We start from the raw sequence: 116,063 nt of genomic DNA, 5'->3' as shown, positions 1-116,063 counted from the left end.
AAATATTACTAACAAATATTTTAATTAATAATTAAAATATAAAAATTAATCACTAAAATCCTTCAATAATATACAATTTATTTAGTAATTTAGCTATTTATAAAAAAAATATCAACACTTTATTCTATTTAACTAGTATTTATTAGGTTTAAACCCTATGTTAGTCCTCATTTTTGTATGAAAATCTCAGTTTGGTCCTCATTTTTTCATCTCTCTCAGTTGGGTCATATCTTTTGTAAAAATGAACACATTTTATTCTAACCGTTAACTGGTCTCAAACGACGTTAAATTAAGGTCACGTAGTGCAGAGAGAATGTGTTGATGTGTGTTCCTCATTTACGTGTAGAGAGAATGCGTTGAAATCCCTAAAATGAATATCCTTAAAGTCACATCACCATATTTTTTTTCCAATCTTTTATATTAAAATAATATTTTAATTTAATTAATAATATATTAATAATCCAATTTAATTAATAATCCTATTTAATCATATTCACTCGGCATTATTTTGAACTAAATTATTATAAATTTACTTTTTTAACTTTAAAATTTTTATAAAATTATGTGTATTTTAATTGAATATTAATATATAAAATTGTTTATATTATATCAAATTATTATATAAAACTAATAACTTATTTAATATTTTTTAGATGACTATTTGAGAGAAAACATTTCTTTTTAAACTAAAATATGTTTATTATATTTTTTTTAAAATTATTTTATTTTTAAATTTAAATAAATTCAATATATATATATATATATATTATATTTTTAACTTTTCAAAGTAATAAAATTATATATCTAATGATTACAATAAAAAATTATTTTAAATAGTTTTCTATAAAAATTAATATTTATGTATTTATATTTAAAGAAAAAAGATAATATTAAAATATTATGTAAAACTTGAAAATTAAAATATTAAATAAAAATTATCAAATAAATAATTAAAAATAAACTAATTTAATTTCGAAGAATAATTGTGTTCTAACCCACTGTAGGTGGTGAAACTTAAAAAAAAAATCTTCTATAAGTAAATAAAAAAGTCTTCTATAAGTAAATAAAAAATAAATAAAACTTGGTTTTAAAAATATTAAATAAGAGAAGTAAATAATGTCATATCACACATCAGTACATTTTCTCTGCACGTGACCTTAATTTAAGGTTGTCTGAGACCAGTTACCGACATGAGATTTTAGTACAAAAATAGGACTAAGGGAGGGTTTAAACCTATTTATTATTATATCTACACGTTTTTTTTTTTCATGATGATGTATCAAATAATATGGGACATTAATGCATTATTTGACATCTATGTTAACATGACCTTGTAACCTCTATCTTGATTGTGTGTGAGAAAAAGTATCATTATTGATTAAATTTTCCAATTTACTTGCCTTCTACTTTACACATTTGTGAATTTTTCCCCTCTCTCCTCCCTTATTATTGTGTGGTTGTGACTTGTTTCTTGTTGGCATGGAAAATTGGTTCAGTGAGAGTGACGGTGCTCTTTCTCCCTACATGCTAAATTCATCAAATTGAGACACTTGTATGCTCAATCATTACAATGACATTTTATGAAACCTGTCAAAAACATATTTTATAATATAAATAAACGATAAAACTGTTTTAAAAAAAAGTAATTAACATATATAACAAAATTAAAACTATAAAATATGTATATATATTGATTGAGGAAATACAGGGAAAATTGAAGGAAGAAAGCAATTCGGTGGTCTTGAAGGCAATCCATTACAGTAGAGACGTTATTGGTGTTACTTATAGAGAAAGATTTAGGTCTAAATCATGGGTTGGTTTGTTGTTATTTCCATTTTGATTTCGTGAGTGTGGCTCTGTGCTTGGTTCTGCTGATTCTTTGTGCGGAGGATCTTGCTCTGTCTCTTTCCCAGAACGAGCTGGTACATCTTTAAAGTTAATCTTCACCAGCTCTTGATCATCCATGAAATCTTCAGGTTCAAAACTGGGTTTCCAAACACCCTTGGCCTTCTCTTCTTCCTTCTGTTTAGATAACTGATCCCGTGCTTCTTTCGTGCTCTTAATCAGTGCAAAGAACTTCTCCATCTGCTCCTCCTCACTCTCTTCCTCCCTCGCCATTTTCCTCTTCCTTCTTCCTCCTTCCATTCTGCTCTCTTCCAACCACTCCCAACCTTCTTAAAGCAAAATCCAGATGTGTATAATTCACTCAATCACTGTTCCCTTTTCCTTACTTCACGCCTTTGCAATCGTTGCTGACGATCAATCACAAAAAAGGAAAAACAAGAAAACAGAGTGAATCCAAATTAAATTTAATATACAGTTAAAGTAAACAATTTTAGAACGGAATAATGAATATTTTACCTGCCATAGCTAACCATGCAAAGGATCTCTCACCACTTCAATTCACCAAACCCTACCTCTTCATTCAAATTGAATAGACCTTCTTGTTTTGTTTTGCTCAATATATGAACATGGTTTTAACTTGGGGACATCACCAAGGATACAATGGTAGTTAGATGGAGCCCAAGGTTACCTTCTAAACCTATTCTATTTTTCTCATTTTATAATTAAAATTTGAAAATTGAAAAAAGAATCTTGTTAATTTGTAATTTGTAGAGGTCACTCTTATGATTTCTAATTGTGGAAAAATAGTTTTTAAAATATTAAAACACTGTGTCCTTCCTTATGAGCTTAGAGTGGAAATGGTTGTGCATGATGTAGGAATGGAGGAGGGTTGCTTTTATGAGAAGAGGAATAATATTTTAGGTGGACCCTAATAGAAAAAAAATATCACAAGGTAAATTAATTCGTGTGTCTCAACAAGGAAGTAACACGTCTCTGTCTCATCATATTCGGCGATTTAAAAAAAATAAATTCTGAAAGCATCTTTGCATGTGTTTGTGCACCAAAACAATATATTTTTCTTTTGAAAAAAAAAAATACTGCATGGGTTTATTTTAGAAAAAAAAAACTGTAGTTGATTGGTTGGATTTTAGTGAAAAGGAAAGAACAAATTACGGTGGCGATTGATCTATTATTGTGAAATAATTATCATAAAGTTATTAGAAGTGTAATTGTTGGGAGAGAGGACGAAGGAGATGGAACAATGGAGTGGGTAATTATTAAAAATGCTTTTCTCGTAAGGTGGGGGCAAGCTATTTTTAATTACTTATAATGTTTAATAATTTTTTATATAACATATAGAAATTAAAACAATTTTATTAAAAGTACTACAGACATACGTTTTAATTTTTATTACATTGGTATTTTTATCATTATAAAAAATCTGTTTCGTATAATTTATTTAACTTTCACTTTTTATTTTATTAGTCTAATAAATAAATTGAAAAAAAATCGCTTAATTTCTACTATTTCTGTACAATTAAAATGCACACTTAGTTGTTAGTTTTACTACACTTTTAATTTATATTTTTTTTTCTTTGATTTGATCCCGCATCCATATAAACTATGATAAAACTATACCAATATTTGTTTTTTTTCTGTTAAATCAACTATGATAAATAATTATTACTTTAGTAATCGAAATTACATATATGAGTAAATGGACTTTGACATGTTGTAAAAAATGTTAATTATATATTAATATTTTAACGCATCAATTTGTGCATATCTTTATTGTATTGCTGACACGAAACATTTATCGAATTTTTTTAACATTAGTCTCCATAACTATGCTTCAGATTACTTTGTTTAAAAATATTTACTTTCGGTATTACTCGAAACAACAAAAATATTACTTAAATTGTTAATATACATATTGAACAGAAGTAGGGAAAAACGAAACGTGTTTATTGTTTGAAGAAAAGAGAATAAAAAACAACTGCATCCCAGAAATACACAAAAAACCCTAGAGGGTTACTCTCTACACCACCACACATCGCTCTCTACACCACCACACTTTTTTTAAATTCCAAAACTATCTTTTATATTTTAAAATATTCTACACCTCCTCCTTTTCTCTTGAACGGATGTTCCACATCCGTTTAGTTTTTTTTTTAAGTTTTTAGTTTTTTTAAGTTTTTAAATTAATATATAAATATTATTTAATTTTTTTAAAAATTATTACTTAATTATTTAAAATTTAATTTAATTTTATTTAATAAAATAATTATTATAATTTAAGTTATGTATTATTATTTTAAATAATAATTAAAATAATTTTTAAAAATTTATTAGAATGGATACGGATGTTCACATCCGTAAAGTTTTTTTCTTTTTAAAGTTTTTAGTTTTTTATTTTATTATATTTTAAATTAATATATAAATATTATTTAATTTTTTTAAAATTATTATTTAATTAATTATAAATTTATTTTATTTTATTTAATAAAATAATTATTATTAATTTAATTTATGTATTATTATTTAAATATTAATCAAAATAGTTTTAAGAATTATATTAAAACGGATGTGGCAATCCGTTAACGGATGTCGCCACATCCGTTGAAGATTTATTTTTTTTTAAAATAAAAACAATAAATTAAAATATAAAATATGTGAACGGACGGATGTCAACATCCGTTGAAGGTGAAACGGATGTTGACATCCGTTTTAGAGAAGGGCAAAATTGGTATGAGGTGGTGTAGGGAGCATTCGGTGGTGGTGGAGGGAGCAACTGCCAAAACCCTATACGAAGGGTTGCAAAACAAAAACATAAAGGGTGTTGCTCCCTCCACCACCACACCTTTCTCCCTCCACCTCTCCTTTACTATTTTGTCCTTCAGTAAAATTTTATTTTTAGGATTATTATTTTTTAATTTTACCCATTCACAACCTATTTCACTTTTCACTAATAACCTATTCTAGTCCCATACATGAGTAAAATACTTTTCTTTCATTTTAACATTATATTTCTTCCTCTCTTTCTTTCATCCGTCGTTGTGAGATACTACAAGTTGCAAAGGTTGGTGGTGGTGGAAAGAATTATCAAGCAGTCTTCTTCTCGTGGTGCAGTATCGCTCTCGTGGTGCAGTGGCATGGAGTGGTGCAGTGCGTGTCGTGTTTCCTTGTATTCGAATAAACCTTGAAATAAAACCTTAAAATAAAAAACGTAACCTTTAAACGGAGGTGACATCGTTCAACATATGTCAACATCCGTTTAAGGAAAAACGGATGTCGACATCCGTTGAAGATGTCACCTCCGTTGATGTATACTTCCTCACGCTGGTTGATGCTCTGGACGCTCCTCGATGTTCCTCCACACCACGGCGAATGGAAGCTTTCAAACAAAAAAAAACTGGAAAAAAAAAGGAATGGAAGTGCGGGAGGTGGGGAGGTGAAACGAAAATGGGGAAAGGAGAAGAGAGTTCCGTGGGTGGGTGTTGGGAAAGTAAAATTAGGGTTTCAAATTATTTAAAATAGGGTAAAAGTAAAAATCTTTTTAACTTAAGATATAATTGTATTTAAAATAATGTGAGGAGGTGGAAGAAGTATAGGGTGGTGGTGGAGGGAGTAACACTCAAACATAAAAACAAATTAAAAGAAATCCAAATCAAATAGGCCCGAAACATGAAATCCAATACACTCCCTCAAGATCGAGAAAAATGTTATCAACTCTTTGAGAGAAAACGTTGTCTTCGTACGAATTTTGTAAAAATATATGCAATTTGATGATGTCTTTTGATGTGAATGAGTTTGATGATGTTTTTACCAACTTCTTCAGAAACATAATGGAGGTCAATTTCCAAATGTTTTGTTCGCTTATTATGTGTACAATTGGATGCAATGCAAATAATAGCCTTGTTTCACAGTAAGCAAAAGGAATAATGCGAAAATCAGTTAGCAAAGTCAGTATCTAAGTAATTTTAGTTGTAAGAGATGCAAGATATCTCTACTCAGCTTTAGTTGAAGATTTGCTAATAGTTGGTTGCTTCTTTCCTTTCCATGAAATTAATCAACTGTCAAAAAAGTGCAAAACTTAATAGTAGGTTTTCTATTCTCAAGACATGAACTCCAATAAGCATTTATTTATGTATTTCAGAATTGAATTTTGCTAAAAAGGAAATTTTAAACCTAATTTAACGATACAAAACCGATTTATAAAATAAATTTTGTATTCATATATGTATTTTAAATTGATCTATCTCTAATTGTAGTAAAACTTCTAATACACTATCTTTATGCTGATGTATATACAACTCGTGCGTGAAATTAAACATTAATGGATGGTTCGATAGCGGTCAGATAGTAAGTAGAATTATATGCCCAACAAATACAAATCTTATACTAGAATAAGTTCTAATTCATAGTTTTGTTACCATGTTAAAAAGTGAACTTTAAACTTAAGTCAACCCCATAAAATCGACTTGGGAGGTAAAGTTTGCTCACATATGTACTCTAAATTGATCTCATATCTAATCGATGTACGACTAAATAACATATTTGAATAAAAGACTTTGACTAACAATATGCTTTAAGTATATAAAAAGAAAATGTGCAACATTCATATGTTTAGATAAAGGATTAGATACAAATTTGCTCAATTTATGAATAATATAACAAATATCAGGTCTGGATAGTAATTTACTATGAGACATCTATGAATACTTGTGTCAAATAAATGATCAACTCAATTACAATGAAGCTTAACATTGGGCATTATGGGAATGGAAGATGGTTTACAATCCATCGGGGCACAATTAGAAAGAATGGACAAGACATAATGTCGTTGACACATAAAAATACTATATATAGTTGGACCAAGAAAGCTCAAGCCTACAAAAAACTTAAGATTACTAAGATCTTTTAATTTGAAATGATTATCGTTAAGAAGTGAATTTTAAGCCTAACTCAACTCTACAAAATCGGCTTGTAAGATGAGGTTTGCACCCACTTATATATTATAAACTGGCCTTATCTTTAGTGAATGTGAGACTTCTAATAATTATTTAACATAACAGTACCAGAATCAAGATAGTTGAATTACGACTAGCAAGCATAATGTCATCAACATAAACCAAAACATGTATAAAATTAGAAGTAGAACCTTTAGTGAAACAAGCTAGCCATATATACAAGCTCAACAAGAGACAAGCAACAAGTGCGGTAGAAGAAAAGCTCCACATGAGAAACATGGAGACAAGCTTGGAAGGAACAACCTTAGCAAACTCGGTAGGAGAGAAGCTCGACATATATACAACATGAGTTCATCCCACAAGAAACTCTACTTTTTTTTTACACATAGGTTTATTTAGGGTTTACTTATTTCCAAATTTTGCTTCTTTCTCTGTGAAGATGCAAATGTTTTCTCATATGTTCTTATAAAATTTTTATTGTTTTCTTTCAATTTTGTTAACCACCGCAAATACTACATGTGAGATCTCTTTAGAGCATATATCTATCATTTTTTTCACAACATTAATGTATCTCAATCGTCATAGAGAAAGCTTTTGCATTTCTTGAAAAAGATCTTTAATTCAACCAGACTAACCCAGTAGTCATCTAGATCAAACCAACTAGTTCGACAATCATTTTGACTAGACTACACCAGACTAACCTGATAGTATACCACACTAGATCAACTCGACAATCATCTAGACCATTGCATAATAGCTTGACAATCATGAGACTAGCATCCAAACAATCCCTCAAACCAGACTCGACCAATCCGACGTAGATCTAGACTAAACTAACCCAACAATCATATAGACCAGACCAATCAACCCAACAATCATCCCGACCAAACAAACTAGCCCAACAAAATTGATAATATTAAATTTAATAGTAGAAAAAAAAATCAAAATTGAAAGGTTAACCCACCCACACCAATAATGATGGTTTGTAAAATTGTTTTTATAGAAACAAAATACATTAAAAACGAATGTAATACGTTGCATGGGTCAAAATTATAATGATATACACATCTTTGAATTTTTAGTGTAAAGCTGGTATGATTATTTGAAAATTTTACTATCATATTCATATATTAAAATTACTCAATAAACTTTAACTCTTTCAACATCGTTATATATTTGAACAACTCTTTTACTAAAAACATTTTTTATCACATTAATCTTTTCTAGATGATACATAGGCTTGAGAATTATATTTCTCCATTTATTAATCTGCTCTATTTCATATTTAACTCTTTACTAAAAAAGTATTATATAGTTCTATTGCCATTGAATATAAAGAAAAAGAGTCGATGTGGAAATTTTCACTCCCACTTAAAATTAATCTTCTTCTACCTTGACTGTCTCTAATTTTTTCTCCTATATGAAAATGTGTTTTTAGGCATGTATAAGTTGAAGAAATAATGATGAAGTGAGTTACTTTTTTCTAAAATAAAATCTATATTTTAGGTTTTTTTAACTTAAACAAAAATGGTGTTTATAGCCTTTTTTTTTTAATTTCACTCAAAGGAGATAATTTATTCAAGTGAAAATTATTCTGCAATGATGTCCTATATATTTTATGGTAGCTCACTCTACGCAGATGAGATGGTATTATTATCCTTTTGGTTATATTAACGGAAAGAAAAAGTTATTAGACACTAATAACAACTATACGATAATTTGTTGTTGCTAGCAGAAAGGGCATCCAGATTAATGAGATGTTAAAGGAGATAAGGTTTGCTTTAAAGAAATGCTCGAGTTCAAGTGAAACATTGATTTCTACTTGAGAATAGCTTATTATATGTTTTTTTGTTAAGCAATACTGCATTGCACTTCATCAAGTCTTTTTGCTATAATAGTTATGGTATTAATTTGAATTTATCAGAGAACAAAGTTTAGAAGATTATTTCTAGTTCCCAACAGAGGAAAACATTTAAGATGATAAAAGCATTGAGTAGAATAGTTCAAGTTAATTGTCTGATATTGTTGTAATGTAAGCATCAAGATTGACACGAAAAAAGTTTATATTGTTGTAAGCATCAGAATTGACATGAAAGTTTACATAATTATAAGCAGCAGAATTGACAAATTGAAAATGGGATTTATATTTTTTAAGCATGAAGAGTCGCAATTCCTCATGAATATAAGATTCAGTACAAATGTAAACAAAATTATGCAATATTTATATTCTGTATTGCGACAACAATCATGTCTGTCATTCCCATGCTGCACAATAAATACATCATAAGAAAACAAATAGCATAATAAATATTTATCAGATACTATGTCATCTCCTGTGGAAGTATTTGTGCACGAGTTCTCATTTGCATCTTCTATATAAATTGCTAGCTCAAACAAAATAAAACCACTATGAAGAGTGAAACGTACTTCTCAGACCGTTAAAGCGGTTTTATTTGTTCTAACTGAGACTTGCATGACACCATCACCATAACAATGCCAGATCACTGATATCTAAAGTGTCTACTCATCTGTCTGCGTTTCTAAAATAACGTGTTTTTTATGTAACAGGCACCGGTAAGAAAATCATGTTTACCATACCATGATATCATCTGGGAATGGAACAGGGATGCGATTATGCTCGCAATTCAACATAGACTCACTCATCCAATGCATTCACCCATGCCATTCTTTTTGTCTTTTCCCACAAAATATACAAATTAAATGAATGAGTGATGCATATAGTGATCATATTTTCACTACTAGAAAATCATTTATTACCGAAGGATAATTACCGAAGGCCGCTTGCCCCTCGGTAAAAATGGTAATACCGAAGGATTTTTCGACGGTCATTGAAGTTGATCATTACCGAAGGCTTTTGGCCCTCGGTATTACACAGAGGATTTACCGAAGGCTTTTGGCCGTCGGTATATGCATTCACTTAATGAAATCTGAATTTGGGATTTCCCTCTTCCATTTTCCCAAATACTTTCCGAAAAGCTTGTCCCAATCTTTCACTCCCGTCCCCGCTTTCCACTCAACCGTGCCCTAAGCTCTACCTCCCTTTGTCATTCACCATCCCAAACCATCATTGGCATTGATTCTCAACCTGTGGAGCTGCTATTTCTTTACGACGGTGGTTTGGCGGCGTGAGGAGGTGTTGTCGCGGCGTGGGCAGAGCTTGTACCAAGGGAGGCTAATCCAGGGGTTGTGTGACGAAGTACCTTTCGTTGCGTGAGAAGGGTTGCACGACAGAGGGTATCGGAGGGTTGTCGCTACCGTAGAGGTGAGTTACTGGTTCAAATTATTGCTTGAAATTATTATGTACCTTTTGGTGGCTGCCCTGTTTGTGATGCATGTGTGAGTTAACCTGAATATGTGTGTATTGCCTGAAATTCGCATTGGAGATTTTGTTTAACAGTAAATATCATTGGATAATTATTCCAACTGTAGTGGTGCGCAGTGTAGGGAAAAAGACATGGAATTGGAAGGTAAACACCCGTGAGGGTTACGGCTAATCTCTTTGCTTATTTGTCCACACTGCATTTGTTTTTAACAACAATGTACCGATATTCTTCTATCTCAAAAGAATATTGCCTATGACTCCACCACTCACTTGCATGTTCTTGTAATCTACAAAGATATATGTTAAGAGCAAAGGATTCAGTATCTCTAGGAAGAGAAGGATGTATTATATCAAATTTTCTTAATGACCTTTTACAAGAAAACAAAAGAAAACAGATTACAAGTTCAAAACTCAAATAGGATCAAGATAAACTACTCTACTGCTCCATGTATTCACTGATTTTGAATTTCTTTCTGTATCTCTCTTGGTGCTTTAGCCCTTCAATCCTTGCTGAAAGAGGATTCAGTCTTCTGGAACAGTATTGTTCCAAAATCAGTCTATGAGTTGTTATATTCTATAATTTCTTGCTTTGTGTTGTCCAACATGGTATGTAATTCAATTTCAAGTTCCTAACAACATGGAATTAGAGATGTAGGAGGTAGGAAAATTGAGGTGGGTGGGTGCACCATTCTTGGGTCATGATAAAAAGGAAATTCCTTTGAACATTTAGAAAAGTTGGTTTTCTCTTTTCAGCTATCAGAAACAGTTTGTTGGTGGATATAACTTCCTAAAACAGAAACACTTTCTTCCACATTTAGGTGACTTAGTTTTAGTTTCAGTTTCTTCCACAAGCAGGGAAACTAAAACTTAGTTTTAGTTCAACAAAATGTGTTCTTTTCCCTTAATATTTTTTGTTTTCATTGATAATTACAAAAGGGTAACTTCATTTTCTCTGTGACTCAAAACTAAGTATATTTTCTTGTAATATATATGAGATAGAATTTAACACATGTAATCTAGTTATGTTAAAAGAATAAGTTTTATACAAAGATTCATTTCAATCAAATTTTTTGATGCAGAAGAAATTTGTAATGTTTAAGAAAGTTGAGTTAATTAACTAGGTATTTTCTTAGGGGATAAGGAAGTTGTGTTCTGGTTTGGTAGGTGATGTCAATGTAAGGTTGATCCAAGATTGCAGTGCTGATTTATTTTCTCCTAAAAACGAAAGAATGAGTGTAGAGTTGTGAGTTGATGAACTGGCATCGATCTTTGAGAGGAAGCTTCACCATTTAAGCATCACAACAGAATTGACCTGATTTTGGGATTTCTTAATTAATTGGTTGGAATGAAAATTTAATTTGCTATCCATTTGGTTGTTATGTTTGTTGATGAGTTATGTTCCTTGTCAGGAGATAGTAATGACAGAAGAAACTGCTATAATGATATTCCTAAAATTAGAATGTAAGTACATAATAATTGAAGTTCTGGTACTACCAAAACCAATTCCATGTAGCAGCAAAGTTGGCACAGTTTATAATGAAAAAAATAGTACCTAAAACAGGTGAACAATCAATGATATTAGGAAGAGATATTAGGTTGAAGTGTGATGGTGCATTGTTCCTCACTGAAAATTTAGGCCATATACAGTGCATCAGATTGATAGCCCTTACTTAATAAGACTATTCATATATACGAAGAATGGTGGAGATCCCATTATGGATTAAATTAGTATAAACTTCATAAAAGTAATTTCATAAAAGATTACCAAATGCAGGAAGTTGAGCAATTAAGATTAGTCCACAAAAATGTTTATACAGATTTTATGCAGTCAAGTGGAGAACATAACATGCACAAGGATAGTAAGAATTGTATGTCATTTTTGGAAGAGGTTTTGTTTTATTAGTTAAGCAACGAATGGTGTTTTGGTTGGTTGAAAAGTTATGGAGGGATGACTTTGTTGGTGCAGTGGCCTTGTAGATAAAGCCCAGCTAAATGATGTCATGAGTTTTGGGTTTAGCTATATATTTATACAATATATAGAATGACTTGTAATCACTTGACAAATTTTATTAGGCAATAAAAAAAACCTAATATAACTCTATAGGCTGAATATGATACTCTGAATTGAAAGCTTGAATTATATATATATATATACACTGAAAGGCAACTAGTCTACAGGACTTTGTTTTCTTATTTGGATTTAGTGAAACTAGACATATGTATTCATAAGTAAAAATCTATGCAACCAGAGGAAGAGAAGTGATAACAACTTGTCTGGTTTCATTGCTTTGGCAGAGATTAATTGATGCTACTGTTTGATTAACTTCTTTGGATATTGAGTTGTCAAAATTCAAAGAATTTGGTTTGTTGAATTCTGGTGCAGTATGATAACCTTAAGTACACTTCTATTTGATGTCTTAGGTCAGTTTTTAAAGGATTTGGGGGCAGAAGGGGAGGAAGAGAGTGTAGAAAGAAGACTTGATCAGGAAAGGATAACAAAGGCCAAGGTATGCTCACCTAAACTGAACTTGCATGATTATATGTGATATGTTAAGTTATGTTGAATGGAGGTTACGATGTTGTATACATTGAGTTTTGTGAAACTTTGTTTTGTATTGTTTGAATTTGATTGTCAAATATGTAAGAGTATTTAGACTTAGAACCTAGAACCCAAAAATTGACTATAGGAGTTGTCAATTTTGACAATTTTGCTTGCTGGACAGCCCCTTTGAATTGAGTAAGACCATATACGTTTACATAATCCAAATCATAAGACATACCTAATTTATGTATAAAATCATGATATAGTTATAAACTATATAGATTAAAGAAGTCAGTAAAGAAAAAAGAGTTCTATTATGGAACATAAGCCTCCTATTATGCCTTGTTTAGTAATACAAATTACTTTTATCAACAAAAGAAGAGTAGAGTTTCTACTTTTCCATTCTAATGTCGCCTGTTTCATTTGTCTTGGTAATTTACCAAAATAAAAAAGAGATAACAGAGAAATTGTTTAGATCAGATATGAGATACCAATAAAGGAGAAAGTAGATGATACATTTATTTTATCCAAATTCATGTTATCTAAGATGGAAAAGTACATGAATTGCCATTATTTTAGTCCCCAAGAACAGAGACACATACAACAGTACACAAAAGTATTCCTATTGATGAGAGTAACTAAACAGAAACAAATTGAATACTAGAGCCCATCCAATTTGAATCTGTTCCTGGAATCTTGAAGTGGTTTTTTGTTCCTAATTAAGCTGCACCATGAATTGACAATTTGTGCTCCTTCTCCACTTCCTAAGATGCCACCTATTGAATGAACACAGAAATCATGAAGACATATTATTGAATGAGAAGGCTTGCTTCTCCTCTTACATTAGCATTACATTTATAAGGGAAATAAAGTAACTACCCATTTCCTTTCCAACTCAGTTTGGCTGGAACACAACTCACACACACAGCCCATACTGACAGCACACACACAACTCACACTAATCATTCTAACAATAATTCTAACACCACCCTAGTTGGAAAATGTTTATAAAACTGGACTGCACATTATAGAGGCCTTTTTGTATCATGTTTGATCTGTGAAGGATATAAAAGACAAAGAAAGTGAATACAATTGAATTGTATTCTGGTTTCAAATTGTTAAATTTGTTTCAGTTATTGTCCTCTGATTCTGAAGCTTTGTACAACATTTTATAGTGTTGTTGAAGGTTGCTTAAGGTGTAGCCAACCATAATAAGCAATGTAATGCAATCTGCATACTTTGGTTGCTCAAAATCCTTTCCATTTGACTGTTTTAGAATTTCATTGTACCTTTTCACCTTGCTGAACTTGTTTGAATTGTTTATTCTGCACTAAACTAGCCTAAGAAACTTCACACAAACTGTCCTAACAAGTTTAAGATGGTAAATCAATGCTAATTACAAAGTCACATACAAAAATAACTTAGAACTCAAAATATGACACCCTAGAACCTATAACTAGTTAGTAGAATACACTAAAAGTGGTCATAATGCAAACTGTATTAAAGTAGTAACCAAAACAGTAAAAGAACTATGTACACAAGTTTTAAAACATAAAAGAAAGATAGAAATGAGTGGACAATTCGAAAACACAAAGAAATAGAAGATTTGACTATTTAGTGACCTAAAATTACACTACACCATGGTAAATTTGGTAAGAATGATGATGAGCAATCTGTTAAACAGGCCTAAAAGTCTCTACACAAGTTGTTACCTCCTAGAAATGACTAAGAATGGACTCAAGAATTGATTCCGAACACACTATCTTGAAATCACTACTAAAACCTCAAAAGGGCTACTAGAAATGCACTAGAATGGTCAAATTTTGATGACTGCACTAAACTAGCCTAAGAAACTTCAAACAAACTGTCCTAACAAGTTTAGGATGGTAAAACAATGCTAATTAGAAAGTCACACTACAAAAACAACTTAGAACTCAAAATATGACACCCTAGAACCTAAAACTAGTTAGTAGAATACACTAAAAGTGGTCATAATATTAAAGCATTAACCAAAACAGTAAAACAACTATATACACAAGTTTTAAAACATAAAAGAAAGATAGATATGAGGGCACAATTCGAAAATACAAAGTATACAAAATCAAACAGCACTAAGAATGTATGCTGCACCAGAAAATGGACTTTAAAAGTGTGCTTTCAAACCCAAAAATGATTGGCAGTGTTTGTAAAGCTTAAGTGATGATGATAGCAACTTTATATCATCAATTTAAAGGTGTTTAAACATTGAAACAACAAGGAATCATAGTACACTCGAAAATCACTAATTCACTTCCAAATTTAAGCAAAATTAACGGTTTTGGAAGTGATTTTGCATGTAGGCTAAAATTTGACCAAATGAACAGTGCACACAAGTTTAAAATGGTCAAATAAACTTTTTCAAACATTCACAATGCACACAAAGAAGCAGATGCTTGAAGTCACTGCTGCTATAGCCAATTATGCAGCATTTTTAAACCAAAATTAGCACTAGAAGTTTCATTTTTTAGTACCTATAAAAGTGTACTTATAAGGTGAGAAATTGTCATTTCACCTAATGTAGACTCATTCTAAGGTATGTAAACATCCTAACAAGTATAACTTAGTGAAATCAAGGTAGCAAAGTACTGAAAAACAAATAATAACCTAAAACTAAAAGTTTTAGTATTTAGCACCTAAAAAGTGTGTTCAAAGGGTGAACAATTGCAAATACAACTAATGTAGACTAAATTTAAGTAATGTGAACATCCTAACATGTCTAAAGTAGTGAAATAAACCTAGGAAACTATTTAAAAGCAACGAATTAGGTAGAACTAAAATTTTGAGTAGTTGGAAGGTATAAAAGTGTGCTTAAAAGGTGAGAATTTGCAACCACACCTAATGTACACTTATTTGAAGTAATGTCAACATCCTACCATGTGTAAAGTAGTAGTGGAATGAAGCTAGGAAACATGTCAAAAGCAAAGAATTACCTTAAACTCAAAGTTTGAGTTTTTAGAACATAAATACTTTGGGTATTTTAACTAATGTGATTGTCAGTACATACTTTTATAGCTATTTCATTGCCTCAATTATGTTTATATGTATTATATATCCATGCTTCTATAGATATTTGATTGCCTAAATTATGTTCATGTTTATATTGTATGTTCATGTATATTGTCTTTCATTTATTAGGCTACAACTTGATTAAGTTAAGTAGTCATTTAAAATCCTATGGTACTACACACATTCTCAATGAAATGAGAAGGGTAAAAATAATATAAACACTTAGAACGTACAAAATATGTGGAAGTACTCTAGACAAGAGTACTTCAGGTGTAATAAGTTGTCTCCTCCAACTTTAATACACAACCCCTTAGGATGTTTAATGCATTTCAATACTGAGGACTTGTCTTTGCATGCCCTTATTGAATGCCTATGACCATAGTGTTGAAATTGCCTTCCATGTTCGACTTCAGTAGTAATAGGTTTATTACTTATGTCACATGGAGTGTTGCTGTTTTGGCTAAGTTTGTATTTGTTTGGCTTGTCACAGAACATGGCCCATTTTCCCAACCATCGTGGATGGATGTACGATCGTTGTTATAGTGGAAGGAGAGGTTTGAAAGAATCTTTTGTCATGGGAGTTGAAGAGTTCGTGGAGACGGCACGACGATATCAATATTATGCCCTTGATGGAGGGATTCGATGTCCATGCATCAAGTGCGAATGTACAAGCATTCTGAAAGATGAAGTCGTCAAAGTTCACCTTTACCAAAAAGGGTTCATGCCTAATTACACGGTCTGGACATTTCATGGTGAAGAAATTCCTTCGACCTCCACTGCAGCTGAAAAACGGCTTGCATCAGGTTCGAATACTGTTGTACATACATGTGAGATAGATCAATTTGCCTACATGCAAGAGATGGTCGACCATGCTCTTCGTCACCACGCTGCAGAAGCAGACGATAGTCATGATGAAGAGCCTCCCAATGAAACGACGCAGAGGTTTTACAATTTACTGACAGAGGCAAATCTACCTGTATTTGAAGGTTCATCTGAGTCAAAATTGTCAGTGTGCATTAGACTCATGGCTGGCAAATCTAATTGGAACGTTCCCATTCAAGCAGTGGACTTCTATACAAAACTGATGTTAGATTTGACACCACCAAACAATTTGATGCCGAAGAATTATTACCAAGCCAAACAATGTGTTTCAAAGTTGGGATTGGATGTGAAGAAGATTGATTGTTGTGTTAATGGATGTATGTTATTCTATGACAATGACAGTGGCAAAAATGATGCATTGTTGGTGGAATGCAAGTTTTGTGGCTCACCTCGATATCAGACAATGCATGCTGGACGGAGGCAAAAAAAACCAATTCCATTAAAGTCCATGTTCTACTTACCTATAATTCCAAGATTACAAAGATTGTTTACTTCAATGCAAACAGCAGAACACATGACATGGCATGATGGTAACAAAACTCCGGGACTTTTGCGTCATCCTTCTGATGGTGAAGCTTGGAAGCACTTCAATCGTAAACATGCATCCTTTGCTAGTGAACCGCGTAACGTCAGACTTGGTCTATGCTCTGATGGGTTTACCCCGTACATTCAGGCGTCTGCATCACCGTATTCATGTTGGCCCGTGATAGTTACACCATACAATCTACCACCTGAGATGTGCATGACAAAGCCTTACATGTTTTTATCGTGTATAATACCAGGTCCATCTAATCCCAAATCATTGATTGATGTTTACTTGGAGCCTTTGATTGATGATTTGAAGAAGTTATGGAATGGTGTTTGGACGTATGACGTTTCAAGGAGGCAAAATTTCCTTATGAGGGCAGCCTTGATGTGGACTATTAATGACTTCCCAGCGTACGGCATGTTATCTGGTTGGAGCACACATGGTCGATTAGCTTGTCCACATTGCATGGAACATACAAAGTCATTCCAATTGAGTCATGGCCGGAAAAGTAGTTGGTTTGACTGCCATCGACGGTTCTTGCCCATTGATCACCCCTTTAGAAGAAACAAAAAGGCATTTCGAAAAGGACAACTTGAAACGGATATGCCCCCGCCAAAGTTGACTGGATCACACGTGTGGAGAAGAGTGAAAGACTATCCAAAAGTGACTGAATCTGGTCAGAATAGGCTAGAAGGGTTTGGGGAATGGCATAATTGGACTAAAAGAAGCATATTCTGGGAACTTCCCTATTGGAAGGACAACTTGCTAAGACACAACATCGATGTCATGCACACAGAAAAAAATTTCTTTGACAATGTCTTCAACACAGTCATGGATGTTAAAGGTAAGACAAAAGATAATGAGAAAGCAAGAAAAGATTTACCTTTGTATTGTGGACGAAAAGACTTAGAGTTGAAGGCACAAGGTAACGGCCGATTATTTAAACCAAAAGCAAATTACACCATGTCAAAAGACGAGACAAGAATAGTGTGTGCATGGATCAAGGAGCTTAGAATGCCAGATGGATATGCTTCTAACTTGTCCAGATGTGCCAATGTTCAGAACGGTACTATTCAAGGGTTGAAGAGTCATGATTGTCATGTATTCATGGAGACTTTCATCCCTCTTGCGTTCAGTTGTTTGCCAACACACGTGTTACATCCACTGATAGAAATCAGTAACTTCTTTAAAGATTTGTGTTGCACGACACTAAAGGAAGATTCCCTTAAAAAGATGGATGAAAATATCCCGATTATTCTCTGCAAATTGGAAAGAATATTCCCTCCTGCATTCTTTGATTCAATGGAGCACATTCCAATACATCTTGCATATGAAGCTTGGCTTGGGGGACCCGTGCAGTACAGGTGGATGTATCCCTTTGAAAGGTTTATGGGAGAATCCAAACGCTCAGTTAAAAATAAAGCTAGAGTGGAAGGCTCAATTTGTGCAGCTTACTTGCACAGAGAGACAACTTATTTTTGTTCACATTATTTCAAGAACTTCATGTTGTCCCCCACTCATGTCAGAAATGAAATGCAATGGCAAGTTGAACGACGTGAAGGTGCATTATCAGTTTTTCGACAAACAGGCCGTCACGCAGGGAAAGAATTCACTCACTGGTTAACTGATGCTGAATTCAACTCTGCTCATGTCCATGTCTTGATCAATTGCAGTGAAGTAAAGCCGTACCTTGAGTATGTCATCATCCATCTCTAATCTATCAAACGGTTTAATTGTTATACACTAATGAATTTCATTTGTACCAGCTCATTTGTTGTGGCTGAGCAAGTCGCAGAAGGAAACACTTCTGCTAGAATACACTCAGAGTTTCCGCATTGGTTTAGAAATCAGGTCCGTAGTTTTTCCTACGTTTAGAGCAAGGTAAATTTGACCATTGCTTTTATAATTTTGTTACTACCTTTGTAGGTTTTTAATCAGGCATTAACTCCCACGGTTCAAGAGTTAAGACATCTCTCCAATTGGCCAATGAGATGTGTCAAAGAATGGCACACTTACTTCATCAATGGTTACAAATTCCATACACATGAATGGTCTAAAGGAAAGAAAACATCAAATTGTGGCGTGTATGTCAAGGGCCTAACAGAGGGGTCTTATGATGATTTCTACGGCATCATTCATAAAATATATGAGTTAGAGTACAACAGCACTACTTCTCCAAACAGAGTGGTACTCTTCTATTGTGAATGGTTTGATCCTTCTAGAGCTGGTACTAGAGTCGATCCACGCTTTAATATTGTCGAACTGAACCAGAGATTAAGATATGGGCCTTTTGATCCTTTCATTCTACCATCTAATGTGAGACAGGTTTATTATGCGTCATATCCACCATTTCGCAATATTGACAAGCGTGGTTGGGCCGTAGCAATACAAACGAAGCCTAGAGGTCGCATAGACTCAAATGAAGTTGAGGAAGATGTAGCCTACCAACTTGACCAAATGTCACAACCACAAGAAATTATCGAAGTTGAACGTATAACCGCATTGGTCGACCCTGATGGTGATGGAGATGAATTAGAAGCAACAGTACAAGGTGATGAAGAACAAGAGGAAGAAGAAGAAGAAGAAGAAGAAGAAGAAGAAGAAGCAAATGAAGAAGAAGAAGAAGAAGATGATGATGATGATGATGACGATGAAGAAGAAGAACAAGAAGAAGAAGACGATGATGAAGATGAAGATGAAGATGATGATCATGATGACGATGATTGAATGTTGAACATCTATTGTAGCAAATTGGACTATCATTTCATTACCATTATCTAAAATACCATCTTTAAGTTGTATGCAATTACTTGTACATTGACTTTGAAAACAATTCATCCTTCTTTATTTATTTATATTTATTCGCTTTGTTTGTAACCATTTCAATGCAGTAATGACAGGACAAGGTTCAGAGCGTCCTGATAAAGGAAAAGGGGTAGCAAGGCCTACAAAGAGGCAACGGCAGACACCAAAGTATGTACTTAGGGTGCCTGCTAGACTACCTACCCCTGCTCCCGGTAGTTCATCATCTGTGGGGCCTCCTCCTACCCCTATTATACAGACTCCTACAGCAGCAGTAGACCCCACTCCTCCTCCTCCTGCAGTACACCCTTCTACTACCACTGCAGTAGACCCTTCTCCTCCTCCTGCAGCACACCCTTCTACAACCCCTGCCACAGACCCTCTTCCTCCTCCTATTATTGCCACCCCCACTCCTCCCCCTATTGTTATTACCCCCACTCCTCTCTCTGACCCTACTTCTATACCTTCCTCATCTTCTGTACCTCCTTCTGAGACCGTCACACCACTTGGTGATCCAGATTCAAGTGGTGATGCTGAAGATCTTGACCCGCCCCTCCATGATCGACCATGGATTGAGCCCTATGGTAAAGGGTAAGTTTATAATCTGTTGATATCATTTGATGTTTAAACCATATTGTAATTGAAATGAGTTTTGTTATGCAGGTTTATTCCATCTAGGGTTGCTTCCCAGGCCATCACACGTTCAATAAAGCAACAGTTTTTAACTCCATGGCCTACTTGGGGAGCAATACCTAAGGACGACAGGAAGCCATTCTGGCAGCGCTTTCAGGTGAGCAATCTATTACACTAATGTTGGGAATATTTTAGTATGTTCTGTAATCAATGTTTGTTCTCTTTAATGTTACAGATGAAGGTGCAGTGGAAACCTGAACATGAAACTCAGATACACAGAAATTTCCACATGAAAGCATCTCATCGGCTGTCAGAGATGTTTAGGGATGCCCGGAATGCAGCACAGCGCCCTAACTGGCTGGGTGAGCACATTTGGAACTCTTTACTGGCCCATTGGAATACAGTAGAGTTCCGCAATAAGTGTGCCAAAGCCCAGCGGAACAGAGCGTCTGAAAGGGGTGGCACCCTGCATACTGGTGGGTCGATCACCATTCATGAGCATGCCATTCGTATGGTATAATCTCATTACATAACTTTTTCTTTCATACACAAGTTATGTATATTGTATTTCATATGTACGCTTGTAATTCTTAATTATGTTACAGGCACAGGCTCTAGGACGGGCGGTCCATGTTGATGAGGTCTTTGCACAGACTCATGTTCGGAAGGGAACTAATGAATTTGTTGATGAAAGATCTCGGAAGACTCATGTAAGCAAATAACACTATTACTAATTTTTTATTTCTGTTATACTGTCGTTCTCTGACATTGCTTTTAATGTTTCAACAGGAAGACTTTTCTACGAGACTTTCACAGGTTAGATCTGAACATGAGTCAGCTCCTACACCGGATGATGCCAGTAATGCAGATGATGACATCCGTAGGACGCAGTGCTGGATCGACACCGTTGGTGGGAAGAAAAAGGGACGAGTGTATGGTGCGGGACAGCTTGCTGCAAACTATACAGCATCCAGAGGAGGTACTCTGAAGCACCAGCCTTCTTCTTCCACCAGTACTCCTGACGAGGTTCTTCAACTCAGGCAGGAACTCCATCAACGTGACCAGGAGCTCACTGATCTCAGAGCAGAGTTTTCAAATTTTAAGGCCCTGGTCATGACTGTCTTGCCTCAAACCTCACAGGACGTACAAAATATCCCTCCCACCCAATCACGACCGTCCTCATCACCTGCTGCCACTCAGCAGCCCACTTCAGTCCAACCCTCATCAGTCCAACCCACACCAGTCCAGCCATCAATAGAGGAGCAGGATGATGAAAATCATTCTGATGATAGTTATGTACATTATTAGGTTTCATTTTCTTATTACTTGTTAGACAAACATTTGGATATTAGAACATTTTGAGTTGATATCATTTCAATGTTAGATGTACTTACAGACTTTGGATGTTACAACATCCTTGTGTTACATTGTTTTATGTTTGAACTATAAATACATTATTTATACATTAATGGATGTCCTGTGGATTATTTGATGTGCCTTGGATATTGATCATTGATTGGATCTTTGAGATGCACATTATGCATGTTTGTATGTGTTTGAAAATTGTTATGCAGGTCTGTTTGTAAATTAAATTTGTTATACAGGTCTGGGTTGCAGAGGGAAAACCATTTCTCTAAAACCTGCTCTGCATTTTACCGAAGGCTTTTGCCCTTCGGTAAATGCCCTCGTCTGGCCATTACCGAAGGCTTCTGCCCTTCGGTAAATACCCTCGAATGCTCATTACCGAGGGCTTTTGCCCTTCGGAAATTACCGAAGGCTTTCGCCCTTCGGTAATTACCGAAGGCTTTCGCCCTTCGGTAATTACCGAGGGCTTTCGCCCTTCGGTAATTACCGAAGGCTTCTGACCCTCGGTAATTACCGAAGGGCAGAAGCCCTCGGTAATGGTTAGCGACAAGGGATTTACCGAAGGATTTTTGGCCGTCGATAGGCCTTCGGTAAACGTCCATTATCGACGGCTTTTGGCATTTTCCGAGGGCTTCTGGCCTTCGGTAATGCCCTACTTTTTTGTAGTGTTTGTCAGTTTTTGGAGTGTATTTGGTAACAATTATTTTTTATTAAAATAAGTATTATTTTTTTTATGTGTTTGTCTGACCTATCTATTTTAAAATCAATTATCTTTTAGTTTATTTTAACAGACAAATTATATATTTTTTAATATTTAAAATTTAACAAACTATCCAATAATAACGATATAAATAAAAGAAGTGGGATATTTTAGAATTATATTATTAAAAAAGAGAATTACTTGAATAAAAAAATTGAATATTGCTCAATTATGCGTAATTGGAGTGATATCTGTCTGTCACTGAACGATATGATAAATAATCAGAAGAAAATGTATTTTGCTGGCAACTTTCGGTGATAGTCGAATCAGATTGGGCAGTTTGGGCTGGCCTAATCCTCTGGCCCAAAATTCAAACAAGTACTTCATATAAACTCATAATAATTCAATATTTTCATTGATTATTTGTAGACATAATACATGATACAGTTCAACAATTTTTTTAATAATAATAATTGTACCTACTCAAACCAAATCAGTGTTCAAAGTCATTTTTAGTATATAGAAAACATGAAGTTTCGATGACATCGGCCAACCCGATTAATATAATACGTTTTTTTATTTTATTTATATTGTTATTATTTCACAATCTTATTATTATATATTAAATATCAATATAGTTGATGAGTCTATTAATTTTTTTATATATATGCATATTTTATAGGAACAACTTTTAATTATCACTAAATATTTTAAACATTCACAGTCTATACTTTTTTACTTATTGACTTAGCTATCAATGAGTCTTTTTGTAGATTAATTTTCCCTCTAATCTCTTTTGGAATCTGGTCCCTTCCCGTTGAGTTAGACAACACTCCAATCTTTAGGGTTAATTCACTTCGAAAACCCTCGCCAAAATCCGATTAGAACAATAATAATAATTAGCACAACGACTAACTTAGAAAAAAAAAAGTGCTATAAAATATAATGTAGATTTTGAAAAGAGTCTGGTATATAACGATGAAAATAGAATCCTCATATTTCTGTTTTTCTTATTTGAAAACCTTTTCAAAATGTTGTTTATTCCTCTTTTTTTGTTTAAAAATTAAACTTGTATTTTAGAATTATTATTATTTAAAAATTAGTTACTTTATGTATTTACCGAACAAAGTATATTATGTGAAAATAAGTTTTATTGACTTCTTCACTCTTCTCTTCGTCAATTAATTTTTCTTTCGTCCTCTTCTCGATATTCATCCTTTATGGATAGATGGTGTATTTGTAAAAGATACTTCGACTTCTAAGTTAGTAGGGTGCATTAGATAATAATTGATATTGTAAAAATGAATGTGTCGTATTTATCTCGATGGGTGTACTATTTATATAATAATCATGGATTTGTGGATCTCACCTATGTTGGCATGGGTGGATCTAGTGACTCATTTACCTCATGAGTAAGTTGTTTGATTCAAATATGCTAAATTAAATAATAACACGCCATTAGAGTATGACACACTAGTTTATGGCTGGGTAGAAAAAGATCGGCTTGCGGATAGATAGAAACAGGTCAGCTTATGACCAGGTAAGACTTAGTTGATTTGTGGTCGGCTAGTATCATATCGTGTACAATACACTAGCCCTCCAATTGTTCTCATGATTGGAAGATATGTGAAAAACTTTACTAAATTCAGTAAAATAGTTGTAGTTGATTGTCAATTGACTTATGAAACATGGTACCATTCACTCCATTGGTTTGTTGGCTCTTCTCATTTATCTTAATTGGGGAGGCGAGTCTGGCAATGTACACGATGGTCTCTCTCGTTGGTTCGTCGATCTGATTTGTGATAGCAGCCCAAGTGCGATGATAGAGCTTCTTCCTCGTTGCGGTATGTCTAGTGGCTTGCTTTGTCATGTTGCTTCTTCGTTCACTAGAGATGGGCGTTTTGGTTTGATCTGGGTTTCATATTTGGTTAACATCTCACGGTGGGACTTGTTGGGTCAGTCCACTGTTTCATTTATGGTGGTTGGTTGACACAAGGGGGAAAGGGGGGCTTGTGATGTAGATTACGAGAAAATATCATCTCAACAAGCTTTCAATATAACCCTTCCTTCAACTCTTCAGCCTATTGGGTTGCTTGTGTTTGTAAGTGGTTTATCGCGATGGTTACTAGAGTGTTCTCAAAGGGTTATGCAATGGCTCATAATGTGGTTCTGGTCACATTTGCAGAAATGTGGTTCTGGTTGCATTTACTACCATAGATGGCACTCTCGATGGCTCTAAGGCATGGCCTAATCAGGTTGGGTTTGCCATGAAGAGTGATAAGGTCTTCTTGAGGGGTCGTGCTTATATGCAACTAGAGGCGATATCCGTAACCTAAGCGATGGTGGGCACTTTTGTGCTCGTGGCCGGCTATGAGAATTGCCATGGTCATATGACCCACATGATTTGAATGATTCCAAAAAGTGGTAGTGGACTACAATTGCAGCGATGAGTCGGTCTGGCGATGCCTCTCCAATCTTTCTTCTAGATCAAGGAGTAATGCCTCGATTTCTTCACATAATACCTCTCGGTCCCACAGTGGACACTAATTGTACTTACAGAGCCAAGTGTCTAGCTCCACAAACTTCTTCAATCTTCCTTTAGTCAATTGGTTTTCCTTCTGTCCTCCTCTCAATACTCATCCTCCATGGATGGATGGTGTGCATGCAAAAGACATTTTGATGCCTTAGTTAGTAGGGGTTCTTCATATAACAATTAATGTTGTAAAAAGAAACGTGTTCTGTTTACCTTGATAAATATACTATTTATAGAATAATTATGAGTTTGTGGATCCTTACCTAAGTTTAAGTATATCTAGTGATTCATTTACCTTATAAAATATTTGTCTAATTAAGAATATATTAAACTAAAGAATAACATGTCGTTAAAGTATGACAAACCAGTTTATAACTAGATAAAAAAAATTGAAATTAACCTACTTATTTCCAAATAACATTAAAGTTGTGTATAATATATTTTATAATATTTTTAGAAAGTGTAATTTAAATTTGTTAAAAACTTATATATATTTTAAAAATTTATCCTTGAGATGGTTGGATTGATTATCTTACTTTTTCACTTAATTAATTAATAAGATGGAGATACCTTTTATTGGTTTATTTCAAAGGAAAAGGACACAGAAGAGTTTGTTGTTGGTTTAAAAAAAATTAAAGTGAAGGCTTTTTAATATTCTTATGCTTAATTATGTAATGAGTAATGATGGGCATGCCGTGAAGTTTTGAAATGCTAGAAAAAAAAAAGGAATTAAAGAATCCTTACTTTCTTTTTCAAACTATCATTTTTTTCAATACTTTAATGAAAATCAAAGCAAAAAAATTCAAGAATGGACGGCGGAATGGTCATTGATGTGTTTGAGTACAAAAATAATGCCACCATCAAATTTAATCACTTTTTTTATTTTTTATGATTGGGTAACTAATAAGTTTTTCCAGCAATTGTCAAATCATGTATTAATAAAAGAAAAGTGCACTAAAATTTTTGTCAAAAGTAAATTTTTACCAAAGAATGATGAAATTCTAGGACAGTCAAAAAAGTATTTTAGTCTTTCATTATGAGTTAATTATTTAATTTGTCAATCAAACGTAACTAGCATATCAATAAGTCTAAACTAATTTGTCAAACTAGAGAATTAGTGTCGTTTACTGTAATAACATTATTTCTAATTTCAGTGTAACTTTACACAAATTAAAGCATAAAAACTTTCTGAAGTAACATTCAATCTTATGTTAACGCCTCTAAACAGAATTAAAAATGAATAAGATCACGTTGATTAGGTAAAAATAAGTTGATTTATTAATGAAGATAATAATGATGAAAGACTTATAATAATAACAATAATTATAGTAATAATAGAGCAGTAGGAGGTGGCATGATATGAACATGATAACAATCCATTACATTACAGTACGACGTTAATGCTTTGTTGTTTGAAAGTGACTCCCACGTAGGTTTTATTATTATATACATATTCTCTTCCTTCTCTCTCTTTTTCTCTAAATAAATCTAATCGGAATCTTCACCAGTTAATCAGAACTTTGAGTAGATAAGACTCGTGGATGTGTCATCTCTTTTATTGAACGTTCAATATTGTTATTTTTCATTCCTGGTAAGGGAAAACTCTCTCTTTCTCTCGCACGATTAATCTTAATTATCTTCTTTTCTGATTCATTATTTGGCTTTGCGATCATCAGTAATCAGGTTGGTTTTCATGTACAGTGTTTTGGTCTAAGGTTCCTTTTTGAGGGGTGTTCTGTAATTCGGCCATAACATAGCCATGTGCTCAGTCCTCAAGACAATAGTTTCTCTGAAAAATCTTGAAAAAAAAACCCATAGATGTGTGTCTCCTTGTCTTTGTCCTTGTCCTTCTGTTGAAATTCAATTATCCTTCTTCTGTCAATCTTGAAATCTTTGATTTGCCTGCAAGATTATTTCAAGACCCTTTCTTGCTGCCACCTTGCCTCCTCAAATTAGGATAACTGCCCTTGCCAAATTAGCGACTTTTTTGGGTTTGGTTACCTGGGGTGCTCTTTTCACCTTCTCCAATTTGTTTTCCTTCCAAAAAGCCCTGAAATTTTATTATTATTATTATTATTATTATTATTATTTGCAATTCATCGAAATAATTCTGGGTTGAAATAAAGTTTGATAGGGGCTTCTGTGGTTTAGGATTGTGAGATGAATTATGTTTAGTATGTGATCCACCTGATAGGAAACGAATTCAGTTTTTGTTCCTTTTTCACTCAATCTTTCTCACCGTTTAATGCAGGTATTGAGGAAATAGTTTGTCCTTGAAGCTTTGAATATTAACAGACCATCATCAGCAGATGGGGTCTGAAGGTTCTCCAGCAGCTGTAACAACAGTTCATGTAACAGGTTTCAAGAAATTCCATGGGGTTTCAGAGAATCCAACGGAGACAATTGTGAATAATTTGATGGAGTATTTAAAGAAGAAGGGTTTGCCAAAAGGGTTAGTTATTGGGAGCTGCAACATTCTTGAGACTGCGGGTGAAAGAGTACTCGATCGCCTCAATAATACATTGCAGTCTGCCATTACTTCCAAGGAGTCTGAATCTCCAAGTTCCAACAGAATTATCTGGGTGAGTTACCCATCTACTTGTTTTGTCGGTTCTCAGTTTATGTTCTCTAGTTGATTTTTTATGAAGTTACTGGTTATTATATCAGATCAAGATTGTTACCTCTCCATGAATTTACAGGTGAATTGTTTAAAAAACCAAAAGTGAGACAATATCATTAAAACGGTGGCAATTAAGGATCCATTTAAGTAAAATTTACCATAAACATTTATAGCAGAAAAATAAAAAAATAATAACATTGAAGTTAGTTAGTCTTTTTTCATTTAACTTTTCCAAAGGGTAATATGATTAAGTTGATTATTGATAACGGAGAAACTCAATTTTCTTATCCCACAAGTGGTTGTGAAGAGCTTTCTCTTCTTCACCTGCCTAAACCTGTTGCAGTTTGCAGTGACTGTGAACAAATGTATTTCTTTTTCTAATATCTCAATAAGCAATGCAGAATGTAAACCATGGCAAGGGTAGTCTGTCCCTTCCGCTCTATCAAAGTTTCGCTTTTAAAGCTATTATACAATTATTGGTATCTTAATATTTAAAGCAGCTGGATCTATATTCAGATAGATTCAACAATTAGGATTTGGCTTCATTAAAGCGAGCAAAGTTAAAATAAGTAGTCTTTGTTGTTGATATCTATGCAAAAGAAAGTTAATGGCTGGTATTTCATTGCATTCATGACCTGTTACATGTGTACAATTGTTACCAGTCTTGACTTTTATCTTCAACTTTTGAAATTATTTTATCATCTAAAGTGAACAAGATACTTTAGAGTCGTAAGATTCAGACAATTAAGGTTTAGGAGAGATAATCACTCGACTATCAACTGAGATATTTTGAAAAATTGGATTAGAACTGAACTGAAACTGAAACCTCTATTGGACTTCTTTCTCAGTACCTTAACTGTAATACTAAGGCCGAACTAGAAGGAGTGGATGGTCTTAAGATAAACTCTGAGGCTTTTTTATTCAATTGACGAGTTGAAATCATTCATATATCCTAAACCTGTAGTCATTGATTAAATTTTCTTTCATTTCAGCATTCATAATCTTATGCTTTGGCTGTTTCTAATTTTTTCATTTAGCTGCATTTTGGGGTTAATAGTGGTGCAACAAGGTTTGCTATAGAGCGTCAAGCTGTCAATGAGGCTACGTTCCGCTGCCCTGATGAAACACAATGGAAGCCCCTGGTTAGATTGAATTCACTTTAATAAATTTGTTATAAAGTAGCTTTCATCAAACCTGATTTTAAGAACTATGTCCTCCTTTAGTGAAATTTCCACAATTCTATGTTGCAGAAAGAACCTGTTGTTTCTTCAGATGGTCCAATTACACGAATACGGAAGGTAAATTGGATCGCTTATTTCTCTTACTCATTGTTTAGTATCAATATATTGGGTCCTAATACAGTAATGTTAAGGTTCATTTTATACCATACAAATATTTTAAGGTGCTGTTTTTTGTTGAATTATTTTGATGGCCCTAAAGCTGTAGCTTACATACACCATATCTGATATCATTTAGCATGCTTTTCTACTGTAATTTGGGGATATAGCTCTAGACCCTTTATGTTCTTCATTTATCAAAGCTTAAAAGTAAGGAGTTACTGAAAAAAGTTTTTGGTTTAGCAGTCTGCCTCTTGATGGAGACATAGATTCAAAGTACAAAGTTATTGACTTCTATACAAAAAAACATGATGAAGTACAAAGTTATTGACTTGCATACAAAAACATGATGAGTGAGCATAATAATTATCTGATATTTCATGTCCTAACTGTTATGCAGACTACCCTTCCCGTGGAGGAGTTAACCAAAATCCTGACAAGTAAAGGTTATAATGTAATGACATCCGATGATGCGGGCAGGTTTGTGTGCAACTATGTTTACTATCATTCCCTTCGCTTTGCGGAGCAGAACGGGATCAAATCCCTTTTTGTGCACGTGCCACTCTTCTCTACAATCAATGAAGAGACCCAAATGCAATTTGCTGCTTCCTTGCTAGAGGTACTTGCTTCATCATGCTAGAAACATCTTCAGATGTAAATGATCTGGTGTTACCTGGCTTGTGAAAGTAGATGAGTGTACTTTGAATAAGATGATATTAAAAGATATTGTTTTGAGATGGAAAATGGTTTATTGCAAATGGCATGTGTAGCAGAGGTGTTTGCTTTATCAGTGAATGTTTATGATTAAAGGGTTCGGAAAATTGTCAAAACTTGTTGTTGATATCTTCAGTGCACATTGTGAATATTTGTTCTTTTGTCTATAATGCTCTGCTCTTATTTTTCATTGTAACTTGCATGAATGAATTGTATCAGGTACACCTCAGAGTAAAACTGAAAAGTAATAATTCAGAGTGTTTTTTCAGTTTAGATGCCCTGACAATATGTTGAGCCTAGATGAGATAATTAAATTGGAATTGCATATAACTTGCATGTTGATTATGATATTTTAGAGGGAAAAAAATATCATTCAACTACACAAGAGTCTTATCTAAAAAAGGACAACCAATTTTTTGAGAAAGAGTTGATGAATAGAGAAGGAAAGACATATCGAGTGTTTTATACACTCATGAACAAATTTTACTTCCTCATTCTTTTTAGTTAGAATAGAAGATTTCTAAATTGACTATTTTAAATATTTTATTTTAATTATTTTGAATGTTATATATCAATTGTAAAATCATCTAGATGTCACCAACCAGAGTTTTCAACACAATTATTAACTGATGTAAAAATAAAAAAACCATATCAATTGATTCATCAATCAATGAAATGTCATTTAAAAAAATAAAAATAAGAATGTTTCTACATTATTTGTATAAAATGAACGTAAATGATATCTTTTATATAAGTTGAAAATGCAATGTATCTAATATGATATTTTTCTATATTGAATGATATAATACTTTTTACATTGATTATAGACTTGATTAATGTAGAATGTGTTTCGTCAAACTTGATTTGTTTATTTTGTTTCAACCTTGCAAAATTACAATAAAAATTCACAACTACACAATGTAACTGAATTCTTATATTTTAACTAAATTCTAACTTAGGGATATATATATATATATATATATATATATATATATATATATATATATATATATATCATAATTTTATATTTTAAATAACACATATATTCCTATATTCTAAAATTTAAAAATCAAATAAATTAAAAAATTTAACTTGTTATGACAATTGTGAGAAGTGTAAAGGGTGATGGTGTGGGCAAAGGAAAATGACTGAACACTCAAGTGTTTTATCATAAAGGTATCAAGAGAAACTAAAGAAAGAGTGGAGTGATAGATAAAGGAAGAGATTAATAAAAAAGAAGGGAAAACAAAGGGAGAAGGATGTCTTCCTACTATATCATGATGGTAAATGAGAACAAATGGTAGTATCATGATGATGAATGAAAACATTTAGTAGACACCATAAAGAAGAAATGAGTGAAGAAATAAGGGAAGAATTAAGAGAAAATGAATACTAAAACAAAAAGTGAGGAGAAAAGATGTTAATGTGTCATAATTTAATAATATCCTACATTTGTTTCATTAACTTACGTGGAAAGTACAAAGTAATATCTATTTCTCACATTGTATGTGATATGATACCAAATAGAATAGACGTAAATATTTAAGAATTGGAATAAATTAAGAATATAAAATTGAAAACTAAAATTAAAATAGAAAAAAATTGTATAATGGAAGGTATAAGATCACAGGATGCAGCAAAAATCCTAACAAAGACAACCTATAACTATTTTGACAAGAGTGTTTTCATCTAATTTAAATTTCAAAAGACTTATATATACAAATTAAATTGTAGATGCTGCCTCATTTTGCATATAAATAAAAGAAAATTATAATTCTTAAATGAAAAGAAAATATAATTTGTCTTAATAGTCATGTCGACACATTCTAAATGATTTTAGACTCAAATCGAGACTATAACCATAATGTTAATATTTTTTATTTTAATATTTCAACCATGTAATACATGTAATTAGCTTGATCTCTTCAAGATGTGAGATTTTCAACTGGACCTCTTAAAGAAGAGTCATTTTGTGTTATATTATCTCTGTGTTTACCTAAATCTTGAATTAGGTTCTGATCTTTATCTTTATGATCTTTATCATGTTTTTGGGCTTTGATGTACATATCATTCTCTCTCTCTTTTGACAAAGATTTGAATTCATTTTCAAAGTTTCATCATTTATACTAAAAGGAAATAAATCAAATATGTTAAAAGCTATGATGCACGGATATAGCACATATTTGATATGTTAATATGTTTAATTTGAAAAAAATAAAATATGATACGTGGTATATATAATGAAAAACGTACAAAAGTTCTTAAAAAAATTATAAATATATGATTGTTATGGTATAAATCTAAATTAAAATAATATGTATTAAACATTATAAAAATAAAAAATAAATTATTTTCATCGTAAAAGTATTATTGTTTTATAGCTTAGATACTTCATTAATAAGTATCGCTAAAGTATCCGACACGGATATGTGTCGGATACAGATACATAACCCAAATTGAAATATTGTGCATCATAGGTTAAAACCCAAATTGAAATATTGTGCATCATAAGTTAAAAGTATTACTTACATTATACTTACTTGATAGATCAATCTTATAGGCATTGTCCATGATTTTTTCTAACTCTTGGAAAGGTCCATCTCCTTTAGGTTGGAGCTTATATTTTCTTTGTTAAGGAAACATTTCTTTCTTCAAATGTACACAAACCAAATTAGGTTCAAGTAGTACTTTTTGTTTTCATTTGTTAGCTTGTTTAGAATAACCTTCAATTTCCCTTTCAATTTGTGTTTTGACCTATTCATGTAGTTTTCTCACAAAGTCAACCTCAACATGTGCATCTTTATGCTTTAAAACATAAATGTTAGGCATAGGCAACAAATCTAATGGAGTTAAAGGGTTTAGGACATAAACAAATTCAAATTGAGATATGGACAACCCTATTGTAAGCAAATTCAACACAAGGTAAGCATTTTTTTCTAATATTTCAAGTTTTTCTTTAAAATAGTTCTAAGGTATCCAAAGTTGTATTCACTACCTTTGTTTATCAATCTACTGGGAATGACAAGTAGTAGAAAACATAAGTTTGGTACCTAGTTTACCCTATAATGTCCTCCAAAAGTGACATAGGAATTTTGTATCCCTATCACTAACAATACTTCTTGACAGTCCATGAAGTCTCACTACTTCCATGAAAAACAAGTCAACCATATGAAAAACATCATCAATCTTTTGTAAAGAAATAAAGTCAACCATTTTGGAAAAATCTATCAACAACCACATAAATGGAATCTTTCCCTCCTTGAGTCCATGACAAATCCAATACAAAGTTCATTCAAATATCAAGTCAAGGACTATCATGACAAAGCCAATACCAATGTTTGATAACCGAAAGATGACCACCACACTATAAGATCACAAGATGTAGGAAAAATCCTAGCAAAAATAACCTCACAGTTATCTTGGAAAAATTGTTTTGATCAATTCAAAAGGTTTATAAATACAAATTAAGTTGTAAGTTTTGTCTCCTTTGCAAGTAAATAAAAGAAAATTACAATTCCTAAATTTCAAGAAAAGATAATTTGTCCTAGTAATCATGTTGACACATTTTAAATGATCCTATATTCAAATTTTCACTATAACCATAATGTTAATATTTTTTATTTTAATACTCCAATCATGTACTACATATAATAAGCTTAATGTTTTTAAGTGTGTGATCTTCAAAGGTTTCCAAAAGATAAGTCACCTTGTGTTGTAATATCTCTTAGACCTTTTTAAGTCATCCTCTTGTCATGGGTTCACCTAAACCTTCTTGGACGGGATTTGATCCTTATCATCTTCTTGGATGGGATTTGATCCTTATCATCTTCTTGGATTTTGATATACACATAACATCAAAGGAAAATTAATATATAAAGTATATATTACATCAATTTTCAATACAACTAATCTAATATTTATTTCCATACAATTTCAAAGGATGAAGGACCTGTAACATCCCAAAAATATATAGCATAAAATCATATAAAGGAATTATCATATAATAACATTGTAGGACAGTTACAGATATTATACTAAGATTATAGTTATCCTAAAATAACCATAAAATTTAAAGTTTTACATAAATTCTACACCATTCCAAAATTATACACCTAACCGATTGGGTAATGTACGATTAAGATGCAACCGAACGGTTCAACCAAAAACTATAAACAGTAATATGACCGAACGGTCATAATCTAAACAGCAGGATTCTCGTCGTCCAGCTCCTGCTCCAACGTACACTCCTCCTCCTCTGCTCACACCCAAAAGGGTGATCATCGCAATAGAAAAAGCCGAACGGAGACATGGACAAAATAGGAAATAAGGATAAGCTAATGTAATTTAATTGTGCAAACATACATACATTTCGTACAAGTACAACCAATGCAGAACCGAACACTACAACATACCAAAAACAAATACAGATAAGAATATACAACTGAACACTATACTTCATGCATAAACCGAACACCTGACTTGACCATTCGGATTATATGAATATGTAGCTTGAGGCCGTTCATGCACTCGGGTGGTGTAGTAATTGGAAAATCATCAGCTGTCACCCGATGTTAGTCCGTTATAACTCACCCAAGAACCTATGGGCTAGGACATCCTGTCATTCTCACACAATGCATTACCCATCTCTACTTGAGAATTGGTAATCATCTGAATATCATGATGAACTCCGTGAATTTCACTGTCCATATTTATACTTTACCACTTCAATACACTTTTCACTGAGACATTCCTCCTTGGAATTCTCTTCCACATTACTTGAAACATATGCCTTATTGGAATATCAATAAAATTTCTCATACACAATAGATCAATACAATTATCTCAAACAATCAGAGTCAAATAGTGAAATTAGCATTTATAGTCCAAATAATCATTCAAAGAAGAAAATTGAACGGAAACTCACTATTTATGACAAAACCGAACACCATTACAAAATTTGTATACCAGTACTTGACCGAACGTTAGTACGAAACCGAACACTACCAAGAATGAGCGTTAGTACGAGACCGAACACTACTAAAAACGAGTGCTAATACGAGACCGAGCACTACAAGAATGAGTGTTAGTACGACACCGAGCACTACCGAGAACGAGCGCTAGTACGAGATCGAGCGCTAACACTAGCATTACTACCAGTATAAGTCCGAGCACTAACACCAGCATAACTGCTAGTACATGACCGAGCGCTAATACTAGCATAACTACTATTACAAGACCGAGCACTTAACAAGAAACTATCCACACACCTAAGGTCGAACGGTCATGAACGATAAGACTAAAAAGACCAAACCCAGTTAATGACCGAGTACCTGAACATAGCCGAGCGGCCAATCAGCATATGACCGAGCGGGCCGATCGCTATGACTACTGAATACTAGTGTATGACCGAACGCTATAATCCATCGAATACTACCAAAATCGAATGCTAAACATAGTACGACTAAGAACGAATGATAATACCAACCCGAAGACTGCCGAGGTCGAAAACGAGTACATTTAAAATTGAACGTCAATATTAAACCGAACAATACTAAGACATAATATCACTACGAAACCGAATACCGCTAAGCCCAATTAACTGACATGACCGAGCATTCAACAATGAGCACTCGAATTTCTACATAAATTTGTAGAACTTCTCAACCAGTTCACAGGTCTTGACAATACACAAAAATCAAGCCAACATCAAATTATCCACACATGCACACGTCCCACAATGTCGAATACCAATTCATTCACTTTTACACACATGCATAATCATCAAACAACATATTCATACATAGTAAATCATAATTAAATTAACTAGCTTCTCTTACCTCTTAACTGAACAGAAAAACTCACAGTTTAGAAACTTGCTCACCACCAGAAATCTTAGAAACCCAAAGTTCACCGATTGATGAAAATAGATCAACCACAAGACCAGAAATGTGATCAGAATTTCAAGAGAAAAAGATGATAAACACATGCAACGAGAAACATGACTTGCATGTGCCAGGAAACCGAATTTCTAAGAAGAAGAAGAACTTACAAGCTTAAACAATCACTTGATTGGTTCGAAAGAAAGCTCTTGACACCAAGAAAACTCAAGCACCACCTGATTGTTGATCAGATGAAGAGAATGTGTGAAGTTCTAGAGAGAAGTTAGAGAGAAGAAGGAGAAAAAAGATTTCAGAAAGTTGGAGAAGAGATAGTGAATGCAGAAAGTGGAACGTGATTGTGAAATTTTCATTTAAATACTACCGTCAAAACTGAACCGTCCACTCTCTTGCAAACACATGTCTTTCACTAACGTACTTAAATTTTCTCTGACCAATGTAGAATATATACAAAATTGTAACCGAATCAATTTTTATATTGATTTCTCTTAAACTAATGCTAATGAGATTATGTAAAATAATATTTTTACATTACTGGTTGTGTAAAATTTTTCACTGAATAATCACCAAACAAAATATAAAGATAAGTTGATATAATATTAAATTGGAATCAAATCAAACCAATATTTTTACATAAAGTTTGAGTTGATTTTTTTTTTCATTATCAATTATTTTTTACGTTAAACATTTAATAATGATAAAATTTAAGTAGATATTTATGAATTATTTTGGAATGATTTGTCTTATTTTTATAATTTTAAATTACCTTGTATTTAAAATAAATTAGATAAAATTATAATTAAAAATTAAAATAAAATATTTATATTTTTTTAACAAATATAGATATATTGTAAATACACTTCAATCAAATTATAAAACAAATATTCTATATAATTGTTATTTTTTTAATTAATCATAAACATAAAACGTTATATTTAAATATAATAAGCGGTTTAATTGAGTTGTTGAATTTTAATCCAAGATCCAAACTCACTTAAATTTAAGAAAAAATGTATTATAAAAATAAATAAATAAGTAATTTTGATCAAATCTTTTAATACGCTTTTTGAACTTAAATTGTTTTAGTTTTGAACACTCTTACATTTAAGTGTTTTTACTTTTTTTTCCTCTTAGTTATTGTAACTACTTTTCTTCTTTAATAATGACGGTATGAAAAAAAATATTATCTTAAAATTAAAAAAAACAAATAAAAAACATCAAATGTGTGAAAATTAGAATTAGTCACTCTTCAAAACTTTGAACCAATTTAGTTCCCAAACTTTAGAAATGTGTGAATTTAGTCCTTTTAACCAAATTTTGTTAACTTTATTTGATGTTTCAAACACATTTTTCAGTTAACATTGAAACAAAAATGTGTCAAATAGTATAAACAATTCATGCTATCATGAAACGCACTTGAAACATCAAATAAACCTAACAAAATTTAGTTAAAAAGACTAAATTCAAACATTTTTTTTAAAGTTTGGGAACTAAATTAGGCGAAAATTTTAAAGAATGACTAATTTCAAATTTCACTAAAAATTAAGGGATGAAAAACATATTTAACCCAAAAAATAACAATAGAAAAGCAATATGTGTTAAGGACTCGTGAGCACGCTATCACCTCCTCCTCCTCGATTCAAAGTAATAAATTGAAAATTAGTTGTCCCTCGTCTTTATTATTAATTTATCTATCTATATTTATATATAAATAATACATTTTTTACACAACTTTTATTTTTATTTTACTTTTTATAATTATTAACTAAGTTTTTTTCAGAAGTAATTACGATTTTGAAATATTTTATATAAAATTATCAATGATTTATCTTTTTTCTTTCTTTCTTTATTATATTTATAATTTCTACAAATAACATTAAACTATTTTTTATTATTCTTACTGATTTTCTCTTATATATTAACTTAATTAATTTATATAATATTAAGGTATAATACATGTTTTAAATTAAAGAATTCAGTTGTATACGTATACCACGTAAAGATAGAATTAGACTATAAATGGAATGGCGGTTACACTATTACTTTCTCTAACAAGATTCAGATAATGGATTGGTTAGATTTAAAATAAAATATATATTTAGGAACTAAATATTTTTTCGTTTCATTTAAAAAAATATAAAATTGTTTATTTTTAAAACAAACAAATTATGACAATCAACAATCTGAAATAAAAGACTAGTGTTTAAAAATGCTAATTTGAATAGAAAAAAGAAATACTAACTGATATCGCGCAATGATGACAAGAGGAAATCTTGGTCTCAATTTTATTTTTTATACTTATATAAATTAATATATAATTTAAAATATCTTTTAAAATTTTAATGTATTTCTAATATATTTTATATATTTGGTATCCGAAAAGGTTTTATGTTAGAAACTCTACAATAACAACAAATTGAGTGGCATATGATTTTGATACGGTTTGATTATAAACAAGTGAGATTAGATATGGTAGGAATCCTTGAAAAAGTAGCATGGCTAGAAAAACAAATATACTGAAACTTGAATTCCAAAAGTATGGAACACTGTTGAAAATTGAGAACATTTGCTCTTGTTTCTGGTTAAAAGCTCCTCGTATTTAAGTGTGAAACATAAACATAGCTCGGAATGAACAGGAATGTAATATTGTAATCTGTCTACAGTTTCTCATTAAACGCAAGGTGATGGCAACGTTTGACAATAGTGTCCATATGCTCCACAATGCCTGTTTTCCATAAATATCTTGAAAAGTAGTTAATAGTTACAGTTGGAAATGACAGAATTGTAATAGTTGACATCATTTGTGTTTTTAATGAGTGAAGGGACTCAGTTGGTGATATTATTTTAAGCTTTTCTGTGTGGACACTTTGACACAAACATCAATTCGGAAATGGATTTAAGGGCTGTTCTTGGTTTTAAGTTCTTGTAATATTCAACAATAACACAAAAAAGCTTCAATATGTGATTAGACATGCAAACCGAACAAAAACTTTGCTTGCACATTCAGAGAACTCTACAGACCACTGGTATTTTCATATAAGGTTGTTATCTTTGATTATGTATATTGGTTATGGATTTGCTGGAGACTCTTGTTGATTATGATATTTATCTTTACATTGAGGGCTTTCTAACTTAAAAGTTTGTGTTTCATATGCTCTTGTTCATTTGGTTTTTTTGTCATCTACTTTTTATTGGTACTCCTCACATATTCTTACAAGTTGAGAAAATAATTATTTCATTCCTCTTTGCTTTGTTATTGAATTATTATTATTTTCCCTTCAAAGTGTGTCAAAGTTCCTTAGTTAAAGTATTGTCTTTTGCGACATTTACAAAAATGACTTATTTAAATAAAGAAAATTATTATTAGTAGAACGGGAAAATGAACTAAAAATAAAAAGCCAATGGAACAAAATAACAAAGTTTGTAACAAGTTGTGATAAGAAACTCATGGAAAAACCATTAAAGACATTAACGAGATATATAGTCAAGGAGCACAAGATTTTGACTGACATATATCAATATTTTTTATGTAGGTGTTTAGAATGAAGAACAACATGACTATGACTATAAAGATGGATCGATGTCCTTATTCATGGATATGATGATGAAGAGGGACATGAAGTGTCACAGGATAAAAAAATTAGTGATGCTACTAAACCTTCTTAAGTTCAACCCAAGAGGTCTAACATGGAGAAGATACCATCTAATATGTACTTTGCTTACGAGTTTGTGATTTTGACAAATGGTAAAGAACCAGAATTTTATTACAAAAACATGTAAGAAGATGTTATAGATGAAGAAATTATTACACAAGTTTGGTTTTGTTCAAGAAAAAATATCTACATAAGTAGATAGTCAAAGTGTTATTCATCTTCATTTTGGAAAGAGTTTGAATTTTTATTCAATATTTAAACATATTGATGTGATATCAATATATATAAGAAGCTTTAGATCTTAAGTTGTTAAAGTTAGCAAATACTTATATTAATGATAATGATGGTGATGTGTTGATTAAGTCAACAATATGAGGAAATTTGAAATTCGATGAGATTGTTGTTTTGGCAACCGAATAAGAGATTTTTTGGATTTTTCTACTGCTTTTTATATGGAGAATATGCTCAAATATTTAAAGTTTGTGTATCTCACTTATTTAAGTGAAGGGTAGGCTAATTTGTATATTTTTTTTTGTGTGTTCTTTTCATTCTATCCGTTTCTAGTTTGATCCATTCTTCTATCACAAATGTTGAATAGAGTCTATATAATGATCGAAAGGAGTTGAGGGTACTCTGGTCGCATGGTGTGTGCTTTAATGTTATTTCTTTTTCCCCCAAACCATAATTCGTTTGCCTAAATAGGGTTCCAGTACATAATACTATAATGCTATTTTATTATACATCATTTCATTCTAAGACGCATTTTTCCATTTTTAATGATGAAAAGGAAACCTAAAAATGGAAAGCAGAAGGCTAAAATCATAGTTGAGGACCCTTCTCTGGATGCAGATACTAGCTTATGCAAATTATTCAAATTTATCATCACTAAATTAATCGTAATAAGTAATAACTTTCGTGAAATAACTTGGCATCATTCACTTTCACCTCAATTTGGACAGGCAGCGAAAAAGCAAATTATTCTTCCTAGTTGGTGGCTACACAAACAGTTTCATGATTTGCTGTTATCGAAAAAGCTTAAAAGTTACATGATCATATAATGCTTCATTCACATAATTGTTTCGCATCATTCTAAATTCATAAATTCTTCTGAAGATGTTGAGCGTTTCAGTCCAAAACCAAATGTTTTCTGACTATTGTTTTAGGAATCGGTCATATACAGCAAAGCTGAATGATGGGGTTATTAAACATTATACACCACCAATATTGGCTTGGGGATGGCTCAACTCCGCCGCCAACTAATTGTTCCGTGTCAAGGTTTTAACTTGGGGATAGGTAAACTCCGTCACCAACCAATAGTTTCATGTCAAGGTCTTCTTGAATTGGGAATGGGTCAACTTTGTCGCCAATCAATTTTAATAGTACAAAAAAATTGCTAACAAAAATTAGCAAAGCAATTACAATTGTGATTCTGCAACTATGATGAAAATCCTAAAAATCTTGACAACCACTAACCTACCTTTTCAAAACCTTGTTTTGGGTATTAAAGAACTCGTTCTGTGGAGCTATTAATACCCAATTTTTCAATAGATGTGTCCTTGTGAGCTGACAACATTTGGTGCCCACTCTATTAATCAAAACTACTGTTTATAATTTATGAATTTGACATGACTGCCACCAAAAGTTTTCCAGGCAGGCAGCCGTCTGATGTGAATAACTAATTTGTTCTTTAAATGAGTTGCTATTAATTTAGTTCCTGAACGAAGCATAAAGATGATCTAATCCTAACAAATTTTACGACTGCATCTTCCTATTAAGTTTCGTAGGATTGTTTTATTATTAAAATGTAATTTGAAAGATTAATTAGACATCAATCAGAAGTATTTTGTCCTCAAGCTATAATATTTAGATAATAATGAGGTGGAGAATGCTTACAAATGAAGAAGCTGGCATGCCTTTAACTTGGTAATGTGCCAAAGCAAAATCAGCGGTCCACTATCAAATTATATTATATTAGTATTGATTGAACATTAAGATAGATTTGGATAGCGTTTGATACATGAAAACTCCAAATAAGTTGTGGGGTTATGTGATGGGAGATAAAAAGTTAAATAATAATATAATAATAATAACAAAGAAAAATGAACAGAGTTCTTCCCTACACACAGGGACTCAATAGCTGCAAATCTATCCCCAATCCACAAAGGGGAGATGGGGATATCCAGCCTCCGGCGGAGGCTGCAACGACGGGGGCAAATTTCCCAATGACACTCCTACCACATTCCCTGCATGCAGAATTGCACATATATATAATATTTGTACATCATTAAACGACGTATTCGTAAAATTAGTTGTAGTTGTTGTTTGACTAACTTTCATATAGGAGACGAACTGAAGGGCAGAAAGTGATAAGCGATTGGTTAATTACCTGGTAAGGGAATTGGAGCGTGCTGTGTAGTATTGTTGGGAGTGGGATGAAGGTACTTGCAAGAGTGGCCGTAACGGCAAAAACCCTAAAATAGAGAGAGTGAATGAGAAATGAAAATTGAAAAAGGAAGAGAAGTGGTAACGTAAGGAAACGTACCGTGTTGAGGAAGTGAAAGCAAAGGGGAGGATTAGGGATTTGTTGGTGGTGTTGATTGAAGGAATCGTACCAGCGAGCTTTGGCTTGGAGGTGTTGAATACCATTAACGTGTCGTTTCCGATCAGCTGGTGTGTCTTGGAATTGCTTGTCACAGTAGTCGCAGTAATATTTTCTTGCTGGCATCTTCACCCTCGCACTTACTCAACCACCACCTTCGCTTTCAGTCTAAATAAATTAACAAATTCTATTATTTTATTATAAGCGAGATCAAGTAGATAAATTAAATTTCACGGAAACTTCTCCATATCTCTACGGCTTGGCCACCGACTTTTAGTATTTTTCTAATTATATATTAACTAGAAATGTAATAAATTATTTATATTTATTAACGAAACACATTATATTTTATATATCTTTTTGGAGAAAATGATAGCTAGGTGTTGGAATTTCTATTAACAATATAATGTATTATTTACTAATATTTATCGAAAAACATGTTTGACTGTTTATATCAGCCAACTTATAATTTATTTGATTAGCTTATAATTTATCTTATCAAAATATCTAAATTTACGTTGAATGAAAAACACGGAACAAAATTATTTTATTTAAAATATACATTAAAAATTAGTTTAGATAATAAAACGTTTTCTAGCAAGTGATTTATAAAATATTTCATTGCACTTTCTATTGATTGAAATTTGAGTTTTTAATAAATAACCAAGGAATCTGAATAAAAAAAATCCTCTGATTAGAGTTACATAAAGAGTAAAGATATTTTGCTTGACTTTATATTAAAAAAAGAACGGGAAACATATGATTACGATGAAAAAATTATTCTAATCTATAAAATGAAAACTTACTTTCACTTTTACATCATTAGAGACAAAAAATTAGATGCAAGAAAATAGTGGTCAATAGTCATCCCATATGCTAAGAAAGAAGCCAACGACAGAAACAACCAAATTGACGTTAGACCCCTTAACCAAAGTAGCTGATGAATACTGAGATTCAAAGTTGTTAAAGAATAGCTATTAACATGAAAATGCCTCATGGAAAATATAGCCTCCGTTGACGAAGATATTCTTAACGTAGGGGAAAGAGAGAATAAAACAACAAAGCAAATTGTGACTTACCAGAACGCGCTTGTATATATTCTTGTATATATTCTTTGTACATATGGCAAGAGACACATCCAAATTCTTTTTTCAGTGTCCGCATCAGTCCACTCAGACACCTCAGCCTCGAATAGAAAATAAACAAAGAGCCAGTCTTCTATTCTAACTGTTTGATTAAACTATGAGAAATATCGCTTTCACTTACTACGTTTAATATTTGTCAATCGAGCCAATTCATTGAAGACAAGCCCGAGACTTCGTCCCATGTCGTTCGGCCAGAGACTACCTAAAGAATGGAAAATAAACAATGCACAGACAAGGCCACTACAACTTCCAACCACCACGTTAAGCATTAACTAAATTAAACAACCCATCATTGTCTCAACAAATACAAATACTGATGCCACATTTAGATAATTGCAGACATTTGTCTTCTATTGTATGTTACAATCTGCTGTGATACAGGAAACAGGGTATTCTGCATACCCTTCGGGGGTTGGGTAATAAGGAGTAGCATGTATCTCTAGATCTGCTTTTACAGGGCAACCGAATACAATAAAGATACCAACAAATATCATATCATATCATCAAATAGAAGAAAGCGCAGCATTCTCATACGGAAACACTTGAAGTTCTGTTAAACTTTCACAAGCCAAGAAACGGGCATTGCTTCCTCGCATGTTCTGGAACCAATTTCACCAAAATCTCAGCTGGGACTCCTTTCAGTTCTGGTACACATGCACAGATAACATACAAAAATTCAGCAAAAAACTATTTAATGAAAAGAAAAAACGAGCGGAGTCACAAACACAATAGCCTATTCCAAAGTCAACATACCATGAGATTTAAAATTAAATAGTGGTGGAAGGAATCGGCCATTTGGCAAGCGAGTATTTGGATCACGAAGCTCATCAAAGAAAGGATGCGTCAGAGCATCTAACTGAACCACATAAAGCAAAATCTCAAATTACACAGACATTATCAGAAGATGAAAAACAGTCATTGCCAAACAGAATCTTGCAAAACTATTATCTGAAAGAGGGAACCAATGCTATATTTTTCCTAAAGTGAGATACTAAACGTTTGACAAGTTAGATACTCACAGCTGTGCACCGCAAGTTAGGGGAGTATTGTAGTAGTCTTGATACCAGATCAACAGCCTCTGGAGGCATGCGCTTGTGGAAGATCTAGTAGAAGAAAAACATCAAATATATGTTAGTACAGTGTTCAATAAAGATTTTTAAATGCGTTAATATGATGAGCTCAAGAATAAAGCATGAAATGCTATTAAATTTATTTGGGATACCTTGTGCCATGGATGTGCTTTAATCTGTGGGAATTTAAATTCTGTATAGTTAGGGTTCATGCATTTAATCTCTTCCCTTGTTGGAGTGCCGAGAACCTATCAACACAAACAACAAATGGTATCATTCACATGCCTGTATAATGGATCAAATCATCAAATAGGTCATTTCAATATTAAAAACTACAGAAAAATGAGATTGACAGTTCGAAACATTTGCAAATAAGAAACATGTACAACAGTAGTGAAACAAGTTAAACATCAGAAGATTACCTTTATAATCTCAACAAGCTGATCAACTCCACTCTCACCAGGGAACAAAGGCTGTGTAAAAAGAAAATATTGATTTTAGTTAAATATGCTAAACCACAAAAGTAAAAGAGATCACAGCAACAGCCACCAACCTGTCCAAGCAGCAGCTCAGCTAAGACACATCCAACAGACCAGATGTCAATGGCTGTAGTATATTCAGTTGCTCCAAATATAAGCTCAGGTGCTCTGTAATATCTAGAACATATGTATGATATATTTGGTTCGCCTTTTACCTGTCAAAGTCCAAACTAAGTAAGGAAAAATAAAGCTGACAATCTAGCTGCTATTCCCTATCACTAGCTCAGGAAAAAAGAAGTTTAAATGAAAAGAAATTATTTGAGGAAGAGGCAGAAAAGCAGAGATATATATGTAACATACCAAAACCTTTGCACTTCCAAAGTCACATAATTTAACCTGGTGTGTGTGTGGATTGACCTGCGCAGAAAAACATCCAATTAGTATCTTCCACCTAACAGTCCAATCATCAGAGTTTCAATTCGTCATTTCCTATCTTTTAGCCACCCTAAACACAACCATAGCTATGAAGCATGAGAACCAAAATAAAATCCAGATAAATAACCAAACAAAGGCCATACCAATAGATTTTGAGGCTTGATATCCCGATGGCAAACTCCAATACAACGATGAATATAAGATAATGCCCTAAAGATCTGCAATATATCAAAATTATTGTTAAAGCCTGAACATAGATGAAAGCTGAATTCAGGAAGGACAACAAGCATACCTGGTATGTATAGAGTTTCACATATATCAGAGGCATCCTTTGGTTCAACTTGTTGTAATGTTTGATCACACGATTAACTGTTTCAGGAACATACTCAAGTACCAAATTAAGGTAGAGTTCATCCTTTTCAGTTGTTGAAAAGAAACAGTGCTTCAAAGAGACAACATTTGGGTGGTCAAGAAGGCGCATTGTTTGCAGCTCCCGATTCTTGTACCTCTTGTCTTGAAGAACCTTTTTGATAGCCACGGTTTCACCAGTTTCCAAGCACTTAGCCTATAATCATACACAATGTCAGAACTAAGGGAACAATTATCTTCAATTGAGTTAAAAAGGCTAAAGAAACGCATCTCATTTAGTCAACTATAAACATGATTTTACCTGGAAGACAACACCAAACGATCCATGACCTACAACACGTTCTGCCATGTAGCTTATAGTCTGAAATATTAACAAGGATATAAATTTATGTTGAAGTAATAAACATACATAGAAAAAAGTGGCGAGGAGTACAGTAGACTGTTAAATAGAATATCACAAACTACATCGGGGCACTATCATCCTATCCAACAATACCATGAAACCAATTGGCAAGAATAATCGCCAATCAAAAGAAGCGACAAAACACGTCACAGCAAGGAGTTATGTAAGACACCGTAAAAAGGTGCATCACAAGATCACGGCATTCTCATCCTATCCAATAGCATCATGAGCTTCATGAAACCAGACAGCAATGATATCGCCAACCAGGTAAGACACGACAAAACAAGTTGCACACAGCAAGAAGTTATGGGAATGGACATAAAAAGATTATAGTCAGCAAACAGTGACTCGGCATCATAGCCAAATTTTGAGAATTATTTTTTCATTTTTTGACTTCAAGGTCAAACACAATCATTCTCAATTCAAATATCAATATTCTAAATCACAGCAGCTATAGAAATTGAGAAAACATTTGCATAAATAATATATGAAACTGGAGCATTGATTGTTTACAGCCTTTCATGGTAAACACAGCAAGTGAGATGGCACGTACACATTTAACAGACAGTAGAAAAATTAAGAGAGAACGTATACCTGCTTCGGCTGACCATTTCTACCCCCAATGGTAGTCACGATGATATGTCCGGTCTCCGTTCCATTGCCATCAACAACAGTGGCTTCCATTTCCTAAAAGACGAAGAAAATTGAAAGTAACTTAGCTTGAATTCAAAATCAACCACAAAGACATTCCTGAAATAAAGCTAAAATAAGAAAAAGGTGCAAATATTCATACTCTATCATCCCTAATTTTCATATCGTTCATCTCCTCCGGCAACCTATCAACACCTGCTGCTCCATGCCCACTAGCTTCTCTCAAACCCGAAGTTGGCGCCACACCAACGGATGTCATCTTCACTGAATCCCTTTCTCCGTTAACTTCTGCTCAAAAACCACTCATACACCTGCCAGAATGAACAATCACACCATAATTAAAAAAAATGGACAACTTTTTTTTTTTAATTTAAGCATTAAAACTGGAATCAACAGACATAATAAAAACTGAACCAAATAGGAAAGTAGCACCGTTCGAAAACGAATTAAAGAAACAAAAAACGCAAATCCCTTTTGTCCATAAATAAATATCCATTATGTGAAAAAGGAAAACATTAAAGCAACATAAAACTCCATCAATCTCACAGAACGCCACAAATCCATCCGAAAACTCCAACAGAAACAGAAACAGGCAACAAAAAAAAAATCCCTAAACAAACCTAAACCGAAGATCCCCGCAACTGAAGGTGAAATAACACGATCCGAACACACAAAACAAAATTAACAAACGCAGAGCGTTCAAAACACAGGAAAAGCAGAAAGAAAAGCAGCGACGTCGGAGAAAAGAAAAGTTCGACGGAAGAGGAAGAAAATGAAGAGGAGAAAATAGAGAGATAAGGAATCTAGAGTTTGGAATGGAAAAGAAGGAGGCGAAAAGGGCGGTTAGAAGGAAGAGAGGGTTAGATCCATGAGAGGCATACCCATGGCGTGTTTGGATTTGTGTGAGTAACAGTTGTTCTCTGCTTTTTTGTGTGGTGTGCTATAATGCGCTGGTGACAGTCAAAGAAGAAAACCAACCCATTCTAACTATTTATTTATTTATTATTAATTAAATAATTAATTAAATAATTAAATAATTGTGTATTTTGGAGTAAATAAAATATAGAAAAATGTAACCTAGTTTTCCCATCACTTTTGACCGTTCAAACTTCAAAGTTCAAACTCACTGTATTGAAATGGTAACAACTATTAATTGGCCACCGCGGCATGTGTGTTTTAGGCGCCTTCTTTAGTGCTCTCGTTTTTTTATAGTTCCAAAAATCATATATATTTATAATATTTACAACGACACGTGAAAAATTACAAACAAATGAATAGACACTTTAATAATTTATATTATTATTTTGTTCTCAAATTAGCATGTCAAATAAATCAGTGAGCTCAATAATTTGTCTTAGAATATTTATGTGGACAAAATTTACAGTTATACATTCTTCATATTTTTTTATGTAACTTTTAAGTCTTCATAAATTTAGTTAATAATTAAAGTGATTAGATAAAGTCTAATTAATTTTGTTTATTTTTTATTGACATGTATTTTGATGTTTTAAACACTATCAGCATTGAATAAGATCAATGCAATAAATAAATAAAGATGTGGGTTCCTTTCATAATAAAATAGTGTGAGAGTTTTAACTAAATAAAGATTTATAGTTTATTTAGTTTTTAATTTTCAAAAGAATCATTATAAGTAGAATGGGTTAATGAAATTAATAAAGCAATCAAATAGTGTTTACCACAAATTAATTTAATCTCTAAAATTAAATGGTAAGTTAAATTAATATTAAGAGTTGGATTATTCTCTAAAATAATTAATCTCTCAAAATTAATAAAAATCATAAAATAATAAATTTGTAATTTATTTCCTTATTATTAACTGATGCTTTTCAAAATATTAAATTAAGGCAATAAATTTATAAGTATTTTTGTTGTTCTTTTAAAAGAAAAATACTTTTGAATAAATAGTAACTGTTTTATTAACTGTTTTACATGTTTGAATAAATTTATTTAAAAATTCAAAAGAAGAAAGATAGAATATTGTTGTTTTATTACTAATTTCAATTGCTAATCATAATAGTAGTGTAATGTTTTTATTTTGTTTTCATCTCTTACAATAATTTTCTAAGCATAGAGAAGTTATGAATAACAGTAAACTCAAACATATCTCATTATCATATTATATAAATAAAAATTACTAAAATATCAGTAAAATTGAAAAAATATCACCATAATAATATATAAATAGGACTATTATTAAATTTCTATGCTTGTAAATTTTTTTTCAGAAAATCTTTTGTTTGAAAAAAACATATAATGCATGACATGATTTCGATTATTATTCTACGTTTGGAACTTTTAGAAATTATGAGAAAATTATTTAAATGCAGCTGCATATTCAAAATTCGGAATTAACGTGGATAATTTATTTAAAAGTAATTATTATTAGTATAGAGTAGTAGAAACACATTATATAGTAATAGAATCACATGTACGTAAATTTATCTTTTGCTTATAAATAATAAAAAATTATTATATAATTTATTATTAGAGACAAATAATTAAATTTAAAAATATATTTAAAATAATAATAAAATAAAATATACTAAAAAATAATAAAATTAGTAAATAGTAACTGTTGTAAAATGATTATAAAAGTGAATTAAAAAATGTTTACAAAAAAAAAGGATAAAATAAAATATATTATCTAAAAAAATTAGTAAAGAATTGTATATACTAAAATAAATATTATAAAGTAATTACAAAAATGAATATAACTAATATATAAAAAATAAAATCATAACATTTTTGTCCACAAAAAGCTTAATTAGTGAAACTTTAATACATCAAAAAATGTTTAATTCCAAATAAAAATATATCAAGCATCATGTGAAAAGTAATATAATATATATATATATATATATATATATATATATATATATATATATATAAGATTCAATTATAAAAAAAATTAAAACAAAGTTGTACTTTTATTTATATTTTTACTAACTCAATTCAGAATTTAAATATTTTTTTCTCATTCCAATCTTATTACGAACTACTTTTTAAAGACAAAATTATAACAGAAATTCACTATCTAATGTGGAATGTTTGAGATATTTAGTGTGACCTTAATAATGTCACTCTACAAACTTAAATCAAAATATTGATATCCACTTTAGACTGATAACGAGATTCTAACAAAATCTATTAGTTTTTTAAACCCTCATTAAATATGACTAATTATTCCTCTTAACTTTCGTATGTGTGACGATGAATTTAATTATATTATTTGACAAATTTAGGATTAGAACAATTTATAATTTTTTTGCCAAAATATTTAAAATACTAGTAAGTTTAACTAGGAGAAAAATAGGTCGTTTAAAATTTGTATAAAAAATGAGTAATAATTTCAAATTAAATGTACTAAATCTAACCAAGAACTAAAAATGTTATAATAATACTAGTAATATCTACCTCAATAACTAAAATTATATGGATGAAAATACTATTATAGTTTTACTTTGAGAATTTCATGTTATTTTATAAAGTGAAGTGCCCATTTAACTTTGCTTTTAGGAAATTGACATTTGAAATAGAAAAGTTTGTCTACTTTTGACTCTTTAACTTGAATTAAAATTTAAGATTTTGTTTATTAAAATGAAAACCTAATTCAATATCATAAAATTAATTTATAAAATGAGATTCTCTTGTAATTGGCTTCATTTCTAATAACTATAGAACTTCCAATAGTTATGATATATTTTAAAATTATACATTAGAATATGCATTTGAAACGTCTAATTAGATAATTTTTTAATGTTGAATGAAACATCAAATTAACTTTGCTCTTAGAATATTGACATTTGAAATATACAAATTTATATATTTTGACTTCCTAATTATTTAAATAGAATTGCATAACAAAATCACGACAAAGCTATTCAATGCATCATGTGTGGTACATTTAAAGTTTATAATATATACATATAAAAAAGAACATCGTACTCTAGTAAGTAATATGCTGTAATTAACATGACAGAAAGAGAAAAACAATTTTTCTTGTTGACAGCATAACATTTCCAATAAAATTTGTAAAAAGCTATAATCTTACTGTAAATGATTGTAGCAATAGCATATAAATTTTGAAGAAAAGGTAAAATAAAAGTGAAAAGGAGCATTGGTGTGTAGTTGTTGTAGGTCTAGGACGGTGCTGCATGTCTGAATCATGACCACTTATTGGGCGGTTATAATAGTCAAATAATCCATTAATTATATTTTTGTACACATAAAGCTCTTCTTCTTCATAGTCAACAACTAATTTTTCTCAAAACTCAAGCAATTAATTATTCATGCAGAACAATGCTCCCTCTAACTACTCCTCACTTCTTCTGTCTCACCTTTTTCAACTCTCCATACATAGAAAAAAAAGAAAAAACTGGTTGTTTTAAGAGATCATTTAATCAGTATAGTTATTAATTTTTTGTTTATTGATAGTATAATTTTGGTTAAGGTACATTTAATATTGAACAGTGATTCCAACAACATTAATTTGAAAAGAGGATAAATGACAACAGAAAAATCAAAGAGCAAAAAGAGTCAAAGGGAGATTAGGCACCTCTTTTGAGTGGTTTGTCCAAGATTTACCAAAAGACAGAGCAGCTAATAAATGAGCTGACTTATTTGCCTAATTGCATATCAGCCTGCATGAATCATGTGCAAACTTTAAATATGCTTCAAAAACTTCTTTATATAGTCCATCACTCACATGCTCACTTCTGTTCATCCAAACATGCTGTTAAAACCAATTATGCAGACTTAAAACCAATATCTAAGGGAAGAAAAATAATATATAAATATATATACATATACCAACAACACAACAAAGACTCCAAATTCTGTCTGTTCCTTTGGAAAACATGCTGCATGCATCAGTATTTAAATTTATTTAAACATTTATATACTTATGAAGTTTCATTCTACATAGGTTATAAAACATAATACAGTCTGCTGTTAACTATTGACCTAAAGTGTTGGAAATACGTTTACATGTCTGTTAGTAGGGTAATGTTATCTTGTTTGAGGTTGATAGTCATATATTAATTAAAAGAGAGTTAATTAAGTTTTATTCACATGCATTTTATGTTATTTTTAAATAGTTATCATATTAGGTGATAAATAGAAAATGGGATGGTTGTAATGCTTAGTATAAGTGGATTCATGCTGTTAAGAAACAGATATTTAGATAGGTTATGTGTAAAATTTGGAAATTTTGAGTGAACACATAAATTCTAATTAATAGATAGAAAGATTATGGAGACTGTATAAAATAATAAAAATAATGATAATATAATTGATATAATAATATTATAAAAATAAATGTTAATAACATACTATAAAAAATATTAAATAATAATTAAATTTAGGTTAAACCCATTCGAAGGTCTCCATTTTCGTGGGATTGTCCCAGTTACATCTCTGTCTTTTAAGTTTTGCCAATTAAGTCTTTAATATTGAAAAATTGAATCAATTGGGTCCCTGCCGTTAAATCAACTTAACGTGGTTAAGATTTTGCTAACCTGTGAGGGTGACGTGGATAATTTTGCAGACGTGGCGTGCACAGACCCTTATACGTGGCTTTTTATTAATGAAACCCTTGTATGTGGCATTTTCTAAATGAAACATTTAAAAAATTAGGGTTAATTAAAGTTTGAATTGAGAAGAGAAAATCCGAAGCTTCAAATTGGCAGGACGTCAACCATGGAAACATCTCCGTTCTGCGTTCATCATCAAGCCCAGATTCACCTGCAAACAAAAACCAACCTAGAATTGCGCCTCCACATCAACAACCAAAAATCACCATCTTCATCATGAACCAAAAGACGCGAAACTCCTCCCATGGCCGTCATCTCCTTCGCACAACCTGCATCAGAAATCGAGACCAGAGAAAAGCAAATTCGCGCAACAGCCCAAGAACCCCAAATCAAACCCTACGAAGAACCCTAAGCGCAAATTTCGTCTACCCCTCTTCTCCATCTCGCGCCACTCAAACCTTCATTCGACAACCATGGCAACCAATCAAACCACAATCACGTCACCTAAGAAACCATCAACACCAGTCCAATTCACTGAAGCCATGACAGAACGCGAGCAGCCGCCGCAGAAGCAACAGAGTGTTTTCCCCTTGCCAATATGAAACCCTAATTGATGAAACCCTTGCATAGATCGCTTCGGATTTTCTCTGCCATGGGCTTCCGTCTTTGTCTGTTGGTAACTGCGCGAACCTTGATGATATGGGGTTGATTGAAATTGCTAGAGGGTGTTCCAGGTTAGCGCCGCCGCGAGAATCGCGAACTCCTTGCGTCGTCGCGAGACCACGCCGTGAGAGCTCCAACGCCTTCGTTTCTCCTCCTCGAGCAATTGCGAGAATCATAAAATGTTTCAGAAAAACCCCAATTTTTAAAATGTTCTTTTAGGAAAATGCCACATGATTATGAAAAACCACGTATAACGCTCTCTGCAAGCCACGTCTAAAATTACATCCACGTCACCCTCACAGGTAATAAAAAACTTAACGGGGTTAAGTTGATTTAACGGCAAGGACTCAATTGAGTCAATTATTCAATAAAAATGATCAAATTGACAAAAATGAGAAGACAGGGATGTAACTGGGACAACCCCACGAAAATAGAGACCTTCGAATGGGTTTAACCTTAAATTTATAAACCAAAATAATTAGTCATTATATCAACTAAATTATACACCATTTTACAAACTCTAAAATTTATTGGTATATAAAATAATCTTTATTATTAATAAATATTATAATTAGTTAATAGATTAGAATTTAAATTAATCTATAACATTAGTTATTAATGTTTTAACTAACTATTATTATTAATTATAAATTCTTTATTTTTAAAAGCTTTAATAATTAATGTTAAAAATTATTTGGACTTCAATTCACAAATTAATTATATTTTTTTATAAATAATAAATATTATTTCAAATATTAATAATTTCTAGTTTATAAAATAATATATAATTATGTTTATAAATAAATATATGATTAATATAGTGATTAATTATTAATTTTTCTAAATTTATTTATTATTTAATAATTATTTAAGTAAAGGTATATATTTGTCTTGATCAAAATGTGTAATAAGTTACGGCTGTTACATATAACTCGGTCGTTTAAAGAAAAGTACACGAAGGTAACATTACATTTCATAAAATGAAAATAGAATTGATAATTTAATATTACCTGGTTTTAAACAAGTTTTTTCTGAGTATTTTTCGATAAAAATAAATAAAAAAATAAGCGAGTTTCTTTACAAAATAAAATTAATTTATGTATAAACAGAATAAAAAGTTTAGAAAAATTATACGAATTTTTTGAATGCATTAACTAATTTTATGTTGGAAAAAACTAACTTAGTTATTCTTATCCCAAGTCAATTAGCACTTGAATAAATATCCTTAAAAGGCAATATTGATAATTGACTAATCATTGCCTTAATCAAACTCTTACTAATTTATTCTCATTGTTATATCTAAAGTATATAGTCATTAATGGGCAATTAAAACTTTGAATATTAAATAAGTTTTCTAAATGGAAAATTTGATAACATAGTTATATTAATTATCGCAAATGAGAACGTGCAATTAATTCCTAATAGGAAAAAAGAACATAAACATTGAAAGTAAAGAAACTAATTTCTATTTAGTTTTTCTTTTCAATTCTTTACATTAAATATTAGTTTTATACTTATTTATAATTTTAAAAAAATAAAGATCCTAAATGTTGTTTAAACCCAACAACCCATCTAAGATAACTTCTTCATTTAGAATAAGAAGAAGATGGATTCTTTTATGTTATATTTAGTAGTTAATTAACTAAAAAAAATCATAACCTATTCAATTTTTATAGTGGTTGCTTATTTTTAATTGATCCATGGTACACAATTTCAACATTCAATATTTGGATAATAATTATTTATAATAACATAAGTGTATTAGTTATACTTGCTCATTATCTTTGCAATTTAATCCAATTTTGGAGTTGAGAAATTCAATGTGCAGATATTTTATTCATAAGCAACACTGAATCAAGACAAATTAACACATTTTTGGATTCGCAATGCATTAAATAATTGTGGAAGTTGAGATGTGGTGTCATTGCCTCCACAAATAATGTGTATAATTTGAGATATTTTTTCATATAAAATATAGTGTTTCTAGTTCTTAATAACAACAATAAGTTTTTTAACAGAATCACTAATATGAATAAGACTAATTATGTGGAATTTGTTTTTTTAAATGATACCAATTGACCACATTTATACACTCGTTACCAATGAACTTTAAAATTATTTCTCTACAATTCATTAATAAAATACACATGTACTCGTAATATTTAATAAAGGCAAATAAGAAAAGAATAGTATTGTATTGAAACTATAAAGTGTCATATAAAAGAATTGATCAATCTCTTATAAGAAAATGATAACCAGGACCCAAGTGTATTTTTTGAAGTTACTGACTAATAATAAATGAACTTTTCCGTAATTTTGGTATTGTGTTTTTTTAAACAAATTTCTCGATTATTCCATTTTTTGATAATAGATTTTTTTTAAAAATACATTTGAACTTATCAATGTTGGTTGTTGACATAAGTATAAATGGTACTCACTTGTGTTTGAGTTAGTCAATTGAGTGGTCCAGAGTTTGAATTTTGATTATGTCATTTTCCTAATAAATTACATTTTTATTGTTATTGTTTTTTTTATCTCAATACTTTAAAAAAAAACTCTTCATGGAAAACTAGGAAGTCTTAATAGTCTAATAAAAGTGAACACCAAAGAAAGTTATAAAAAAGGTATGCATTATACAATGGTGCAGATAATTCTATATATTTCTTCCTCAATATTATAATACTCGTTTTAATCATAATACTGATTTTACCGTCTAATTTTTATTTTTAATAAAATATTTATTTTTTAATCAAAACAAATAAGAAATCAAAATTTACTAAAAATGTAAAAATATAATTACTATATTTATTTTTATCTACAAAATAACGTCCAACTAATTTTATAACTTTTACTTTTCATATTTGCCAATATTACAGACAACCCCCAGGAGTGAAAAAAAATGGTGCGAAAACGAAAGTTTGCTGACAAAGGTAAAATGATGATTTGGAAGAGAATAGTTCCAAAATCTGAATATCAGAATAAATAAAAATTACCAGCAAACAAAATTCAAGAATTAGCACTGATTTTGACTTGACTTCTCTCTCTGTGTTTACTCTCCCTAGCCAAAAAACAATTTGAATTAAAAAATGAAATTATACCTCAGATAACTGCAACCTATCCAAAAGAGTTTTATTTTCTATTCCAAGGAAAGAAAAACACTTTGAATCTAATCACTAAGTTACAGTTCACCTAATTGATACATTCCAGGGCGAACTTGCAGTGTCCATGAAACATCCTTCTAACGACCAATTAGCCTAGTCAAGCATCCACGCTTGTAATGCATCCCATGCATAAACTCAATTTATTTCTAATGAAGAAACGAAAAATTCCTTCAATTACGATACACGTAACAATCCTGACAAAAAAAAACCACCATATTAAGCCATAGAAAATGTTCACAAGGTAATCACTACATAAAGGAGATATATGATTATGTTCAAGTCAATATAGCTATCAATCTCAAATTGGGTAGAAACTACGTAATGTATGTGAATGTGAGGAGAAGTGACAGCCCGAGAGGAAATAAATTCGACTGTTCAATCTCAAATAAATGACCAATCTTGAATTCATTTAAGTATGAACAATCTTTACCATTTATGTGTGTTTAAATACTTAATATTAAACTCTTCTCACTTCTCAGGTTCTCACTTGATTAACCTGCCTAAATGTATACACATACTACAATTCTTTCGTACTAAATTCTATATAATGTTTCCCCCTATGTAAAACATCAAAGGATCCTGTTTCTCTGTTTTTTTGAGATTCCATTTAGGCGAGATTTAGGTGATCCAAATTTCATTCAAAGGATATATAATGTAAACTGCTTCACAGTCTACGTACTGTTGATTATGACTGGGCACTATAAGAGGGACAATTACCAGAGGATGAGAAATATTCAAGGTAAAAATCGATGGTGAATATTGATTGCCCGCATGAAAATCACCAGCTTTAATTGAAGCTTCCTTACAGAAGATTAGAATCAGTACCTCTATATTATGTTTGTTGCACTTGTCTGGAAATCTGTATCATCCAATCAGCATATCCATTATTAGCACCCAACTGGTCCTCAAACAGGTTTGAAAGAAGAAGGAATCCTTCTCTGGGGTGTTCACCTTGCCTCACAAGGCGGCACAACTGGTAATATGCACGGTCAGTACTTCTGAGCTTCTCAAGTACCTTTATCAGCCTCCGAGACATTTCAGTATCATTCTCATTCTCATTTAGAGTAACCTGTTCAAGGAAATAAAACATATATACAATTGAAAATAGATGCCACATGTTATTGAACGAGAGAAAAAGGGGAGGAATACATCAGAAGTCTGCAAAATTATTAAATAGGATATCAATCAACACTGGCGTAAGTCTAAACCATCTAAGGGACAAATTTAACACAAAATCAACTATGAATTCATATTTTTGATCATGAAGCTGCAGCACTGAGAAATGCATACTAAATTTATGTATTGAACACTCCCGTCATATATCTCAAGGTTCACATACAATATACTTTTCAGCTCAAATGCAAGAACACATCAATAATTTTTCAAGTATCAATTATTCTAAAACTACCAAGCAAGCTCGATATAATAATGATTGTTTATAATTCAACAATCATATATACATGTGCATGCATCAGATTGCAGAGAGAATAATTTGAAATTAACAATCCTTAATGAAGAACCAAAAACACTTATGAAGAAATTAGAAAAAGATGAGATAAACACGAAAGTTTTAAGAAACAAAAGAACTTAAAATGACAAGAATAATAAACCCATGTACTGCGCTTTCTCCTAGTCTTTATTGAATATACAGTACCTTTGAAAACTCTGCTGCAAAGTTAGACCCAAGTAAGTTCTTAGCTATGTCAGGTGAAATCACTCTACCAAACCATAAAATGAACTGGAAGCCATCGTCATATATATAAAGGCCCCTAGAATCCAAGCTCTCCCTAGTCAAAGGTAACCTTCTATCAATTTTTTTCAAATCACCAGCCTGAACATAAACACAGACAAAAATAATTCAAGGAGCAGACATTTAAACCATTTTCGCCATAAGTTTTCAGAGGCAGTAAAGGCATACATTTAGAAGATATTCGTCAAGTCGATGCAAACTAGGGTAGAGAAGTTTCAACATCCTTTTTACTGTTAGGGTCATCATTGTGTGTCCAGCTGCACACCGTTCATCTAATGAAACATCCCCATATCCACCACGGAGAGGTGCTGATCTACAAAGAGCTAAACCATACAAGGGTAGGAACTTTAATGACTCAGGATATATCATCCTATTCACCAAGCGCTGTTGCCCAGCATAGATATTTCGATAATCTCGGAGGCCTTTCACAATTCCTAAATGTACAGCACACCGGGCATCTTCAAGTTTATGGGATAATGTTTTCTCAATTGCTGCAAATATAAGAAACTGCTTAGGAAGATGAAAGAAACTATGAATCTATGATCCATACATATGATGTAACTAGAATAAAAGTCATGTCACCCTACCCAGCCTACTAAACAGAGATAAAATTGCACCAGTATCAGCCAAGCGATACATCTCTACCAAGTCTTTAACTACTGGAACTGCTGCTGTATGTACTCTGATACGCCTTTCTCCACAAGATGCAGTATACCTATTTCAGTTAAGGATGACACCATTCTTGAAGAAGTTTCAGATTCTAATTGAACTCCCATAATGACCTTAACTGAGTAACAAGCCTGACAGACTTCTACGTTGATGCAAAGCATAGAAGAAATAAAAATAAAAATACACAATAAAATGTGCTAAAACAAAAATGAAAAAGATAAAATAAGTTCATTTTATTTTGTTTTTCCAATATAAATGACTTAATTCATGGCATAACAGTCCCTAGGGAATAAACAATACCTAAGAATACATTTTCAATGCTAATAACAAAACACGGGAAATCTACATTCCTAAGTTAATATTCCTAGGACGTTTTTAATTAGTAGCAAACATGAGGAATCTACATTCCCAAGTTCGTATTCCTAGAAATGAGTTTTTAATGTGTGACAAACATACGCTTAATTCGAAAACGGGATGGATGAGAAAGGCCTCATGATTCATAGATGATTGTGCTGCAAGAATGAACTTATACATCTATCTCACAAATGGAAGTATTATGAAACAAATCATTAAAAAATTATCAGAAAAAGATGAAGATGTAGATGATTTATAATTATAACTCATCTCAAGGATTATGGAAGAAAGGATACAACAATGCAACTTGGAAATACATTGTCTGATCTGTCAGTGATGTTTCTTCAAGTGATAACTGCATGGCAAAGGCTTTATCACAATCCACGGCTGGAAGTGCTAACAAATTTGTGGACCTTAGCATAAAGTTTCCATGATAAGTTGTGAAACGGACACCTAGAAGCACAAAAGCATTTGACAACTATCATATTGTAGATATTTGTATATAACTGAATACTTGCAGCACGATTCAGAAGAAAAACAAAAAGTAAGCAAGGTCAAAATTTTCAACACAGACCTTTACCGCATCTAATTCGCAATACTGCTTCCCAGCCAGTTTCTCTGGTAAGGTCTCTCCTTAGCTCATTTCTTAGTTTCTCCCCGTGAATGACTGATTGGAAAGCTGGATAGTAATAGAGTTGACCAGCAGTATACTTTGCCAGAGTTCCTATAAATAATAAATTGTAAGCAAATAGTGCACTTTGTCACCTATAAATATAAGTTTGTTAGCTGCAAGAGTATGTGCTTATAAGACCACTTATACTATACTGAAGGATGCAAATTTAACAGAATTACAAGCAAAGAAAATGCATGCATTTGCTCACGGCCAATTAAGGTGCATCACCAAATAATTGGCCAATGCCAACTAAGCAGTCAAGGAAAGGGAGATAACCCTTCGGTAGACACATATTTGAGTGTCCCTTTTAGTTGACATTCACCCATCCTTAATCACACAGCACTATCATACACCACAGAAGAGTAAAAACGTGGTACTCATTCAATTAAGTTTAGTATTCAAAAGTATAAATGAAATCTACAGAGAACTAAGAAAACCATAGGTAAGCAACATTATTTCATCAGAGAATCATCATAAGTATCCATTCCATGGAGAAGTTAAAGAAATTAAAAATGATTTACCTAGGGATGCGATGTCGGTGTACTTATCACTGAATGCATACATATTTACTGAGATTTGGTATTTAGAAAACTCAGCTGCCATTTGCTTGTAAAAGGGATCTTCTGGCAGTCTTAACACGTGTTCTTTATCTGTGCCATAGACTTTAGAATCATCTCCACGTAGTTTCAATCGACCAACACCAAGAGATGGGAGTGTGTTTTGAAAAACTAACAATTTCCCTCCAAGTTGACTCTATAGAGAGGCAGGAAAAATTCACAAAACAGAAATGCATAGGAAAGTATAATTTTGTAAAGGGATGGAACAATTGCACTAAAATTCTACAAATTCAAATGGACCCTCCTTTAAACTTAGCAAACCATGGGTTCCATCTCTGTGCATGTAACTTGGTTCATTATTCTGATCTACCAGATTTATTCAATGACATTTGGTTATTTAGAGTGCCTAGTAGTAATAGAAGGCCCATCCTTGCAATTGAACAAAGTATTGAATATTAAAATTTAAATAAGATATTTCAATAATAACTGCCATGTTAAATGAATTATCTAAAACTGGGTTAAGATTTTCCTGCCATGATCCCAGGAAATACATTTAAGCGCGCACGCAAATACACAATACACACAGATAATAGAAAATTATAACTAGTAAGTTTGCATTCATATTGTCTAACATTAAACATCCCACTCTTTAGCATGAAAACAATCTTTTAAATCATATTGTAGCATTGTTTTAACTTTCAATTAATAGATACTATGCTCAATGAATTTTGAGCCAAAAAGATCACAACTACTTATGCGTTGCAACCAAAACAACAACCTATAATAATAATAACAACAAAACAAATTCAAAGTAGCAGGCAAAAAGGGACTAATATACCATAATCAAAAAGGCAGCCTTCAGAGAAGGACCAAAAGCAGATTCCAGATTCACATTGTCCTGGAACATGGATGGTAGACCATCAAGAAACGTTTCCACCACACTTCTTGATTCTGATAAGTTGACAAGGAGATCATCTGGCAGGGGAACAAATATGTCATCCAGATCTGAGACCACCAACATTTGTGGCTGAGTCAAGGATGACTGGAAAAGTGTAACATAGAATAATAAGCAAAATGTTGAGCCAATTAAGGCAAAGATAGAGATATATTAACAATATTAATACTAATAATACTGCAGACCTTCATGTTATAAAAATGTATTGTGCTGTCAAAAGTTGCAAACCCTATTTGTGTTCGTGGATAGCCCGGGAGCTCATCTAAACATGACCTGATTGTTTGGGCCACAACCTGGAATAAGAACAACATGAACCAACAACAAAGAATGATGTGAGTTGGAATAACAACTCCAGAATGCACTTGAAGCTGAACTTTATCTTGCACAAAAGAAATTAATTTTGGGTTGAACTGGATTTTGGCATCCCCAAATGAAAATATATGTCTACAAATTAGAGTTGCCCATAAAAAACATTTATTACCACCCAAGTCTACAAAACAGTGGAATCTCAAGTAGATGGGCACCCAAGATCCAGCTTTGTAAAAAAATAGTTATTGCTTAGAGATTTGATGAAAAGTGTTTTTTTTTAATGGTTAAATACAATTACAAAAAAAAATACTTCTGTTTTGAGAGATAATCACAATTACAGTTTTGTTTAGAAGTTGCTCAAAACATTTCAAATAAACTTCAATCAGACATTTTATAGACTCTGTTGTTTTTTTCTTCAAAAACTTTAATTAACACACTAAAAACTCTTTAAAGTGAACTTTCAGGCAGGGAAAAGGAAAAGCAGAACAATATGGCTGGTAATATAGAAAATTATTGAAAACCTAAGTTAAACCAGATTTTAATGCGCAGATCACTGGATTGTCTAAACTATAAATAAAAACATTTAAGACACATTGCCCAATCTTTTTGTTCAGGTTAGTAAAAGAAATTTATCACATGCACCCGGTGAGCTGAGTTTCAAATACGCAAATCATGCACAAATACAAACATATTACATACCTCTACAATTATTTTCTTAAATCCGACCTGAAAACCCCTTGATCTTGTTAAGAAATTCTTAGAATGCAGTGCAAATTATACACTGCTTCCAGGCTTCAGTTGTGCATAAGCTAGATTTCATATGAATAAAAAAATTGCCACACAAAAGAATGAAATCATCAAGGTTATATAACAACAAAACCTACTAATGTTTAAAGTGCTCCAAGTGAAGTACTTACCTCAATCATTCCGCTTCTAACTGCAGATATGGAAACATCAATGAGGAAGAAATATACTGGAGGCATAGGAGGCCGCACCATATATTCTGCTGGGGCAACAAATTCTACCGTACCCTTTGAAAGCTCAGGTCGTTGATTCAAATCAACTCTTCTGCCAATGGCATCTAGTTGTGCATAATATTCACTAGGAACTGTACACAAGGCCAATAAATCAGCATTTTCAGAAAGATGTATTAAACCAATTAAATGTGCAAGCTACAGTGAAGACAAACAAACAACTTTCATCACAGAATATTTTCATTAAGCATGGAGGTAACAAGTCTGGATTGACGCCATAAGATTCAATATATTAGCATCTTACTAAAGACATTAAACCAATCACATGGTCTCTAACATTACAATTCCACCTTGTAAAAGTAACAAGTGACGCTACGGAGTTAAAATGGGAATAATACTGAAATAATGAATTTTCAGAACCAATAAGCATGTTCTTGTTTCAGAATTTGATGGACTGGAGTCTGGTCACTTTCAAATAATATATTAATATCTCATAAACAGAGCCTTAATTACTTCAATTTTCCCCTTTAAATATGTACATTACTTCAATTTAATAAGAACCATAAAGCATGCTCTTCTTTCAAAATGTAATGGACTGAAGTTTAGGTCATTTTTCTCATTAGAGATTTAATTACGTCAACTTCCTTCTTATATTATTCTAAATTTGTGAAGCACATGAATGTAGACGGTACCGTCATTAAGCAAGGAGCAGGCGTTGCACCGGAACTTTCTTCCGCCTTCAGTAAATTTGACATAGGGATTTATATATGTGCGGCATCTCCTACAGCGTACGACACCAGTTGCAGCAAAATTAACTATGGGTACCTCTTCCTGAAATCAAATAAAAATCAATGCACAAAGAAAAAATAGCATGCCCTCTATGAGTTACAAATAATTGAAAAGGATAGTGAGGCCCTAACCCCATCAGGAGGCTCTGCAAGCGGACATACAACTGCTCCAAGAGGAAGATGCCACCTTGAAATTAAGGACTGGGAACCAGGCATTCCACTGGTCGTGAGTCGTAGATATCTAGGATTGCAGTTCATGGGATACATATCAGCTAAAGACTTTGGCTCCTCATCACCTTCCGATGGCCTTGGCAATTCTTTAGCATCAATGGACGGCTCCATGAGTCCAGGACGAGTTTGAATTGACAGCGAATTGAAGTCTTCTGCCAAGCCATTAATGGCAACTGTAGGCTGTCCAGATCCCGGTTGTTGCATGGGCTGGACGCCTGACAGAGCAGCCATTGGGGGCTGCGAAACATAAACTCCTTGATGAGGTTGAAAAGGCAAAGGTGGTGCAGGGACAGACCCATAATTTCCTTGATTTGAAGGGTTAGAGGAATACACAGGGGAAGCTTGCATTTCTGTGCCAGCCTGTTTCTGCGGATATCCAGGAAAAGATGGCTGAAACACAGGAGGAGGAACAGTTGATCCTGGAAGTGCAGGAGGGGCAGACCCCATTGAAACAAAAGGCGTGTGCGGCTGAGGCGGAAGAGAAGCCGGAAAAGACTGAGTTTGATCCGCAGAAGGTTGAAATGTTGGTTGTCCCATGGATGGAGGAAACAGGGGAGGTGCTTGAGTATTTGAGGGGAACGGTGTAATCGGAAAACGCGGGAAAGGTCCAGAAGCAGGTGGGGAATTGGAAGGAGGAGGAGGCACTGAGGAGCCATTAAACTGGCCCGGTGGCGCAGATAATGAAAATGGTGTGGATGCCAAGGGAGGAGCAGGAGGAGTGGGTCTGAAAAAAGGAGGCTCTGACTCAACCATGGTAGCAGTTGACGAAAAAGATACCATACCCTGTGCTGCATCAAAGGGTGGTCTAGAAAGAAAGGCTGATCGACCAGGGTTTTCTGTCCCCATAATTTACGCAAACACAATGACAACAATCGAACCACTTAATTCATAGCTTCGGTTCCGTCGTCACCAAGCCTGACAGAGAAACCAATTCGATACAATCGATGCAGAAAAAACCACTAAGCGTCTAACAAGTCATAGAATTCAGAGCAAAGCAACATCTCACACAATTTAGGAAAATGACAACAAATGGAATGAATTATCAAACAGCAACGAGGAGAATCGAATACGAATTGGTTAAAGTAAGAGACGGATCGAGAAAGGTGAAATTGCAATGGAGATCACGGAAGAACAGAATGAGAGACTTACCGATGGTGATGCGATAGGCAAGAGGAGTTTAATCGGAGACGCATGTGCTGAATCAGAATCGAAATACTCAATCCTCTGTACCACTTGCTCAATGCTTCTTCCACCATCTCCTTCTCCCTACCCTACGATCACACCATTATCGTTGCTCTCCAATCTCTATATTCTCATAACATCATATTCGCTTTATTTGATTCACACTGAACCTCACCAAAATATCACTGCTTCAACTTTTGTTTTATATAGTAGAAGCTAACCAATGGCAAAGGAAAACTACTTCACCCAAAATTCCAGACACTCTGATGTTATGTCAGTGGTTGCATTGCATATGAACAAATAATTTTTTTGACAATCTACATAAAACTATACTCATTTGTTGTGATCCAACTCTGTACCCAATCAAGGAATAGTTACATTTCTAATCTACTTATGCAATGCAAGTGAGCTTATCGACATCAACAATGATTTTATTTAATGAGATTAATTAAATAGAAGACATTGCCCAAATTTTCATTATGTTTCATTGTCAACAAAACAAAATATATCTATAAATGGTACAAAAGTCCTGTGAAAACCTTAACATTATGACATGAAAAATAAACTATCAAAACAACCATTTAATAACTATGCTATAGTAATATAACAATATAAATAAATAATTAATAAGTTATATGAAACTATAATCTAATTATATGATTAAACAGAGTTATTAAAATATCATTATTCTTACACTACACAGTCTACATCTAGCCATTAAACTCTCATGCCATTACAAGTGTACCGTTAAGCTTTCACGAGTTGTTATGGCCGTTGAAACCGTTGTGTTTTTCCCTCATTTATGTTTTTATCATTAAATGATGTTTTTCTTTTATGGAACATAGACATGTCCATTAATCATAATCTGTTTTGGTTGAATATGCTTGCAAATGCTTCACGAAGTTTCAAGGAGTTCATATTAGTTGGAGTTCAAGTCTTCCCTAAGCTGAATTTAGACTGATAGTAATACTAGTGGTATAGTATTACTTAGAAACTATGAACGTATGGTCCCGTAGCTCAGTTGGTTAGAGCGTTGGTCTTATGAGCCGAAGGTCGCGGGTTCGAGCCCCGCCGGGACCACTTTTTGTTTCAGTGTTCGATGCATTTTTAAACAGATAATGCAGTTTAACCAATGGCACTACTGACAGACATAAAATGTGTTAGAACTCACAATGTTTTTGGACCTCCTGAGTTGTGTAGATGTCGAAACTGGAAACGTATTTAATCCCTCTGTCAATGTCCAGAGATTTTTAAGGATGCCTGCACCTTGTTTCAACCCCCCATCTTTGGTTAGTTGCGAAAATTCATTATTTCCCAACTATACTAATAAATGATCTTAAAAATTCTATCTTCTGCTTCACCAGCCACATGATTTTTACAACTAAAGAGTGTTATAGTTAGCATGGCCTAGTGCACCTTAGAAGATGTTCCAACAGCAAATCTACAGCTAATAAAAAGTTAAAAATGTTGGGTGGAAATTTTTTTGTTGCCCCTTAAAATTCAACTACGCTTAACAGAACTATTTAATATTAGGTAAAAACAATAACATGTCTTAAAAAATTTCGATGGTAAAATTTTAAACATTGGTTGTAGAGAAATAGTTGTCTGAAAACTATAAGTTTAGTATTTTTATTTTCAAATTGAAAGATAAGAATGTTTAATAGTGGGAGGGTGCATTAAAAGCAAAGGCCAGAAGGATTGACACTATAAAAGGGGAGAGAAATGTGAGCATTGTCATCATGCAAAGAAGGGAGTTAGGATATAAAAAAAATGGAGAAAGTGACTAAGGTGTTGGTGATGTTGGCCATGGTAGTGTTGGTGAGTGCTTCCAATGTAGAAGGAGGAAGATTACTTACGGAGGAGGAGAATGTGGAGCAGCCCCAGAACTTCCCTGGATCCGGGGGCCTTGGAGGGATATTTCCAAGCCCAAGCCCAGGTTTCAGCTTCACCGGTGTGACCTTTGGCCCAAACGGGTTTTGCACTTTCCCTGGTGGCTGTACCCCTACTCTGCCCACTCTTCCCGGAGGTGTTGGAGGGTCGGTACCGGTGCCACCACATGCATAGGAAAATGTGAGAGTCTTGTTGGCTAGGGTAGAAGAAGACCATAATGCTGTTGCTAAGTAATATAAAGTACTGTAAAACTGGTTTAAGCTTTGGTTTACTTTTCTATGTATTAGTCTCTTAGGTATTGTTATGTGTGAATTTCTATGTGGCTGGTCTTACTACTATGGTAGAGTGTATGTGTATGTAGCTTCTTGCATGCTACAGTTTATTTATATAAACTTTATGAATTTTTTTGTTTCTCAAAATTAACTTTAGATGGTGGTACAGATGAGAGAGGTCACCACAAAAACTCTAAAGAATAAATCAGAGAACATATATATACAAGTTTTATATTAATATAAAATATTTCACGTCTTTTTTGTATAAATAAATATAAAATATAAATTATTCGATCATATTAATATTGTTATTTAATTTTAAGAAAATTTGATATAAATCATGACTACGTTATAATTTATCAGATAGATCTTTATCTATTATATACATTTTATGTGTTAGCATGGCACAAATATGGTCCCTTTTATGGGTTTATATCATGTTCTGAATTTGTATCGTTGGTAGTTCAATGTCCACCATTCCATGTTTGAGCATGATGATGTACGAAGTTTTTGTGTGTTTTATTTGAGTCAACCAGAGAAGTCATTTTAGCAAGAAGCATCTAAATTATATATCTTCAATCCAACACCTGGTTTGCCTCTTGTAGCTAGAGGAGAATGGATACCTTCTGTTCATATATCTGATGCAGTGCTTGGAGGAGCAAGACGCTGAAAGAAGAAATGCCTGAGACCTGCACCAAGACTAACTTGGTCATGGTATTTGGCGAGATCGCCGTAAAAGCGAACATGTTCTATAGGATTTGTGTCCCATGATGTTAGCTTGATGCTGACAACTGCAAAGGGGTCCCTGGCCACCTCATCAAGCGACCAGAAGACATAGGAGTTGGTGACCAAGGTCACAAGTTTGGCTATGCCACAGATGAAACACCTGAGCTTACGCCTCTCAGTCACGTCCTCACAGCCGAACTTGGTACCCGGTTCATGGAAGTGCGCAAGATGAGACCTATCCTTGGTTTGAGAGGTGATGGAAAAACTGAACTCTGTTGAGTACGCTAATGATCATGGAGCCATGGTGCCATGGTCCCAGTGTGTGTCCCGATTGTTCTCATACATATATACTCAACGTGATGAAACTGTTACCAATTATGAGATTGTTGCAGACCTGTAAGAGCATGTTATTAAGCCTGCTATCGCTGCGAAGTACGTGTATGAGGAGACAAATTTGCGTCCGAATCCATGTAGTCGTTTTGTGATTGGTGGTCCACGTGGCTATGCAGGTGTCCCAGGGCGCAAAATCATTGTTGACACATATGGTGGTTGGAAGCTCATAGTGATGGGGCTTTCTCTGGGTAGAACCCTACCAAGTGGATAGAAGCAGAGTCTATATTGCTAGACAGGCTGCCAAGAGAAATGTGGCCAATGGACTTGCCAGAAGGTGCATTGTGCAGATATCATACGCAATTGCTGTTGCTGAGACATTATTTGTTTGTTGACACTTTTGGCACATGAAAGATTCATGACGAGGACATTTTGAAGCTTGTGAATGAAAACTTTGACTTCAGGCCACGAATGATTACCATTAATTTGGAGCTCAAGAGTGAAAACGTCAGGTTCTTGAAAACTGCTGCTTTTGGCCGTTTTGGAATAGATGACCCGGATTTCACATGGGAAGTGAAGACTCTTAAGTTGGAATAGCGACATGAATAAAGCTGATTGCCAAGAAAAGATGCTATATCTCTCTAGCCGATTTCATACCTATCCATGGTGTTTTTGCCTTTACTTTTGTATCTTAAAAAAAAAATATTATCTCTTATCTCCACCTCAGTGTTTATTAGATCTTTCTCACATGAAAACATAGATAAGTTGAGTATATGTTCTTTACGATCGCTAGCCGTTAACTATATGATAGGGAAAAATTACGGTGATTGTATATTTGCAGTTATTAACTTGTATACACATGTTACAGTGGCCTCATTGTTTCATTCCTTCCCTGGTTTTTAGGCCACCAATAATAACAATAACAAGTTTACAATCCAATGTCTACCCTCGTAATATAATAGTCAATAAAGGACTATAAGGATCAGGGAACTTTTAAGTAACTATTGTAGTGTTAAATGCAATGATCTAAGCTATAAAAATCACGAGAAGGTACAGCCATGAACTGGTTTATTTTACTTTTCCCCAGTGACAAGGCCAACGAATTTATCAAATAAATCTAGGAAAAAGCTATGGGATTCTGTACATACCCCAAATAATTTGGGTTCTTATAAATAACACCCACCTTCATACACAAACAATATATCCTTCTAGAACAAATACCTATTCTTCTACAACAAAATAAAGGAAAAGAAAACACAAATTAATATTATCCCCTGCTCAGCCTCTGCCATACCCATCTCGGGTAGGCAAATCCAAGAATCTAACCAGACAAATAAAATAAATCACTCACTTTATACACACCACTGATCCTAAAAAAGAATCTCATTCTCTTAGCTCATGCCTGCAGTTACCTTCCACTTTCTGATCTAGAACCTTGAATGTCACTCCCATCTGTGTCAGAACTATCCTTATGGGATTCAATTTCTGAGTTAACTCCATGACTTCTTCGATGCCTACGGTCCTGAGTATCCAGCAAATGAAATAAATCAAATGTCAGTCTAAATTATTTCAGTAAAAACTAATTGTCCCTTAAGTATGGGATATATGAATCCATTTATGATCTAGTATGAAAACTGAAAGGTTGATGCCGAATGATCCACATCCTGCCTGAAGTAGGTCCAATCAGCTTGACCCAAGATTAGTCAGAGGCCAAAAAGGTTTTTGAGTATCATGGCAGTATTAACAATTAAAGAAAAAAAAACACTTTTAGAAAAATGGTGACAGCATAACAAACCTCTCTAGCTAAAGGGTACTCCTCTGACTCAAGCATACGCACAACTTGACCCATCTTGGGTCTTTTCTCTGAATCTGGATCTACACATCTCAAAGCAGTTAAGAGCGCCCGTTTCAAAGCCCTGGTAGATGGCTTCACCTCAATGTTTGGGTCCACCACTTCTTCTGATCGTCTGTTTCCAACCATCATCTTCAGCCAATCAACCATGTTAACCTGAGGGCATTGTAGTTCATCGTAAATGTCAGTCAAAATTCCTTCATCAGAATTTGTCATAACAAACTGATGTAGAAAATAAGCAACTGAGAAGAACACAAAGAACATCTGAATTTTGTTGTTGTTAAAAATCAAGCACAAGATGTTGAAACTAATCACTGAGAATAAGGTAATAACTAACAAACAATAAACTGGGAAGGTAAATCCCTAGCTGATAATGTTGCAACTCCTCATATTTTTATCAGAATTACAACCCTTAATTAAAACCCTGCTAACTTCAAATCCCTATTTCCCGTACGGAAGCCTTAAATAAACAAGCCATCTAAATTTGGCATCATAGTCGTATACGATACAACAGCAGCAACTATCATTGCATTCACGTTATAAATGTAAGAAATATAGAATTGATTCATCAATACTGCATCAGTCAGGTCCAAGGCAAGTTCAAGTGATAAAAAAGGAATGAAGACATTGTTTTAAAACCTTTTTCCGTTGGATCTATACACGGTGATCTAACAATAAACTAGACTTAAGGACTGTCTTGAAAAGGTTTTTGAATTTACCGAAAATATAGACCGCTCTAGAATTTTGAAATTCTGGGGACCTACTTACTTCCCCCAAAATTATGATGTTTATCAATAGAATCCACAAATAATGATTACATGCACCCAGCTGGAATTCATATGTAGCACAGCTAAAGTGGAGGTAGTGATCAGGCACTCCAACTTTATATCCTAATATTTAGCCAATGGTGTATGATGTTTAGAGCATTTTAAGGCCAGGGATATGACTTAAAAAGGGCAGGGTAATAAGTTTGGTAGAGAGGACCAAAGGACCCATAGTTGCAATAGATCAAATTGCTCGCGTTCTGGAAAATGTTTAAATTTTTCATTGATTATAGCTTCCAAAGTCAATATCAACTTCTCTAGATGTTTTCAGTTGGTAACTGAATTTTTGACCGTAATGACTCATGAATTGATTTTCTTGTAGTATTGGAAAGAACAATTATAAAGATATTTCATAAATTAGCTATGCATCAGAGCATCAAAACAGAAATGTGTCTAACTAGACCCATTTAGGAATCAAAATAATTTTATCCTGAAGTTTGCTACAATATGGTAGGAGAAATGCCTAGCAACATACTGACGCTCTGTTATAGGGTGAGGTGCACATAAAAATTTGCTGAATGATAAAACAAGAGTTAAAAAACGAGTAGAGGAGTATGTTGCTAACATTATTCAGTAAGATAAAGTAATGTTACATGTCTAAAAACATATGTTCAGATCATAGGCCAGAAAATATCGAAATATGAGCTGCAATCCAACTAATGCCAAGACAAAAACACAGATTACTTTTTTGGGATGAACAAGTCAAACTCAAAAGGTAATGCTTTACGATTATTTGGTGAATTGAGTGAAGTTTTATCAAGAAAATTCTTCAAGATGGATTTACTCACTTCCTGTGCTGGGCGACCATAGTCAATTGGATCTCTTCCAGTAATTGCTTCCAATAGCACAACACCAAAGCTATACACATCACTTTTTTCATTTAGAAGACCAGTATTTGCATATTCAGGGGCCACATATCTGTCAGTTGTACGGAGCAAAAAAGAAAGAATAAATATAAGGATCCAACTTATCAAAGTTTGTCAACAATATTGAGAGTGGAAAAAGGAAATAGTGAAGAGCAGATAAGTAACAGACCCAAAGGTTCCCATAACTCGTGTTGCAACATGACTCTTCCCAGAACCCAGTAACTTAGCCAGGCCAAAATCAGAAACCTTGGCATTAAAGTCATCATCAATTAATATGTTGCTTGACTTGATATCTCGGTGCACCACCTTTGGCTCAATCGCTTCATGCAAATATGCAAGCCTGAAACAAATATGTTGCTCTAAATTAGGACCAAGTGATAACCTGAAGAACTTTATGAGGACTACAGAAGCCTGAAGAAGCATACACACAGCAACTCACCCCTTAGCTGTGCCAAGGAGAATCTTGATACGTGCTTCCCAGGTAAGATATCCATGATGTCGCATAGCTCCGTGAAGCCATTGCTCTAAGTTTCCATTACTGACGTATTCATAGACTAACATCCTGAAATACTCCACCATACGGGAGAAAATATAATTAAGATAACATACTTAAATTGTTGTGTGTTGAACTTGAGATCAACCTGAAGAATATGCAACTCAAAGGAATTTTCATAATTTTATGATTCTGGCAGTTATAATTCAATTCCTCTAAGAAATTTATTGAGACTATGCCTGTTGAGACTGCAATATAATTGACAAGTTGGGTACCTGTGAGTCCCCTCCATGCAGTACCCCAAAAGTCGAACCAAATTTTTATGCCGGACATGGCCAATAGCTTCAACTTCCACTCTAAATTCTTTCTCAGCTTGACCACTACAGAACAGAGGGAAGAGAAAGTAGTCAAAGTTTGGTAGAAGTATGAGAACTAAAAACAAAAGTTCGAATAAATTCAATGCCTTAGACATTGTGCGGGAACTCACATGTTATTGAGTATCTTTTTAACTGCCACTGGAGTCCCATTGATCAACTGTCCCCGGTAAACAACTCCATACCCACCCTCACCAATTACATTTTCTTTTGAAAAACGGTTTGTAGCAAGCTCGAGATCCCTCAGAGTAAACCAGTGACCCCAACCCAAGTGAGAGAATTCCGGAAGACCAGAGAGAGGTGAAGGAGCTGTTAAAGGGTATGAAGAAGATGGCATGTACATTCCAACCGAGCCAGAGCTAATCTCCTCCCCTGATTGTGACCCTCCACCATCTTTCTCCAAGTAATGAAACGAATCCGAGTGACTACCACTATCTCCATGCTTCTTCTTCCCAACACCTAAATGGAGCATAACTTTGTCTGATTCTTTGTCACTGGATTTATCATGAATTGTCAGAAGTATTCCTTCACGTGGAACAAATCCATTCGCCGGCACTTGCTCAACTCGCACTTCTGTGATTTCCTTTGAGACAGCAGGTATATGACTAACAGGAACCCTATCCCTGGCTTTTCTAGACTTCTTCCTTGAAGTAAGGCAGAATGAGAGCACACAGAGGATGATAATGATAAACAGTCCAACCGCAATTCCAATCAGTTCCCAAACCTTAAGATCAAAAACAGGAGTTTTCACGGACAATTCTTCTTTAAGATCAGCACCCATCTCTTAGAACCCCCTGAGCTCTGCAATATACATGTAATAAAAAAAAAGAGAGGTAAGCTGCATTATAACCCAAAAATGACATCAATATTCAAATTGTCGATGCATTATGTATGAGGAATATGAGCAGGTATCTGTTACCACTAGACTACGACGCAAAAAGCAAATAGAATATTCACCGCACCATAAACAGCCTTGATTGGTTGATAATACAAAAGCACAAGCATTTCAGAACAACAAGCATTCACAGACAACAAGAAAAACAAAGAAAGGAACCCTAAAAGCAAAGACACGGACTTCAAAGCATTACCAATCGTCGTGGATTGCGGAGCGAGATTCACAAGGACAAGCACCACAAACCCCAGATCACCACATCCCAAAAAAGGAACACCAAACAGAAAAAGGCCAGATCTTTGACCAAATAGAAGTCCAAAAGGATGGAATCCTGACAACCCAGTAGTGAAAAAGTGATGAAAATTGAAAAGCCTTAGTGGGTTGGGAAAATGTGAGGGAAAATCTAAGCAGTGTTGAGAATGGGAGTAGTGGGTAGGAGTGATAAGAAGAAAGGGTGGAGTTATGAGTGAGAGGGAATAGATGCGTTAGAAGGGATACGCATACAGATACATCCAATTCAAAATTTCCAGTGCAGTAAAAGAAAGAGTACAGAAGAGAACAGAAGCATGCAATGCAATTGTGATTGTGATATATCTCTGAAGTGAGTCAGTCCTCTTGCGATGGATTAGATATTCTCATGGCATCGCATGGTTACGAACATAAACATTACTGACTAATAGTATCAAAAATTGAATTCACCCTCATCCTTTACATTTTCCATTCTTATTCTGTTCTTATACTTCCATTTGACTCCATGGTTACCTCTTTATTTACTCTCCTTCATTTCCAACTATGCTGCGTAAACGATCCTCTCTCATAAATTACCGTAAACAATTATCCAGACATTGTTATGTCTTTTTTTTTCACTAAATTTATTGTCTAAATAAATATTGGATAAAATCATGTTATAGTATTAAATTATTATTATTACCATTATTAATATCAAAACCATGTGTTTTGAACGATATTTATGGAAATTTTAATTAAACTGGCCTAATAATGATTATTTATGGTATTTTAAATTAAATTAAATAAATAATGATAATAATCAATGTTTTTTCTAGTGAAAGTTAACAAGGATTCAGTCCACAAAAGAAGAAAGATAACCACCATGAAATTAAATTGAAGACTCCTTCCTGCTGTGATTATATATTCTTCAGTTATTATTTTCCGTACTATACTATTCAGATAAACTGTCAGGATAATCTTGATAATAATAATAATATAATAGCAACAGTATTCATAAACTATCTATAATCAGATGTTTATCTTAACATTTTTTATTTTATTTGTTTTTATTATTTAAAGTTGTAAAACATTTAATAAAATATTCTTTTAGTGTTATGATTACCAAACATTAAATTAACAAAATTTTATTTGAATAAAAAAATGCACATCAAAACAAATATTTATAAATCATAAAAATAGATAGATATTTTAATGTATAAAGTTAATATAACAATTAAAAATAACGATTTGATTATTTTAATATTAAAAGATTTTAACATAATAATTTTTTAAAGATTTTTATTTTTTATTTGTCTAATTGAAAAATCGAAATAATAAAATTGATCATTGTAATGAGTTTTTTTAATTTGGACCAATTAGTTTCTTGGTTCGTGTGTTAGTTGAGTTTTAGTTTTTTATTTATTTATTGCATGTGAGTCTTTTTTCACTTGTATGTGTGTTTTTAGTTATCTATATGAATATTCGTTGATCAATGATTATAATGATGTATCCTAATCGTGTTGTATTGTTCCTAAATATAGATAGGACATCCTGTGAGTTGAAAAAGATTTGAAATTCTTTAGAGCAAGTTCATCTCAGGTAAAAGAAACCAACCAATTGCATTGTCTTTAAGTTATAGATACTTTGAAATTTTTATTATATTATTGTATGATGATGAATTCACTGGATGATCAATTTGTTGGTATGTATGATATGTTGAAATTGTGGTTTGAATGTTTGATCCTTGAGTCTTGTTGGTTTGGACTTGGTTTTGTGAGTTTAAGAGATTATAATCTGGACAATTGAACAATTGATACAACTTTTCATGTTTAAAACTATTATGGAACTAATTTAGTGAGAAAGGAATATCATTTTGATCAATTTGAACAAGTATAAGTTTCCTTAAAAACACAAAATACAATGATAATTGGTATAGTGCTAAGCGATGCCAATGTGTCGCTTAACGCCCATTTTTGCAATGGTTTAGCGTTGAGAGGTGTCAGGGTGTCGTTAAGCGCCATTATTGTACTGTAGGTTTAGAGCATTTTCAATCTAGAACGCTGGGTGCTAGAAAATGTCGTTGAGCGTACATTTTTGCAAGAAGAGTGGTGTTGAGCATCATGACTAGCATTGGACGCCACCTTTGAGTGCCCCTTTGAGTGCCGGTGTGTATGTTTGGATATGTTTTCTTCTTTAATTGTTTGAGATAGATTTATAATGGACTTTATGTATGTTTATGAGTATTATGATGACTTGTTGAGGTAATGATATTTTTGTGGATATGAGTTGTGATTATGTTGAAAGAATTTTGAGGAAAAAATCTTTGTAACAATTATAATAATGTATGCATCGACATATGAGAGGTCACTCAAATATAGTAGAATGAGTTATGTGGTGAGAGTCACAAGATGTCTTAGTCTATGGATATTTTCTATCCTAGGCACGAAAGGGGACTAACCTTGTAAATGGTGAGATGATAACCCTTTGTTTATGATTCTGCAAAACATAAATACTACTACAAGTGCATGTCTATGGTGAAGTCATATGTCAAATACATGTATCCGGATAATTGAGTCTCGTGTTAACTATTTGTCTAGATGTATATGTAATTTATTATATTTTTATACATGCTTAGTTTATAATTTATGTAATTTAAATATTTTTTGAAAACTTTTTTTGCACATTAGCTTATCATATCTTTTGTGTTGTTTTGTCAGTGTGTTTCTTTCCTTTATAATTGATCACCTTGTCAGTGTGAGCATATGAGGGATAGTTTTGATGCGCCTCTAATGGAAGGTAGTGATGATGTGGAGTAGGTTTCTTCGGTTTATAGTAATTATTTTTTATAGGAGTTTTATAAAAGTTATCCTTAATGGTTTTATATACATTTTATTTTTACAATTATTTACTTTTGGAAATAATTATATTAATTATTTACTTTAAGTAATTTAAATATTATATATTTAAATTTCTTGAAATTGTTAAAATCATTCATTCAAATAGATGATAAAGGAAGGTCATGAATATAACCCAATATTGAATTTTTGTGAGAGTCACGGAAACTGGAACAAAATCTTTCGTCAAAGAAAAAATATAAATCATGTCAGGAGATGAATTCTGAAGTCTAACCACTCTACGCTTCAAGAAGAAACAAATTCATGAATCTTTTTTACAAGTGAAATTGTCTTAAAATGTTTTCAAGCCACATCAAATTTTTTATAAAGATCTAGATGTATAACCAATTTATCCCTTTTTCTTAACAAGATGCGTTTATACAAATAATTTTTGCAATCCTTCAAACAAGCAAAATAAACTTATTCAAATGTTCAATATATTTTGTTAATTGTTTATATTGCTTAAAATATAACACGTACACGATAAGAAAAAAAAATCGTTATAAAAAATCTTTTGAGTTTATTACAATTTTTTAATTAGTTTGCAAGCACGTTTTTAAAACAAGCATTCTCTTCAAGTAATTTTTATTCTATAAGATTACTATTCTGTTTTAAAGCGCTGACTTAGACAGCAACCAAAAAATCACCAGCAAAAACCTTTGTTGACTATGACCTCAAATATTGATGAAGTGTTCATAAGTTTTTCTCTTTTTCTTTTTAAAATAATAAAAGCAAGAACTTAATATTCTGTTTAATTGAAAGAGACAAAAGCATGAGAAAGTTTCACAACAATTTTTCACCTGAGTTTGAAAATTTGAGAGGTGTGGAGGGCAAATAAAAAGAGAAAAGTTATTATCCTCCCATTTTCTTTAATATTGAAGAGATAGAAGTACTTGGTGGAAATTATTTGTAATAAAACAAAAATTAAATCTTCAGTGTTTTTGAGGATTGTTCTTTGAATTTTATTTTTACCTACTCTCGACTTTTAATGCGTATTTTTTATTGTTTGAACTATTAGGAAAATTATAATTTTAATATGAGAATAATGCAACGAAAACATTGTTAGAAATGAAATTTTATACCTTTTTCTTTATTTGTTTTTCAAAATTAAACGGCTAGAAATATATGGTAAAATGTTATGCCCATGTTTTTTGTCCGTTATATTAGATTATAGGGTTAAATATGTTTTTAGTCTCTAAACTATTGACCGTTTCTGGTTTTCGTCCCTCTTCCAAAGTAAGGTACAATTTAGTCCTCAATCTTTAAAAAACGTTCGTTTTAATCGAAAAAACGAACGTTTTGAGGACTAAAACGAGGACTAAAAACAAAATTTTGAGGACTAAAACGAACGTTTTTCTAAAGAATGAGGACCAAATTGTACCTTACTTTGGAAGAGGGACGAAAACCAGAAACGGCCAATAGTTTAGGGACTAAAAACATATTTAACCCTAGATTATATAAACCAAAAAGTCAAGACATTTTACTTTTTTTTTTAGACTTTTAATTTCTTAATTTTTTGTTACTTTTTTCTATCAACTACTATGATTGTGATTATTGTTTATGTTTGAAATCAGTTATATTAGGGAAAGATATTTACTAACAATTACTTTTTGTATTCTAATCTTTAATTTTTAACATGTCGAAAAGTGATAAAAAATTGTACCGCCAGAAGATATTTCTATGATCAAGTCAGTCAAATACGTCAAATAATAATAAATATTGTAATAATAGACATAATTAATATTTCTCTTTATAATGTTTTATTTACATTATTAATATTCCAACACTTCACATTGTTTCAATTATATGTTTACATATGCATATAAAATTCAATTCCAAATATCCAATAACAAAATTATAAAATCAAAACATTTTAGAAAAATAAACTACATAAAAATGTAACAGTATAAATATAGGTGATAAAAGTGTTTAAGTTTAACTATAAATGCAATGTTATTTAGTAATAAATTACATACAATTATAGCAAAAATCACTTAAGAAGGGTAAGTTATTAAAATTTCAAATAAATATAAATGCATAAGTAACTCAACCTTTTTTGAAAAAAAAAATCAAAATATGTTCTGGTACATTCATTCTTACATTGTTTAAAAGTCGAGGTCAATCGTAATTTAAATACTCATTTCTTATTTCACCATTTGAGGCACCTTTAAAGGATAAAATTGTGACGAAGTCTTCAAAGCAGATAATACTTCAGATGTAGTGATTGACCCTAATGATGCCTTGACGAACTTGGGATCAAAACATTGACGTCGTCTGTAGGAACGAAAACTCTCTTTACCCTCAAATGGGAGCTTGTCTCGGTACACCAATAGTCTGACATCACTTAGGAGTCGAGGTCAAACGCAATTTTAAATATCCCTTCCTCATTTCGTCCTCTAAGACAACTTTTAAAGACAAAACCGTAACTGAGCTTCAATAAAGCAGACAATACCTTGGATGCAATGATTGATCCTAATAATATTTTAACGAACTTGAATCAAAACAAAAGTTATATGATATAATACAAACAATTATTATTAAACATATGAATATCTTTTAACTAAGTTTAAATATGTTTTAGAAAGTAAGAAAATACCATTTAAATGAGATAATCTCACTTAATTGATATTTTCAAACAAAAACATAATTTTTCTTAGTCCTTTCTCATTAAGCTATCATAGTTATAAGACTCATTGGTTAGCATAATAACACTAGAACATTGGAGTTTAATCCCTTGGTCGATGTAGGTCTTAATGGAAAAAGAATGAGTATAACCTTTCTAGCTTAACTTGTAAACTACAACTTGAATAAAAAAATGTTTAAGCTTGAGTTTTCAACCAACTTGTAAACTACAACTTGAATAAAAAAATGTTTAAGCTTGAGTTTTCAACCAAATACTCAAGTAAAAATAGTATGCACGGATTCTCAATATTGTTCAAGTACATATATTGATCCTTAAATAAGATACGCAGAAAGAGAAAAATGTGCCAAAGATGAAAATATTTGTTCAAATCTATTTTTTTCTATTTTAACCACTCGAACAAGTTTGAAATCTCATTCTGTACTTACATAATACATAATTTGCCTAATATGTACCAATTATACTACAACTTTGACTCTCGTAACCAAATACAAAGTTAAAAACCAATGTAAGCTTAAAATACATTACTTCACACCAAATACAATTCTAATAATAATTACATTCCAACAAAATAAGAATCAAACTAATAATAGATTTTGTTGTCTAAATTCTTATGTTCTTCACACAACTGCTTCAAAAAGTTACAAAAATTTGGAGAAATAATAACCTATTCTCCTCGTGCTTGATTCTCCAGAAAAATCGTAAAACTTTTTTATGAAAATAAACTTCATTTCAATATCTACCTCTCCTAAACAGGAATACCTTATTTTTAACAACAGCAGAAACTCTTTAGAACCCCGGTGCTAATTAAATAATTATCGTTTGATTGTAATATTTTAAAAAAGACAGTTCAATGAACTAAAGATAGTGTGATACAAAAAATATATAAAAAAAGATAAAATTAAAGAACAAGACAGAGATAGCCAATGAATAAAAAAGACAAAGATAGTGTGATACATAATATCATAAAATTTTGATATATTTTTTTATACATTAGAAAATCGAAATTGTCGTGAAAGACAGAGAAATGTGGCGAAATGATTCTGAATTTGGTTGAGACGTTGTTTCAGTTCCATAAAACCACGAAATTAATATTAATTAAGGAGAATTAATTAATACGAATATCCGTATTAGTTACGAAAAGGATAATTGAAGAGTCGGGTGTGTAAATTAGTTGGCCACTCACTGACTCATAACTTATCCATATATTTATTCCTTAATAACTGGTCTCTTTCACAAGTCATTCTCATCACTACCCATTCTTTTCAACTTTCAATAATTAGTTACATTTTCAGCGATAATTACGTGAAAAAGAGTATAAAATAATACTGTGCGAAAACAACACTCCTCTAACAATGCAATACCTGACAAATCAAGCTACAATCATTTTCAACAAAAGGAAAATAATAGAAAATGAAGATGCTGTGTTCTATACACCAGAGGAGAAGAAAAAATAAAACAAGTGGTTGCTGGCAATTTGGAATTATTGTCTCATCTCATCTCCTGCATTTCATATATAATTTCTTTTGGACCCACATTTTTTGGATTCACTACCCATCCATTCTTTTCAAATGCATATCTTCTCACACCCACATTCACTACAAACATTGTGTTTATACAATCAATTTCGTGAACAGTGATTTTAAGTTCGTTGACATGATATTTTTAGGTAAATTTTGTCATGGATTTATCTTTAAAATTTATTTGAGAAAATTAAAAAAATATATAATCTACTTTTAGTCTCCATTTCTTTACATTATTAAATGTATTGAAACATTTTGTTTATATGTCATGTATCGTAATTACTAAAAACATAATTCTGGAGGTTATAATAAATCTGCAGTTTTCGGAATCAACATATTATAACGTACATTGTTTAGTACGTCATAATATTTTTTTTTTAAATTATTATAATTGACACCCAATATCAGGAACGATGCAGATTTAAATGGAGTTCTTTTTTATTTTCTTAATTATTTTCAAGCACTTTTTTGAAAATATTACGTATAAAAGTAACGTATTAAACTGTGGCATCCATGATAAGGCAAAAAGAAAAGTTACCATCAGCAGAGTGCAGATTTGAACTTGCACTCAATGAACAGTGAAATATGTTTTCGAGAGTTGAAAACAGATTCAAAATGCATCCGGTTGTTATTATTAACATGCTGCTATAGAACTGAAATCACAAACATATTTACAAACACTCAGGCTTATTACTTAATCCAAATTAGCTTCAGTGCTCTTCAGAGATTTTCACCATCATCATCATCTAATAACCCCTTGTATGAAAGCATTCAAATGCTCAAACTCTTGACGGTGCTCGCGCACCCCAACATGAACCACATCACCAATGGACACCATTCCAACCATCCCCTTCTCATCAATCACAGGAATGTGCCCGATTCTGTTATCTGTAAGAAAATGCAAATAAGATCTCAAACATGATTTACAAGCTTGTGTAATCATAAACTTATATGATATCTTTCCCAATGAACAATAATATATACATGTAGTAACAATGTGAATTTCGGTCTTGTTATAATAATCAATTACAAACTGTGATTATAATAATGACCATCTCAGAAGTCAAACCAAGGATGATTTTTTTTATTAGTTGACAGCTTAAAACAATGTTTCAAAACTAAACTAAGTTGAAATACACAATGCATTTAAAATCAAAGCTGAAATGTCTACTTTCTATTTCAAAACTAAACTTTATTCTTTAAAAGGACTAGCATTCTACAAAAATTATCTGCATGACCATTAATGGATATGAATCTTTTAATGAAACTTGTACTTATCTGCATCACTGGGATAATTATTGCGGAATCGTATTCTATGCAATGCATGACCATTAATGGATATGAATCACTAACATTTTAAAGCAAATTATTCATCGCAACTTCCTCTGTTCCAAACATTAAGCTAAATGCAAATTACCATTTTGGAGTTTTCAGAAGAGAATCAAGACAAACCAGATGATATATATGTAGATAAGTACAAGTTATTACAGCTGGACTTTTCATGCATGTTCCCTTTTCTGCATATACAGTTCTTAGATCGAGTCACAACAGTTATCTAATTTCTCATTATTTTCAATTTGAACATGTTCTTAATTTATGACTTGATCATTGCCTTTGGTAGATATATCAATACTAAATAAAATACTTACAAAATCTCCAATTCAGACAGTGATCCAATATCTCCAGAAAGCTGACCACCCAAACCAGTACTTGCCAGTGTTCTGAAATAAATAAAATTATTCAGTTCCTTTTAAATACCCATTCATCACTCACGCACGTACCAGCTTTAAACCACTCCTCTTAATATACTTTACATCACCACCTATCCAACTAAACACAAGGTTCTATGGTGAATTGAAAGTCACATCAATAATACAAGTCCATGGCAGTTCATATCAGAATTTACAAATTTATAATGATATAACAGAGCATCTAATAAAAATTTCCAGAATCCAATATCTTATACATAAGTTTAAATTCTGAAATGGATATAAGCACTGACTTACCTTCACACAAGTGTTTTCAGCTCATTAGGGTATAAAGAGGCCTTTCTAGACTAGCTAAGACACCTTAATATCATCCCTATGTCAACTATCCCTCCGAAAATTATATAATGTAGCAACTGAACTATAAAAATCATACCCTTTAACAACAAGACTAGAAAATATAAGCATTATAATACTGAGAACTCTACTCTTCAAGCACCAATTATACCTCACAAACCAAGAAACTATTAAACACACAAATTTTTATGTTACAAAAAAACAGATAACAGCATACAAAATTTATAACAGAGAAAAACAAAATTTTTATATTACTCTCACACAAAATGGTTTGAGGATTCATGGTAATTGGCCACACAGCTGAGATATCCACGAAACTCCCTTCGGAATCCACCAACGCTTGAACCATCAAGCACCCATTTTCACCCAAAAACGAGTCGTCAATTCTGAACCTAGCCAGCCCTAAAACCCTGAAACAATTGTGGAGAGAACTCAAGCTGAAACTCACCACAACCCTCTCAGAACAGGTGCGGAGCTGGAAGAGGTGTCCCATGTTGTCGACGAATCCCTTGCAGACGACAAAGAAGGTGTGGCAGGTCTCCGACGACGCGATACAGTGCTTGTGGTGGTGCCATCACCACTCCACACCCAAACATGCTCGACAACGACGACATCCTTCTCTCTCTTCTCCCTTCTCTTTTCTCTTCTATTGTTTCTCAAACACTCATCTCTCAAAACTCAGTTCAATTCGAGCGTTTGACACAACTAAACGCAAAACCTTAAACCCTAGAATATGCAAAGGCACCTGTAAACTAAAGAACAAAAGCAAATAACACAATCGACGCGCCGAGACATCAAAGAGAATGAAATGCATTGCATGAAACGAAAATGCAGACCAACAGAAACACGAAATCAAAGTACCTTATCGCTGTGAAAAACCAATCTCTCAGAAAGAGAGGGTTTCAAAGGAGAAAGAAATAAAGAGAGGAAGAGATGCGCCAGTTTTGGTGGTAGAGAGGGCTGTCGGAGGCGAGGTTGGGAGGGAGAGGAGCGGGATCCGCCAGCTGAGGCTCCTGCGAGAGGACGGCAAAGTGGATATGGTTTTGACGAGGGAAGAGAGTTTGGAGAAGAGAACAGAACGCGTGCGGAAGAAGATCGCCATTTGCGAAGCCATTAGTGGACTGGACTCTGAGAGAGAATTAGGGTTTGAGGACACTGAGAAAGATTACGACATTATGGGACTAAAATTATAGAGAGAAACGGGAAAATCAATTTAGAGAGATATTAAGACTGATATTTCAAAACCAGTTATAATATATTACTAAAATTTTTCACCCTTCTCATATTATAACAGTTATATGTGATATCATGAGTGATTTCTATAATTCTATTTCTAATACGTTTTGAAATTATTTACAAGTTTATCATCGCATTGCAAGATTGATTTCTAAAACTATGTTATAATATATACAGGTATGTTATAGAATGGTTTTTTTCCACTAGTGCATATTTGATTCCATAAATTTTAATGTTTTAAGTATGTTCATATCACATAGATTCATCATTCTTTTAACATTTCTTAGTAAAGAATTGTTAATGTAAAAACACAAATATAAAAGATTGATTTTTGTATAGGAAAAAGAATGGATCTACGAGATCCTAAATAAATTGACTTATTCGAATAAAAACCTTAATTTTTGGAAGATTTATCTCGTGTGGTATGCATGATTTCACCCTACAAAAACTCTAAATCATCATGTTCATCATGAATGATCCGTTTATCTCTAAATGAGCTTATTTAATAGGAAAATCCTAAATTATTGAACTTTTCAATACAATAAAATAGAGAGCCCCAAAGACACCATACTCTAAGAGCCCAAACCATATGATTGGAAAAAATCCTTCTTCAAACTCATTCATATCTTTTTTTAGTAAAAAAATAAGAAAAGATAGTTTCAAATAAATATAAAAAAATTATGTTTGTTGTATCATACCTAGGATAGACCGAACGGTCAGCATTCAGCACCGTTCGGTCCATCCACTCAAGGTCGTTGGGTTCATTCGCTACGATCCGTTGGGTCCATCCACTACGGTTAACCGGGTCAAAGATTGGGCTGCAACTAGGTCAGCGCTTAAGCTATTATTGGGCCAATAGTCCAGCAGGCGATAAAATCAAAGAATATCTAATTAAAGATATTGATAAGCAGGTTATAAACAACCAACCGGATTTTCAGGTAATCTGTTTATATCTTATTCTGTTTATATTTTATTGGGCTTATAGCAACTCAGGATCCATGAGGTAAATTATAAATACAAAGCCAGAGCCGAAAGTCAGGTACGTTCTATTCACGCTCAATTCATACTCCAATACGTTTCACTCACACTCAACCCATTCTCAAATACTCAAATATAAAATTACACGCCTAACTTGGGCGTCGGAGTGCCTTTTGCAGGTACCTCCTCCCTCGTCCAGAAGGAGACCGATCGGTCTACACCAACACCGATCGGGCAACAACAGTAGATTGAAGGTGACCGAGCGGTTCAGATTAAAGAAAGGAAGGCGATTCAGGCGTTCGGAAGCGAGAAAAACACGTCAACAGGTTAGTCTCTCGGTCTCGGATATATTTGCAGAAACATTTTGGCGCCCACCGTAGGGCCGAGAGCAGACAGAAGAAGCCCAGATGGTGACCACGAGGAGCATGGACGAGCAGCAGACCACCAGAGATTTGATAGCTCAATTGCAAGCACAACTGCAAGCATAGGTTCGAGCATAGCAGGAGATGCAACGGAAGCATGAAGAAGAGATTGCGACGCTAAGGGCCAAACGGATTCGTCAACAACAGTCCGAGCAACCCTCTGCGTCATCGGCCCAACGGGGTCATGACGGCGAAAATAATGAAACACATCCCAATCAAGACCGATCTCATTGTACCAATCCGAACGGTAACCCAAATGGCAATCCGAATGGTAACCCACATGGCCAAGCGCCCCCACCTTTGCAAACTGTTAGACTGACCGATCTACTACCTTTCACGACAACAATCATGCAGGCACCCATGCTAGAGAAAGCTCCTCCCACATTTGACAAGTATGACTGCTCAATCGACCCAGATGATCACATGAGAGCATTCGTCAATGCAATGGCGTTTTACTCCAACAGTGACTCGGTCCTGTGCAGAGCCTTTTCACTATCGCTAAGGGGAGAAGCATTCACATGGTATAACACCCTTCCCCCAAACACACTGGATTGCTTTGCCACTGTACAAACCCTTTTTGAGCGTCAATATGCATCTAGTCGGATACAAGAGTTCACGTCCGCGGAGTTGGTAAATACCAAACAGGAAAAAGATGAATCTCCGAAAGCCTTCATGAAAAGGTACAACGAAACCACTCGGCGAGTCAGGAATATCAATCATACCTTCATCATCAACAACCTGCCTTCTTGCTTAAAAGCGTGATATTTTTCGGAAAATTTATACGCCAAACTCCCTAAAACCATGGATGAGCTCCAAGAGAGAGTGGCAGAGTTTATTCGTATTGAAGATATAAGGCAATCCAGAAAAAAGCAGCAGCAAGAAACCTCTGGGAAAATAAGAAAGAAGGAAAACGATCGTTCAATGGGGATCCTCCTCAAAAGGATCCTATGCATCTCCCCAGATTTAATCACTATACCACCCTCAATGCACCAAGGGCTAAGGTTCTCGAGGAAGCTCTCAATGTTGAACTTCTCACACTCCGAGAAAAGGTCACTCCCAAGAGCTCTGATGCAAGGAAGAACTGCAATTTCCATCTGAACTGCGGCCATACTACGGAAGAATGCAATATACTGAAAGATGAAATAGAAAGGCTTATCCGAGGAGGCCATCTACAGCAATTCGTAAGAAAAGAAAGAACCCAAACAAGAAGTCCTACCAGAGAAACCGGACGGTCCCATCAAAAGACCGAACAGGGACGTAGGCACAGCCGCAGCCGTAGCCGCAGTCTTAGTCGTGAACGTAACCGATCGGTTCGCAGGTACATCAATACCATTTCTGGAGGTTTTGCTGGAGGAGGAACATCATTGTCAGCAAGGAAAAGGCACCTGAGGAGACTCAAAACCGTTCACATGGTGGATAGAAAGCCTCGATCTCTACCACCAATTACCTTCACTGATGAGGACTTCCATGCCCCTGACCCGAATCAAGATTATCCTATGGTCATTACAGCCGAGATATCTCGTAGTGTTATCAGCAAGGTGTTAATCGATCAAGGTAGCTCGGTCAACATCTTGTATTGGAAGACGTTCTTACAAATGAATTTGTCTGAATATGTCATATGTCCATTTAATGAGCAAATTTTGGGATTCACAGGAGAAAGAGTCGATACTCGAGGATACTTAGACTTGAGGACTCAGCTTGGAACGGACAGAGAAACAAAAGAATTCAGAATAAGATTCCTGTTAGTAAAAGCTCATACTCCATATAACGCTCTGCTGGGACGACCTTGTTTGAAGGCTTTCGGAGCTGTGGTCTCCACCCCACATTTAGCCTTGAAATTCCCGTAAGATAAGGGTACCATATGCACTGTACGGGCGAATCAACGGACAGCCCGATAATGCTATAATGCTAGCTTAAAAGTCACATCCTTCGTTCCCCCTCAAATGGACAGAGGAGCAGAAACAACTACTAGTTAAACTCGACATCTTGCTAAAAGAACTTATTGGCTCAAAGGAAAAACTATCCCTAGACTAGGAAAAGAGACTCATATCAAATTTTACTTCAGTTAACCATTATTGTCACGTTTTATTAAAACATTTATTCTTTTCTCTTTAAAGTTGTTTTGTTGAAGTAAGTACGCTCAACCAATTTTTTGTTTAAACAAAGTTATCAAATATTCGACCACTTGGCATCTACTGTTCGGCTTTTCAGGGCCTCAAGTATTCAGGTATTTGGCCATCCGGCCTCTAACGCTCGACCACCCGGCCTCACATATGCTCGGTCATTCGGCCTCTAACGCTTGGTCATCCGACCTCACAGCTGCTCAGCCATCCGACCTCACAGGTACTCGGTCGTCCGGCCTCACAGACGCTCGGCCATTCGACCTCTAACGCTCAACCATCTAGCCTCACGTATGCTCGGCCATTCGGCCTCTAACGCTCGGCCATCTGACCTCACAAGTGCTTGGTTGTCCGGCCTCACAGATGCTCGGCCATTCGGCCTCTAACGCTCGACCATCCAGCCTCACAGGTGCTCAACCATCCGACCTCACAGATGCTCGGTCATTCGGCTTCTAACGCTCGGCCATCCCGCCTCACAGGTGCTCGGTCATCCGGCTTCACAAGTACTCAACCATCAGCTCTCACAGGTATTCAGCCACTCGGCCTCTGTCGTCCGTCCTCCATGGCGTCAAATGTTCAGGCATTCAGCCGCTCGACCTCACAAGTTTCGTCTACTAGGAGATTCTTTAGGAACTCTTGGGCCACGGACGGTCACTCAGATCTATTGGGAGATTCTCTAGGAACTCTTGGGCCACGAACGGTCACTCTCGTCTACTGGGAAGTTCTTCAGGAACTCCTGGGCCACGGACAGTCACTCACGTCTACTGGGAAGTTCTTCAGGAACTCTTAGGCCACGGACGGTCACTCTCATCTATTGGGAAGTTCTCGAGGAACTCCTGGGCCACGGGCGGTCACTCTCGTCTACTGGGAAGTTCTCTAGGAACTCCTAGGCCAAAAACAAAGAGTTGAGGAACAGTCTCTCTCATTCGAGCATCTTTAACCGAGCGGTCTCCCCTGCTTGGCTATTCGACCTTATAAAATGGGTTAGTCTAGTGGTTTGCATTCTTTTGACAGGTCATATATCAGTTGTTATTTTCCCTCAGAACATGTACGTTGGATAATATCAGTCACTGATCAAATGGGAAAAAGTTCTAAAAAGGACTCACATCATTTACTGCTCGGTTCATGGCAAAGTTTGAAAGGAGAACTCATAAATCCCGCCACAGGTGAACAACGACTAACAACAGCCTCCCTCAAACTCATAAGTCCTATAGTTAATTACGGCTAAAGCCGAACGCTTAACTCGGACTTGGGGGACATATGTATCATACCTAGGGTAGACCGAACGGTCAACATTCAGCACCGTTCGGTCCATCCACTCAAGGCTGTTGGGTTCATCCGCTACGATCCGTTGGGTCCATCCGCTACGGTTAACCGAGTCAAAGATTGGGCGGCAACTAGGTCAGCGCTTAAGCTATTATTGGGCCAATAGTCCAGCAGGCGATAAAATCAAAGAATATCTAATTAAAGATATTGATAAGCAGGTTATAAACAACCAACCGGATTTTCAGGTAATCTGTTTATATCTTATTCTGTTTATATTTTATTGGGCTTATAGCAGCTCAGGATCCATGAGATAAATTATAAATACAAAGCCAGAGCCGAAAGTCAGTTACGCTCTATTCACGCTCAATTCATACTCCAATATGTTTCACTCACACTCAATCCATTCTCAAATACTCAAATATAAAATTACACGCCTAACTTGGGCGTCAGTGTGTCTTTTGCAGGTACCTCCCTCCTCGTAAAAAAGGAGACCGATCGGTCTACACCAATACCGATAGGGCAACAACAGTAGATTGAAGGTGACCGAGCAATTTAGATTGAAGAAAGAAAGGCGATTCAGACGTTTGAAAACGGGAAAAACACGTCAACATGTTAGTCTCTGGGTCTCGGATATATTTGCAGAAACATTTGTCAAAAAATTAATTTTCTTTTCTCTACACCTTTTAAAAGACAATATTATATCTTTTAAAATAAGCAATATCTCATAAACATGAACATAACTATTCTTGCAGAATAAACCCTTAATCTTAAGCAACAACCATGTCGTTTTGATTTCGAGTTTTAGTTGCATATCGCTTTCCCTTGTATGGTCGCACGTAAACTGAAGAATTGTTTTAATTAATTTTAGGTTTAATTATAATGAATTTCAAAAGTTGTTTCACATGTAAAATACTAATCTCGCACTTTATCGTGTGAATAACTGAATCTCGATAGTCAAAAGGATGCGACTTGAATGGTCTGAATATTTGCACTTAGAAAGCTACAATAATGAATTAGATTGATATGATCATCAGTCGTTTTTGCACTGTGTTAGCAAATTTAGACCAAAATAAGCCCATTCATTCCAAAATCATAAAGCAAAAGAAAAATGTAAATCATTCCATAAAAAACCAAAACAATTTATTTTAAAACAAAATTTTATCTCCTTTTGCTAAACCAAATGCTGTTTGGGAGTTAAAGGAACATTATGGAAATTACCTAAATATGGTAATGGGTCATAATTATTGCAATAAATAATTAATGATGTATCTTGGTCTACAGTGATGAGTCACGAGCCCCAATAAAAGGCCATTCCCATTTTCATAACAGAAATTGCAATCATTAGGCGCAAGCCACAACACTTGTTGCTCCTAAAATGTACCCCTTTTTTTTTATTTAAAATCTTTTTCAAGTTAATTAATTCTTTATATAAGAGATTTTTATTGTAATAATGGAATTCACAATTCAGAATATTAATTATAAAAAAGAGTTTAATGTTTTAATTATCTAAGGTTGAGTGTAGTTGAATGAGTGCATAAAGGTTGGAATTTCCATTCGAAAAAAAACATCCTTAGTTTATGATTATGTATATTAAAACAACATTGAACTTTTAATCATTTAAAAATAAAGATGAATTTGTAGTATGTCGTTTTTAAAATTGTTTCGTATCACCGAGAAGTTAAAACGTGTGAAAATAGAAAAATAATCACATTGTTACTATTTTATTAATAGGTAGTTTGGGTTATTTGTAATATGACTGAAATTTGTGATATAAGATTTTTCTTACCCGTAAATATTTCTGATCATTATCACACTCGTTTAACTCATTTATAAAAAAAGTATTTAATTTACAATTTATAACTCTTTCTAAATAAAATATCCACACACAGCTCAAATACTGGTTAGTTTATTAAAAAAGAGTTTAATTATTTCAATATCCAAGTTTATGCAGTAGAAATGACAACAATTCAGTTTTAACATGTTTTGTTAATTTATTTTTCATTATCAATCCAAATTTATTAAAAAACAGTGCAATTTGGCGACCTCTACTTCAAACATATACCAATTATTCAAAAGAGCTGCTCCATTAATTTTTGTATGGGCTAAGAGTTTAAGGCCCACTCTATTACAGACTTTAGGGTCTTTTCCTTCCTGCACCCTCACAATTTCTTTGCGCACTCCTTCACATTTTCAAAACAATTATTTTATTTTCTGAAAAAATAATTTCAAGATTATATGTTTTGAAACTCTTCGGAACGAGGTTTTTAGAATTTTCAGTTTAAACTTTCTGGAATGGTTGAAGTATATTTCGCAATAAGCTTTTCATAATGTGTTATATGCATTCTGAAAAAGGCTTTTTGGAATGAATTTGTTTCTCCATTTTCTTTCTTCTTCCCTTAGAACGTGCTTCCACTCTTCTTCTTCCTTTGTAATAGCGGTAATGATGACAGTCGCGGTGACAAAAATAGTAATAAAGGGTATTTGAATTATTTTTTTCCCCTCATATTTTGAAGTTACAATTAATAATTGTAGGTGCAGAAAGCAATAGTCCTTTCAGGTCGACATTTTCGGCCCATATACTATGGTTAATTAGTGTTTGCTTTTGTTGTCCATGAGATAATCAGAAATAATACATAACATAAAAAGTTAGATACCACTTGTTAGTCTATACTTTATTTATTTACTAGCTGCAAAATTTCCTGTTAAAAATAAAATATTTTTGATATTTTTAATTTTAAAACAACTGTTTTATATTAATTATACAATTTTAAAGACACAGGGAAATGGTTAGAATTTTTAAATTTATTATATTAATTTTTAACTATTATTATACACTTTTTTTATATCTCTTTTATTCAAACCCTAACATATGTACTGCTATGATAAAAAAAATATTATAGAACATTAAATTTAACTTAATAAATTAAAAAATTACAGTAAATAAAAAATGTGGTTAGACAGAGACAGCTCAGCATTTAGATTTTCTGGAGATAAGTAGGGGTATTGATAAAAATTAATAATTATGATTCTTTAGTAATTAAATTCTAACTTTAACTAGGATAATGTCAATTCTTTAGTATTTTATAAGAGTTATTGTTTCAAGAAAAACACCATAAAAGAATCCATGAACAAAATCATATTCTTAATAAAGAGTGATTTAATCTCTTACGAAAAATATAAATTTACTAACAAGGATACAAGGAAAGAAATGAAGGAGTGTACTTAAATTAACAAAAGATAATATATGCAAGCTGAATTTTAGCTACACATATAAACTAACACAAACTCTGAGAATATTGAAAAAATTCCTCATTCATGTTTCTCTTTTCCATATCTTAAAACTATAAATGTATTATTATATCCTTAAAGGATTACCTCTAAACAAACATGAGAAGTTTAAGTAACTTTAAAAATTATTTATTTTATCCCTCAAAATAATTAAAACAATTACAATAATATTTTATTATTTATTTAATATATTCATTTATTTATTTAGGAAAATCAAATGTGATTATACAAATAAATTTGATAACATGCTTTTATTATTTTAGCTTAGCAGAGACATCTCTTGCTCCTGTGTATTTCTTTTCTGCAATGGAACAAGAGTTATGTGAGTGAAATATTTTATAGATTTGTTTTTGAATTTTAGTTTAAAAATATATTTAACATTCAGAAGTCATTCTCATGTGGTTGTTCTTAAGTTTTCATTACCAAATTGGACGTTTATCTAAAGTGATTTTCATGAATTTAAAAACAAATAGAAATAGATTTATAGTGGTCTAAAATAAAGTTTATGATATAAAATATAAAAAGGGGTTTGAATAATATCATAAAATTTTCTTTTACAAGAGACTAGACTAACTATAGGTATTCTTCGGACCAAAAGAAAGCATCATAAATCCTCGTAAATGAACATAATTTAATTCTCGAATCCGTTTGTGCTATTCTTCGTGAACAGAAAATTAGGTTCAAATAAACATAGCTTTAGTGCATTACTAATACACATGAGAACCATATTTATTTTATAAATTCAAATTTAAGCACTCATATACTAATTATATTTTCATTGACTAAATATTTTGTTATGCATATAATACTAAAGTTATGCATGCGTAATGAGGAACTTGGTAAAATGTTGGGCACATTTAACATGATAAGTTACATGCAAGTAAGTTTGGAACTAGTATAATATTTCCATATTCATGCATTTACAAAATGAAAAAAATTTGAAAAAAATTGATTTGAAATTGACCACTTATACACATCCTTATGTTGGACATTATCAATTTAGTCCTCATAAAACGAAGGTAATGTTTATGCTAAATTTAAATTTTACTAGGACACTTATGTTGTGTGTTGATTCTAAAGAAAAGACTTATAATAAACAAATTATTTGTGAGTTCTTTTAAGCAGATTTATGAGTGAATGTAAATGACAATTTGAGAGTAGATATTATTTTTGCTGAAAAAAAGGTATTTGCGGATGAATACTGTAGAAAAGGATTGTTTTTTCAAAATTCTCTTTGCATATAATTTCACGTTTTAGGTGTTTTTTTCTTTTTCTGCTTTTCGATGGGTCATTGGTGATAGGGGATCATTTCCATGTGAGGGAACGATTTTGGAAGGGAGGGTGCAACTCCATTTGCCTGTGTGAGAGAACCGATTCTGTACAATTCCATAGATTTGCCTACATGAGGGAATCACTTTTCCACAACTCCATGGGTTACCGAGAAAGGTGAAGGGTGAAAGGTTTTTGCACCGGGATTCGATTGACGGGAAGAATCAATTTTACTTTAAGTAGAATCGATTTCCATTGACTACATTTTTTTTTAACTTTCTTGTGTGTTGCACATGTGCGTTCGTTATGCATAATGATGGTGTTGCATGTTTATTGGTTAGCCTTTTGTGCTCTCAGATTATATATACATCCTTTTCCTAAATTAAATGATTAAAGTTTAATATAATATATACAAAAAGCCATTTATAAAAGCAAGCATAAACTAAAGGCATCATAAAGGAATTCACAACAATATCTAATCACAAATATTTAACATTTATTTTTATATCAAGTACATTGTATTTTTTATTTATTACACCTATTATTTTTTTTAAAACTATTCATCAATATTTTTAAATTAATTTAAACTAATCAAATTTTTATTTATTACTTTTAATAATAAAAGCATTTTTGTAATTTTCTATTTTTATCTATTATCATTGTCAATAAAATTGTCCCAAATAAAAAAAATTAGCCAAAAACAAAAAAGATAACTTCACCAATATATTATTACAAAAGTTACCCCAACCAAAAATAATTTTCTAATATCAAATGAAAAAATTGTGTTTGACAAAAAAATAAAAACAGACATTAACAAAATCACTAGCAGAAATCTTGACTAACAGAAAAACAACATTAAGATATATATACAACAAAAAACTTTAATAATAACAACAAAAAACTTTAATAATAACAACAAAAACATAATCACTGTGAGTTTTAAGATAAGAGAAATCCGTCAGCATTAATCAAAGAAACAAAATATCGTCGTCAACTTGATCATGATTTATGGACCAGTCCTATTTCATTTTTGAAAAAAATCCCATTTTAGAAAAGTGGAGATAAAACAAAAAGTCCCAACTCTCATAATCTTCTCTCAAGTTAGAGGTGCAAAAAGAAACTGCAGAGGTGCAGGGACAACCACTCCACACTTATATTCTCTCACATGACATTTAAGAATATTAGCAAAAGAATTGTTATTCTTGTGAGTGTTTCTTTCATTATTAGGTCACTACAAGTAGCACCATTGGAGTTTGTGACATGTTAAAATTTGCTTACACTAACTAGCAAAGGAAAAATCTCGATGTGTTTTCACTTTTCAACTAATACTGCAATTCATCCCAATCTCCCGTGATTCCGTAATCATGTAATAGCAGACACCACTTTTCATTGCACTGTCAGCACAAACACCACTACTCTTTGTTTCTCTACCTTTCTCTTATCACTTATCAGCAGTTTTAATCCATGAACGAATTGAATACACATTCCCCAGATGATCAGGCAGTGCTCAAAGCTCACCTAGCATTTGTTTTCTTCCATTTTATTGTATTTTATTGTGCTTTAGAGATTTAGAAGAGATGCCTTTTGCATCAGCCTTATCAATGGTGACTGTGCAATCACTCTATTTCTCTCTCTAGTGTGCTTTGCTTTTGGCTGGAGACCTAGTCATACAAACCTTTTGATTACGTCGAAACTTGAAAGGAGAGATGGCAGATTAAGATTAAGACTATGCTATGCCACATGGGTTGTCCCACCCATGTTGTCTAAATATTGAAAAATTGAACAAGGTTGCATATCACTGGTACATAGCATATACTTTATGTGAAAAAGAAATGTCCAAAACCAGCAACCAAAATAAACTTTTTTGGTCCTACTCAGCTCATAGCAGTTTCATCTTCTACTGTTATCCATCCCTAGTGGTTTTTGCTACCCGACGAAGAATGATTTTGGTAAAAATACACCCCGCACCATCTTTTAATCCTTAATATCAAAAGCTCACAGTAATCCATATTTGATCTCATCCGAATTAAAGCAAAACCATTTTCTTTTGTTACCTCTTTTGTCTCTCTTTTTCTTGCTACCCTCAAAACATTACTTTCATAATTTGTAAAAGTGATCCAAAATAATGTGTATGGGTTTTGTTTTGTTGCAAAGTTGAGTCTTGCATGCAGCATGGTTTTTTCTTGCCAAATTTTCCATGCCAGAATATAATATCCACTGCCCCCAACACGTGGTTTTGTGAAATACGGAATCAAATATCACAAGCCCTTACCGAAGAACATGTGCATAAATCACAGTCTAAATTGAAGGGTATGGTGTCCTAGCTTTGGCCATGCACATTCATGTAATGGATTTGGTAAAGATATAGATTCTCCACACTGTTATCAGACCCAAAGATTTCCAACTCAATTCTTCGAGACAAAGTAACATAGTCCAATTTACTATGATATCTTTTTCTTTTTTATCATAACAACATGGTCGTCCTTCTTTTTTGACACCTTTTTCTCCCCTTCTCACTCATCACCTTTATCTTCAACACCCCCCCGCCTCTCTGGGCTTTTATTCTCATTGACATACTTACATGTCTTTAAAGCACTGGTGCTGCATGAATCACACTGAAATCCTAACCAGATCGTTCTTCCACTTTCCAGTTACACTCTCTGATAATGGCCAAGGAAGCTTCTCTGTGCCTCTTGTTTCTCTTCTTGCTCATTATCTCCTGTTCTGGTGAGTAACCGACACTGATATATAATATCTCAGAATAGTAATCGTATTTATTCCTGTAAGTATTCATGGCACAAATCCAAAATTAGCCGTTTCTCCTTTGCTTTATAACTGCTTTCTGAATCTGCAACACTTAGTGATTATATTCATTCCAATACGTTGGATTTTTTGGCTTTTGTTTTTGGAGTGCTCCACTTTGCTCTTGTTGTAAAATCAGTGGAGGGAGCTCAAGTTCAAGTGAAAATAAATTGGACTTTTTCATAATATCTTGATTCTGTTGTTTCACTCTTTGCAGGATCTCTGGTGGGTTTTTCCTACCGTGAGAGGGGAGACACTTCAACATCTGCTAAAATCATATCGCTCCTCCAGCAGAAGAACGTTTCCATGTCTCAGATTCGAATTTTTGTTACAGATCATAGGATTTTGAGCAGTCTCAGCAATTCCATCGTGCCAACTGATTTGTACTTGAACAGAAGTCAAGTTCAAAGTTTAATTACTTCAAAACCCTCCAAACTAAAAGCCCGTCTGCTTAACTTTCTCCCACATTCACACATCAAAAGCATCATTGCTAGCTGTGGCAGTGAGTGCTTAGCACAAAATGAGATGCCTTTGTTCTCACGTGCTTTGAAATCAATTAGTTCAGTTCTCAGAGAGCTTCATATAGGGAGGGAGGTAAAAATCTCAGTAGCATTTCCACTTTCATACTTAGAAAAGTTGAACACATCGCATGAAAATAGTATTCGCAGAATTCTTTCATTCATAAGGGAAATGAAATCCTTTGTCATGGTAGAAGACAGCATTGATGGAGAATTAAGCATGGAGAGTCACTTTGATCAGGCTATAATCAAACGAGCCACTCTTGCTGCTTCCATTCTTCCTTGCAAAGATGTTCCTATTGTTTTAACAATGAAGAGCATAGTTGCCTCCACTTCAATGGAGTTAGTTCAATTCAGTGAGAGGGTATCCAAATATCTAGAAGCAAAAGCTCATATTACTAAAAGAATAGCTGCATTATATGCAGAGGTTCATATAACAGAAGATTTAGCAAGTAAAGAACTCAAAAGGGAAGAGGAAGAACTGTTTCCTGTCTCCCGCAGAGACATGCTAAGTGAATCCCACAAAAGGAGAAGTCTAGATGATACAACCAGTCCAACAAACGTAGTTTTCCCCACAAATCCAGCATCATCCACTCCAATAATCACACCCCCAGATACACCAACCATCATCACAGTTCCTGCCACAAATCCTGTCACAATTTCCCCTTCCAATCCTGCTGGAGTGCCTGTCACAGTTCCTTCTACCACACCTGTGACTTTTCCTCCCACAAATCCAGCCAATACACCAGTACCAGTGAGCAATCCGGCTACAACAACTCCTGTAGGGATACCACCCCCAACAACCAACCCTGTGACTTCTCCACCTTCATCAGGAAATGTTCCTGTCACAAATCCCCAACCTCAACCACCTCCTGCAAACACTAATGCTCCCGCCATTCAGGGGCAGAGTTGGTGTGTGGCAAAGCAAGGAGCTCCTGAAGCTTCTCTTCAAGCAGCACTAGACTATGCTTGTGGAATGGGTGGGTCAGATTGTTCTCAAATTCAGCAGGGTGGGAATTGTTACAGTCCAGTTACATTGCAGAACCATGCCTCTTTCGCCTTCAACAGCTACTATCAAAAGAATCCAGCTCCAACAAGCTGTGACTTTGGAGGGACTGCCACCTTAGTTAACACAAATCCAAGTAAGATCTTAAATTCTTAATAGTTTTAGCAACCCTTTTTCTTATTATTCCAAGATCCTTTTGGAAGACCACATAGAAATTTATCCAGACAGAAACCTAGTCTTATCTCGTAACGAAATCATTTACTCTAGTATTTGAGAGAGCTTATGAAATGTATATAGATATTTCCATATTACTTCAATAAGCTCTTCTGAACTGTGAATAGGTTCGGGTTCATGCGTTTTCCTATCCTCGTCGTCATCAACAACAGCAACTCCAAAGTCATCACCCCCAACACCACCTACACAATCAAGTCCAACACTACTACCACCACCAAGTCCAGTAACACCTACATCAATTCCAACAGCACCACCAACAACATCAGTAACAGGCCCATTTGGGTAAGGGAGATAGCACGTTTTTCATGGTTTCAATAACTCTAATGCTCCATTAAGCGTACTAGTAATGGTCCTTTATAACACTCCCCTTTTGCAGGTATGGCACCCCACCTTCAGTGTTAAATTCAAGCAACCCCGCGTCAGGTACAATGCCAGATTTTGGATATGAAAGCCCTCCTGTTGTAAATACAACATCAGCCTCGCATTCTATGAGCTTGAGACCTTCTGCTGGCTGCATTCTTCTGATGGTATCATTTGTCACTATGAGACTTGCTATGCATCCATAGATTTCAAAACAAGACTTCAATCAGGATCATAGAATGAAATGCTCAATAGTATCTCTAGCTGTACGTTGGAGTTGTAATGTAGCATTCTATATTAGGCGCAGAAAGATGTTAGAGTAAGAACGGAACAAAATAAGGTTAAGTGATTATGAGTGATGTACTGAATTTAGCTTAGGTGAGGGAAATTTTAATAGGGAAATAATTGCTGCTTTATGGTATCTAGGTTGTACAACAAACTATAAGTAATATTGGTCATGTACATAGTTTTTAAAAGCTTGTAGTTCTTTTCATAGTATGCAGTTTGTAGTCCTGTGTAAATTGCTCTGAGTTGTTTTTGAAATTGGTCTTCGTAAATGGGGGATTGTTATTCATTTAAAGACTCCCATTTCAAATTTAACGAAGACAGTCAATTATTATTTATCTCTCCAACTATAATGCATTTTGATGTAGCTTGAATTTCCTTTCCAAAGTTTTTTGTTTGCTTTCTCGGGTTTCCATGCTTCACCCTTCTAAGTCGATTGCAAAAAATAGATAAATGAATGGTTCTTGTAATTTGTACCGCAAATCATGAAGACTATGATTATAAATCACAAGAGTAATGGTTAACACAAAAACTCTTCACTCAGCACTTCTTAGATATGTGTGGATGATTATATATGCAAATATGAGTAATTTTATTTTTTAAGTAATTCAGAATAAATAAAATTAATCATTTATATCACACAACTAGTCATTACTATACGTTTGTAAAATTACGATATAACTAACCTATAAAAAATTGCATATAAGTAAGTTCATATACTATTAACTACTAATGAGAAAAAGTTAATTACTATTTTTTAAACAAGGTAGCTCATTGATTTTTTTTATAGTAGTTGTTGAAGGTTTTTTTAAATTTAAAAATTGAACACATATCAGTTGTTGAAACATTTTACTAAACATACTGAATTGGAACTTTTGAAAATTTAAAAGTTTAAATTAGTTAAATTTCAAATTTATGATAAATTTAGGTATTCTTATTAAGTTTATTTGCTTTATTATTGAGTATTAAAAAACTTTATATTTTCAATTGAGTTTGTGTGCTTTAATTGACGTGATTGATACATTGTTATGTTACATTTCTTAATTGTCTTCATATTTTATTTTGTATTAATATTAAACCACATAACTTTGTAGTTAATGTAATTTGTGACTTTTATTGTTGGATAATGGTAAATGAAAACAAAGAAAAAAAAATAAAATGAAAACTTAAATACTATGTTGGGAACTATAGAATAAATGTGGGATTAGAGTTGCATGTGAACTTTATAAAATCAAGGTTGAAAATTGGAGGAGAGGTTGTCTTACATAAAACCAATAACTTAAAGGGTGCGAAGTTATGGACATTTGGACAATAAAATACTCACAAAAAATTATGCATCTTAATCCAAGATAACACATCGGTCGATGTAAATGACAACTTTGATTTTCGAATAAACATAATAATCAAAGAAGGTTATCTAGTGACAAAAAAAAAATCTTTAATCGAACTTTAACCACCATCGTATTTAGATTTTTATTTTACTTTTTTCTTTCTTTCTGTTCATGCTCATCTAACAATAAAAGTCACGTGCTAGGTTAACTACAAAACTAAACCACTAAATATTGAGGTAAATAGATATAGAAAGACAACTAAAAAGATAACAAGATAATTAAAAAAATTAAACTTGGAATAAACTTTAATACTTAATAAACTAAAATAGTTTAATAGAGACTTAATTAAAAATATCCAAATTTATCGTTAACTTAAAACTTACTAAGTCAATTAAAATATTAAATAACATTTTTAATTTTTTATATAATATTTTGAACAATGTTAAACAAATAAAAATATCATAATATTTGAAACATGATTTATTAACTAATTAAAACCTTAAATTGAACCCCAAAGAAAGAATTATAAAATAAAGGGTTAAATATGTTTTTAGTCCCTAAACTATTGACCGTTTTTGGTTTTCGTCCCTCTTCCAAAGTAAGGTACAATTTAGTCCTCAATCTTTAAAAAACGTTCGTTTTAGTCGAAAAAACGAACGTTTTGAGGACTAAAACGAACGTTTTTCTAAAGAATGAGGACCAGATTGTACCTTACTTTTGGAAGAGGGACGAAAACCAGAAACGGCCAATAGTTTAGGGACTAAAAACATATTTAACCCTAAAATAAAATATTATGCAACTCTATGTTATTATTGTTACGCCATATTTTAACGTAATATTTATAAACTACACAGTTATTTTATATATAAAAAAAAGTTAATTATACTGACCAACATATACATTCAAATCAATTATCATATTTTTACCCATTTATAAGGTTTCATTACAATGTAAATTACAAATAAACTTACAAACTATTATGTATTAAGGAAAAAAATAAACTAAATGGTTTGGAAATAACTTACACCGAAAGCACAGATTCAACTTGAACCGCAAATGAAAATTAAGCCAGCAATTAAGTCATAGACATCTAAGAGCAAGAATGCCTTGGATACCAATTCTAACGTTGAAGAAAATAATGAGTAAACAACAAAACAGCAATCAGGCAAATCTTACAAATGCATTGACTTTTAAACCGACGCATGTGAGCCACTTTTCTAATATCCAAAGCAGAGTAGACATTTGCCAGCAGGGCAATACCTAAAGCGCATTATTAAGTTGCTTTTTTACATAATTTTCTTTTCTATAGAAATGAGTGTGAACCACCATCAGCATGGTAACATTATGATCACGTTAAAAGAACCATCACATCACTTTCTTTTCTGAGAAATGCATGAACTAAGCTCAACTAGCACAACAAATAATAGTAATGGCGCCATAAATAAATGAGAAAACGCAACTACTGTCTGCGATGTATTTTCTGGATCACTGGAAAATTTGTGATGCTAATGCTACATGTACATACTGCACAAGCTAAAGCTAAAACTAGTTTATCTATAAAACTGCATTGCTACATCCCAAAAAGGCTTCTACAAGTTCTCTAGTCTGCTAAAGTATATAGGTAACTCTATACACAAGAATTTTTTTGGATTCAACGCCTTGAAAATACCACCAAGACCAACATGGACATAGAGACCACGATTTTGAATCCAGACGTGTCCCAGAAATTCTGATTATGCTTATCTGTACCCACAATTTCTCTTTGTTGCTTTGCCGCTAATTGATCTCTCAGTTCTTTAATAGCTTTGTCCCGTCGATCACCCATCTGTTCACAAACCCATAAAATGAAACATGAGATTTGAACAGAACATTAGCTCATGAAAAGTCGTGAATAATGGTTCGTTAGTATATAAAAAATCATATCTCCTTCGATATCACGTTTCGCTCTTCCATTGTTCAGTGCAAGTTCCTGTTTTATTGTACAAAACAAGAACAGTATGTATCTCTAGAAGCAGAAGTGCATGCCTGGGTATTTCTTTTTGTAGGAACACCTTTTCTCAGTAAATAAGCAATTATTTCTTCAATAAGTTGAGACAAACACACTTTGCGCAATAGATAAATTTACCCTTTGGAGTTTTCGTGTTTGGGAACGAGCTTCCTGTAGACAGAATTCCAGCTTCAACACCTTCTTCTTCAGCTCCTGATCAGTACGCCGCTGTTTCTCCAACTGTAAGTTAAAAACACATCAATGCCATTAAATACATCAGCCAAGCACCTCAAGAAAGACTAGTATCAGAGTGCGTACTCTAATAACAAGGAAACACTGAACAAATTAATGAGTATCTATCACACCGGAAAAAACAAGATAGTTGTTACCTGTGACTCTAATTCCTTAGTCTTCAGCTTCCAGTGAGCGGACATGATCTTAATTTCATCCTTTAGTTTTGTTATTTCTTCGTCCTTAACAACAAGAAGCTTATTCATCTTCTCAAAATTTTTAGGAGAAACCTCATCTAAGATTTTCCGCAGTTCACAGTTCTTGTTCTCTCCGGCTTTTGCAAGAGCCTCCATAATATCGTGCTCAATTCTCAAAACTTCATCTTTCAATTGCTTTTGTGAAGATTCTCTTGCCTGAAGATCCTTCTGTAAATTGTCCAGTTGCTCCCCTAACCTTAGGACACGAGCCTCGTGCTCTCTCAGTGAACCATTTTTCTCATCTAGTTCTTTTACAAGTTCTGAACATTGAAGCTGCGCTGATTGAGCTGATGCAGCGCTTGCATCAGCAGTTTTCCTCGTTGCTACAAGCTGTGATCTAAGGTCATCCAACTGCTTCAGATACTGTATCATGATTACATATATGCTGTGAGTAAATGATACTCAGGCTACTATCCAGAATGGTTTCACTTTCAAATTTATGCAGATAAAAAATCACTCATAATCTATGGATTTTGGAATATATTTATCAAACAGCACACAAGCTTGTAAAGTAATCAGAGACATGAGATAAACTTTTAAGATATATAAAAAGGGTGTATGATAGCAGTCAAAAAATGAGTGCCAACAATGAAGTTACTTAGCATCTTAATGTTCAGTGATTCGTTAGAGAATACACCGGAGGTTCAGGCATAATCAATATGTAGTGCTTTTCCTGTTGTCCATGATAACTGCTTTTCATGTGAGTTATTATAAGAGTTTTCTACAAGGTTGTTTTTTATGAAGTCTGGGTTGGGTTGAACTACCTGGAAGAATACTTGGGTTGGGTTCATCTGTAGAGATTGAAAAAACCATGTACAAAATTCTGAAACTCTATTGCGCTTACAACACACTCTAGAAGTAAAAGTTCTCTGACTGATCTATAGTTAGGTAATTGCAATTTATTTTATGTAACAACAGTGATACCGAACGATCCAATTAAGAAAAATACAAGTTTAAGGCTACAACTAAAAATAAATAAAGACCTAACTAAAATTTTCAAATAATTTAGGAAGTTACGGAGTAATTAATTTATATAAAATGAGATGCTGATCTACACCAATCGTGATTTATGCCAAATGTTCACGATAAATCATAAAAATTGTTGCCATTACTAGTTAGAGAAGTGATTATGGCTAATTTTCACTCAAATCAAGGTAAAAACATGCATCTTACTGCAGAAAAAATGTGGCATGAAAAATATTGAAGAACAATCCACGGCAGAAAGGGGCTATAATAATAATAATAATAATAGTTCGGTGGGATAGGCTAAAACGAAAGAAGTCAACCAGTACAAAAATCCTAAGAGATGGGCATAGATGTGTATACTGTTTGATGAGGAAAATATTAAATCTAGCAAAATTAACACCAATTCAGCCATAAAGGCAAGCAAATGACACAATTAACGAATGGTGAAAATATTTAAAGAAAATAAGCAAAAGATAACAATCCTAATCAGACCACTAAATAAGATCAAAAGATATGCTACTAAATAATGGTAAATAATAATAATGAAAGGTAAACTCTAGAGAAAGTGTAAAAACCTTCTCAGTAGAGAAAGCTGAAGCCTGAAGCTCCTGGTCTTTTTGTTCCAAATTCTTCTGCAACCTGCCAATTTCCAATTCCATATTCTTGGCATTTGTCTCTGCTTCCTGTGAAAGAAAATCTATTAAAAAATAGCTGGACCGGAAAAAAATTCAATGATTTCTCCCGGACCCCACGACCCCAGATACTAAAAAAAGAGTAAAAATAATTGACATCAAAGTTCTAATTTTTCTAGCAAGGCCAAAAAGAGAAAGAAAAAAAACAAGAAAGAAATGGTTATACTGAAGATAAGTAAAAAGACAGAGGAAACAATCCAAAAAGACAAATCTAGTACCTGTCTTGTTAGAGTTTCTCTGGCATATGATTGTTCCTGCGACGAAAGACGACTACGAAGCTCCTTCAACTCCGCCGCTAACGACACCACGTTGCGTCTAAAACTCTGTTTCTTTTCATTCAAATCCTGCAACGACGGATCAACTTCTCGAGCAGCTATAGTTGGTGTCGACGATGAAGATTGTTTCCCAGACATGGAAGCTCGATATTTTTAACGTTTCCGGCAAAGAAAGTGTGCTACCTTTATGTCCCAAATCAGATCCTATGGACCAGGGACAAGCACTTCACGGCCCTTGAAATGAAAGCAATTAAAACTTCATTCCTCCATGTGAACACGGTAGTTGAAAGTTTAATTTAATAAGAACCATACACAAGGAAGAAAAGAAAATAAATGAAGTAGGTCAATAAATAAAAATAAACACTAATAAAAAGTGGCTTAGAAAGCACTGGATCTTCTTTTCACGAAAAGGTTACAAGATTCAAATTCAATGCAATGCTCTAAAACTTGGTTCAAGTGAAATTTGGATAAATTTGTTTTTTCTGACAGTGGTTGCACCAGGCATCTCCTCTCTCCATAATTGAGAGGAGAGAGAGAGAAGAAGAAGCAGTGACCCGCCATGGGTCTATCTGTCCTTGTCCAAAAAATAATAATTGTAATAATAATAAATAGGATCAGGGAAGAGACGTGATCGAAATTAATTGTTGTGTCTGCTGCTCCTAACAAAGTTTCACAATAATTTGAATCAAATCCTATCAGCATCATATCAAATTAAACAGCAGCTCTCGGCACAAAGAGAGATTTAACTAACTGGTGTACTGAAGAAGAAAACACGAATATAGCACACATACCAGATTCTGAGTTGAACCTTTGGTCTGCTTCTGCCGAAACTGTATCTGGTTCTGATTTGGGACGAAATAGTAAAAGCTGGAGAAATAGAAGGAGGAGGTGAAATAACTTGAGTAACGATTCGAGTAATGGAATCAAAGAGTCACGTCGCAACTTCACTACTTTTATATTTTAATAATATTTTTAAATTGTTTCTTGTCTCATCTGCGAGTAATAGTTGGCTGGGTTTTCGCGACATGTCTCAGTCTTACTCATGAAAACATCTTAGGATCGGATTTGGATTTTTTATTATTATTATATGTAAATGTAAATAAATAAAACGAATTGGGAAAAAGAGGGCCAACGAGGAAAAAATCAGGTTATTCAATTAATCTTACAAATAAAAAAGTATAGGAATGATAATATCAATGAATTTGGTCAATCAAATAACTTATTGCTGAGAAATATTTACAGTATTATATTAGATTAAGTATTTTTAATTGCCATATGAAATATTTCCTATGAGTGGAGTTATTGGAGTTAACATTTTGAGTAATTTGTATGAGTTTAAATTTTACTGTTTGTATGATATACAAAAATTCTTATTTTCATGTTTATTAATTGATAGGTTACAAAATATTAAAGGATGTATTAAATAATTAATCATTAGCAAATAGTAGTACTGAATTATTAATTATTTAATTTAATATATAAAATGTTTAATAAATATATTTATGCCACAAGACATTAGGTTCGGGTTTCCAAAGGTAAGGTTTGGGGTGCTGACAAATTCCGAAGCTACAGGTAGGATGGATAATTGATTGGGTTGACCCGAGAGGGTGAGCGCGGCAAATACGAATTTTAGGGTTTTGAAACGCGTGGATGTGTGTGTGAGCTTTATTGTACATAGATTTTACTTGTACGGGAACACCGAATGCACACTGAACCATGAAAATGCATTTAAAGGATTTGAATTTTCAAATTCAAACTTATTTTTAGCCACTGAGTGCTTATACTACGTGTGACAGGTTGATAAGTTCAAGAATTTAATGTTGTAGGATATTTTGTTGGGAATGTTTAGTGAAATTTAAGATTTTTGCTTTTGAATAAAACTTTGGATAAAAACAAAAGTTATTTTTAAAATTTTAAAAAATGGGTTAAATATGTTTTTAGTCCCTAAACTATTGACCGTTTCTGGTTTTCGTCCCTCTTTCAAAGTAAGATACAATTTAGTCCTCATTCTTTTCGAAACGTTTGTTTTAGTCCTCGAAAACTAAACACTAAAACGAACGTTTCGAAAAGAATGAGGACCAAATTGTACTTTATTTTGAAAGAGGGACGAAAACCAGAAATGACCAATAGTTTAGGGACTAAAAACATATTTAACCCTTAAAAAATTGAAATGAAATGTAATTACAAATTTTAAAATGCTAAGATTTTTACATTAAGATCAATGTAGTGTAATAGAACCACATAGAATGAAATAAGATATAATAGCACTGGTAAGAATTTCATAGGAAAGATATACATCATGTATTGTTTTACATAACTATAAAATAACATTATTTTTAAGTCACTACTTTCATATATTTTATTCTGAAATTATGTGAAAAAATTATACTTTTCTATAATCTTTTATTTATTTCTCATTACTTACATTTTTAATTTATTTATAACTTTTTTTTGTGAAAATCATTTTTTTTTATTTTGATATCTCTATTATATTTTATTATTAGTTGTGAATATGAATTTTCTTTAATATAATTTGAATATTAAATTTAAGAATTTTGTTGATATAAAAATATAGATGATGAAAATTCGTTAACTTTAAATTTTTTTTTTCTTTCTTTTGTTTCTATTTTTACTTCTTTTCTTTTCTTAATTATCTCCATCCTCTTCTTTTTAGATATCATTTTTTCACAAAAGAAAAAAAATTATATCATATAATGCTTAATATATTTTAAAATTTTACTTAAACAAGTTTTGGAATTAAATTGTCTTTTTACTTTACACAGTGTTTGTACAAATTTGTACCTATTGCGACGAATTTAAAATGTAAATCGTATTTTAATGTGCTCATTTGAGAGAAGAGGAAAATAGATTTGTGATATTTACTCAAAATTTCATCTTCTAAATTTGTGAAGATTTACAAAGATAAATGACCATTTTACTATTATATTATATTCTTATTATGTATTATCAAATTTCTCTAAGTTTTATATCTATACGAATATTGTTTGTGGATGAAAGAGAATTGATTTCGTAACCATGTCAGAGCCTCGGAGTTTGTATTGAGCATGGGAGGGGAGGAAGTAGAGGAAATAACTGATTCCTTGAGTTTATATTTTATATATATATATATATATATATATATATATATATATATATATATATATAATATCAATATAATAAATAATAATACTTAGGATAGTGTATAACAAAAATGTTGTTTATTTGTTTTAAGCAAAGTTAGAAAATATAGATAGTTAGACAACCATTGTACTGTTGATAATTTAAACTATATCTTTTAATTTGTGGGTAATTTAGACAAATATTTAATAATATAGATAGTTTATACCATATATTTAAAACGGTAGATAATTTAACTTTAAATATTTTAAATTATTATCATGTGACTTAATAATTATTAAATTTTTATAAGGTGTATCAATTGTTCAATAATAAATATTAAGTCAGAGTTACACCCTATTAAATAATAAGGATATCATGTTTACAACTTTTTATAAAATTTAAATAAATTTAATGTTTTAAAACATAAGTGGATTACAAGTTTTTTTTTTTAAGTTAGGTAAATATAACTATCCATTTATCCAAAGTTTGGAACCATGATCTTTCAGATGATTAAATTGATGAAATTTGATTTATATAAAATAAACGAAAAGTCACATGGTGTAAGAAACTGTTTAGAGTTTTTTTAAGAAAAAAAGTTGATGCCCTGGTATATCTAGTGGATTACAGAACACGAAGGAAAAATAATGCAGGTACGTGAAATAAATTTTTTACTACATTTCCAGAATATATTTCAAAATATATTCATGGATCTGAAATATATTTTGGGATTTATATTAGGGAATATATATTTTGGAAAATATTTTCATATCCAAAAGTATTTTATTGAATGCACATTTTTTTTATGCATTTTATACATTTTAAAAAATACGAGTTTATGTCTAAAAATGTATTGGAAAAATAGAAGTGCGGAGGTAATAGATTTTTTATTATAATTTTAATAAGAAAAATTTTTGAATTTATGGATTTTAGGGGCTGCAAAAAGAAAAAAGAGAGGTATAGGAAAAAACAGCCGAATGTGGAGCCCATTTTAAGATGTGTTCGACCCAAACCAAGCCTGAATGTAGGTATGAATTTATGAAGAAAAAAAAATTCAACCAAATCATGACCTTTTGTCCTCATCTATTAATTTTTTTCAAATCTTATATGAAATTTAAAATTTAGATTTGAAGAATTTACCTTTTTCTGTTGAAAACTTAAAATATGTTTAAAATATGTTTATATGATTGGAGATTAAGAATGACCATATTAAACTAAACTATATTAAACTATAATTAACTATATTATACTAAAAAGGTAAATTTAGAGTTCAATTTTTAAAAACTAAAATATTTAAGACAATAATTGAACTATACTAATTTAGAGTTCAATTTTTAAAAACTGAACTTATAGTTAATTAATAACTATATTAAAATTGATATTCAACCATTAAGTAATTACAAAAAATGTACTCTTAAATAAAATATGTAATTACATATCTTTGTTTATATAAATTTGTTTATATATAGATTAAAATCTGTGTTTCTAAAAAATATTTTTGTTTTAGCGTGATTTGAAATATTTTTATTTGGACATTTATCCTAAAATTGTTTTTATTTACTTATTTTAAAGAGAAAAAAAGTCACCATAAAGTTTTATATACACTTATATATATATATATATATATATATATATATATATATATATATATATATATATATAATATTTTATAACGGTTTTTTCATATACACATTTTTATCTTTTTATTTTTACAAATATAATTAATTTTATTAATTTACAAAATAATTATCCGTTCTTGTAATATAATTACAATTTAATAAAATTTAATTCTTTTAAAAAATATAATCAATTTTAGTATAAATTTAATAATATTATTTTATTTTAATAACTATTATAATAAATGTTAACTTTTTAAAAAGCTTTAAGAAAATATTAGTTTATTTATTTATCCATATATATATATATATATATATATATATATATATATATATATATATATATATATATATAAATCTTTGTGAAAATCTTGTGACAGTAGTGAATATGTAATTGAAAAAAAAAATGTGATGAGAAAATGCTTTACGGTAAAGGATGGAAGAGAAATATAAAAGAGACAATTTATGCCGTTGACTGTAGTGCAAATATAAAAGTTCACTTTTTAGAAATTGAAACATAAAATGACATTATTTAGTTTTTAGTAAAAATAGTTTAGTTTTTATAGGTTAATATAGTATAGATAATCATTAGTTTAGTATAATTACGTTAATTTTGCTCAACCTAATGGGAATGGATCATATTTGGTTTTTTCTCTATTTAGAAAAATAGGATTCAATTGAGTTTATTTTTAAATACAAACTCAATTGAATTAAAAAAATAGAAAAATCAAAACGAATTAAAAGTTAAAACTAATTTGATCCATCATTATAGTAATCTCCAAGTGGTGTTTAACAGCTTTTAGACTTTAAAATGAAGTATATATATATATATATATATATATATATATATATATATATATATATATATATATATATATATATATATATATATATATATATATTACATGAATGATATATATTTAGAAAGGTCCAATGAGTACACTTCTGAATGTTTTTTCTTTAATTTGAGATATTTTTCTCTAAGAACAAAAGTGGTCTAAAATATATTAGGTAAAGATGTTTTTAAGGTTATGAGTGAAGGCAGTGCCAACAAAAACACTTTCTAATAAATGTTACAATAAATATACAATAATTAACTTGTAAAAAATGCTATTCATAATGGTTTTATGGGCTTTTATTTGGTTAGGCCTATATCACCTAGGTTTTAAGTTGTTTAGGGTTTTCCTAATCCATCTTATGTCTTAATCTCTTTATCAGTTATGTTTGTTTTTCATTTGTGTCTTCAACTAAAGTTATAGTATGTTATTATCATGGTTGAGATGTCTATGTTGATATGACTTTGTCTTAAATTGTCAAGTCATTACAATCGAAATGCTTCTGTTAACATGATGTTATTCTATATTAACGAGATGATTTCGATCAACTATGATACAATAATACATGGATGTTTTCATAAAATTTAACATTTATCATTATTAGTTTCACTTTTTAAATTTTGTATATATTCCATAAAATCATAATAATAAGGAAATATACCTCAATTAAGTATGTAATCATTCTGCATTTGATTGACAATTTAATTACAATTTGAACTATAAAATTGAAATTAAATTATTGTAAGAAAAGAAGGAAAAATATGAGTAATTGATAAGAGTTCATCTTGTCAATTTTAGAATACAAGCTATTTATGTTAATGTTTGATTAAGAAAATCTAATGAAGATTTACACTCGGCATTAAGATAATTAAGTTATCTAGATGTGAATATTCACTTCAAAAGACTTTAAAATGAACCTCTTTTTATCTAAATATGACTATTAATATTTTAATAATTTAAACTCGACAAAAATAAGGGTAAAAATAAATATTATGACAAGTATGAAAATGAGATGAAATGTCATATTCATACCTAGTCAACGAGAAATTTTCTAGTCAAAATGAGAACAAGTTCAAATAATCTCACGTGAACAAATTATTTGTTATGCCTAGATACAAGTAAGTTATTGTAATAAACTAGTTAGAAAAATATTTTCTTAATCTATTTGGAGAACTTAATATATATATATATATATATATATATATATATATATATAATACTAAATTTTTCATTAAAGAATTTGTACAAAACTTATAACAATAAATAACACAACTTAAAATAGATAAAATACATAAAATATACACTATAAATGTATAACAATAATAAATGATACAATATAAAATACATAAAATATATACATATACCAAAACTTATATAAGAATGGGTAAAATAAAGTAAAATAAATTATATTTTATGATCTTCCAAATGTTGTCTGTGCAGTTGTACGCTTATGTATCTATTCCAGTCATGGCAATTCACAATATATAAATAAGACATGTAAAAATAAGTTATTGACACAAATTTTTAACTTAAGAATATATATATTTTTGATTAATAAGTTATAATAATTTATTTTCATTCAAAATCCAACATACAATAACCATACATGAATTTATACACCAACATTATTCAGTAAGCATAATATCAATTTTTATAATACCTAATACATATATTATGTTTGTTCTATTAGAGATTAATATTTGATCTAATATTTAATACTTAGATAAATATGAAAGAAAGGATAAAATAAGTTCAATACAACTTAAGTTGTACATTTACACTGTCATAGTAAGAACTTCATTATCTGTTTTTTATTACTTGATATCCTAATTTATGTAACTTAGATTATCTATATTGTAATAAGAGAATATTTGTTAAATAATAATTCAAAACCCATAACATACATGTGACTACAAATTCACATCATTCTCACACATATATATATATATATATATATATCGACAATCATTTTCATATAACATAAAAATACCAAAAATCTCAATAAACAAAGTTATTAAAATAATTCATCTATCTAAAATCATATATAAAAATTAATAATAAATTTTCACTTATTGAAACATAGACGCTCGATATTATATAAAACATGAAAAGAACCAAAGCATCTCAATAAGTTATGCATATAATGCAAGTAGTCACAAAGTCACTATTTAACGCCAAAGCGTCAAGTAACGCCGCTCAATGCCCTACTTCCAAGGGTCACTGACTTCATCAATGTCCAACGGAAAAATGTGTTGCCCAATACCAGTATTCTAGGGGTTTTCTATTGAACTCATGCTCAATTGTAGGTGATACTGCTTAATGGTGCTTGTGGCAATAGTCTCTGTTTGAGGTTTTGTGCAATTCATGCTCAGCAGTGCATACGAGCTGCTGTTGGTTGCAAAACCAACGACAAGTGCATTGGTCGCAGCGTAGCAAGTAATAAATATCATTATCTCTCGAGGAACTTGTGCAACACTCAACAAATCTAGTACTCTAACTCAATTAGAACATAAAGTTCACAAAACACAAGAAACTCTTTTTGATATTTTCATCAAACAATTAGTGTGCAAGGAAATGTAACACAAAGTATTTACAATTTGTTAAAACTAGAGTTCATCCACTTCACTCTCATACATTCACAAACATTTCAATTCCATATTCGTGCCAAAATCAACTCAACTCCTACCCCTACAACCTTTGAGCCTATGAAAACTCATTAAGTTCTAATTCCTTTAATTCACAACAAGCAACCATGCATTAAGTTCAAGAGTCTAAAAGTACTATTTAATTTAAAGTCTAGATTCTAGAGACATTTTTCAACACATCAAGAATTATAAATCAAGCATGAGAACAATCCACATTAAGCAGTAAGCATGGAAATTGAATACTAACATGAGTTAGAAAAACATATAACATTAATAGCACAAAATTACACAAGATTTCCATGTTTTACAACTAATCTCAACAAATAAGAATAATCTTCCATGATGGAGAACTTAAGGTTTTACAGATTGAAGAGATAAGCCATTTTTGTGCCCAACGACTCGAATATTATAGGTTTAAGCTCTCAAACTCGCCTAGCAAGTCAGCTTGGCGCCCAATGGTGATTTTTTGGTTGTTCGTGGGCGGTCCATGACAATATAACCCTACAGGTGAATCTTTTCTTCATGTTTGCAGTGCGATTCTAGAGCCCCTAAAGTGGCTATTTGTCTAAAAATTATTATTTCTTGTCCAATCATGCTTTCTTGAGTTCCAGATTGTTTTTCTCCACCAGAATTGCTACCTATTTCCTTATCTCACACTCAAAGAGAAATTATTGGTAAAAGAAGCATATATTAATTAAAACACAAGAAAATATAAAAACACACTAAACTTGGGACATAAAAAGGTAAAAGTTATGAAGGAGATGATTTATTCATGAAAGTATACACATAAAAACACGTAAAGTAAATTGTTATCAGCTACGTAGCAGTAATGTTCCAGGAACTAAAGAAAATACACATTTGAGGTCCTAAACCTCATATGCAATATCTAATCTTGTTTATTTACAACTTCAATCACAAAACATAGTTTATAACCTCTTATTTAGATACATAATAATAATAAATAAAACCTCAATTTAGTGATCCAAAACTTCCTTATAACAAAAATAAAAAAGAAAACCATAAGAAAGCTCTATCAACACATGCAAGAAGAAAAAAAGACAATTGCATATAATTCAAAATTGGTTCAAAGATGAGAAACACAAATTTCACTTATCCTTCTACAACTCTTTATGATATTGGTGTAATGGGTTCTCCAAGTCCTTTCGATGATTATGAAGTGAGTATTCTTTTAGTTGTATTTATAGGATCAACATGAGTTGTGGGCTTATTTTGCTATTGAAATAACACTTACCTCAAGTAATAATGTAGTTAATAATAACATAATGATACCTCATCATAAATAATAACCATGATAATAAACTGGCGAGATTAATTATGATATGTGGATGTTGTTCCAACAAACATAGGTTTGGGCTAATCCATAATGAAAAGATTTAATCGACCTTTCTAGATCGTGTTTTTTGGTATATCTATTGGGTTAGGTAGGAACAACTAATATAATATAATTTATGTTTTAAGAAAGATATCATTGTGTAATTATAATTTATTTTTTTAAAATATTGAAATTTTTATTATACTTAGCACTTTTATTTATTTTTAAAACATATAGATATATGTTTGTTTAAATAAATTTATCTAATAAGTATTAATTATTATTTTTTTAAAATTTGAAATTTTAATTTCTTCAATTAAACTACTATTTTGCTAACTTTTTAATAACTTTTTGGCTGTATAATTTTCACTCAATGAAATATTTGTTAATTATTAAAAGTAAACTGTATAAAAGTTAAAATATTCCATTGAATATTAAAAGTATTATAATAATTATTTATGTTTATAATATCAAAATAAATAAAATAAAATTGTAACAACCGATAATTTAAACATATATACTCTTTAGTATTTACAAAGTTGATAGAAGTCATAACACTACTATTTCATATTAAATACATTCCACACAAGAGATAAGGACACAACTCATTTCCAAAGACTATGCTACATCTATTGATTTCTTTTATTTGAACATTCACGTGCCAAAAATAGTCATTTCAAAAGAAAAGAAATGCACAACACGAACTAGAGAAATACACAACACAATTTATAATTAACATTTAATTTTCATTATATCACATGATCATATCGTCATACCTTTATAGACATAAGACTAAATACATTACTAGTCTGGGTTGATGCAATTTCTCAAACGCTAGAAGTTAAGCACCCATAGTAACTTTCCATAAAATTTTCACATTTTGTAATATGATAATCAAGACTAATTAGCCCAAAATTTACTACTCCACAAACCTTTCCATAAGGTTAATTCACTATAACTTAATGGAGAAGGAATTCATGATTTTTAAATAACTATAGGAACCTTCAACACTTTTCACCATAAAAATCTCATTCTCTATATAAGTATGAGAGTTTAGTAGATCCTAAGGACAACTTCAAGGAACGTCCTTAGCAATTTCATCACACTAATCGTATCAAGTTATACTCTTCTTCCTTAGAAAGAATATAACATTACACACTAAGCAGTTTATACAATTAATTTATGCACTTATCACATTGAAATACTTTTCGTAAGTTTATCGTTAATTTTCATTATTTGTAATATAACCATCCAATATTTCCATCATATTTCTCATATAACTCAACTCATCATTCATAAAATATAATTACATTTGTTCTTTGATCCTCCCTTATTCATGATCCTCACACAAATAACATATTTTCTTAATAGTTTAAATCACGCCTATAATCACAAGGTACATGGATAATTATGCAATTTCTAGGCTATAATCTTTTTGTAGACAATTATATCAACTTCATATATACATTCAAAGAATACTCAATGACAACCATACACATATCACCATTTTTGGAAGCAAACAATATTCATCATAATATTAAATACTAGTAACTTACTTAAGCATAAACCCTCAATCCTTCCTCAATCGAGATCCCAAGGATTCAAAATATGAAAAGATCTAAAGCATCTCAATAAGTTATGCAAAGAACGAAAGTAGTTACAAAGTCATCGTTTAGTGCCAGAGCATTAGGTAAAGCCACTCAATGCCCTCCTTTCAAGGGTCACTAACTTCATCAATGTCTAATGGCAAAAGGTGTCGCTTAACACCAATCTTCCAGGGGCTTTTTGTTGAGCCCATGCTCAACTATAGGTGATATTGTTCAGCAGTGTTTGCGACAGTAGCCTCTGTTTGAGGTTTTGGGCAATTCACACTCAGCAGTGCATACATGTTGCGCAACAGTGATATTCCAAGAACTAAAGAAAATACACATTTAAGGTCCCAAACCCCGCATGCAATATCCAATATTGTTTATTTACAACCTCGATCACAAAACATAGTTTATAACATCTAATCATGCAATTTTAGACCAACAATTCAAGCAATCCTTCCAAACAATTAGTTTCCCTTATTACCTTCTTATTGACACTTTCTCTTTCTCCAAAAAAAACACCTAGTCTCGACCTCTTATTTAGATCTAGAATTATAATAAATAATAACTCAAATTAGTCCAAAACTCCCTTAGAACCAAAATAAAAAAGAAAAACCCTAAGGAAGCTCTAACAACACATACAAGAGGGAAAAAAGACAATTGCATATAATTCAAAACTGATTTAAAAATGAATTTTTTTTTCACTTACCCTCTCACAACTCTTTATGACGTTAGTGTGATGAGTTCTCCAATGCCTTCTCAGGAAAAGATCATAATTAAGAAAAAAAAGAATTCGATAAATAATTAAAAAGAATTCGATAAATGAACATGAGAGTGAAAATTCTCTTTTTAATTTAAATTTTTTTTACATTCATGAGATTTGACAAAAGTTATAAATAACAAAAAAATATATTAAATTATAAAAAGTAACAATAAACAATTTAATTAAATTATGAATTGGTTAAATTAATTTATAAAATATAAATTACAATTTTTTATAACCAGTGTTTATTATGCTTAAAAATACTTTTGTGATGATCTTATTTATCTCTATAAATATATTTTTAATAAAAAAGATAAAAATATAGAGAAGAAAAGAAAATTTTAAAAGTATATATACTATTATAATATAAAGAAAATTTCTATGTACATATTTT

At 32.4% G+C, this 116,063-nt stretch overlaps 10 protein-coding genes, 1 non-coding gene and 2 pseudogenes across 17 annotated transcripts; 6 read left to right on the top strand and 7 right to left on the bottom strand.

Annotated features, from left to right (window-relative positions):
- Nucleotides 1–1,664: 1,664 nt before the first annotated feature.
- LOC148194488 (uncharacterized) lies at nucleotides 1,665–2,570 on the bottom strand. The gene is made up of 2 exons (XM_088097652.1): nucleotides 2,362–2,570; nucleotides 1,665–2,252 (listed from the first exon to the last, which is right to left on the bottom strand). Exon 2 carries the CDS (start codon nucleotides 2,143–2,145, stop codon nucleotides 1,783–1,785), a length of 363 nt encoding a protein of 120 aa, XP_087953778.1. The 5' UTR covers nucleotides 2,146–2,252; nucleotides 2,362–2,570; the 3' UTR covers nucleotides 1,665–1,782.
- A 13,668-nt stretch (nucleotides 2,571–16,238) lies between these two features.
- LOC148194487 (uncharacterized) lies at nucleotides 16,239–22,083 on the top strand. The gene is made up of 6 exons (XM_088097581.1): nucleotides 16,239–16,548; nucleotides 20,048–20,549; nucleotides 20,622–20,748; nucleotides 20,827–21,105; nucleotides 21,197–21,301; nucleotides 21,381–22,083. Exons 1-6 carry the CDS (start codon nucleotides 16,239–16,241, stop codon nucleotides 21,897–21,899), a joined length of 1,842 nt encoding a protein of 613 aa, XP_087953707.1. The 3' UTR covers nucleotides 21,900–22,083.
- A 4,541-nt stretch (nucleotides 22,084–26,624) lies between these two features.
- On the top strand, nucleotides 26,625–30,050 carry LOC124832101 (uncharacterized). Its single transcript, XM_047306225.2, has 5 exons — nucleotides 26,625–26,780; nucleotides 27,441–27,771; nucleotides 28,847–28,951; nucleotides 29,060–29,107; nucleotides 29,547–30,050. The coding sequence occupies exons 2-5, from the start codon at nucleotides 27,499–27,501 to the stop codon at nucleotides 29,784–29,786; spliced, it is 666 nt and encodes a 221-aa protein (XP_047162181.2). The 5' UTR covers nucleotides 26,625–26,780; nucleotides 27,441–27,498; the 3' UTR covers nucleotides 29,787–30,050.
- Nucleotides 30,051–41,352: 11,302 nt separating this feature from the next.
- On the bottom strand, nucleotides 41,353–42,177 carry LOC124832099 (C2H2 and C2HC zinc fingers superfamily protein). The gene is made up of 3 exons (XM_047306223.2): nucleotides 41,953–42,177; nucleotides 41,797–41,881; nucleotides 41,353–41,653 (listed from the first exon to the last, which is right to left on the bottom strand). The coding sequence occupies exons 1-3, from the start codon at nucleotides 42,133–42,135 to the stop codon at nucleotides 41,556–41,558; spliced, it is 366 nt and encodes a 121-aa protein (XP_047162179.1). The 5' UTR covers nucleotides 42,136–42,177; the 3' UTR covers nucleotides 41,353–41,555.
- Nucleotides 42,178–43,395: 1,218 nt separating this feature from the next.
- LOC124832102 (glycogen synthase kinase-3 homolog MsK-1) lies at nucleotides 43,396–47,436 on the bottom strand. Its single transcript, XM_047306226.2, has 13 exons — nucleotides 47,182–47,436; nucleotides 46,704–46,872; nucleotides 46,505–46,597; nucleotides 45,809–45,868; nucleotides 45,431–45,703; nucleotides 45,282–45,356; nucleotides 45,064–45,120; nucleotides 44,778–44,918; nucleotides 44,647–44,697; nucleotides 44,377–44,472; nucleotides 44,174–44,257; nucleotides 43,908–44,010; nucleotides 43,396–43,798 (listed from the first exon to the last, which is right to left on the bottom strand). The coding sequence occupies exons 2-13, from the start codon at nucleotides 46,818–46,820 to the stop codon at nucleotides 43,716–43,718; spliced, it is 1,233 nt and encodes a 410-aa protein (XP_047162182.1). The 5' UTR covers nucleotides 46,821–46,872; nucleotides 47,182–47,436; the 3' UTR covers nucleotides 43,396–43,715.
- An 8,294-nt stretch (nucleotides 47,437–55,730) lies between these two features.
- Nucleotides 55,731–64,754, bottom strand: LOC124832104 (protein transport protein SEC24 A-like). 2 transcript variants are annotated; one of them, XM_047306228.2, is made up of 14 exons: nucleotides 64,347–64,747; nucleotides 63,099–64,112; nucleotides 62,871–63,009; nucleotides 62,122–62,312; nucleotides 61,081–61,188; nucleotides 60,779–60,982; nucleotides 59,905–60,136; nucleotides 59,285–59,434; nucleotides 59,007–59,163; nucleotides 58,275–58,402; nucleotides 57,856–58,178; nucleotides 57,592–57,768; nucleotides 56,763–57,006; nucleotides 55,731–56,131 (listed from the first exon to the last, which is right to left on the bottom strand). In XM_047306228.2, the coding sequence occupies exons 2-13, from the start codon at nucleotides 64,041–64,043 to the stop codon at nucleotides 56,770–56,772; spliced, it is 2,991 nt and encodes a 996-aa protein (XP_047162184.1). In that variant the 5' UTR covers nucleotides 64,044–64,112; nucleotides 64,347–64,747; the 3' UTR covers nucleotides 55,731–56,131; nucleotides 56,763–56,769. The 2 variants fall into 2 exon arrangements, 1 of the variants encoding a protein (XP_047162184.1); XR_015781632.1 differs by lacking the exon at nucleotides 55,731–56,131 and having other exon boundaries at nucleotides 56,868–57,006; nucleotides 57,592–57,724; nucleotides 64,347–64,754.
- A 631-nt stretch (nucleotides 64,755–65,385) lies between these two features.
- TRNAI-UAU (transfer RNA isoleucine (anticodon UAU)) lies at nucleotides 65,386–65,459 on the top strand. Its single transcript has one exon. It is a non-coding gene; the product is annotated as a tRNA-Ile (tRNA).
- A 751-nt stretch (nucleotides 65,460–66,210) lies between these two features.
- On the top strand, nucleotides 66,211–66,453 carry LOC148194486 (uncharacterized; annotated as a pseudogene).
- A 766-nt stretch (nucleotides 66,454–67,219) lies between these two features.
- On the top strand, nucleotides 67,220–68,496 carry LOC124832108 (S-adenosylmethionine synthase 2-like; annotated as a pseudogene).
- Nucleotides 68,497–68,648: 152 nt separating this feature from the next.
- On the bottom strand, nucleotides 68,649–73,592 carry LOC124832107 (putative receptor-like protein kinase At5g18500). The gene is made up of 8 exons (XM_047306233.2): nucleotides 73,095–73,592; nucleotides 72,120–72,807; nucleotides 71,908–72,012; nucleotides 71,579–71,701; nucleotides 71,309–71,479; nucleotides 71,062–71,191; nucleotides 69,393–69,605; nucleotides 68,649–69,119 (listed from the first exon to the last, which is right to left on the bottom strand). Exons 2-8 carry the CDS (start codon nucleotides 72,785–72,787, stop codon nucleotides 69,006–69,008), a joined length of 1,524 nt encoding a protein of 507 aa, XP_047162189.1. The 5' UTR covers nucleotides 72,788–72,807; nucleotides 73,095–73,592; the 3' UTR covers nucleotides 68,649–69,005.
- A 7,109-nt stretch (nucleotides 73,593–80,701) lies between these two features.
- LOC124832114 (uncharacterized) lies at nucleotides 80,702–83,459 on the bottom strand. 5 transcript variants are annotated; one of them, XM_047306237.2, is made up of 4 exons: nucleotides 83,109–83,459; nucleotides 82,503–82,999; nucleotides 81,834–81,905; nucleotides 80,702–81,072 (listed from the first exon to the last, which is right to left on the bottom strand). In XM_047306237.2, exons 2-4 carry the CDS (start codon nucleotides 82,738–82,740, stop codon nucleotides 80,927–80,929), a joined length of 456 nt encoding a protein of 151 aa, XP_047162193.1. In that variant the 5' UTR covers nucleotides 82,741–82,999; nucleotides 83,109–83,459; the 3' UTR covers nucleotides 80,702–80,926. The 5 variants fall into 5 exon arrangements, 2 of the variants coding, with proteins under 2 accessions (XP_047162193.1, XP_087951978.1); XR_007028320.2 differs by having other exon boundaries at nucleotides 82,696–83,459; XR_007028318.2 differs by having other exon boundaries at nucleotides 82,509–83,457.
- An 11,681-nt stretch (nucleotides 83,460–95,140) lies between these two features.
- On the top strand, nucleotides 95,141–98,378 carry LOC124832109 (uncharacterized). The gene is made up of 4 exons (XM_088095761.1): nucleotides 95,141–95,553; nucleotides 95,846–97,288; nucleotides 97,494–97,668; nucleotides 97,763–98,378. Exons 1-4 carry the CDS (start codon nucleotides 95,493–95,495, stop codon nucleotides 97,950–97,952), a joined length of 1,869 nt encoding a protein of 622 aa, XP_087951887.1. The 5' UTR covers nucleotides 95,141–95,492; the 3' UTR covers nucleotides 97,953–98,378.
- Nucleotides 98,379–100,783: 2,405 nt separating this feature from the next.
- On the bottom strand, nucleotides 100,784–104,715 carry LOC124832111 (myosin heavy chain, cardiac protein). Of its 2 annotated transcripts, none has more exons than XM_047306236.2 (6): nucleotides 104,562–104,715; nucleotides 103,714–104,004; nucleotides 103,379–103,486; nucleotides 101,739–102,200; nucleotides 101,488–101,589; nucleotides 100,784–101,187 (listed from the first exon to the last, which is right to left on the bottom strand). In XM_047306236.2, the coding sequence occupies exons 2-6, from the start codon at nucleotides 103,906–103,908 to the stop codon at nucleotides 101,014–101,016; spliced, it is 1,041 nt and encodes a 346-aa protein (XP_047162192.1). In that variant the 5' UTR covers nucleotides 103,909–104,004; nucleotides 104,562–104,715; the 3' UTR covers nucleotides 100,784–101,013. The 2 variants fall into 2 exon arrangements, with proteins under 2 accessions (XP_047162192.1, XP_087951755.1); XM_088095629.1 differs by having other exon boundaries at nucleotides 103,714–104,026; nucleotides 104,562–104,687.
- Nucleotides 104,716–116,063: the final 11,348 nt, after the last annotated feature.

Source organism: Vigna umbellata, chromosome 8 (genome assembly GCF_029865625.1).
Source record: "Vigna umbellata cultivar VRB3 chromosome 8, Vumbellata_1.0, whole genome shotgun sequence".
Lineage (NCBI taxonomy): Eukaryota > Viridiplantae > Streptophyta > Magnoliopsida > Fabales > Fabaceae > Vigna > Vigna umbellata.
This window is presented reverse-complemented; position numbering and strand designations above follow the sequence as displayed.

What these genes read in the sequence shown, in the direction of transcription:
- LOC124832099 (XM_047306223.2), bottom strand. Translation starts at nt 42,135, where the DNA reads ATGCCAGCAAGAAAATATTACTGCGACTACTGTGACAAGCAATTCCAA. An exon ending in GCTTTCACTTCCTCAACACG is followed by an intron (nt 41,882 to 41,952) that starts GTACGTTTCCTT and finishes TCTCTATTTTAG; the next exon opens with GGTTTTTGCCGTTACGGCCA. An exon ending in CGCTCCAATTCCCTTACCAG is followed by an intron (nt 41,654 to 41,796) that starts GTAATTAACCAA and finishes TTCTGCATGCAG; the next exon opens with GGAATGTGGTAGGAGTGTCA.
- LOC124832114 (XM_088095852.1), bottom strand. Translation starts at nt 82,740, where the DNA reads ATGGGACACCTCTTCCAGCTCCGCACCTGTTCTGAGAGGGTTGTGGTG. An exon ending in TCAAACCATTTTGTGTGAGA is followed by an intron (nt 81,906 to 82,502) that starts GTAATATAAAAA and finishes TATTTATTTCAG; the next exon opens with AACACTGGCAAGTACTGGTT. An exon ending in CTGTCTGAATTGGAGATTTT is followed by an intron (nt 81,073 to 81,833) that starts GTAAGTATTTTA and finishes ATTTTCTTACAG; the next exon opens with ATAACAGAATCGGGCACATT.
- LOC148194488 (XM_088097652.1), bottom strand. Translation starts at nt 2,145, where the DNA reads ATGGAAGGAGGAAGAAGGAAGAGGAAAATGGCGAGGGAGGAAGAGAGT.
- LOC124832111 (XM_047306236.2), bottom strand. Translation starts at nt 103,908, where the DNA reads ATGTCTGGGAAACAATCTTCATCGTCGACACCAACTATAGCTGCTCGA. An exon ending in GAGAAACTCTAACAAGACAG is followed by an intron (nt 103,487 to 103,713) that starts GTACTAGATTTG and finishes TTTCTTTCACAG; the next exon opens with GAAGCAGAGACAAATGCCAA. An exon ending in CAGCTTTCTCTACTGAGAAG is followed by an intron (nt 102,201 to 103,378) that starts GTTTTTACACTT and finishes ATCATGATACAG; the next exon opens with TATCTGAAGCAGTTGGATGA.
- LOC124832104 (XM_047306228.2), bottom strand. Translation starts at nt 64,043, where the DNA reads ATGGGGACAGAAAACCCTGGTCGATCAGCCTTTCTTTCTAGACCACCC. An exon ending in CACCGACATCGCATCCCTAG is followed by an intron (nt 59,435 to 59,904) that starts GTAAATCATTTT and finishes TATTATTTATAG; the next exon opens with GAACTCTGGCAAAGTATACT. An exon ending in TTGCAGCAGAGTTTTCAAAG is followed by an intron (nt 57,007 to 57,591) that starts GTACTGTATATT and finishes TTCCTTGAACAG; the next exon opens with GTTACTCTAAATGAGAATGA.
- LOC124832101 (XM_047306225.2), top strand. Translation starts at nt 27,499, where the DNA reads ATGGGGTCTGAAGGTTCTCCAGCAGCTGTAACAACAGTTCATGTAACA. An exon ending in GTTCCAACAGAATTATCTGG is followed by an intron (nt 27,772 to 28,846) that starts GTGAGTTACCCA and finishes TTTTTCATTTAG; the next exon opens with CTGCATTTTGGGGTTAATAG. An exon ending in CAATTACACGAATACGGAAG is followed by an intron (nt 29,108 to 29,546) that starts GTAAATTGGATC and finishes ACTGTTATGCAG; the next exon opens with ACTACCCTTCCCGTGGAGGA.
- LOC148194487 (XM_088097581.1), top strand. Translation starts at nt 16,239, where the DNA reads ATGGCCCATTTTCCCAACCATCGTGGATGGATGTACGATCGTTGTTAT. An exon ending in TGAAAAACGGCTTGCATCAG is followed by an intron (nt 16,549 to 20,047) that starts GTTCGAATACTG and finishes ATTTCAATGCAG; the next exon opens with TAATGACAGGACAAGGTTCA. An exon ending in AAAGATCTCGGAAGACTCAT is followed by an intron (nt 21,302 to 21,380) that starts GTAAGCAAATAA and finishes ATGTTTCAACAG; the next exon opens with GAAGACTTTTCTACGAGACT.
- LOC124832102 (XM_047306226.2), bottom strand. Translation starts at nt 46,820, where the DNA reads ATGACATCCGTTGGTGTGGCGCCAACTTCGGGTTTGAGAGAAGCTAGT. An exon ending in CGTTTGGTGTTGTCTTCCAG is followed by an intron (nt 45,704 to 45,808) that starts GTAAAATCATGT and finishes GTATGATTATAG; the next exon opens with GCTAAGTGCTTGGAAACTGG. An exon ending in CTAACTTGCGGTGCACAGCT is followed by an intron (nt 44,011 to 44,173) that starts GTGAGTATCTAA and finishes TATGTGGTTCAG; the next exon opens with TTAGATGCTCTGACGCATCC.
- LOC124832107 (XM_047306233.2), bottom strand. Translation starts at nt 72,787, where the DNA reads ATGGGTGCTGATCTTAAAGAAGAATTGTCCGTGAAAACTCCTGTTTTT. An exon ending in AAAAAGATACTCAATAACAT is followed by an intron (nt 72,013 to 72,119) that starts GTGAGTTCCCGC and finishes TCTGTTCTGTAG; the next exon opens with TGGTCAAGCTGAGAAAGAAT. An exon ending in ATGGTCGCCCAGCACAGGAA is followed by an intron (nt 69,606 to 71,061) that starts GTGAGTAAATCC and finishes CAATGCCCTCAG; the next exon opens with GTTAACATGGTTGATTGGCT.
- LOC124832109 (XM_088095761.1), top strand. Translation starts at nt 95,493, where the DNA reads ATGGCCAAGGAAGCTTCTCTGTGCCTCTTGTTTCTCTTCTTGCTCATT. An exon ending in GCTCATTATCTCCTGTTCTG is followed by an intron (nt 95,554 to 95,845) that starts GTGAGTAACCGA and finishes CACTCTTTGCAG; the next exon opens with GATCTCTGGTGGGTTTTTCC. An exon ending in CTTAGTTAACACAAATCCAA is followed by an intron (nt 97,289 to 97,493) that starts GTAAGATCTTAA and finishes AACTGTGAATAG; the next exon opens with GTTCGGGTTCATGCGTTTTC.